At 40.7% G+C, this 139,907-nt stretch overlaps 2 protein-coding genes across 11 annotated transcripts; one reads left to right on the top strand and one right to left on the bottom strand.

Annotated features, from left to right (window-relative positions):
- The first annotated feature begins 59,756 nt into the window (after positions 1–59,756).
- Positions 59,757–107,625, top strand: LOC127419205 (ataxin-1-like). Of its 2 annotated transcripts, none has more exons than XM_051660417.1 (3): positions 59,757–60,065; positions 104,736–106,223; positions 106,822–107,625. In XM_051660417.1, the coding sequence occupies exons 2-3, from the start codon at positions 104,883–104,885 to the stop codon at positions 107,239–107,241; spliced, it is 1,761 nt and encodes a 586-aa protein (XP_051516377.1). In that variant the 5' UTR covers positions 59,757–60,065; positions 104,736–104,882; the 3' UTR covers positions 107,242–107,625. The 2 variants fall into 2 exon arrangements, with proteins under 2 accessions (XP_051516377.1, XP_051516378.1); XM_051660418.1 differs by lacking the exon at positions 59,757–60,065 and adding an exon at positions 98,811–101,090.
- irf10 (interferon regulatory factor 10) lies at positions 90,590–120,857 on the bottom strand. Of its 9 annotated transcripts, none has more exons than XM_051660431.1 (10): positions 118,466–120,857; positions 117,617–117,794; positions 116,766–116,955; positions 116,567–116,643; positions 116,219–116,249; positions 116,008–116,118; positions 113,354–113,740; positions 111,007–111,162; positions 109,591–109,709; positions 107,591–108,728 (listed from the first exon to the last, which is right to left on the bottom strand). In XM_051660431.1, exons 2-10 carry the CDS (start codon positions 117,788–117,790, stop codon positions 108,621–108,623), a joined length of 1,353 nt encoding a protein of 450 aa, XP_051516391.1. In that variant the 5' UTR covers positions 117,791–117,794; positions 118,466–120,857; the 3' UTR covers positions 107,591–108,620. The 9 variants fall into 9 exon arrangements, with proteins under 9 accessions (XP_051516394.1, XP_051516396.1, XP_051516391.1 ...); XM_051660432.1 differs by lacking the exon at positions 118,466–120,857 and adding an exon at positions 118,304–118,459; XM_051660433.1 differs by lacking the exon at positions 118,466–120,857 and adding an exon at positions 117,886–118,281.
- Between the last annotated feature and the right edge of the window lie 19,050 nt (positions 120,858–139,907).

Here is a 139,907-nt window from a genome sequence, read left to right on the forward strand (position 1 = left end):
AACCATAAACAATTAATGAACATGCACCTGTGGAACGGTCGTTAAGACACTAACAGCTTACAGATGTAGGCAATTAAGGTCACAGTTATAAAAACTTAGGACACTAAAGAGACCTTTCTACTGACTCTGAAAAACACCAAAAGAAAGATGCCCATGGTCCCTGCTAATCTGCGTGAATGTGCCTTAGACATGCTGCATGGAGGCATAAGGACTGCAGATGTGTCCAGGGCAATAAATTGCAATGTTTGTACTGTGAGACGCCTAAGACAGCACTACAGGGAGACAGGAAGGACAGCTGATCATCCTCGCAGTGGCAGACCATGTGTAACAACACAAGGACTGGCAAAAAGTGCTCTTCACTGACAAGTCACGGTTTTGTCTCACCAGGGGTGATGGTCCGATACGCGTTTATCGTTGAAGGAATGAGCGTTACACCGAGGCCTGTACTCTGGAGCGGGATCGATTTGGTGGTGGAGGGTCTGTCATGGTCTGGGGTGGTGTGTCACAGCATCATCGGACTGAGCTTGTTGTCATTGTAGGCAATCTCAATGCTGTGCGTTACAGGGAAGACATCCTCCTCCCTCATGTGGTACCCTTCCTGCAGGCTCATCCTGACATGACCCTCCAGCATGACAATTCCACCAGCCATACTGCTCATTCTGTGCGTGATTTCCTGCAAGACAGTGTTCTGCCATGGCCAGCAAAGAGCCCGGATCTCAACCCGATTGAGCACGTCTGGTACCTGTTAGATCAGACGGTGAGGGCTAGGGCCATTCCTCCCAAATGTCCGGGAAATTGCAAGTGCCTTCGTGGAAGAGTGGGGTAACACCTCACAGCAAGAACTGGCAAATCTGGTGCAGTCCATGAGGAGGAGATGCACTGCAGTACTTAATGCAGCTGGTGGTCACACCAGATACTGACTGTTACTTTTGTTTTTGACCCCCCCCCCAAGTTCAGGGACACATTATTCCATTTCTGTTAGTCACATGTCTGTGAAACTTGTTCAGTTTATGTCTTAGTTGTTGAATCTTTTTATGTTCATACAAATATTTACACGTTATGTTTGCTGAAAATAAAAGCAGTTGAAAGTGAGAGGAGTTTTCTTTTTTTGCTGAGATTATATAGTAGATATTAGGAGAGTATATATTAGGAGAAAGTCAGGGGACCTAAGACCAAGCCCTGTAGCACTCCCTACTTTAATTCTACTTGATCTGAAAACTCCTTGTTTTTCACATGCAAAGTGGTAGTGGTCAGATAAATTGGACCTAAACCATGCTAATGTCAGTCCACAAATATCAACATAATTCTCAAGCCTATCCAAGAAAATCCTAAAAGTACTAGAAGAGAGATGCAGCCCCAATCAGATTAGAAGAGCAAGGAGTTAATAATATTGAGAAAAGGTTCTGAGATTACAGGAAACACCTCTTTCAGTAGCTTAGTTAGTATAGGGTCAAGCATTCATGTTGTTGTTGTTGGTCATGTCTAGAAGGTAATCATCTCACGTTCAAATTCTCACACGTCTTAATGGATCATGGTTCACAAATGAGTTTTTTATTAAAATGTCCTGAATGTAAATGTGTGAATTGTGTTGAAGTTCACAAAGAGTATAAAGATGTACATGCAAAACAGTAGAAAAACTAGCATTTGAAGATGAAACATGAAGATTTGTCATCCTGTCATGAAGATGACACCTCCTGTCATCTTCCCATTATTTTATTTTTTGTTTGCTCCAAAACGGCATAAAATGTTTTCCTGCATAATTTTTCCATTTCCCCTGGCATTGTTTTTTCCTTCACTCATACTGTAATCACATCTAATGGGAAATACCTGATCAAATAATTTATATTTTAATATAGGCCTGTGTGTTAAAGTAATATATTTATAATAATATGTATTTATAAATATATTTTGTGGCCTGCATAACCAAAAAAAGTTACTTTGGGTCGGTGTCCATTGTACACCAAACACTCCCCCGTCCCCACACTGTTTCAAAAGTATACATCTATACTTTTTTTTAAGGAAGTCTTCACTTGTTTTGAATCTGAAATATCCCTTTAAGGTTATTTATTGTAAATAGACTGTTTTTAGTCCTTGATCTTGATTTGTTTATACAGTTTGAATCAGTATTAGTTGAAAAACTTGAAATATAATAAACTTCCTCCATGTTATGACAGGTGAACATTTGCATGTAATACAAACATTGCACCATTTCCTCTGTCATGAATGCCACACTAACACACACACACATGCAGTGAATCAAAGATGAAAGAACATGAATATTCATTCATGTAGAAGAAAAGTTTGTGGTGAGCGAGGAAATCTCTTGTGTCTGACTGAGCGGGGATTTCACAAGTGCACTAGCACAAACACACACACACGCAACAACACACCAGCAGTGGCTTCCTGTGAGCGGGGAAAAAAAGGTTTCCTCTCTTGCCTCTGAGAATTAGTTTATTTAATGAATTTTATGATAAAATGTTGGTGTTTTTAATGTGCAATTTTTGCTTCTAAACCAGTGAGCATTTGTTCTTTTTACCGCAAGATTTTCATCAGTCTGAAACGTATAGTCTTGTGTGCAATGTGTGTGGGTTAATTTGTATTTCAGTTTTGAAATGTGCAGCATGTGGGGCCGTCCCCTTGCCTTTAACATTCACTGACCTTTCATTGCTTCCATAACTGCACACATTAATGATAGGTTTGGCTTTTTGTGATTACAGCAATACTGACAACACACCACAGAGCGTTACAGACAGTGCTGAAGATGTGTCAGGCCTCACTAAAGCCCTGAGAGAAAGACAGGTGTCTCCTCACATATGGTCTTCCAAAATGGCCTGTCTGTCTCTTGGAGATTTCTGAGATCTGTTTGTGTGTTTTAAGACTGATGTGTGCAGCTGTCTGTCAGTCAGTTCTCTGGGTTCTCGGGGTCTCTCTGCTGTCTGTCTGTACAGTTGGTAGTCAACCAGAATGACCCATCTGGTTATAAAAAATCACTGCAAAGGGAGAGTGTGTACCTTTAAATCGAGGAATAGGCTTAAATAGTGACATTTTGATATGTAAATGGAGCAAAAAATCATTTAAAAGTACCATTAAAGTTACCAAATAGCATGATAACATTCTTATTTAATCTTGACAAAGACTTTATCATAGAAAGGTGTGAGACTCCAGCTTTCATATTTGAACAGTGTTTACAGTAAAAATGTTAGTGACAGTAATTTATTAAAGTGTGTCAGGAATACACATGAAACATGAAATTATCATCAAAACATGAGCTATTGACATTTAGAATGTAATAAGACACATTCCTCTGCAATCATGGAAGCTCCTGTACAAAAACATGCAAATTTAGAGATATACTGTAGATCATTGACAATTAAGGTTGTCCGTGGTGATAAAAATTTTAAAATCTTTTAAATGTTTAGGTTAAAACATGTCAAGTTCTTAAAAATGTAATCTTTCTGTCCATGTTGGCTTACATTTTTTTGAAAAAACATTTATTTCATTTTCTAAAAATAAAAATAACAATAATTAATTACTTTAACAATGCAGTGTGGTGTAACCATAAAGTACTCTAAAAGGTATTACAGTACTTTCCCTGCACTTTGAATACATGAGTGTTCATAAGCATTTGCAGATTGTCCAAAATGCGGAAGCCAGATTGTTAAGTGGAACTAAGAAAAGGGATCACATTTCTCCTGTACTTGCCTCATTACATTGGCTTCCAATTAAATTTAGAGTTAATTTCAAGATTCTGCTCTATGCATACAAGGCCTTGCACAGACTGACACCTGATTATATCTGTGATCTTCTTCAGCCCTACTCTGCCCCCAGGATGCTTAGATCAAGTAATCAACTACTTTTATCTGTCCCTCGCTCAAAATGTAAATCTAAGGGTGATCGGGCCTTTTCTGTAGCTGCCACTAAGTTCCGGAACAATCTACCTTTTCACTTCAGGGCCTCACCATTGATAGTTGTTTTTAAATCTAGCCTAAAGGCCTATTTTTATTCATTAGCATTTGATACTTTTTAAAGTTTCACAGAGTTTCAAAGTCAACTGATCATGTATTCTTTGATTGTATTAATCTATTTAATAATGTATTCTCATTATTTTGTTTTATTTTCCTTTTTTATTTCTCAAGGCTATTACTATGTTTCTTATTGTTCAGCACTTTGGTTCAACTCCAGTTGTTTTTAAATGTGCTCTATAAATAAATATTGATTTGACAACTTAATCATTGATTTATATATATATATATATATATATATATATATATATATATATATATATATATATATATATATATATATAAACAGCACTGTGGCAACAGTGGAGTCATTCAGGTTCCTGGGCACTACCATCTCACATGAGCTGAAGTGGGAGACCCACATTGACTCCATTGCGAAAAAGGCCCAGCAGAGGTTATACTTCCTTTGCCAGTTGAGGAAGTTCAACCTGCCACAGGTGCTGCTGATACAGTTCTACTCAGCAGAGTCTGTCCTCTGCACTTCTATGACTGTCTGGTTTGGTTCATCTATGAAATCGGATATCAGAAGAGTACAAAGGACAGTTTGGACTGCTGAGAGGATTTTTGGTTGCCCCCTGCCCTCCCGTCAAGAACTATACACTTCCAGAGTGAGGAAAAAGGCTGGAAATATCACTCTGGACCCCACTCACTCTGCCCACTACTTTTTTGAACTGTTGCCTTCTGGCCGACGATACAGAGCTCTGAGCACCAGAACCGTCAGGCACAGGAACAGATTTTTCCCCCAGGCTATCCATCTCATATATATATATATACACACTACCGGTCAAAAGTTTTGAAACACTTGACCGAAATGTTTCCCATGATCTTAAAAATCTTTTGATCTGAAGGCATATGCTTAAATGTTTGAAATTAGTTTTGTAGATAAAAATATATTTGTGCCACCATATTAATTTATTTCATTATAAATCTAAAATGTAATTAAAAAAAAGTTTTTGAAATTGATGACTAGGACCAACTAATAAAGAAAAGCAGCCAGTAAGTGCCCAGCATATAGATGGGAACTCCTTCAGTACTGTTTAAAATGCATCCCAGGGTGATACCTCAAGATGTTGGTTGAGAAAATGTCAAGAGTACATTTCAGAAAATTCTAGGCAAAAGGTGACTACTTTGAAGATGCTAAAATCTAACACAGCTTTGATTTATTTTGGATTTTGTTTAGACACAACATACTTCCCATAGTTCCATTTACATTATTCCATAGTTTTAATGACTTTACTATTATTCTAAAATGTGAAAATAAATTATAATAAAGAATGAGTGTTTCAAAACTTTTGACTGTTAGTATATGTATATTTATTTATTTATAAAATTGTCTCCAGACTTTTTTATGTATATGTATAATTACATATATGTGTCTCCTTTTTTGTAAATCAAATGGCATCTCATTTTCTGTTTTATGGTGGTTGGCAATTCCGCCACCTACTGGGATGGAAATCAAACTACTTAAGAGAATGAGCTTTTAAGGGCGTTTAACTACTGCCTTTTAGAATTCTTTAGTTAAAACGCCACTTAGCATTTTAGAGCTGCAAATGCATAATTGCAGCGGAAACAGTGGTGGTAAAAAGACCACTCAGGGCCTTGTTTCCCAAAAGCATCATCATTTAAGTAGTACTTAAGTGCTATGGAGTAATTGTACAGTGCTGAGAGCATCGTAAGGACATAGACTTATGCAGACACCTGGAGGACAATCGCAAAATTATACCTAATACAATCAAATACCTATAGCTATATACTGAGACTTTAATATCAGAATACATATGTTTTATTTTTATTTAAACCGACAAGGCTAATAATAATAATAATAATAATAATAATAAATGCATATAATGGATAGTCAATATTGGATGAACAGATAAATAAATAAAGTTATTTGTGTGGACGAGTTGGTAACAACAAAGTGGTGGCATGATTGTTGCAAACACTGTATAAATTAAAATGAGAGAGAGACAGAAAAAAGTCAATGACTTGCTGCTGTGCATGAAAATTATCTGAATACTGGCTCATCATCCTCATATCCTCTGCCTCTCTGACACCCAAGGGTGCTCTCGTCCGCACCACGTTATGCAGCACCACACATGTTTTGTAACATTGCCCTTACCAGAGGTGGGTAGAGTAGCCAAACACTGTACTCAAGTAAATGTACAATTACTTAAAAAAATAAAATAAAAATAAAATTACTCAAGTAGAAGTAAAAGTACTAACATAAATAATTACTTGAGTAAGAGTAAGAAAGTATCCAATTAAAAGAGTACTCAAGTAGTGAGTAACTCGTTACTTTCACAAATGACATAAAGGATGTTAACTCCCCTTTCTCTATCTGTCACTCACTCGACCTTGGTGTTGATGTAGTGACACTAGGGGTCACTCTTGCGAGCCTGAGACACCTCTGCTCTTTGATAAAAGGCCAATGAAAATTGGCGAGTGGTATTTGCATGCCACTCCCCTGGACATATGGGTATAAAAGGAGCTGGTATGCAACCACTCATTCAGATTTTCTCTTCGGAGCCGAATGGTCATGCTCATTGAGCTGAATACTACTGTTCATTCACCTCTGCTGGATCTGATGGCGCATTTCAGTGGCTTCTCCCCCCCCTGCACTGGTGCACTGCAGAGAACGCCCCTGGGCGCTTCAGCAGAAAAACTAGAGAGTATATTTTCTGAAAGAGCATTTTTCCCCTCTAAAAGAGTATATATTTCTCTAAAACAGCGCACACACGGAATGTCTTTTTAAAGACGCTTCTTTTTAAAGATGCTTTTCCGATTGTGTGTTATTCCTGGTTGCGCTCGTTATCTCTTGCCTTCTGACGGTCACGATCACTGTCTTTCGTGTCTGGGCACTGCTCATGTGGAGACAGCATTCGTGGATGGTTATGTTCTCATTGCGAGAATATGTCCATGGCAACATTGCGGTCGCGGCTCGCCTTCGTAAGAAAGTGAGCCACCCCAGAGGCTCCCGCCTCGGTCCTTTTACCCACGGGTATGAGGCCAGTGCGGCTAGCACTGGGGGCAATTTGGGGACCCCAATGGGATCGCCTCTGCCGGGTATCCCCCCGCGGACCTCCCATTCCCCAGCACGCTCGTCTGCCCCGATCGGGCTTCCGGGTGAGTCCGCCGGCTCGTCTCACGGCGAGTTCGACCTCTTATTCGGAGCCCGCGAAAGTGATGAGCTCTCGAGCGCAGCATCGGAGAGCGGGCTCGTCCAGTCGGAAGCCTCAGCTGGGCTCCTCCCTTCGGGGTCGATTGCCCAGTCACAGGCTGATGCGGAGATGACGACATGCTTTCCCGGGCAGCCGCAAGCGTCGGTTAGAGTGGATTTCACCGCTCTTCCCTGAACCCTCGCGGCTCAGTGATTGGTTCCTGGGCTCTCGGCGCCGCTCAAAGCCACGCCCCCCCCGTTCCTTTCTTCCCGGAAGTGCATGAAGAGCTGACAAGGTCGTGGGAGGCACTTTTTATTGCCCGGTCCCGATCTTTTCAGCTTCCCCGCACTCACTACCCTCAATGGTGGGGCGGCCAAGGGCTATTCAGCAATCCCCCAGTGGATAAAGGTGCTCGCGGTACACCTATGCCCGCAGAGCGCCACCACTTGGCGCGGGTGCCCAAAGCCCCCGTCCAAGGCCTGTAGGTTTACGTCGTCTCTGACGGCCAAGGTCTACAGTGCCGCTGGACAAGCCGCCTCTGCCCTGCACGCCATGGCTCTCCTGCAAATCCGCCAAGGCGCTAAAGGAACTGCACGAGGGTAGTTCCGCCCTGGGATTGATGCAGGAACTGTGCTCGGCGACCGATCTCGCTCTCCGAGCGACGGAGGTCACGGCGCGTTCTCCCGGGCAGACGATGGCCATACTAGTGGTCCAGGAGCGCCACCTTTGGCTCAACATGGTCGAGATGGGTGAGGCCGACAAGACACAATTCCTTGCTGCCCCCATTTCCCAGGCGGGCCTATTCGGCGACACCGTCGAGGACTTTGCCCAGCAGTTCTCGATGGTAGAGCAGTAGATGGATGCTAGCCGGCATATCCTGCCCCGGCGCGGCTCAAGATCCCACACCCCGTCTACTCATCGCCAAGGGCGTCCCCCTGCGGTGACTGCACCGGCTCCACAGCAGCCCGCCCCTTCGGCCCGGCCCCGGTGTGGAGCCCACCGCAGGAAGCAGACGCCACCCGTCTTCATCTTTTTGTTACCTTTTGCATTTAATTGCGCTGCATGCCCAAGTGGCTGCAGTACTCAAGAGCTCAGCAAGAGCGGTTTCCTTGTTCCCTGGGTCACGTATCCGGTGTATACGGCCGTCATCATGACCACCGTCCACCACTCCATTTGGCAGGTTGGCCCTCCAGCGGCGGTCTCCCGCCCCTGAGCGCCCAGCTGTGGCACAAATCCACCCCCGATGTGGCAGTCTCCACGGGTCACGAAGACAGGCCTCTTCCTCCCCCCCATCCCAGGCTGGTCACAAGGAGCCAGGTAAGTGCTTCGATGTCCTTAGACTCAGCACAGCCATGACGTGGTGTGGCACCTCAAGCTCCGCCCCGCCGCGAGGCACCACCTGCCGGTACATCCGATGACATTGTCCCTTTGGTCCCCCTTGCGCGGAACTTGGACGCATGGCTTGCGCTTTCCAATCCGTCACGAGGGCTGGTCCGGACCATCCGACTCGGCTGCACGATTCACTTCGCCGGGCATCCGCCCAGGTTCAGCGGTGTCCACTTCACCTTGGTGAAAGACGAAAACGCTGCTATCTTGCGTGGAGATCGCTACCCTCCTACGGATGGGCACGATAGAACCTGTCCCTCCAGCCGAGATGAACAGCCTCTACTTCATCGTACCGAAAAAAGGCGGTGGGTTGTGGCCAATCTTGGACCTGTGAGTTCTGAACTAGGCTTTACACAGACTCCCGTTCAAGATGCTGACGTGAAAACGCATTCTGGCGAGCGTCCGACATTAAGATTGGTTCGCGGCGGTAGACCAGAAGGATGCGTACTTCTACGCCTCGATCCTTCCTCAACACAGACCCTTCCTACAGTTCGCGTTCGAGGGTCAGGCGTATCAGTACAAAGTCCTGATCAGTACCATATCAGTACTTTCGGCCTGTCCCCGTCTCCTCGCGTCTTTACAAAGGTCGCCGAGGCTGCCCTTGCCCCATTAAGGAAGGTGGGCATTCGCATTCTCAACTATCTCGACGACTGGCTAATCCTAGCTCACTCTCGAGACATGTTGTGCACACACAGGGACCTGGTGCTCTCACACCTCAGCCGACTAGGGCTTCAGATCAACTGGGAAAAGAGCAAGCTCCTTCCGGTTCAGAGCATCTCTTTTCTCGGTTTGGAGTTGGACTCAGTCTCCTTGACGGCGCGCCTTACGAACGAGCGCACCCAGTCGGTTCTGGCCTGTTTGAAGGCGTTCAAACAGGGAACAGCAGTTCCACTGAAACTTCCTCAGAGGCTCCTGGGGCATATGGCATCCTCGGCGGTGGCCACCCCACTTGGGTTGATGCATATGAGGCCGCTTCAGCACTGGCTCCAGACTCGAGTCCCGAGACGGCCATGGCGCCACGGGACACACCACGTGGCCATCACGTTGGTCTGTCACCGCCTTTTCAGCCCTTGGACCGACCTCTCGTTCCTACAGGCAGGTGTTCCTCTAGAACTGGTCCCCAGGCACGTCGTGGTCACGACAGATGCCTCCAAAATGGGCTGGGGCACCGTTTGCAATGGGCATGCAGCCGCCGGCCTCTGGATGGGTCCGTGACTGCATTGGCACATCAACTGCCTCGAGTTGTTGGCAATTCTGCTCGCCCTGCGGAGGTTTCGGCCGTTGATCCAGGGCAAGCATGTGTTAGTTCAGACAGACAACATAACAACGGTAGCATATGTCAACCGCCAAGGTGGTTTGCGCTCTCGTTGTATGTCACAACTCGCCCGCCATCTCCTCCTCTGGAGTCAGCTGCACCTCAAGTCGCTGCAAGCCACTCACATCCCGGGCAACCTCAAAACTACGGCGGACGCACCATCACAACAGGTTACCCTCAGAGGAGAGTGGAGACTCCACCTTCAGGTGGTCCAGCTGATTTGGAGTCGATTCGACAGGCACAGGTGCACCTGTTCGCCTCCCAAGAATCCTCCCCACTGCCCGCTCTGGTACGCCCTGACCGAGGCCTCCCTCGGCATAGATGCGCTGGCACACAGCTGGCCCCCTGGCATTCGCAAATATGCGTTTCCCCCAGTGAGCCTGCTTTCACAGACCCTGTGCAAGGTCAGGGAGGACGAGGAACAGGTCATCCTGGTAGCACCCTACTGGCCCGCCCAGACGTGGTGCTCGGATCTCACGCTCCTCGCAACAGCTCCCCCCTGGCAAATTCCCCTGAGGAAGGACCTTCTTTCTCAGGGAAGGGGCACCATCTGGCACCCACGCCCAGATCTCTGGAATCTCCATGTCTGGCCCCTGGACGGGACGTGGTAGACCTAAGCTGTCTCCCACCTGCGATGGTAGACACGATCACTCAGGCTAGGGCTCCCTCTACGAGGCGCCTGTATGCCTTTAAGTGGCGTCTGTTCGCTAAGTGGTGTTCTTCCCTTCAGGAAGACCCCCAGAGATGCACAGTCAGATCAGTGCTTTCCTTCCTGCAAGAGAGGTTGGAAGGGAGGCTGTCCTCTTCCACCTTGAAGGTGTATGTTGCTGCCATAACAGCACACCACGACGCAGTCGACGGTAAGTCCTTAGGGAAGCACGACCTGATCATCAGGTTCCTAAGAGGCACCAGGAGGCTGAATCCCTCCAGGCTGCGCCTCGTTCCCTCATCGGACCACTGTAGTTCTTCAGGGTCTACAGAGAGCCCCCTTTGAGCCTTTGCAGTCAGCCGAGCTTAAGGCACTCTCCTTGAAGACTGCCCTCCTGACTGCATAGGGACCCCGAGTGTTGTATAGGGACCCCTAGTGTCACTACATCGACACCAACGTCGAGTGAGTGACAGATAGGGAACGTCATGGTTACTGGTGTAACCTCCGTTCCCTGATGGAGGGAACGAGACGTTGGTCCCTCCTGCCACAATGCTGAACTACCCGCTGAAATGGCCGGACCTTATATCGGCTCCTCAGCGTAAAACCTGAGTGAGTGGTTGCATACCAGCTCCTTTTATACCCATATGTTCATTGGCCTTTTATCAAAGACCAGAGGTGTCTCGGGCTCCCAAGAGTGACCCCTAGTGTCACTACATCAACACCAACGTCTCGTTCCCTCCATCAGGGAACGGAGGTTACACCAGTAACCATGACGATTTTCAATTACATAATACACATTTAACATGTATTATAGAATTATTATTATTATTATTATTATTAATGGAAATTCTGTCATCATTCACCATTATGTTGTTCCAAACCCGTATGACTTTCTTTCTTCCATGCAACACAATAAGGAGATTTTAGACAGAATGTTTTCCTGCTGGGTAAGTTACTCTAACAAAGTAATGAATTACTAGTAATTGCATTACTTATTACTAATTACTTTCTACTTATCAACCTCGACCAGAGGAAAAATACAAGGATAGATTTTGAAACTGTTCTTTTAATTCTTTCAAATAAACCATTTAAAATTGAATATATTATTCATAAACTGGCCAAAGAGTTCAAAGGGGCAGCGTTAAATTAGAAAACATATTTTAACATTAGATGCTAAATTTCGATTTTAAATTCACTATTGTTTTATGTAATTTGTTCTATAGTCTATACAGTATTTAAAGAAATTACATCAGAAGTAACTGTAATTAAATTACTGAAAAATTAAGAGTAATCCATTACTTTACATTTTCAATAAAAAAGTAATTTAGTTAAAGTAATGAATTACTTAGTAATGCATTACACCCAACACTGGTGTAATGCATTTACTTTCAGTGAATGTGTTTTTTTCCCTCCATATTTTGAAAGTGAATAGTGACTGAAAGTGTCAGTCTCTAACATTCTGTCTAACATCTTTTGGGTTCCACAGAATACAGAAGGTCACAGGGGTTTGGAACACGAGGGTAGGGAAATTATGACAGAATATTACATTATGGTTGAGTTATCACTTTAAAGGGATAATTCACCCAAAAATGAAAATTCTCTCATTATTTACTCACCCTCATACCATCGCAGATGTGTATGACTTCCTTTCTTCTGCAGAACACAAATTAGGTCAGTACAATGCAAGTGAATGGGTGCCACAATTTTATTGCTCCAGAAAGCACATAAAGGAATCATAAAAGTTATCCATAAAAGTGTAGTTAAATTCATATCTCAGAAGTGATATGATAGGTGTGGGTGAGAAACAGATCAATATTTGTCATATTTTGCTAGACATTCTTCTCCCTGCCCAGCAGGGGGCGATATGCAGAGAAGTGTGAATCACCAAAAACACAAGAAGAAGAATGTGAAAGCGATCTGTTTCTCATCCATACCTATCATATCGCTTTTGAAGATAATGATTTAACCACTGGAGTCTTATGAATTACTTTTATGCTGACTTATGTGATTTTTTTTTTTAGTTTTAAAATATTGGCACCCATTCTTTTGCATTGTATGGACCGAAAGAGCTGAGAAATTCTTCTAAAAATCTTCATTTGAGTTCATCAGATAAAAGAAAAACATACACATCTGCCATGAGGGTGAGTACATGATAAGAGAATTTAAATTTTGGGGTGAACTATCCCTTTAAGTGCTCTTGTCAGATCTGGATGAACTTGTCAGTAAGAAGAGAGGTTTGCAATCCTTTCTAGTAATTATTACGGTGAAAACGTGAACAATATCTCACAGGGACATTATACAGTATATGATGCTGAAATATAAACCAAAGCAAAATCATGCTTTATTAATGCCTACTTTCACTATTTCAAAGCTTTTAGTTCTTAGTTCAGTGTAGTTACAGTTTTCAGTGTTGAAAGAATTTAGATTTAGAATTTAGATTATCTGTACTGCTCCCTAAATGCAGAGTACGCAGCCTGCGTAGGGCCTCAACCCCGGTCGCGCAACACTCTCTTCACAATATGATCGCCTCGCGTCCGCACATCTCTCACGCACATGACTCTCTGTGCATGCGCAGAAATGCTGTCTGTTCACGCTCCAGTTGTCAGTCATGCGAACGGTAGAGCAAAAGGCATTTACACTTAACTTGGATGTTTACATGGATTTATACAGTTAATCAGCCCATAGCTGCCATAGTTTCCAGTACCCCCGTGAGGGCGCGGGTTAAATGCATAAGTACTGCTCATGACATTCGGGACGTGGGACAGATAACTTGACAGATAAGACAGTTGCTGCTCCACACTTATGGAATCAATTGCCACCTGACATTAAGTGTGCTCCTTCAATCTCTATCTTTAAATCTAGACTTAAGACACATTTTTACTCTTTGGCCTTCCCTGGCTATTAACTTATTGATTAGTAATTGTTATCTTTTATTTTATTTCATTTTATTGTATTTTATAATTGTTTTTGTACAGCACTTTGGTCAGTGTAAGCTGAATTTAAATGTGCTTTATAAATAAAATGTACTTACTTACTGATATATTGCTGCATATATTTTAAAATGTACACTTAAAAACTGATGTCACAAGAGCCCATATTTACAGAATCACCCTGAAAATGACCATCACCATGTCACAGAAAAGCTTGCGTTATCATTAGAGCCACAACTTACCTCAACATGCTACCTTAAGTTGGAGCTGCAATTTTAATCTTGAAATATCCGCTTGTCTTGGTATTAAATGAAGGTATTGCTTGATAAATCTATTCTTTTTTCACTGTGCAGAGCAAAGAAAGTGTTTCACTTAGTTAGAAGAGCATGATGCTGCAGCAGTGATGGACTCGGCTTGAGTGACAGTCTGTGACAGCGTAAGCAGCTGTGTGAACTTCTGCTGTCTTAAAAGTCCCATAAAAGGGTGCGGGGCGAGTGTGCGAGAGTTGAGAACAGTGTCAACTGCATGACTCTCATGCTCAATGCGTGAGAGTTGGCTGCCCTGGTCTGTCTGTCTGTCTGTCTGCTTCTATTCTCAGTCAGTCATACTGACTGCAGTAGACTGTCAAATTTAGTAGGTTCAGTTAACAGGTTCCAGTATCACTGGAAGTTTGGAGTATCACTGGAAGGTTAGTTTGTGTTTTTAACAGCTATGTGTTTCTAGTGACAGAGAGATGATGATTGTCTTCACACACACACACACACACACACACACACACACACACACACACTTGTTTTTATATCATTGTGGGGACTCTCCATAGACTTCCATGCATTTTATGGATTTAATACAGATCTAATGATAATTTCTATCCCCTAACCCTCACAGAAACCTTTTTGCATTTTTTACATTTTCAAAAAAACATAGTTTAGTATGTTTACTAAGCCATTTCCCTCATGGGGACTGCTGGCTGGGCCCAACAAGGTAGGTGATCTCAGGTTTTACTATCCTTGTGGAGACATTTGGTCCCCACAATGTAGTATAAACATGTACACACACACGTTAAATGTCAGATATTAGCTGTTTCTGGAAGCCACTGGGGCTGAAATATTTGCGGTGTGTGCAAGTGTGTGGGCAGTATGTCTGAGTGTGTGTGTGTGTGTGTGTGTGTGATTCAGCGAGGCTCTCACATGTGTGTGGGCAGCTTCCAGATGGCTCCTCCTGCAGTTCACAAATGTCACTCTGATAACAAGCTCAAAGAGACAGAAAAACAAGTTGTTGGATGCACACACACACAAACATACACACACGCTCGCATACATAATTTTGAACGTGAAATATTGGCACAGACAAATGTATACGTAAATGCCAGTATATGTCACCTTTAAATCATTAATACACTTAACATCTAGCACAACTGAGTGTTGAAGTTCCCAGATTGTTGTCACTATCGTGTCCTTAAGTCGCAGGATTGTGATAAGTGTACTAAACATCAATTTGGTTAAAGATCTGCAAAATAACAAATACTTACAGTCAGACACAAATGCACAAATAAACCAATTAAACATCTTAAAAATGTCTGAATGTGATTGCATTAAATAACAAATGATAAAACCAAGTGTCAACAAACTTTACATTTCTGAGCCATTTCAATGGCATAACTTTTAAAGTCGGCATGAAACGGAAGTTGCGACCGACTTTACCTCCGTATTTTGACGTGAAATGGCTTATCAAACAAGAAAAAAATTCTAGGGCAGGGACCATACCTGTCAACACTGGATTGTGCCAACATGTTGCCAACATGTTGGGGTGGTTGTGGTTAGTATGTGCGAGGAACGGCAGCCAGTGGAGTTTTTGGTGTCCCCCTAGGATAAGATGGTGTCCCATAGGTGCACTACGCAGACTGTGTAATATGCGTATAGGGAGCGGCAGTACCAGTCAGTAATACTACACTGAAGATGAATAATACTAAGAAATGTATTCAGATGGTCCCTTACCAAATCCTTCACAGTTTTAGCAATAAATGCTTTTTGAGTTATTAATAATAAAAAGTGTATATCCTACCTTATATGCTGAGAACTTTCATGACCCATGACTTTTAATTTTTTATTTCTTCGACTATTTATCGTCTTTATCTTATTTATGTATACATCTGTGTTGGTTTATATGTATTTTTAAAAATTTTTTATTTGCTTTATTTTATTTTTATTTTCCTTTACCTTCTTGTCTTTATGACTCAGTCATAGTATTCATACATTGTTGGATCTGTGTAATTTTGTACATCTTACTGAACATTTGTATTGAACCTTCTGTTTTTCAATAAAAATAAAAAAAAATCCACAATTTTCAGATGACCCCTTACCCACCAAAAATGTCCAACTTGTATCATTTTTAAATTAACGATCTGAAACGATTTCACCGTGACGCCATTTGACCAGCTTACGGGACAAATCACGTCCTGTATTGATTCAATACGGGACGCATCATTTCATATTTAAATACGGGACGATCCCGTATTTTATGGGACGGGTGGCAACCCTGTGCCTGTAGGTCTAATACATCCTCGTGAGAAAGTGTGGATGGGGAAATCGTGAGTTTATCGGGAGAAAATGTAAATCGGGAATACAGCGGGTCAGTTGTTGATTGGACTGTGAAAAGTGGGCATAGCATATCGGAGTGGAAGCAGATGTGAATGAGAGTTGCAGTAGACACAAACTCACACACCTTCCACCATGGTGTTCAAGCCAGTGCTGGTAATCGGTGAAACTGAGCAGCGATCTCAACACATTGATGATCAAACTGACAATATAAATGAAACACATCCACGATTTTCGCCGTTATTCCACCTCATTTGAAATGTAAATTGCCAGCTGGCCCGTAACCAAGGAAGTTTTGGGTAAGGAATAAAACTCCCATTCCTTACCCAAAACTTCCTTGGTTACGGGCCAGCTGGCTTGAATTTACATTTCAAATGAGGAGGAATAACGGCGAAAATCGTGGATGTGTTTGAGATATTTCATGCCTAAATTAAAACAGCCGAAAATACACCTTACATCTCAGTATTAGCTGCTTTGAGTTTGTTGATACTCTTGAAGGGGTGGAGTTAAAACTGAGTACAACCTGCATGTCAGCAGAGCAGAGTCAGTCATTTCACCAGAAGAGCAAGTCGTGATATTTTGATTAAAGATTACGAGATCAATTTTTTTAATTTTTTATAAAATAGCCAATATGCATGGATGAATTGTTCATAATAAGTCCAGTTAGTGCCCTGCACTGCCTAAAATCTAGGCCCTAGCCCAGCCCTGGCCCGAGACGCTCAGGAACTAGCCCTACCCTTGTCCGACAGCTTTTCAGAATTCTCGGCCCAAGTCCGAATGTAGCTCGTGTTTTTTTGTTGTTGTTTTTTCCCACATTACACAGCCCATACTACTGTTGCAGCCATAAAAATAGTTCAGTTTTGTTTTTAATGGCAAAGTAGTTATATATGTTTTTCGTTTCTTTATTAAGTTAATTTAGAAAAATGTTTGGAGCATTTTTTTGTTTGTTAAATTAAAGTTTTTGTTTTTTAAAGTGACGACCAAGCGGCCAGCGGCCGACAGTGAGTTGATCACGTTTGATCAATTTAGCCTCTCAAATCAACGCTTGACTTACCTACAATAAACTCCATAGATATAGAACACTTCAAGCATATCACACAATGTTAGTTTAAATGTTTATTATCACCACCACAGTAAAAAGGCATTTTTGACAAGCTAAGGCAGGCTGCTCTGCTGCTCGCAACGGCGTGCGGAAAAACGAACGAACGAACGGGCTATACAATCGAAACAAATAAAATTAAAAAAAAAAAAAAAAACATGCACGTTATCTTACCTTACCTCAAAAATCAAGGCTTCACCACAGAACATGCTTATTTCCAATAGTTTCCAACAGTTAGACTAATGAAAATAAAGTCCAATCAAACGAAAAACAAGACTAAGCCTCCTAGTTTTAACTTGGCTACAGCCAGAAGAACAATCTCTTACAGAGCATCGTGGAGAAAAAGCACAGCATCCACAGTGGAAAGTTTCAGTCCAGTCCTCCTTTCTTTTATAATTCTTCCAGCTGTGCTGAAGGCACGCTCGCTGCTGCTGCTGCTGGCGGGGACACTTAACACCGTGCTAGGTGAATCGTGAATCCGTGGGAAACCTGTGTGCGTGTGTGTGTGCGTGAGCAGACTGTGTCATGTGTGTCAGTATGATAGGTTATAAAATGTCTTTCTATGTTTGTTTTACCATCATCAACTTCTCATAGTTTCTTTTAATTAATTAATGTCTAAAATATAAAAAGGAAGAGGAGCCTAAAACAAGCCCGATGCCCGGCCCGCGTGTAAACTATGACGTGAAAATTGGCCCCAAGCCCGTAAATAAGTCGGGGCCGTCGGACTCCGGCTGAAATGCAGGGCTCTAAGTCCAGTAACATGCATTAATAAAATAAATAGGGACAATTTTGATTTCATGCCGACTTTAGTTAACTGGTGTGCTGGTAATTGTTAGTGGATGTATGCAGTCAGTTACTCTCAAGTTTACACAGGTGTCCTAGCACAGTGATTCCCAACAAGGAAAGAACTGGATTTTGCTTTGCTGAACCTATAAAACAAAATGTATGGCTTAAAATAAAAAATAATAGATAATAAAGATGGATGAAAAAAAACAAAAACTTTCTGATTAATCGCAGACTTTATCAGAATGATCCCTATATATTTTCTTAAAATTGCCACAGTGTTCTGACAATCTGTGCTACCTGCTCAGCATGTGCTACCAGCAGTAAAAACAGTGATATGTAAAGATAAAACATGGGTAGCACATGTCGGGAGGCACGGGAGAACCTGTCGGTATGTACTACAACAGCATGAAATGTGTTAAAAACCTAGGTAGCACATTTGGTAGCATAACTATCAGATAGTGTGATATGGTGTGAGGCTGTACTAAGCCCTAACTCTACCCCAAACCCTAACCACAACCCTAAAACTATGGGAATATAGTGTTGCTAGCACATCCTGATAGGTAGCATACATTTTCAGGACAACAGCACTGGTGAGTTAATTTGGTTCGTTCTGTGTTTGTGTTTTTCTCTTCCTCGTGTGTCACAGGTGCCGTGGATTGAGCGTGATTATCATTGCTATGGGAATGCCATTCATTCTTCTCATCAGCTGATCTGGTGGCCACCAGAAGTCGCTAGGTGTTTAAGAGACCTTTAGTTTGAAGCTTTGTTTCCTGTTACCCCCATGGATGTGACACTTGTTCTGTTCCTGAGTTTTAGTTTTGTTTTGTTCCTGTGTTTTCCAAGTTTTGTATCTGGACTCGTTTTCTTATTAAAGTAAAGCTGCATTTAAATCCTGCTCTCTTGAATCTTTCTGCATTCGTTACAACCACAACAAATAATAGCCTAACAATACTTAATTATAAAATAATTAATTTCTCAAGTTATTATTTAAGAGTAGTAAGCAGTTAGTAATAAAATAACAAAATAAATCAATGAATAGGAAAAACACTATAGACCAAACAAAAATAAAAATTAAGAAAACAGTGCTTTTTAACAACTTAAAAAAAAAACAGTATCAAGTATTCAATTAAACATTCAGAATGAATTTGACATAAAATACAACTGGTCTTCCCTGTATTAATAATAATTTAATACTTTTACACTACAGTTATACTAGTAAAGTTATCCAGCCAAGAGTAGTGAGTGGATTTGTTGTTTTCTTGTTATTGTTGTTTGATTAACATTAAGGATACACGAGACAGCGGCAGGTCTATTAGGTTACATTTAAACTTACAAGTCATACATTTAGATCAAAATCAGCTTTTCTCCTAATGTTTACGTTTAGACATCACTCTCTGTGTTTACATGAACACCTCACCAAGACAGGCATTTTGGCAGATTTTTTAAATGTATTTGACTGTTTAGGTGCAAGCATTCTCAGAGCACATGCGCATGTGAGGGCGTTTTCACACCTGGCTCGTTTGGAGCGTTTGTTTCGGAACTTGCCGTGATTTCTACATTGGCTCAGTTCTTTTAGCCATACATGAACATGGCAATCGCACTCGGATCCGCACCAAAACAATCGTTCCGAGGTGGTCTCGGACCGAATGCAAACGAACTCTGGAGAGGTTCGCTTGTGTTGAGAATGAAATACGACCCAACGGACCATATAATATCCCTATAAAAACCATGAGCATACTTGATGGATCTGTGGAGAAAAAATCTATAGGTCAGCACGTCGCTGTAATTTATAATCAAAACTTGGATAGAGCTTTTTGGCGACGATATATTAGACATAATTGCACATTTAAAATAGCCTCGTAGTCATTTTATAATTCCTGAGATAAATAGTAAAATCGCCTCTTTCTTTTGGATATAGCAGCAAAACAAACACAGTAGGACGGGTGTTAGTAACTTTATGACAGATGAAAAAAATATTTACTGTGCGTGGCTTCACTCTTTCTGATGTGTGTTTGTGTGTGTGCACAGGAGAGGGAGAGCTCCATGTCCATGAGAACAGGCACTTTTCTATATAGAAATAATGCAAAAGCAGCTAATGACAGATAAAAATAACCATGACGAAAATGTTACAACTAATTTCCATTCGAGTGTCGGATTTTATTTGCAGTGCAACCTCTGGCTGGAACGTGCATTCTGTACCATGTGGAAAGGTTTTTCATAACCATAATATTCTAAACAATAGTCGAAAATTTTTAACAGTTGACAAATTTATGCAGGTATATAATTTTAACCAGTATTTGGATGTAAGAGCTAAATCTCTGAACAGTGCACAAACTTTGACCAATGAAGACAGTTTGCTCACATGTGACATTTATTAACACAGTTTTGTTCCGTTTTGAAATGTTGCCTTGTGAAAGCGAACCGAACCAAGAAGAAAATGCAACATTGTAACAATTTAGCCCCTGTTTCGGAGCAATTTAAATGAGTGACAATCTGAAAATGCCCTAAAAGCATGACACACACAATCAAACAGCATGCAGCTGTTTTGCAGCTCATTTGATCTTTTAAATCCAAACCATTTCCAAATAATTGAACCATTGTTTTTCTTTTTAATAACCTTTTTACTTTCAGCAGCTTAAACTAGCCCTCTGTCTCCTTTCATGTTGCAGGAGAACTTGTGAGAACCTGTGGGGCCGGGTTTGCGCACAGCAGACAGAGAGGGAGAGTGGGGGCAGGGCTGCACAGAGAATTTGAGATTGGAGAGAAGCAAACATGGCATGGCTTTACGGAAGAAACACCAACAATCCCTGCTTGAGCTCCGGCAAGATCAAGATCGGCAGTTCTTCGAGGTCCTTCGGGCTCTAACAGAGGACCGGCATGCGATCTGGAGCCTTCTCAGCCAGGAGAGAGCCCCGGCCACGTCCCCGGACAACCACAGTCCCATGTCCCTGCCCACGCTTCTGAAGATGGGTGCGGAGGACGACCCAGAAGCCTTCCTCGACTTGTTTGAGTGGACCGCTGAGATCTGGAGCTGGCAGCATGATCAGTGGGCGGCCAGGCTCCTCCCGTTGCTGTCCGGGGAAGCCCAGCTCGCAGCACAACAACTGCCGGCGGCAAACCTCCTGGCTTATGAGGACCTGAAGAAGACCATACTGCAGCGGGTTGGCCACAATCTGGATGAAGTTGGAGACGACCGGCCACCCGTTTGCCTTCTCCCAACGGCTCCGAGACACCTGCCGGAGATGGCTGCTGGTGGGGGATTGCGACGTTGAGGGAATAATTGATCAGGTGGTACTGGAGCAGCTCATCCATTGGTTACCGCGAGGAATTGCGGAATGGGTCCAGTGCCACCGCCCGGCGTCGCTGGAGGAGGCTGTTCGATTGGCGGAGGACCATATGGCGGCATACCCGAGGGCGGAAGAGCCCTCCCACTCTCTCTCCCCTCCCCCGGTGTTTTCCCCATTCTCCTCCACCTCCCCTCTTCTCTCTCACTCTGCTCTCTCCCCAGAGCCCGTTCCTGCCCCGCGGAGGCGAGGAGTCCCGCCACCGAAGCCAGTTCCCCACGTGCGGGGTGTTGCATCGCCCACAGCAGCGACAGTGCCCCGCCGCTCTCCCCCTCAGGTGGAAGTGTCCACTGATGCAGGTGCGGGCGTGGTGCCTGGGCCGGTCTGCTGGAGTTGCGGGGATCCGGGACACTTCCGGGATTATTGGTTGTAATCAAACCACTATCCACCAATGCTTGGTTCAACATGAGGCTTTGGGCACAGCTAAAACAGTGAGGGTGAAGTGTGTGCATGGGGATATTCACAACTACCCTGTGGTGAACCTTGTGATTAAATTTCAGGGAACAAAACATTGAGTGGAGGCCGCGGTTAGTTCCCACCTCACCCATCCGCTGATTTTGAGGACTATTTGGCCTGAATTTAGAAATTTATTAAAAGGGAATATGCGCAGATGGGTCCTGCACTAAAGCGATAAGATGTGAAATGTGCGATGCTCTGGCAGGGGAGGCGGAGCCGGGGCCATCTTCGTCAGCTTCACGTCAGGATGATGCAGCCCGCCCATCCTCAGGGGATTTCCCGAAAGGGATTTCCCTTTGGAGCAGTCGCAAGACGAGACCCTCAAGCACGCCTTTGACCAAGTGAGAGTGATTGATGGTCAACAACTCCAGCTGAATGTCGCACTTTCATATCCTTATTTTGCAATTATAAACAAGCAGTTGTACAGAGTGATGCAGGATGCTGAAACAAAGGAAGATACAACCCAGCTGTTAATACCGCGGAGCCGTCGGGAAATAGTGTTCCAGGCGGTTCATTATAATCACATGGCGGGTCATCTAGGGGAAAGGAAAATACTGAACCGCCTAATAGCCCATTTTTATTGGCCGGGCATTGGCGGCAATGTCCGCAGGTGGTGTGCGGCATGCCGCAAATGTCAGCTGTTGAATCCAGGGGCCACCCCAAAAGCGCCATTGCGCCCCCTTCCCCTGATTGAGGTCCCCTTCATGAGAATTGGAATGGACCTCATCGGTTGTTGACCATTAGAGCGGTCAGCATGCGGACATCGCTTTGTATTTGTCCAAGTGGACTATGCAATGCGATATCCAGAAGCAGTGCCTCTACGCAGCATCTCAGCACATAGTTTTGCAGAGGCACTCTTCAAAATAATCTCCCAGGTGGGGATTCCATAAGAAATCCTCACCGATCAGGGCACAACCTTTATGTCACGGACACTACGTGAGCTTTACGAATTATTGGGCATTAAGTCAATCCGCACCAGAGTTTACCATCCACAAACAGATGGCCTGGTGGAACGATTTAATAAAACCCTTACAAATGTTTGTGCACGAGGATGCTAGAAACTGGGACAAATGGCTCGATCCCCTGTTATTTGCAGTACGAGAGGTCCCCTCAAGCCTCCTCTGGGTTTTCTCCATTCGAGCTGCTGTATGGGCGGTGCTCACGCGGCATGATTGATGTCATATGCGATGCTTGGGAGGAGGGACCTTCAACCAGTAACCAGTTCTTGATCTTAGAGTAAAGCTCCACACTTTGGGGCAACTAACACAGGAGAATTTGCTCCAAGCTCAAGAATGACAGAACCGACTGTATAACAGGGGAACTCGGCTGCGGGAATTTGCACAGGGAGATAAGGTACTCGTATTACTCCCCACATCGAGCTCCAAATTACTTGCCAAGTGGCAAGGACCCTTTGAGGTCACACGATGAGTGGGGGATCTCGATTATGAGGTTAAGCGAACCGATAGAGGGAGCGCACATCAAATATATAACCTCAACCTCCTGAAATTGTGGAGGGAGGCGGTCCCTGTGATGTTGGCTACAGTAGTTCCGGAGAGGGCTGAGCTCGGGCCGGAGGTAAATACAAAACACAATCGTTTCATCCCGGTCACTTGCGGAGACCACCTCTCACCGTATCAACTCGCAGAGGTTGCCAAATTGCAACAGGAGTTTGCAGACGTGTTTTCCCCTCTACCAGGTCATACGAACCTCATCCAGCACCACATCGAGACCGAGCCGGGGGTAGTGGTACGTAGCCGTCCCAACCGATTGCCTGAGCACAAAAAGAAAATTGTCCGGGAAGAATTGGATGCAATGCTCGATATGGGGGTAATAGAGGAATCCCACAGTGATTGGTCAAGCCCGGTTGTTCTAGTTCCTAAGAGCGATGGGTCTGTACGGTTCTGTGTGGATTATAGAAAAGTCAACGCATTGTCTAACACTGACGCATACCCAGTGCCTCGCGTTGATGAGTTGCTCGATCGGTTGGGCACTGCTCGATTTTATTCAACACTGGATTTCACAAAGGGTTATTGGCAGATCCCCTTGGCACCAATTTCCCATGTAAAAATGGCCTTCTCCACACCGTTTGGATTACACCAATTTGTGACGCTTCTGTTTGGTTTGTTTGGGGCTCCGCCTATGTTTCAGCATCTCATGGACCGAATCCTCAGACCACATTCGGCTTATGCCACTGCCTATTTAGATGACATCATCATTTACAGTAATGATTAGCAGCGGCACATGCAGCATCTGAGGGCGGTTCTGAGGTCGCAGCTACGGGCAGGGCTCACAGCAAACCCCAAGAAGTGTGTGGTTGGGCAGGTGGAGGTACTGTATCTGGGCTTCCACTTGGGCCATGGCCAGGTGCGTCCCCAAATTGACAAGACTGCAGCGATTGCGACCTGCCTGAGACCCAAGACCAAAAAGGGGGTGAGACAGTTCCTGGGGCTGGCTATTATAGGAGATTCGTGCCTAATTATTTGGATGTCACCAGCCCGCTAACTGATCTCACTAAAAGGGAGCTCCAGACCCGGTCCAGTGGACGGAGCAGTGTCAACAGGCATTTACACAGGTTAAAGCCACACTTTGCGGGGGGCTGCTTTTACATTCATCTGATTTCTCTCTCCCTTTTGTCATGCAGACAGACGCTTCAGACAGAGGGCTGGGGGCCGTGCTCTCGCAGGTGGTGGAGGGGGAGGAGTGCCCGGTGCTGTACATTAGCCACAAGCTCTCGCTGAGGGAGACTAAGTACACCACCGTAGAAAAGGAGTGTCTCGCCATCAAGTGGCCGGTCCTCACTCTCCGGTACTACCTGTTGGGGTGGGCGTTCACCCTCTGCTCGGATCACACTCCACTCATTGGAGTGGAGTGTGATCCGAGCAGAGCACGTGCGGATCACCTGTTGGTATCTGGCTCTTCAGCTGTTTAATTTCAAGATGGTTCACAGATCGGGAGTGCAGATGGCTGTCACCGACTTCCTTTCCAGGAATGGTAGACAGGCCGGATGTCTTCCCGGCCTGAGTCGGGCGGTGGGGATATGTGGCAGCGGGGGCATGGTCAAGCGTCCGTCCGGAGAGAGAGAAAGCGTTAAGGGTGCTTGCACCTGAGCTAGATTATGTTTAACACCTGTTTCTACTTCCAGTGAGCATGGGGAGAGCAGCATATAAGCAGCCTCGCCACCAGCAGAGGGGAGAGAGTCTGGCACAAGGAAGGCCATGGTGCTCTTGAAGCTGTTACATTTAATCTATTATGTTTGTGAAGCTGATGTGTTTAAGTGACTACGTGCCTGTGAAGCTAATGATTTTAAGTGACTACATGCCTGTGAAGCTGATGAGTTTGTGAAGTTGTAAAGCATTGAAGTGGCCGATTAAAAGTCCTACCTGAGCCTGGAAAAACCTGCTTCCCTGTGTTCTCCTTCCCTTCTGTTTGTGAAGCTGTGTTACAATATATATACCAAGAAAGTTGATAATTGTGCTTAAATGGTGCTTGATAAACAATACCAGAGTGGATTATTTTCGTGGCTGTTGTTCTAACATCTTTTATTTTTGAGTGATGGGTCAATACCCATTTCCCTGGATGAAGTATGTTTGAAATCTATTAATACTACTCGCATGCATACCTAAAGAACATACTGCTGAGAAGTGCATCCTTTATCAAATACAGTACATACTGTGACAGTGCACGGTTTCGGACGCAAGGAATGTGCAATGATTTATGTGTACAAATATTTATTGTACAAGTTCTTGAATTCAGATTTACAAACTCTCGAGTTTTGCAACACTTTTTTACCTTCCAACAGATATCCAACAGGTGCATTACACTGGTCTTTAGCCATGCTGTAAAATGGAGAATGTTGTGAAAACAATCCGTGAAAAACTTTACGCAAAATCTGAGTTGATGCCATTAAATGCAATGTAAATATAACTACTGCAATTACTGGGAAAGGGGATTGCAATGGGATGTTCAGTCTCTCCCATCCTGTTTACAGTTGTGACAGAAGTAATTAAAATGGAAGAGGAAGAATATATGATTCGAGCAGTCAGTCAGCAGCAGCAAGGGTGCTGGACAGTATGGGAAGGTGCATCTAATAGAGTTTTAGGATGGGGTGACCTGTGGAAGATACCACAGGCCAGGCTAAGTTTTCTAATAAGATCTACCTATGACACTCTTCCAAGCCTGGAAATTTGTCTCTGTGGTATGGTAAAAAGGAGAGTTGTCCCCTCTGCGAGGCCCCAAGAGCAAATCTGCAGCACATATTGGCTGGGTGCAAGACCGCCTTGACACAAGGATGGTACTGGTGGTGGCATGATCAAAACCAAAGAGAGCGCATGTTACACCACTCCTTATCTCTCTTCACTGGGTGCCGGTTGATGCACGTATCACATTCAAGGCTCTGATGCTGGCATACAGAACAGTCACTGGGTCTGCTCCAGCATACCTAAAATCATTTCTGTAGAGCTATGTTCCCACCAGAAGCCTGCGGTTGGCTACAGAACAGCGCCTTGTTGTACCAACACAAAGAGGCACCAAAACACTTTCCCAAACTTTCGGTTTCATCATACCACATTGGTGGAATGACCTTCCCAACTCCATCTGTGAAGCTGACTCACTTTCTGTCTTCAAAATATGGCTAAAAACACATCTTTTCCATGAGCACTTAACCAGTCACTAAAAAAATAAAATGAAATCTTGTTGCACTTGTTGCACTCTCGAATACTACTATTCCGATGCTAGTGAAACTTTGTAATGCAGCACTTTTCGTACCACTGTCTACTTAAGATGATTCACTTATAATGTATTCCTCTTTTGTAAGTCGCTTTGGATAAAAGTGTCTGCCAAATGAATAAATGTAAATGTAAATGATCAGGTTCTGTGTAAGCTGGCAAAGATCCTTGAGGTGCATAGAATAATGGCCAACAAAGGCCATCATGCTCCTTAGAGGAAGTATATTGTGTTTGTTAAAAAGGAAGGTGCCGCACAAGGCACAGCACGGAGGAAAGAAAGGTCAATGACACATGGAAGTGATTGGTCAGTGGTGGTCGACCTTGGTCAGCAGCTAAAATTTCCTTCTGAGATTGCCATAACCTCCTTGAGGCCAGACATAGTGTTATGGTCAGCATCAGCTAAGAAAGTCATAATAATTAAACATACTGTCCCATGGGAAGAGGGACTGGAGGCAGCCTATGAGAGGAAGAAGCTAAAATATGGTGATCTGGCCACCAAGTGCAGGGAAAATGGATGGAGGGCTGCCACTTACCATGTGGAGGTTGGGTGTCAATGGTTTATTGGAACATCAATGCAGAATCTGTTGAAAAACACTGGCATCTTTGGATCAGTGTTGAAGAAGTCTCTTCTGGCAGTGGTTAATAAGGAAGTTTGAAAAGTGGGATGTGCAGAAGTGAGAAAGTAGGAATACAGAACAATTGTGATATGTGGAGAGGTAGTATGTAGAACAGGTAAGGGGTGGGGAGGAATTATTTACACTGACCCACTCGGTCCTTATCCGGGGGTTCCTGGAGAAGGATTGAGTGGGGGAGCGAAACTAGGCCAAGCTAGGCATTGGAGGGGCGGCTAACACAGTCTCATGGCTCACCTCTCACGTCCCTCTTCTACTAAATCTGTTAGAGGATTGGTTTAAGGATAGGCACTGGACTGGTGGTAGGCAGAGATTATTAGCTTGTGTTTTTTCCAACAGAGAAGAGGCCTTGGATGTAGGTTAGGTCTGCTCATTGGTGGTGGTGGGGGGGGGTTATGAACCCTGGTTGTATGGTCTGTCTCAATGAGAAAGGAAGAATGTCTTGATGGGAAAGCAAGAAAGGCAATCGAAAAGATTCGGTGTCCAGCTGTGTGAGTGGCAAAGAGATGTCCCTGACCGCCACCCCACCACCAGGAGATGTTCCGGGATTAATGGGACGAAACATCCATGATAGGCGGCTCCTGGCTGATGACCCTGTAGCCGGACAACTGAAGGCACCGGCGGAGGTGCGGCAGGCAGTAATGCCCAGCAGGTTTAGACATCTACCTGTGCATCTGAATTACTACGGCATGTCATTGCTAAACTAAGGCAACGTTGACACCATGATCCACGACAACCCAGGACCCACTACAGCCAAATAAGGTACATTTCCTTAGAGTGCAAGAAGGATATAGCTGCAGGCCGAGATCTAAAAAGGCGTGGGAGCTCCAAACTTCCAGCAAAGATTTACAGAGCCCCAAATCTTACCCTTTCTCTAACTTTAACCATGGAAGTAGGTATACCTGCAGCCCGAGGATCTCCAAATGGGGACTGAATCTCCAAAAGAGGGCAGGGTAACTCCAGAAGGGGTTTGGGCTAGCTCCAAAAGGGATGACACTTCTACCGTGTTAGTGAGCTATACCTTTTCTCCGGGCTGCAGCTATACCTACTTATAGAGAGTGTGCTCTTGAGACACAACATGCAGTGAAAGGATCTCGGTGCTAAACTCAGTGTTGAAAACAAGTCACTGGCTAATAACAGACATTTTTTAGTTGCATAGCGCGAAATTTGGTTGTATACTGTATGTGAGTGATTTACTCGCAATGTAGAGGGCTGATCTGAATTAACTTTTTGCCACTAAGACTACATAGTTTTGTTGTTTTCTGTCATTTAATAATGCCCAGTAGTGTAGTAGTGACCGAAGAGGTGTGCATACTGTGAATTAGTCAATATGATAAATATGTGCAGTGCATTAATGTTCATGTTAACACGTTATCTTATATTACCATATACATAAGAATTAATAGTTTTATGTGCTTATATGTGTATAGTGAAGTTATTTTCCTACTAAGAAATATAAATTGAAATAATTTGATATCAAGAGAAAAAAAGCATCACCACTCTGCTAACCATAGCATAGTGACTGGCTCTTGGATGCTATGGCCTGTGGTAAAGCTGTTTCCTGTTGCTGCTAGTGCTCGTGTTTGTAGCCTGCTTAGCATTGCTTATCTTTCTATTTTCAGCGTTAAATCTTTAATCTCTCCTATTTTTTCACGAGCATTGTTTTTTCCACTTTTCCACTTTTTAATGCAATACAACTACGTGAATTTTACCATGCACACCCGCCTTTCCACTTTTATCATGATTAAACTGTGTGCTTTACCACACACATTGTTTTTACATGGGTCATTGCATCATTTGTGTGACGTCTCTGCAGCATACTCTTAGAGCAAAGCGAAACCACTCTCCCATTCCTGTTAGGATTTCCAATCGATTCTCTGTTATTGGTGACTCTATTGTAAGGAATGTGGAAATAAAGACTCCAGCCACTATTGTTAAATGCATTTCATGTGCTGGCTAATGCTACGTGTAGATTTTCTAAGATTGTTATTCATGTCCACACTAACGATGTCTGGCTTCGCCAGTCGGAGATCACTAAAGATAATGTTAAAGAGGTGTGTTAACTTGCAAAACAATGTCAGACACTGTAATATGCTCTGGCCCCCTCCCTGCTCGTCGTGGTGACAAGGTTTATAGTAAATTATTGTCACTGAATGGCTGGATGTCTGAGTGGTGTCTGGAGAATATCATAGGATTCATAGACAATTGGAAGAGTTTTTGGGGAAGACCTGACCTGCTAAAGAGAGACGAACTCCATCCCTCCAGGGAAGGTGCCACTCTCCTCTCTAGTAATATGGCTTATAGTCTTAATAGTGATAGTATTTGACTAACTGGGGCCTAGGTCAGGAAGCAGACTAACTGGCTAATCCATCTGTTAGCTGCCTTGAGACATCACACAGGTCACATAAACTACAACATATAGAGAATGAATCGCCTATATATCATATAGAGACTTTGTTCCCTGAACTGTTCCCTGTGATTTATTTAGAAATAATTTGATTGATGTCAAACTTAAAAATAACAACAACAAAAAACTGAAGATAAACATCATATAAAGGTAGGGCTACCAAACATTAGATCACTTTCATCCAAATCACTAATTGTAAATTAAATTATTACAGATCATAGTTTGGATTCACTCTGTTTGACTGAAACTTGTATTAAAACAGATGAATATATACATTTGAATGAGTCTACTCCCTCAGGATATTGTTATAAAAATTAGCCTCATCTGAAAGGTAGAGGAGGAGGTGTTGCTACAATTTACAGTGATATTTTCTGGATATCATTTTAATTATTTTGAACTGATAATGCTTAATGTGACAACGTCAGATATAAATAAAAAATCATTGTTGTCTTTTGTTCTTGCAACTGTATATAGACCTCCAGGGCCATATTCTGAATTCCTTTGAGAATTTGCTGATTTTCTGTCAGATCTAGTTGTTGCTGTGGATAGAGCTTTAATCCTCTGTGATTTCAAAATCTACATAGATAATGAAATGTATTGATATTCTCAACTCTGCTGGGGTTACACAAAATGTGACAGGTCCAACCCATCACCAAAATCATATGCTAGATCTAATTTTGTCATATGGAATTGATGTTGATAATATAGAAATTCTGCCACAGAGTGATGATATCTCAGATAATTTCCTTGTCTCTTGAATGCTGCGCTTGGCAAAGGTAACTCAGTCTATGCAACATTATCGTTGAGGCAGAACTATTCTTTCAGCTACTAAAGATAGCTTCACTAATAATCTTCCGGACTTGTCTGAAATACTCAGTACACCAAAAAGTTCAGAAGAACTTGATGTTGTCACAGAAAATATAGATACAGTCATCTCTAGCACTCTAGATAGTGTCGCCTCCCTTCGATTAAAGAAAGTTAAAGAGAAAAATTCCACACCATGGTACAATGCTCTCATGCTCTCAAGAGAGCATCTCGGAAAATGGAGCCTAAGTGGAAGAATACAAAATTAGAGGTATTTTGAAGTACATGGAAGTATAGTGTCTCTAACTACAGACAGGCTCTAAAAACTGCCAGGTCTGCATATTTGAGCAAACACATAGAAAATATCCACAACAGTCCTAGGTGTTTATTCAGTACTGTGGCTAAACTGGTTAGGAATAAAACTTCTACTGAACCTGATATTCCATTGCAGCACAGTAGTAATGACTTTATGAATTTCTTTAATGATAAAATTGAAATCATTAGAAACAAAATTGGAATTACGCATCCGTCTGCCACAGCACCCCAGAAGACTAAAATTATTCCTTACGAGCAACTTCAATCCTTTGCTGTTATAGGTCAGGAAGAGCTAACAAAAATGATCAAAATCAACAACATGTATGTTAGACCGAATATCAACTAAACTCCTAAAAGAGGTATTTCCTGTAATCTCATAACCTCTTCTTAATATTATTAACTCCTCATTATCCTTAGAATCATGTTGGCATTTGTGGACAGGCATTAGCTTGGCTTAGGTCCTATCTCTCTGACTGCTACCACTTTGTCTGTGTAAATGAGGAACTATCAGATCAAATTAAAGTTAAGTATGGAGTGCCACAGGGATCAGTTTTAGGGCCTCTGCTTTTCTCCTTATATATGATCCCCATGGGAGACATTATCAGGAACCATGGAATACATTTTCATTGTTATGCCGATGATACTTCATATTTCTTTGAAACCCGACGAAATTTCAAAATTTTCCAAATTAACAGTGTATAAATGATATCAAAGAGTGGATAGCTAGAAATGTCCTTCTACTCAATTCTGATAAAGCAAAAGTTCTAATTATTGGAACAAAAACCTAAAAAAAAGATGCTAAAATATAATCTGACTCTTGATGGATGTACTGTAATGTCAGCTTCTACAGAAAAAAGGTGTTAAATTTGATAGCAATCTAACCTTTCCAATATTTGTAGAATTGCATTCTTCCACCTCAGAAATATTACTAAGTTACGACACATGCTATCTGTTTCTGATGCTGAGATAATTCATGCATTCATGTCCTCAAAACTAGATTATTGTAATGCATTACTAGGTAGATGTCCTGCAGGTTTAATAAAAAACTTTAGTTGGTTCAAAATGCAGCTGTGAGAGTGCTAACTAGAACCAAGAAATACGATAATATTGGCCCCATTTTATTGCCGTTACATTGGCTACCTGTTAAGTTTTGTATTCATTTTAAAAATATGTTAATTACTTAAAAAGCTTTGAATGGTCTTGCTCCAAAGTGCTTAAGTGATGTTCTATCACTCTATAATCCATTGTGCTCACTACGATCGCAAAACTCTGGCCTGTTAACAATACAGAGAATATCAAAATCCACAAAAGGAGGGAGATCATTTTCATATTTGGCTCCTAAACTATGGAATAGTCTTCCTAGCAGTGTTCATAACTCAGACATACTCTCTAAGTTCAAGTCTAGACTAAAGACTAATCTATTCAGCCAGGCATACACCTAATTTATCCCTCAATTCATAGTTATGCTGCTTTAGTTAGGTCTGCCGGAACCAAAAACAATTCTCTTATTCTAGCACAGATGCAGTGACTCTCAGTATTTTCAATAGTTTAATAGCTTAAGTTGTATTTAAATGCATAAATACTGTTTTTTCACCTTAAAAATCAATTTACATTGAAAATTATGGTGACTCCAGCACTGCTGGCACATCTGCGTTTCATTGTAGAAGCTAGAAATGTCCCACCTCTTACTGAAATGGAAAATATGATTGGTTTGCAAATATCCAATCACTGATTGGTCGCTCTGCTGAGTCAGACTGTCTAATTTGACCCTGTCTTCAGTCAAAGTCCCTTTCATTGCAAGACAGTCCACTCAGCGGTCATCTTTGGAATGCTCCCGGGCAGCTATTTTCTATAGATACCAGCGGCATAAAAGTACAGCTCCTATCAGGGCTGTTTCTGAGCATATGGGGGCCCTAAGCGAAATCCTGATTTGAGGCCCACCACTGTCACTCTTTCCTTGCAGTTACATTCACCCTTCCCTCTTGGGCCACAAGGGGGACCTCTATAGCTGTCTAATTGAGCCATAACAGCTACTTACTCACAGCTTTTAATATATTTGGGGAAAAGGAAGAAAAATAATTTTTTTTAAAAAATTACAAAACGGCCTTGCTGGTAGCTGGGGGTCCCTAAGTTATAGCTAGAAATGGCCATGGCTTCTATCTATTTGAATAGGGATAGATGAAAATCTAAAAAATGGTTGGTCAAGGTTATGATCAAATAACATATTTTAAATCAGCAGTTAAATCTGCTTCACTGCACTTCGCCACTGACTCACATCTCAGCGAGTGGATTATTTTCTGCTTCCTGTGTGTCAGCAGATGGATAAATCTTTGCTTTGACATTGATATTGCACTCCACCAGCGAGAGGATTATTTTCTGCTTATTGTTGTACTTCATTGGAAGTGTATCCTTTGAAATTGAAAGAGATCATAACGCTGCCATTTCAAACATTTTCGTCCATGGAGTATGCCCGTGATGACCTGTGCCCCAATATCGACGCACATGGTGTGATCACGTTCGGCGGTTCCAACGAAGACTGGTACACTATGTCTTTCACAGGTTAGGCCTAACTAACTATTATTTTGATAATTGATTAATCTTCTATTATTTAATCGATTTATTGGATAAAAACAGCAATTTTATTTCCTATATTTTATTGAAAATGTGATTACATTTTTTTTTTTTTATGATAAAGGGCATAAGGATTCGGTTCGACTCATGGTACTAAATTCACAAATCAATACTCTCACAAAACTTTAAACAAAGCCTGAATCATGAAACGTTAAGTTTGAATAATTGTATTTTTATTATTACATTTAAGACATATGCAAAACAGTTCCTTTTAAAACTTAACAAAATGTACTGTTCATTAAAGTGCAAAACTATCTATCAGGGATCAGAGTTGAGTCTTGATCTTGTGGTCTTGGTCTCAATATAAACGTGGTCTTGGTCTGGATCTGGGTCTCGTTACTCAGTGTCTTGGTCTGGATCTGGGTCTTGGCTTATGGTCTTAGTCAAGACCGCAGTGTATTATCATTGCGCTAAATGCAATAATTATTTCAAATACTGGTTGGCGTGGCACCTTCACCATTTCTGTGAATTTGCACTTCTGTACTTCTGCCTCTTGTGTCATCATGCATGCTTTGACAAGCACTATCTCGCTCATCACATGAATGTAAGTGCAAGAAATAAGGTCTAACAACACAAAGCAATCATTAGTGATTTAGGATTATACCTGCCATTTAGAGGCTATGACTTTATTTGTGGTAACCACGGGACCCAATTGTTACGTTGTGGGAGTTGTAGGTGGGAGTGGGGCTGCACTATTATGACTAAAATCATAACTGAAGATTATTTCCCTTGATATTGTAATTGCTATTAATAATATTGATTAATATAAATGCATTGCATGCCATATTATTTATCTAGCTACACATCCCAAACAAGCTGAGAACTGTGTTCCTGAATGTAACACAGGATACAAAAATATTTGGGGGGGGGGCTTATCTGATAGCTGTACCTGAAGAAAAAAACAGTGGTCAATGGGGCTGTATTATATATATATATATATATATATATATATATATATATATAAAGAATGACAAAACATGAAATACAAAAATGAAATACAACAAATGAAATATGTGTGACCAGATTCCTGCTTGTGGAAAACGGGATAGCCCCCTCCCAGCAAAAATTAAATTGACGTATCCTTACCTAGGCTGTCACGTTTAAATGTGTTTTTGTTCATGTTTTGTTTTCATGCCTTTTACTTCCTGTCCCTGTTTCTGGTCATGTGTTCTTGTCATGTGATTTCCAGTTTCCCTCATTTGTTCCTGTCATGTGAGTATCTGGTTTCATGTGTCTTGTTATCTTATTATCAGTTCTGTTTTATTATTGGTTCCTGTTTATTAGTCTTGTTATCATGTTCATTAGTTTAGTCTCATATTGGTTGTTTATGTCATGTGGTTACTCATGACCATGTATTTAAGCCCTCGTGTTTTCCATTGTCTTTTGTCAAGTTTTGTGTTGGTGTATCATCGTGTCATTCTTCAGGCTATTAGTCAAGTCTAGTCAAGATAAGTCAAGTCACTGTTTATAGTCAAGTTTATTCAGGTCAAGTTTAGTTCATGTTTATATGTCGCTTTGTTTTGATACTTTCATGTTGGGATTTCACGTTTGGATTTCACTTTGAAAATAAAACTGTACTTGGGTTCTCACATCATCATCGTCCTCATCCATTCCTGTGTTCAGCCTGTCCTGCCTGTCTCTACGTTACATAGAAGTAGAGGGTGCGTACGCATCTGTAACTGTTGTCACCTTGTACTTTTCGCTGGCAGCAATTTTAATCAGTGTGTGCTTGTCTTTCAAGAGTTTATCGTAAAATGCAGAGCAGTCCAGTCCAAAATTAAGACACGAAAATAACTGCCTTCATGACTGTTACACTGAGTCGAGATTTATCCAGTGTCCATGCTGCGTTCATTAACGAGAACACACGCTCCACAGATGCCCCAGGCAGGCATAAAACAAACTCCACAACCTTGGCTAAGACTCTGAAGTTGATGGTCTTGCCTCCAGCTCACGAAAAACATCTGTCCATCTCACAGACAAGGCCGTCTTGTTCATGTTCTGCTCGGTGATGTTACGAGTGACAATGTTTTCACGCAAGCCCACTAATCAAAGAGCGAAGTTTCGTCAATCAAACTGAGAGCGGGGATTCTGGAGTAGAAGTGTTCGAGACTGCTCTAATGTATTTCCACTCTGGGATGTGTCTCAGTAGGGCCCACTCAAGTTTTTCTGTGTTCTCCAATGAGCGGCTTCAATTTTGGAGGTAATCCACTGATGCTGAATAGAAGTTTCTCACTGCACAAAAGAAATCATTGCATGTCACCAGCTTCAACCAGGGCATCCAACTGCTTTTTAATGACAGAGGGTATGAATAATTCCTCCAGCCTGGCCTGCAAGACATTTCTCAGGTCATGAATGTGCAAAGCCACTTCTGTGGCTGATATGTGGTCTTGCTCTACTATCTCTAGTGCACGGTGAAAAGTGGCTGTTTGCTTGAGTGCGAAGCCAAGTTTAGTGCAAGGATCGCTGAAAATATCTCTAGAAACTTTGGACATTTTTCTTGAGAAAAACAGTATGCACGTAGACCATTGAAAATGTGTAGTCTACTTTCAAGTGCTGGACCAAGAGAGAGGAAATGTGTGTTGCCATGCTGCAGTAATTTCTGACAGTCCAGCTGCACAAAAGTGAGTATGTTGCATATGACCGCTTCAGATTTGGTGCGGACAGAAGAAAATTTTGGAACATACAATTTCTTTATCAATTTCGCAGTGCTGTCAGCTGACTGAAAACTATGGCCATGCACAACAGGATGATAAGCAAAAAAGTTAGAAATTCTTTTTTAGAAATTTAAACTCTTTTTGAAGATCCTCATTAAATGTACATGCATGCTTCCTTGACATTTTTCCAGCTGCAATTTAATCTGTGTGCTCTTCCAAACTGACTCTTCAATCCGTTCACTAACTGGATGTCTACTGATAGGGGATTGTGATTGGATAGTTTAATCCAATCATGTACTTTAAATAACACAGTGTGATTTTATTGGTTTTACAAGTCGTATCCTTGGCTACCTTTGATAAGAATACTCACGTGACCAAGAAAGCCGCATAGGCAATAAAGAAATTTTAGGAGAGAGGAAATACAGGACAAAACACTTTTTTTTTGTTGTTTTTATTTATTTATTTATTTATTTTTTCAGAATAAGTCGGGACACTAGGAAAAAGTGCTTAAATACGGGACTGTCCAAGGGAAAACGGGAGATCTGGCCACCCTATGCTTAAATCACTCAAAGCATTTTATGCATTTAACACATGCTGAAATCATTATTCGTTATTTCATTCATTTTTAACCAGGATGTGACACTGCCACATTAGGGTAATAAACTTACATACAGACACATTAGTATGGGGGGTGGTAATTGCTTTTGATAATTAATGTATGTGAGATGAAAGTTATTATGTCCTAATTTGTGTTCACTGGAAAATGTTTTACTGGTTACAAAAAAATTTAGTTGGAATTCATTTAATTTCATGAGTTAATTTGTTGGACTTTTATAAGAAAACTTAGCTTCCTGCTGAAGTTAATAGGGACTCTTATTTTGACACACAGACACATGGCATAAAAAATAGACAGTGGGGCAGCCATTTTTAGAAAAAATTCAGACTGGAGGATTACCTGTGTTTGTGGGGGCCTGCTGCCAGTCAAACAAGCCTCTCTTTCTTGGATTTACTTTTGGATTCACTTTGTGTATTACCTAACAAAGGACTATTTCCAAGAGAAGATGTATTGTTTCAACTGTTTACAAACAAGACTTTGTGAGGACCATGTGAGCATTCTGATTTATTGTTTTTCTTGGGGAAACTTGTTGATGAAGGACTGAGAGGTTTTGTGTTATTATTTAGCAAAGAACAAACTCATTAACTGAGTGGGCACACTTTTTTTTTTTTTTTTTGTGGTTTGAATATATTTGTGTAACAATATACCTGATTCTTTAATCTTACTGCTGCCTCTTTTGTTGAATTTGAGTTTAAATATCAAACCGTTGAACTGATTGCACTATTAGTTACCTGATCCTTACAGTAACAGTTGTGTTTATCAGTAAGCATAAGCCAATTTGTTTCAAGGCTTTAATGGCATGCATTGCAATTTAAAACAATAGAATTCTCATTACACGTGTTCACTTAATTGGAAAAAAACTCTGGGCTATAAATTAAATAAGATATAATTAATACTAAATTTACATACCCAGTTCTCACTCGCTTCTCATGAACTACGATTAACAACGCGTTAACTTTGTCAGCACTACTTGATACATATTTTTCACTGCTTCAGCTTCTCTAAAGAACACACTACCGAGGCTTGTTAACACCTAAGAGAAGAATTCAGGACTGAGTGAAACAGCATTGCATGCTGATTTTGGCTCATTAAATGGGTTTGAGTGTATGCCAGCATTGGCTCTTTTAGTTCTTCTTGGTGCTGGTACAGGCTTTTTCATCTCTGGTTCAGACTTTCTAGGAGCCGTGCCAGTGTCAGGCTCAACCCTCTCTGGACCAGACACTCTAGGAGTGTCATTGCTAGGCTCAACTCTCTCTGTTACCGAACCTCGTTGTTCAACATTCCCTGAAGTGGCTGACTTGGGGTTTTCAAGGTTCACATTCTCTGTCTCTTGCAGACCAAGATATGTGACCTCTTCAAACACAACAAAATCAATATCAGAATGCACAACCTCAACCTGTTCAAAAACAGATTCTCTCCTTGATTGTGGTGTTGTGAGAGAACGGGTTTCAGTCACCTCTGGCTCAGGTACCGAGTTAACACTAGGGCACAAGTCAACTCTACTCACCCTCAAAAGGCACGATTAGTATGTGTTGTACCTGCACTTCTATGACCTTGTATACAGTAGGACCCCATGAATCCTGTATTTTGTTCCTACCCAAAGGTCTGTAACAAGTATACCTGCTGAACCACATCAATCACAGGGCAATAGACCTTGTCATTAACAGTCAAGTCTCTCTGCAGCCTTTGCTATGTTCCCTGGCTTTTTCATGAGCTTCTTTTAATCTGTCATGGTGAGTCACTAACCAATCATGTTTTCTATCCATAGGTTGCTCTTGACCTAGCAGTGCATCTACTAAAAGATGTGGGTTGACTCCAAACAGCAAGTAATGTGGTATCCAGTGGATGCATGTGATGTGTCATTATACGCATAAACCAACTCCAGAAGGTGTTTTGGCAAATGCTATTTTTTTTTCCAGGGGTAAGTGTATGTAATGGTTCATGGAGCGTTCTTTTAAAGTGCTTACACTGAGCCTTACCTTAAGGCTGTTAGGGTGTGGTGCGGGTTTTCATTACACCATACATTTTACACAGCTCTGCAATCACATCGCTTTCGAAATTTCTGCCCTGATCAGAATACAAATGTTCAGGCACATCATATTTCATGAACCACTCTTTCAGAATGATCTTCGTAGTGGTATCAGCCCTCTGATCCTCAGTTGGAAATGCCTGTGTGAACTTTGTGAAAACATCAGTCACAATTAACACATTCTCACAGCCATCAGAGGCAGGTTCAAGCACAGTAAAATCTACTACCTCTACTTCAAAGGGCCTTGAAGCCAGAAATGGCTTCTTAGGAGGATGTATCCTTGGCTGTGGCAACTTGGTTAAGATGCACCTTTGATACTTTTTGATCCACCACTCCACATCATTATTCATGCCAACCCAGAAGTGTCGTTGTCTCAACAGGTTTAGGGTGCGCTCAATGCCCTGATGTCCCATACTGTCATGAATACTTTCAAAGGCCTGATCTTTTAGACATGAGAGTAAGAGCAGCTGTTGACATGCACCACGATGTTGATCATTCACAATGTGATAAAGCAAGCCATCCAGCTCTCCAACACACTTCCACTGCTTTATCAGTGACGGCACAGACTTTGGTAGACCAGATCTATCACGAATGGTGGGCTTTTCTTGTTCCCAAAAGGTTCTGAAAGAACTGAGAGTGGGATCTTTCATTTGAATCCTTCAGTTCAGCTGTTATGTAACCCAGCAGAGTAGGCGTACTTCCGTGACAGTTACTGCCTTCCTCTACTCCACACTCTAAAGCATGAATCTGTCTAACCCTACAGCACTTTTCACCAGCCATCACTAAGTCAGTTTCTAAGGCTGTTCCTTTAAGATATTGCAGATGGCAGTCTCCCTGCATTATGCCGTCCCGTGCGGTATTTCGCCTCAAAATCAAAGACGGCTAATTGAGTGATCCATCTTTGCTCAATTGCACTGAGCTTGGCTGTTTTTAGATGGCACAGAGGGTTATCTGTTATAACCACCCTTGGAACCCAGCCGATGACCACAGAATTTTTCAGAGATAGCCCACTTGAGGGCCAGTAGCTCAAGCTACATGCTACTGTAATTTCTGTCATTCCTTTCTGCTTTATGAAGTCTCCTACTGGCATAAGCTATGACTCTCCTACACTCACCCTGCTGCTGGTATAAGACCGCACCCAGGCCTTCACTGCTCACATCAGTCTCCAATGTGAAAGGGTATGCAGATTTCAATTTTCTAACACTGGAGCAGAAGTCAGCTTCTCCTTGAGCAGCATAAATGCTGATTGGCACTCCAGTGACCACAAAGAACTAAATTCTGCACTGGTTCACTAAGTCATTGAGTCAATGGCAATTCTAGAAAAACCCTCAATTAACTTTCTGTAGTAACCACATAATCCTAAAAATGAGCATAATTCCTTAAATTTGGAACAATTATTCTCATGGATCCTGTCTCAATATCTTCGCCGTCCAACCACCGATTTTTATTTCTGAAAAAAATAAATACTCATGACAATATAAGCTGAAAGCACATATGATTGGTTAAGGGGTTCCTGGGCGTGAATAATGTATCGTCATCATCAGCGCCTGGGTGGAGCCAGAGAGGATATCCCGGGAGATTACCTCCAGTGTTGGATTTACTGCTTCAAATTGAAAACTGAGGTGATCTTTCGAGGTAAGACAAGTTATTTAATGTGTTGTCAATATTGTTTATTGAACATCAAATCATTTAGTTACGAAGCATTTATTTGTAGGAGTAACGCTAGTTATTTCTGGAAAAAATGACATGACCATCAGCGTTCATCGGACAGGCAGCTAGCCTTTATTTTTAAGCAAATTTCTGTGAAACTTGCTAAAGAAACATTAGCTAGCAATACTATGTTTATTTTTAGCTAAATATCAATAACTTTTTTTTTGGCCAATTTTGTTGCTTGTGGAAGATAGTCAAACCTTTTTAGTTATGAAGCATTTATTTGCGCTAGCTAGTTTTTTTTTTTTCTGGAAAAAACGTGACCGTCGTCGGCGAGCCTCTATTTGTATAAACGTTTTTTTGGCAGTTTTGTCGCTTATGAAAAATTTGCCTGAAGTAATGTGAGGCAGAGAGCAGATGCTGTTCAGACCTTTTTTTTTTTTTTTTTAATTGTTTTTTTTTTTTTATGCTGTTCAGACCTGCCTGGAAACTGGCCTGCTAGTTAGATAAGTTATCTAGCTTGTTGATTTTCCCATGTAATAAAAAAAAAGGTAGATATCTTTCTATAATTTAGCAGATAGCATTACCCATCCATCATACAGACATGATTTTAGATTGTGTGTAGTGTCCTGTTCACAAGGAAAATGTGAGGGGTCTGTCTGCATTTGGACATTCTGGTTAGTCTGCAAGCCTTTGGTGACAATTCAGTGTATGGATTTGTGAAGACCACACTGCTGGCTACCAATTGTGTACTTTTTTTTCTGTTGTGGAGATGGAAAGACTATGGCTCCCTGCTTTTGAGGGCATGAGCACACAGGAGGAAGATCTGCAGGACCAGGAACTACTGCAGGAAGATCCGGACCACGAGGAGATGATGAGATGGAACCTGATCCCCAGCCAAGACCATCAACTGGGTATGTATGAATGTGTATGTATTGTTTGTTTCCATTTCTCATATGACTGATACTCAGATACTCAAGACTTTGCTTGGTTTGCGATAAGAACTGTTTTCAGTCTGGGGGCCTGGGTAGCTCAGTGGTAAAATATGCTGGCTACCACCCCTGGAGTTCGCTAGTTCGAATCCCAGGGCGTGCTGAGTGACTCCAGCCAGGTCTCCTAAGCAACCAAATTGGCCCGGTTGCTAGGGAGGATAGAGTCACATGGGGTAACCTCCTCGTGGTCGCTATAATGTGGTTTGTTCTCGGTGGGGCGCATGGTGAATTGAGCGTGGTTGCCGCGGTGGATGGCGTGAAGCCTCCACATGCGCTATGTCTCCGTGGCAACGCGCTCAACAAGCCACGTGATGAGATGCGCGGGTTGACTGTCTCAGACGCAGAGGCAACCGGGATTCATCCTCCGCTACCCGGACCATGAGGACTTAGAGCGCATTGGGAATTGGCCATTCCCAATTGGGAGAAAAAAAAATGAACCGTTTTCAGTCTTGGCACTTAGCTGAGTGTGACCAGTTTTGCGAAGAGGCTGTTTACTGGTGTTGTCCTCCCCCTCCCCTCTTTTCTCCCTCTCTTCTCTCCATGGGTATTGCAGTTGTTGAGTATTTATGAATTTATTTATATTCTATTCCTGCACTCTTTATTAAATTTATTTACTGTAGATAGTTCGAAAGTTTGATTTTGTATATTTTGCTGTGTAATTACAGTGTAATTCTAATGTTCAAATTAAATAAAGTATGTGTTTTATTGAGCACATAAAATGTATATTTCAGTGTTTGTGTCCTTCAATTTCAGATGCAATCTCAATGTATTATTATAGGTGCTAAAAAGGAGTATTTGAGGAGTGGTCATGTGAAATGTATCTTAACATTCTAAATGTTTGTTTTATTCTGTTTTCCCACTAATCACTAGAATGGCCATAACTTTTAAATCATAGATTATGTTTCTAATCTGTCTGCTATTCTACATTGCCCACAAAATTATGTATATTTCATACACTCTAAGTTTCCCTCTAGCTTGTAATTAAAATGGTTGAAAATGCAGTTGTCTGAAGTATGGTGGCTGGAGAAGATTTTTGTAAAAATTGCTGTGTGAAAAGGATGATTAGATAAAGGATGATTAGCCTTAAATAATCATACATATATTTATATCATTGGAAATCCCTAGTTCTTCTCTTCAATACGGTATATACAGTTCAGGTGTGTGATGTTATATGAATGTAATATGAAAATGGATATGAATATCATATTCTGGCACAGAATGGAATTTTCGGAATTTTGGGCTCAGACTTTAAAGGGTTAACTGAACTGGGAATTTTCCAATGCATGACCGCTTCAACCTTACCTGGATCAATACCAATACCTTGAGCTGAGATCTGATGACCCAAGAAAGTTACTTCTTGCTGCAAGAAATGATACTTTAGGTTTAACTTTGAGACCTGTTTCTTTTAGTCTGTTTAAAAACTACTTCCAGTCTCTGCAAGTGCTCATTGAAAGTGGGTGAGTACACTAGTATGTCATCAAGGATCACTAGCATGATCTGAAGAATTAGATCACCCATGGAAGCCTGCATAAGATGTTGAAACATTGAAGGTCCATTGCATACCCCAAAGGGCATCCGAGAATACTCCAATATCCCAAATGGAGTCGTAAATGCAGTCTTATGCCCATCTTGTTCGTGGACAACAATCTGATGATATCCACTAGCTAAATCAATGGAAGAAGAGAACTTTGCTCCTTATTGTGCATCAAAGCTTTCATCTATCCTAGGCAGAGGAAACCTGTCTCGCTTGGTCTTTGTGTTCAGCTGCCTGTATTCGACACAATACAAGAGACTGCCATCAGTTTTCCTAACTAGCATGATAGGTGAAGCATAAGCACTAGTGCTTTCTTGGATCACTCCTTTCTTAAGGAGCTTGGTGATATGTTCTCTGAATTCCCTATACTGAATGGGTGGAATACGCCTATAAGGCTGGGCCACTGGTACATCATCCACCACGTGAATCTCATGTTGCACTTTGTCGGTAAAACGGAGGTCTTCATCCTCGAGAGCGAAAACATCAGAGTACTTCATCCACAAATCACTCAGCTCTGCCTACTGTTCAGGAGTACCACCAATGTGTAGCTTGAGAAACTCCTTGGAGCTGTCCTCCAATCACTGACTGTATTTAGTGTTTACACTGATCTCTTCAATATCTGCAGAAGTTCTCTGAAATCTCACCTCACACGTCTCACTGCACTTCACATTCTTGACACGAGACGGAGTACCTAGTCTTGTTCTGGCCTGTAACCAGATATCTTCTGGGGAAAGGTTCACAACCTGTACAGGAAACAACAGTTTCTCTGAAGATACAAGAGAGGGAACAACAATCAGACCCCAGGTAAGGGTGTGTTTGCTGGTTCTAACAGGACGTCCCGTGCTCCATTATGTAACATTCTTTGCTCCCTTGACCATTACTTTTGTAACTGATGAAGCAGGTAAATGTATGATGTCTTTTCCAGCTACTCGGACTACGCTTCGCTTCTCTAGACTGCTGGCACTCTGCTGAAATGCCTCCCTCCAATCAGACTGCAAATCTCTACCAAGGGTAGTATAAAACTCCGAATGAACCAGCTGCCTACATCTGCTAATGATGTTCATGCCAAAGAGGGCTGGTACAATAGAAGAGATTTGTGAGTCTCTGACTACTAGAAAACCACACTCTGAGAATACCCATGGTTTCAACCTCCAACTCTAGATAACCTAGGTAAGGTATGTCTAAACCGTTGGCAGCTGTAATCTTCAGCCAACCTGCTATGGACAGCATATCTTCATCCTCCCCAGACTGGTGATCTCTGAGAACTCTCAGAAATAGGACTGCCTTGATTTCCTATATCAAGTAAACAAGAGGACATTACTCCACTAATCTTTAGATTAGCGACATGACATTTTTCCAGAGCATGCTTGAGTAGTTTGTCACAACAAGTATCGATATTGGCTGAACCTATGGACTGCCCTCGCACTGCCTGGCTCACAGCAAGCGAGGGTGAAAGTTTCCCTGCTGCACTGATGATTTAGCATTCTCTGTGACAGTCTGTTTGTTTTTCTTCACACACCTCTGGCTATGTGTTCTACACCATTACAGCAGAAACATATTGGCTAACCATCACCTGTAAACCTTTGCTGCATCTTGGGTTTACAATGATCCACAGGTTCTGACCTAGTGCAATGCAAAGTGAGTTTTTGAAAGCTTGTGTTAGATCTCCTATAGCCCTTCCTTGTTCTGCTACAATTTTTTAAACTTCAAGTGTTGCAGGGTTTTTCTCAGGTATACTAACAGCAGCGCACTGAGCTTCTGGTGTCTCAGACACAAAACTTCTGTTGCTGATTTATTTTGAGACACGAGATTTAGGATCTTCTAGAGACCAAATAAGGGCTTCATATCGCACTTCAATTAGTGTTGACTGTGGCTTGTCTCTCACAAGTTTACGAAGCTCCTTTCAAAGGCCCTCTAATCCCCTCATTGTATTGATCTCGAATTGCCAAATTCACATTTGATATTGCATTTGATGACTGCTTCAGGATAGAACTCAGAATTTGTGACAAAGCATGAGAGTGTAGGGGGCCACCCACTGGCCCAAGGATGGTATCCAATGGTGTGACTGAAGGTCTCCTGCGCATTCTGTCTTATCGTGCACATTCAGTTTAAGTTATTTTGTTCCAATTAAATAGCTATATATTATTCATTTTATGATCCCTGTTTATTTTTTCTGACTCCAATTATAAAAGTTCCCAAGGATATATTAATGTTCCAATCTTTATTATTATTATATTTGGTTTAACATTTGATCATCGTATTGTACGCGGATCTCACAGTCACAAATACGCCAGAATTGGTCATTAAAACAGTAATTGACTAAATACTAATTAGATGGCTGCTCACACTTGCCCTTTTATCTAAAAGTATTTTGTTTAGTCCCCTTAGATTATAAACACTTAGAGTATCATTATCTCTACCCAGAGGTCATGACCACTAAATTTACAAAGGTAGACCAACAATATCCAAGTTAAAATAGCTATATATGATCATGCCATGGTTTCCTATGTACACTTAGCCAGAAAATATTACAATAACCAGAGGTTTAGACTTCTCCCTATTTTGGCTTGGCCGATAGCTTCATGTTGTTCTAAACTGAAATTCCATAATGAGCCTGTAAACTCTAAGTACACTAGAAGTAATGCCAATTTTTTAGTCTGAGCTCTAAAGTCTCAGTTGGTGTGCCCCATGCTCCACTCAGAACTGAGCTTTAGTCCACTACTAACCTGGTCGTAGATTTCCAGAAACATGGACTTAACGTAATCTACTAAAGACCATAGTTTCAGAGTAAATCAGAATAAACTCAAATGTAACAATTTATTTACCAGGTAAAATAATACATTCATCAATTCCAATTAGACAATAAGTCAAATTTAGACATTTTATCAAAACATAAGAAATAAGATTTGCATACCTGGTAGAGAAACTATACAAAATGTTTTCTGTGTGGGTCTTCTGGCTACAGCGACCCTGATTTCTTTGTCATCTCTCCTTAAATACCAAACAATTCTATTGTTATTTCAGATGTGTGTGTATTTGATGTTATTCAGGATTTGTTTACAATTAGGGGTTTGAAGGTAGACCTTTGAAACTTGTGATCAAGTATGTTGTTTGATGTTTACAAAGAATGCACCTAATCTGCATACAGCATCTGATCCCTGTGAAGAGACCTGGGATGGGCTTATCCTGGATAGAATACAGTATTTTACTAAGTTCTTAAATCTTACTTGTGATTTGACTTTGCTGAAAGGGAATGAGACTGTTTTACCAGTTGCACTGAGACCTCTTGAATGATACCAAACATGTATGATCAGAAAACCTTTTACATTATAGAACAGGAAAAGTCATAACTTAGTTTTTGGTGACTCTAAAATGACCTGAGGTGAGGTATGTAAGAGAAGGGGGCAGATGTGAGTGAGATTTGCATTTTATGGTCCTTAATATGTAGGATGTGTTGCCTCAGGTGGAGATGCTCTCCTGTGTGAGTTTTATGACGTTGGTTCTCACAGAGTTCTTTGACTTTTACCGGAAATAGCGCCTTTTGGGCGTAGACATTACAAGAGTAAGTATGAATATCCTCATCTTCCATTTGTTTTCGGCTATAGAATGTTTGCAATAAATGTGACACACTGTGCTTTTCTTGAAAAGCTTCTCTCAGGTACACAAAGAGGTCACATGGTTGCTTTGGTTCATTCCCCATCCTTAATCTGACATCTTATAAGGATGCACCCTTTAAGAGGGAGAGTATGAGGCCTAAGTTGTCCTCGGTGGTCTGATTCTAGCATGTAGAACCTCTCTACTTCATCAATGAACTCATCAACATGTCTCCCATCTTTGCTGAAATCGCCACTGAATGGTTGGATGTGTGACGCTCTCTTGGCACATAAACAAGACCTGGTTGGCTCTCTGATCTAATTGGCGATAGCTGCCATGGTCTCCTCATGCTTTCTGTTAAGTTCTTCTGTCCCTGAACATTGTTCATCATCAGTGTTTTGTAATACTGGACTATCATCATCAGATTGTGGCAATTTGAAAAATTCAAATTATCTCAGTTCAACTCTATAAAAACCAGTAAAAGTTAACTGGTGGGCAAAACGTCTCTTAATCAGTCTGTAATGTTGAAACCAAAGGATATGTTGCAGAATGTCTGTATAATATTCTTCTTTTCTTGCTTGTAGAAAGTCAATGGATAGGTGTCTCATCAAACAGTACCCCCCTAGAATCAGCAGAACTCCAATGCTCTCTCTCTCTCATCCATCAATCTCGTCACCTTGCCATGTCACCTCTGGCTGACGCCTGTTCATTGGACCACTGCACCACTGAAGACATCCATGAACATGCAAAAAAAAAAAAAAAAAAAAAACCTGACCTATAGGCTCCCAACTGTCAGATACCCCACTCCTAGTACCAAAAATGTAGCTGGTGGGTTGTAAATATACTGTGTAAATAACACAGGATACAAAAAGATTTATTATTTTTTTGGGGGGGTATCTGTTGGCTGTTCAACAAAAAAAGAAGGAAAAAAAAAACAGTCGATGTATTGTTAAAAAAATAAAATACAGAGTATTGTATTTTATTTTTTTAAATGCAAAAACGAGATACAAAAATTAAATGCGGAAATTTAATACAACAAATGAAATATGGTTCAATGAAATGCAAAAAAAAAAATTAAAAAAAAATAAATATGGTAGGGGTAATGTTAAAAGAAAATACAAACAGGGCATAAGCCTACCCATATGCTTCAGCACACATCACCTTATATCATTCACAGCATTTTATGCATTTAACACATACTTAAATCACTCACTGTATTTTAAAATTTTTTAACCAAGCTTGAAGGACATGTATTGCAGTTTAAAACATTATAATTATCATTACACATGTTCACTTAATTGGAAAACATATAAATCAATAAATAAGATATGATTAATAAAACATTTACACACCCTGTTCTCACATGTGTGCAGAACGTGGTCAAACTCCACACATGCAATCCATATGCATCCTTCAGAAATAACCCATAATGAACTTTCGGTTTTAACATACAACTCTTCTGAACACATATTTAATGCAATCTGAGCATTTTGTGTAAAATGTTATATTTATCCAAAGAATTATCAACCGATGAACAAAACCGGGATCTCCCTTGCACAGCGTATGTTTTCACATCTCTGACAAGAGAATGCCGGAAAGTAGGTGTCACAAAATTCTGGTGTCCTAAAACGCCGGCCTAATGTGGAAGAAATATATCCAGTTCGGGAGCAGGAGTTTCCATTTCGTCTGTGTGTTTTATAATATATGACAATTCAGCACTGGAGTTTGTTACAATGCGTACTAGTTGCAGCTGTTATCAGTGACGTTGATTGACAGTTGCCGGTGTTCTCCTGCACCAGTCTGCACGCTCAAATACCCGCTCCGCTGTAGGGCAGTTTGCGCTCCTTTCCAGTAAAATTGCCAAGCAAAATACAAACAGAAGTGTCCCCACCAAGGGCAGAGCGCATGTGTATGCCTCCCCTGAGCACGGGCATAGGGCTACTAGGATCACCGTGATAACCGCCTAAAAGCGGTGGTGGAGTGCCACCGACGGTGAAGTGCGCGTGAACGTAACACCTTATTAAACCTAGGAAAACCTGAAATAAATTGGTGAAATAATAGCATACAATCAGTACAGTGAAGTATTAGATCCTTTGAGACTGTTTTGTCATTCTTTATGCTATAGAGATGTTGATTATTTCCCTTTTTAAAGACTTTTCATATGATACCAGCCTATTCACAAGGTTTTACGCACATTGTTCAAGTTCAGCTGTGCAGATATAAGTGGCAATATTATATTTATGTTGTTAAAATAGCTTATTAATGTAATTTATATAGGATGCTTTGAAAAGGGGTGATTAACCCACCAAGCACTTCAGTTTTTCATGTTCAGCTCTTTATTTCTTTATTTCTGACTGGATCATTTGACAAGGTTTTATTTATCAAGGCTTTTCTGCTTCTAAAACATTGTCAGTGCATTATCGTGCAGTTATGTTTTTAAGTAGAAATGTATTATGCTCATGATGCGCATATTTCATTGTTGTTGTAAACGTAATAATAATAATAATAATAATAATAATAATAATAAAACACCTCATACATGTTTGTCAGTAACGAAACTGACAGAACTTGTCAGTGTGGCTGTAAAAATCGTAACCCCAGACAGACAATGATTAAAAACACCTGACAATTATAAAGCTTTCAGCCAAGGTTGGGCTGAACCATTTAATTATTGTCGAGCTGTTTACTGATATTTAGTCGTTTTTAATATTTGAATAGCTATATTAAAATACTTTAGTTCAATAAAAACCAATACAAACTATTTTAAAAGTTTTTATTATTATTATTATTATTATTATTGGTGTTTTATATTATATGATATTTTACAAAGGGTTTAATTTTTATTCTGTGTTAAATTACGCACTTTTTAAATGACTGAAGACAATCAACATGTAATTTGTGCACTTCAATCTTACACATTTTTACTCTGCATCATGCATGTATGTGCATGGAGAATGTCTTCATTTCTGAAATAATCTTACACTTTTTTTGGTGAAAATAAGTTAAGGCATATTCTTTGAAAAAGTGAAGAAGACTCTGGGCTCTGTTTTTGGGACTGCGCGAAGGGCAGCTCAATGCACAACAAATTACTTTTGAAAATACAGTGGAAAATTATGTCCCGGCCTGACAGTCTCTTTTGGAGACAATTTATGAAACAAAAATTTATGAGATTTGTGTTCAACTTTATATAGGCCATGGTTTATTTTTCAGTTATAATTATGGTTATATTTACAATTGCTGGTGAAAAAAGTTGAAGAGTTTAAAATGTTTGGATTTGGGTAGTTAAAAATATTGGATTTAAAAAATAAATAAATAAATAAAAATGTGATTATATTTTCGTTTTATTTGAAGTGTTATTATAATTTAAAAATATTTTTGATTTTAATTTTTTCTTGTTTCAATTAATGAATTTTATTATTAAAGCAAAATTGACTAGTAGAGGTGAATTTGCGTGCAAGCAAACAACTGACGAGGGTTGGATTTCCCAAAAACGTTGCAACTTAAGTTTTTATGGTCATCTTAACTAACGTCGGCTGGGTTTCCTGAAGCTCCAAATTGAAGGTTAGTAGCACTTAAGTAGTACTTAATCTCTTAGTTGCGTTTCCCAGAAGCATCGTTATCTAAGTAGTTCGTAAATTAACGAGAGCTTTGAACCTATCCTAAGTTCATTAAGTGCAACTTAAACACCTTTATGGCATCTTTCACAGTTAATATAAGACATTGGGAAATTAATATATATATGTGTGTGTGTGTGTGTGTGTGTGTGTGTGTGTGTGTGTGTGTGTGTGTGTGTGTGTTTTAATATATTTTGATCATTGGAAAGCAATTGTAAACTAGTTCAGAGGATAAAAAAAGTGTTGAAAAAATCGCTATGAAATCAATAGGCAGTCTCCGCAGTCTGCGCATGAAAAAAAAAAAATATATATATATATATATATATATATTTAAGAAGACAAATGTGAGTAATTATGTGACCAAGCAGTTTAAAATTTAAATAAATATACCTGAATACATAATTAAAATATGGTTAAAAAAGGAGATTAGAGTGAGTGTGCAATAAGAGATCCCCTCTTTCTCTTCCTCCTCTTCCTCCAATGGCTGGTTCAAATCGGCTTGTCAAGGCAGTAACAAATTGCATGCTGCATAATGGCAGTAAGGCAACAAGTAGGCTACACAGTACCTTGAACTCTGACCCGATGATTTATTAATATTTAGACAGGTCTATGAGTAGTTCAATACTGATGTCCGTCATTTTAATCCTGTTCTGTGTGCATTTGTTCAGTTTCCAGCCAAAAACCCTTTAGGCAATGTGAGAGCCCCTTATGATTCACATTTCGTACATTCACGTTACATGCATTTATTGCATCACTTTCATTAATCTCTGTGATCGAGCATCAATACATCTGAAACTCCGTCTTACTAAAGCCATCATTATTTATTTTAGTACATTCTGTAATAGTTAATACATTTCGGCGCCTCGACAAGGTTACAAACGAACTTCCATGAGTGTTAGTATTTCCACATTTTCATGCAGAGAAGACAATAGCCTGGACATTCTGTATACTGGCCAAAGTAACCAGCATCCTTGGAACGGGACAGCTCCCATAACAACTAACTTAAGTTCAACTTTATAACGAGCGATCTACCTGCTGGTTTGGGAAACAGGCGTAACTCCAACGTAAAATAATGAGCAATGTTAGTTAAGATGATCTTATAAGCTTAAGTTGCAACGTTATCGGGAAACACAGCCGTCGCTCATTATTTTACGATGGAGAAACGCCTAATACTGTATTTTTTGCTGGACCACTTGTATGAAGGTGCATGTGGTTCTGTTTCAATCTAATTTTGTGGTGGAAAGAAAGACAGCGCGTATAACTTATATTTCAAGTTTGCAGTTATGCTGATTTAACAGGACACATCAGGAATACACTTGCTCTAGCCTTTGTTAAAATAGTGATCAATACGAGTACTACTGGCGTTTGTTTGTTTAAATAACAAAATGGGTTAATGTATTTATTCACTGACCGACAAAATCTACTGACAGTGTTAAATGTACCATTCAAGTTATCCAATACATTTTTTTTATTAAAATGCTTGAATTGTTCATCAAGTATGACTATTTATTAAAACAGTAAAAGATTATTTGACATTATCTGCACATAACCTAATTAATATTCATGAGCCCCCCCCACACACACCCCAACCCACATTTTAAAACAAAATGACGCCGTGTTTGTGTGTGTGTGTGTGTGTGTGTGTGGTCAGCTAATGTCACAGTATGACAGAAGTGAGAGTGTCTGAGACAGAGGAAATGAGAGTAAGACCTCTGTCTTCTGTTGTTCACTGTAGCACTCATGAAAGCACACACACATATATATACACGCATGCAGCATGTGACTAAATGAACATTTTCTAGTGGCAATGTGTGTATTTTCTCTCTGCAGTGATAGTGCATGAATCATTGAAAACAAGAAAGATCAGTAAACTTATGAAGTAATATTCAGAGTCTTAGGACACTATAATCTTAAAACCTAGAAAGTCATTTTCTGGATTTGATGAAGAACATAAAAATATCTAAGGGTTTAATGTGAATATTGCTCTATGTCTCTGTGCTGATAACTCGTCACATTGTACACTCTGATGTATGTAGTTTACTCTAATTTATTTTATATTCTTGTTTTTATAACTTTTTTTCTGATTTATGCATGTAATTTATTTACTTTTGTTTTCTAGCATGTGTGCTGGGGTGACATGGGATCAACAATTTTATTGTAAACATTAAGACATTAAAAAAAAAATAGAAAGAAAATGCATATGATTTTATTGTTTAATAAAAGTCATTATGAACTCATAACTGTGTCCCACTTTATTTTATGTGTCTAACTTTTATGTACTTTGTATCAAATGGCTACTTTTTTTATGATGAAAGTACATAGCAGTTAAAGACACTTAATGTCAATTGGGACCCATTTCTGAATATCGTTTGTCAGAGTTCTGTTAAATATATGGCTATGGCCTATTGGAGAGAAAAAAAAAACAAACACTTTGCTTAACCCTTCTTTCCAAAAAATTATTCAGAGTGTGTGTTTCAACAGATTTTACTCTCCCAGAATGTCCTCTGTAGCGTTGGGGAGTATAATGTAATTAACTGATTTGTTCTGATGTTTTGTTGAAACAACAAAAAATATTCATGGGCTTCCCAGCTTCTTCTGAGTGATGGCATACTCTAGAAGCTGAGAGTGCTTAATACACTTGTGCATCTGTGCTTAGCTCAGCTCAGCTTGCACATGCGTGTATACTAAATAAATTGAAGCACAATCATTTTTATGAAATTAAAATCATATGTGTAATGCAAGTAACAACAGAACTGAAACTATAATTGAATAGTTTTGAGTAATTCCTTGCATCATTTCATATCAGGAAAATGTAATCTGACTCAGAGTTTTGTGAGTAGCAGCTCTATGTGTGTTTTGTAGTGACACATTAACACACATATAAGACACATCACTGTTCCATTACAAGTGTTCTTGGTGAGAGAAATAGCCTATACTTTATTAACATATAGGGCATACACAAGCAAACTATGGGGCACAAATTATGATTAAAACTTTCATAATATTAAAGGGTTAGCAGGGTTGGGGAGTAACGGAATACATGTAATGAGATTACGTATTTAAAATACAAAATATAAGTAACTGTATTCCACTACAGTTACAATTTAAATAATTGGTAATTAGAATGCAGTTAAATTCAAAAAGTATTTTGATTACTGAAAAAATTACTGCATTTTATTGTCATTTGTTTCATTTACTATTTAGTCCTTTCAGATGGAAAACATTTATACTTATAAATGATGCGATCCAAAGTGCATTTGAACAGTGGTGAAACACTTTCTTATGATGTGTTACATTCATACGAGCAGACAGAGAAGTAAGTTTGAAGTAAGTCTGGAGCAGAAGTAATTGAAATAAACCTTGTGTAAATTGTCAGCTTTACGCTAAGCTAAAATCATATTTCTAGCCATTTTACATGCACGTTACCAGGCACGATCATATTTTTTTATCAAAAAAATTCACGTTGGATCATAATTTCTTTTTTCTAGTATGACCTTTGATATTAGGGCAAAAATCGTATTCTTGATAATAACTTTTGTATTGTTTTCCTGTAAAAAATATCTAAAAATCTTTAAAACAGGGGCCTGGGTAGCTCAGTGATTAAAAACGATGACTACCACCCTTGGAGTCACGAGTTCGAATCCAAGGCATGCTGAGTGACTCCAGCCAGGTCTTCTAAGCAACCAAATTGGCCCGGTTTCTAGGGAGGGTAGAGTCACATGGGGTAACCTCCTCATGGTCGCTATAATGTGGTTCTCACTCTCGGTGGGGCATGTGGTGAGTTGCGCGTGGATGCCACGGAGAATAGCTTGAAGCCTCCACATGCACTATGTCTCTGTGTAATGCGCTCAACAAGCCACGTGATAAGATGCATGGATTGACAGTCTCAGATGCGGAGGCAACAGAGATTCATCCTCCGGCATCCGGATTGAGGCAAGTCACTACACCACCATGAGGACTTATAGCGCATTGGGAATTGGGCATTCCAAATTGTGGAGAAAAAAAAAAATCCTTAAAACAAGATACATTTGATTTATCTTGTTTTAGAAACAACACTGCATAAGATATTTAGGTTTTTCAGAGAATGTATTTTTAACATGTGTATTTCGTCTTACTGTACTGGCAGAGTTTTTATAGTCAAAATCTACCAGTGCTGAAGAAGTAATCCAAAGTATTTAGAATATGTTACTGACCTTGAGTAATCTAACGGAATATGTTACAAATTACATTTCACAGCATGTATTCTGTAATCTGTAGTGGAATATATTTCAAATAACATTTTCCTAGAAAACTCTCACAGCACGCTGCAGTGAAACCAGCTTACTTGCAATCTGAGCAAATTTCTATGTTAAAACAAAGAGAGAGTAAACAAGTTAATTTTCTACCCAGTTACACGTCAAAGTGCCTATCAGCTTACACCATGTGAGCCGATTGGCTTGACATATCACATATGAGCAAGATGATTGGCTAACAGGTAACAAGTTCAAAGAACCTTTCAGTTTGTGCCATGCAGAAGGTGTGTTCAACTTTATGTAGCGCTGAGCAGACCAATTAGCGCCGAACTTGAAGCAGTGCATGTCGGTTAGAAATTTTGTCCGACTTGAGACGGTGCCACTGGCGCGTTACCATGACATATGCCATCAAAGTACCACGAGAGCTCCAGAACAGCTGCACAAGCTCTGATGACAAAACAGTTTATTCACGATTGGCCAAATTAATAACGGGACAACAGTGATGTGTGTTTCATGGGCTGTGTTCACAGTTGTATACTTCACATACTATTCTTATTACTTCTGATATGTCAGTCTATGGCAGAAATAAGAGTAGTATAGTATGCCACAAAGGTGTTTATTCTGACATCTTCAGTTTGGCGAAAACTCTCACAGTTCCGTGTTTTTATAACAGTACATCATGTTTATATCATTTTATATTAGATTTTTCATAGTAAAATCATGTTTATTGATAAAAACATTCACAGTTATTACAACCCATTTATTGATATTAAGATAATAAAGGCTTTTAAGGGACTTTTTTTCTTGTGCACCAGCAGGCACTGTATGAAGCAACACATAACCCTTTCAAAGGAATAATGTTTCTGGTTATTATATGTAAAATTCAAGTATCTGTCTGTCTGAATTCCATGATTGTCTGCAATAACGAACAGAAACATCATGCGATCTGCTGTGACTGTTGTAGGTTCTGCATGCCATGGGAAGCACAAAAGTGTCTGGTTTAACGGCTCTCTTTTCAACTCCTTCCCCAACTGCAACCGTCAAATCTCGCCGATTGGTAAATCGAGATGCAGTTCAATTCGAACACACCTAGAGTTTCATGACTGAACTTAGTAGTTTGGCTCAGCTGAGCCCATAGCCAGCATCATTGGTGAGAATTCAGCAGTAAATCATCACGGTAACAGTGATATTCTTCCCTTAACTGGAAGAATCTTCAGAGAAATTAATAGGCTTTTTCAATTTTTTTCCGTTGTATTGTGTACACACCTGCCCACGACATGTGTTTATTTATAGGTTTAACAGCATTTACATAGACCATGCATTATCAACTGAACACAGTGTAGCAATGCCTATACTGAATTGGTGAAACCTAAATGACAGAACTTACTGTATATCAAATGAATAAATTGTCAAACCAATAATGTTAGAGGGTATTCTTTTTTCTTTTCTTTTCTTTTTTTTTTTTTTGAGAGAGAGAGAGAGAGAGAGAAATCAAACACAAACTTGTCTTCCAATGACATTTTCACCCCATGCCAAGCACTTCTGCTGGAAAAAGGATATTACATTTATAAAGCAGAGTTGGGAATAAACTATACTTTAAAAAAAATACATGCAAACATGAAAGAAATATTTTCAATTAAGTATACAGTGTTTAAAAAAAAAAAAGAAAACAAACCGCATTCATTTTATTATTATTATTGATTTATTTTACAAATTTCTGTTATTTATTAAGGTTAAATTCACTCGTTCTATTACTAGTTAATTTTTCATTACTTATTTCATTTCACTTCTATCAAAATGCATTAATAACAGTTTGCCTGAAAAATGCACAAAACTTTCGGATGACTTGCATACGATTTACATGTGGTCAGGAGCAGGTGAAAATTTTGCTTTTACAAACAAACATTTTGAAAATATGAAAAATTTCATGAACACTAAAATTTAAGTCAGAATGGCTTTACAAACCATTTACATTAAAACTCGTTCTGCTCGTGTATCTTGAAAGAGGCCCAGTGTCTATATCTCCTCTTTGTTAATTGTTGCATGCCAGTCACTCACTCAGCACTACACATTTTCCCCTTAAAATCAGGGTTGGAAATTAACTTTTTGGCTCACCAGCCACTGTGGCTACTAGTTTCCTAGGTCACTAGACACTCAAAATTTTCACTAGCTAAAATCTCCTGCCTCACAAAAAGTGACAAACGTAACTGGAGACTGTTTGGACATCTGAACGAGAATGATATTAGTTTAGCAGGACACAGGCCTAATGATTTAAATCACCTTTAGAATATCTATGTCATGGGCAGTTAGAACAAGGTGGAACATCTGTCAATAATTTGTTCATAATTCATGGAGTTTTAATCCCTTCATTCTAAATTGTACTTCCCTATATGAATGTTTACCATTGTTCTACCATTATTTAATAGTGACATTTGTAATGATAAGGCCATTACCACAGGTAAGACCATGGATGACTCATTACTATGGTTATGGTAATGTAGATAGTCATTTCTAAATAATTATAGTATTTGTTAAAAAAAAAAACACTAATAGCCTAAACATATTTTAAAAACCTTTAACTACAACTTTTACAGTTGTAAAAATAATGTCTAATAGATTCACTCTAATTGATTAAATATGAGTTACCATTTACTGCTAAAAAAAAAAAAAAAAAAAAACATCATTACATTATTATTAAAACATTACCAAATACCAAAATATTTTTTAAGGATGATGATGTGTATTTTAAAAACTAATCATGTGTATTATTTGTTTCCTTTTTACCTCATCAGTGCTGTTTATAATGAAGGGGATGTCAAGCAGTTTGAGGGCTTTGATTTTCTCCATATAGAGCTTTATACTAGAATGTTCTCTTTAGAATTCAAATTCTACATTTTATGGTCTCCGCCTGTAGCCCTGATATTGAGTAAAGCCCGACTACTGTACGTTTCCACTGGCGCATTGTGAGTGAAGGTGAGAGAGCGTTTTCAATTCCTATGGAAGTCAAGCGCCACGCTCTCGAAGTTGATTGTGGGATTGACAAAGTTGCGGCGCAAGCGAGGGGACTCAGGAGCGGCCGATAGCATCAAAAAAGCAAATGAGAAGCAGAAAACACTAAGCGCGTGCCAATCACTGTGAGCAGAAGGCAGTGATGTCTGTCAGAAGCACTTCAAAATCTACGAAAATGCTGTAACTTGAAAAAAAAAAATGCTGTATTCATTGTTTAAATCACATCTTTATATTTAATTCCAACTTCAAACAGACTACAAATGATGATTGCATACATTTGTTGTAGCAACACTGAGGCTGCAAGTAAACTTGCAATAAATCAACACTTTTGCGGCGAGCGGGGCAGGGCCGAGCAACAATGGTGCAGAGCGAGGCCGGGATGGACACCTGGGGTGAATTATCTCGCCCAGCTGTTGGTGACTGAGGTGTTGGCGGGTGAGGGATAAAGCCACAACCAGAGCCGCAGTCAGAAGAGACACAAAGAGAGAGAGACGCAACAAAGCTGTGTGTGTGTGTGGTTGAAAGCTGCTGCTGAAAAGCAGAGCGACTGCGTGGTCAGTGAGCTGAAAAGCCACTAGAGTGTGTGATGCTGAAAAGTATGAAAATAAATGTTGTGCGTTTGGATGTGCACCCTGCTCCTGCTTCCTTCTTCCCAAACTAGCAGTGGTCTTTCACAGTGGTGTCTTTCTCTCTCTGTGACTCTCCCGACTGCAGCTCTGGTTGAGGCTTTATCCCTCACCCGCCAACACCGCAATAACCAACAGCTGGGCGAGATAATTCGCCCCAGGTGTCCATTCCAGCCTCACTCCGCACCATCGTCGCTCAGCCCCGCCCCGCTCACCACAACTGTTTATAAATTGTGGGCATTCAGAAATGAAGCTAGCACCTTTCAAACTATAATCATGTATATATTTATATATTGCTCATGTACTGAAAACAATGATGGACAAAACACACTGGCTTTGCATATTACAAACATGCCCCAAAGCGGCAGCTCTCTGCCGTGGTGAGCTGCGTTGAGCAGATTTTTTCTGCACCAGAGGAAACAGTGAATCATGCAAGTTTCACTCTGGAGCATGCTGACCGTATGTCGTGTGTTTCCACTGTTTTCAACTAATTCCGATAAGAATCCACTTCGCAAGCGTGGCGCTTGGCTCGCATTGGAATGAATTAAAAATGCTTGCTTCACTTCGCTCACCACATGCCAGTGGACACCCAGCATGATGTGCGTACGGCGGTTTGAGCAAAAGCATGCTTCAATTGCACCGTAAAGATGCTTGTGTAAGTTTTGAGAGGCATGAGTACCATTAAATTTGTTTCACCAGTAGTACCGAGTCGCCTGACATTGATAGAATTTTCAATGCAGGACCCTGCTGATAAGAGTGACAGTTCACATTTTTTGATTAAAAGTATCTGTAATCTGTTTACAAGAATTTAAAATTGTATGTGTTAGACTAAGTTATGACCAATAAATAATTAAAGTACAGTTATTAATAGTAATTATCTAGTAATCAGATTGCACTGATGATGACACATGCTGACGGGAAACAAATACATGGTTTGGGGGGGGGGGGGGGCAACAGTTTCTTTAGGAATCGTCATTAAGAGATTAGCCTTGCGATTTTCATTTGACGGATGATAAAAAAAAACAAATAAATAAAATTAAAAAAACATAGACGTACATTGAAGGAGAAACCCGAGCTGTATAGGGACAAAAATATCATAGAGACTCTGGGTGGGCTCTTTTGACCCACCTAGCAACCACCCAGGACACCCCAAGATGACTCCACACACCACGGCCCCCGCCCCCAAAACCACAACATTCAGACAATAGAGTTTTGCATGGGCTAACTTCACTTAATTTTAATCTATATTTAATTGAGATAAATATTATAATATGATTAGAGTTGCATAGCAAAAACTGTATTTGGCACAACAAAAAAATCAGACAATAAACTCTCTACAATATCAAGGCAAACATTAAAACAGCATTATTCATACTAAGACAGAGAAGTAAAATGTCTCAAATGAGCTGATTGATCCTTACATAATAGTGTGTAATAGCCTACTATTCACAGGACTAAACTACAAACTCTTACTGCTTGACAACACTTCACCATGTGACCATACTGAGCATTGCTTGAGGTGGACCACAAAAAACCTACAATACTATTTTGTGAGATTGTGTTTAAATTGTACACAGTCAGACAAATATTTTAAAAGTTTGTTGTATTTGGTGTATAAATGTGCTCAAGCTACAGTCTTGCTCATGTGGACCTGCAGCCAATGGCGTCAGCTGCTGCCTGGCAGCATGTGCTGCAGCAGCCAGTCAGTGCAGTCTGTGGCTGGGATGAGAGAAGGAAGTGACCAATGGGGTGCAGGCAGTGCCGGTACATTCCCCAGCTCCTAAGAGGTTAATGAGCAAAGCTGCTCGGCTTCCTGCCAGCTCAGAGACGCTCCCACAATGAGCAAGAGCTGTATTTGACAGGAGTGAGTCTAATTATACACCCACAGAGAGAGAGAGAGAGAGAGAGAGAGAGTAGATAGATAGATAGATAGATAGAGAGAGAGAGGGGGGGGGGATAGGAGGGGGTCACAAAGGGCGAGTGAGCTGAAGTATGAGAAGGCAAGTGTGTGCGAAGCCAAAGAGAGCAGAGTGAGCTTTAGACCTACAGAGAGAGAAAGAGAGAGAGCTCACAGTGGGTGAGACAGGGAAAATACAGAATATAGAGCAAAAGACAGAGAAGGTAAGACAAGATAAGAGAGAGAGAGAGAGAGAGAGCGACTCTACAGCATCACACTTGATGTTCCCGTCTGCTGCGAGACTGCTGCTTACCCATGATCACTCACTGCTGTGTGTGTCACCATAAAAAGACAGCCAGAGAGGTAGGACACTTCTGAGTGTGTGTGTCTGTACGGGTTTGGGTGGTTTACAAGGAAATTGTTTTAGGTTACAAACTGGTAATTACAATGGTATTTTGCTATAAATGTGGTTTATGAGGACATTTGTAGTGTCCCCATAATTTAAATTAAAAAAAAAAATTTAAATGTAAAAATGCAGAAAGTTTTTGTGAGGGTTAGGTTTAGGGTTAGGGGATAGAATCAGTAGTTCATACAGTATAAAAATCATTATGTCTATGGAGAGTCCTCATAAGGATAGCCGCACCAACGTGTGTGTGTGTGTGTGTGTGTGTGTGTGTGTTTACATGTAAAGCAAAGACGTGCTTTTAGTGTACTAGAATTAGAGGGTACAGCTGAAACTAAATACAGAAATGAGAACATAAAGCAATGGTGGGAACAAGTTACAATAAGGTTGTATATGATAGAGTTAACATGAACTAACAATGAACAATACTTTTACAGCATTTATTAATCTTCATTTTTTGTTCATTTCTATACTAGTAGTTTTTTAACCTTAAACTTTGTTTATGTTAGGTAATACATAATGAATTAACAATGAACAATAGCATATTTATAAATTAATTAAATTAATATAAAATGTGAACACTTTTCAATAAGGTTGTATTTGTTAACCTAAGTTTACTTTATTAGTAAACATGAACTAACAAAAAACAATACTTGTACAGCACTTATTGTATTAATCTTAGTTAATATAAATTTTAACATGTACTACATTTTTAAAATTAAAAGTTGCATACGTAAATGTGTTAATGCAATTGTGAAATGTTGTGAAATAACATAAATAATCAAAGACCAATTGTATTTTTAATTAATTAACATTAGACAATATAAATAAATGCTGGAGATAATTATTGTTCATTGTAAGCATATGATATTTAATGCTTTAATTAATGTTAACTAAAATAGAACTTTAATGTAAAGGGTTACCATTAAGATGAACTAGGATTAATAAATGCTGTAAAAAAGTTTTAGTAGTTACCATTAATTTTTAATGGTAATGCTTTAATTAATGTTACCGTATAGAACCTTATTGTAAAGCGTTACCAACATGGTGCATTACACACACAATAAGGCTTCGACTACTTTCAAATGTGTCATGAATGGTAATTGTGTTTGTCACCTACAGGTAATATACTGTAAAAAGTGAAACTTTGCAGTTGTTTTTACCTGATTCAACCCTTAAAAGTAATTTTATCAGTGTAGTTTAATGTATTCTCGTTGATTATTTTTTATATAAATAAAACCAGTTAATGTAGATGTTACAATAGGAAGGAAATTTTTAGTTTCCTGACAAACTTTGTTTTACAGCATACATTTGCACTATCAGTGGACTGGATACATGCCATTTTTACACTTGTCAAAACACATGGCATTCTTGGAACAAGCTGCTTTTTGTAATATATATACAGCACTTACATTTCAGTGTGAATATTGTTTTGACCTCTGCACTGATGGCCGATTGTAGGTTATGTGTGTAATGTTTTAAAGCTAGTCACGCCACTCTTGGCCAGCCATTCAAAAGTTAAGGACTTGATCTGACTTGGTTTTGTTTTCAGTTCCTTTGTTGAAAGTAAAGTGTTTACTAAAGTTTAATTCTGAATGAAACTAAACTGACTACGTGAATAACTTTAAGAGATAAACATAAATAGTTCAATAAAAATTGTGCATTGAATAATATGCAGTACGTTGAATCAGCAGTAATGTTTGATATAAAACAGTTTCTTCATTTTACAGTTTCCTGAAGACACTGGCATTGGAAGCATATAGTGCCATTTTTAGCTCTTTTACTCAAAGTTTCAATCTGTTTAATCATGATGTCAGGAGTGGTGGCTCTCACTTCTCTGTGTGAGAGTGAAACACACACACATTCACACACTGAAGGTTATGAAAGGGCATACACTTGCCTTGGAATCATATTTGTTCAGACATATTTTTTTATTATTATTAAAACTGTATGATTTAGCTCAATCTGCATACTGAGACTTTATTTCTCTGTACAAATTAGAATTTAAATTGTATGTTATCCATATTATTAATAACTGTTGTTTATGTTCTTACATCAGTGCCCTTAGAAAAAATCAAAACTAGCCGCAAACTTGCCGCTCATTATTTTCAAATGAGCATTGACATTCTGGAAATGTTTGCCAGAAGTTTGCAGCTCTTCACCGTTAGCGGTGAACCTCCGGCAAACCTTTGGCAACAATGGACAGTTTGCTGCAAGTTTGCCACAAAGCTCATTTGCATGTGAAAATTATCTGTGGCGAATTTGTGGCAAATTTGCAATGAACTCTCAATTTTTGAAACGGTGTTTCTAAATGTTTTTTTTTTTTTTTTTTTTTTTGCTCACCCAGCCACAGTATTATCACAATGTGTGCAAGCAATCATCATTTGAAGTCCATTGGTGATTAAAGCACTGAATCCAGCAGAAACTTAAGCATTGTCTTCATATGTTGAAGCGTTTCTGACAGACGTAACTGCTTTCAGCTCACAGTGATTGGCTGCCGCCCGTCATTTCCCACTTCTCATTTGCATAAAGCTGAGAAATTCTATATTTTGGACGCTCTCGACCACCCTTAACGCTTTCTCTGCACCGCTGTCAATCCCACAATCCACAATGTTTTAAGGAGAAAAAGACGGAGGAAAGGAAATTTTGCACATTGGTTCTTACAGTTATTTTCAAAAAAATTTGAATGTCTGAAAGTGAAAGAGATTTGAGAACAGGGGTCTTCTGCGCCCCCCTTACAATACGGGCACGCCCCACACTTTGAGAACCACTGTCTTACATTATTGTGTATGCAATGCAGTACTGTCAAGCCTGTACTTTGAGATCCTATGTTTCAACTCACCAGTGTTTTTCATATGTCAGACTGAGGGTTTGAAATTAACACCCGCCAACCTGACAAATGCAGGTATTTTATGCACAGAGGTGGGTAATTTATCCGCCACTGTGGCGGTCGACAGTTTCAAAGTGGCATATGACAAGAAATGCCATTAGACACATATACGCAGGTTTAAAAAACACACTAGATTATATTTTGAAGAACACATGAAAGAAAAGCCATTGATATCTGATCCGCTGTGTGTTCAGAGGTTCAGTGGCCATCTGCTCCAGACGAGTGCAGCAAAAACACTTCTCATACGCATTTCGGTCTTCTGAAAACAGTTTGCAAGAATAGTGTTGTCTATAAAAATGCTGTAAATGATCTTAGACCATCTGAGTGTAACGATGTTGGCAACAAGCAGATGAAGAGACGATGGTGAAGTGATGAACCCAAGTGCAGTTTTATTTACAGACGTGGAATCCCAAAACCCTGACTACAAACGTGAACTAAATGTAAACATGAACTTGACTTGGCTAGGACAAAACAACAAAGTTACATTCACAATACCTGACAAGAGACAATGGCAAACATGAGGGCTTAAATACACAGACATGGGTAACAAGACAACCAATGAACAGACAGAACTATAAACAATACAGCAAGACTAATAAACTTAAACCAATGACAAGCTAGAACTGATAACAAAGTAATCAAACAATGAACCAATGAAAACAAGACACATGAACAGGGGAAACACATGACAAGATCACATGAGGGAACAGGAAATCACATGACAGGAACAGGAACTAAACTTGAAAATAAAAGACATGAACAAACATGAACAAAACACATCTAGACGTGACACTGAGGATGTGCTCTGAGTTTAATTTGCTTTATTTCCATGGAGAAAATCGTTTTACAAGCATTGTGAACACAAATCTGCAGGTTCACTTTATTTGGACTTGAAATATTTGTGGCTGTATGTGTTTCCATACACTCAGCATTGGGTGAATTGTTGTCATGTGTTTCATCATAATTCATGTGTGAACAAGAAGTTTCTCTTCTGTGCTTGTATACTCTTTAGCCTCCATTTTTATTTTGCAAAATTTTTATTAGTATGATATTGTATATTATAAATAATATTATATTAAAATTGTATATTTGAAAAATCAAAGTGGCTTGTAAAAAATCAAAGTGGCTGGTAAATTTGGGATTCACCAGTGGGCAAAAAAAGTTAATTTTATACCCTGTTCACACGTGAATGAGACTAAAACATCCGATCTGATTTTTTTATATAGTCTGTAAGAGTGAACTTTGTAATATAGGCCTAATGTTTATATTGAGGGTGTATTTCTAATCGGAATACATTATATTTTTGGTAAAGTGAAAAAGCTGAAATGATGAAATATACTGTATGTATGAAATGTATACATACAGTATATGAAAATAGTATATGGTCGTGGATATTGGCTTTCCTCCATTAAACTGGAAAGTTCCATTGCTGGGCAAAGATTTTCTCTGTTAGTTTTGCTGTTTGTGATTCTCGGGTGGCTGCTGTCGCTTTAAGATGTCTATTTTTACAGGAGCATTCACTCAAACACACACACACGCATGAGGAAGAGGAAGCAGAAAGCAGGAGCGAGTCAGTGGGCGTGTGATTGGATTCATTCTGCTAGTTTGTGCTGGTTTATGACAGATGAAGCTGTGAAGTGACTTTAGGTTAGTTAAGAGTTCAGTCTGGGTTTGTTAAGAACTCAGTCTATGGGTTAAAGGAATAGTTTGCCCCAAAACAATAATTATCTTGTCATTTACTCACCCTGATGTTGTTCTTAACTTGTAGGCCTATGACTTTCTTTCATCTTTTTTTCATTTTGTTGTCAATTTTAAAGAATGTTTGAGCTGCTTTGTTTTTTTTTGTGTGTGTTTTTTTACAATACTATGCATGTCAAAGGGGATCATAACTCAAATTTTCAAGCTCAAATGGACATACAGTAAATTTAGCATGTTCATATTAGCATGGATATGACATATTAATCTTATTTTAGTTAGGGCTGAACGATTTGGACAAAAAAATCTAATTGCAATTACAGTATTTTTGATTATTAATCTCTACTTTGACCAGCCCCAACCAGTTGATGGCTGAATGTGAAAGTCACTTCCACACCAGAATGTGTAAGTGAAAGTGTAGATTATCAGTAAAAAAAGGATATAAATATTGATCTGTTTCTCACCCACACCTATCATATAGCTTCTGAAGATATAGATTTAACCACTGGAGTTGGATTACTTTTATGCTGCCTTTATGTCCCTTTTGGACCTTCAAAGTGCTGATAACCATTCACTTGCATTATATGGACCTACATAGCTGAAATATTCTTTTAAAAACTTTTGTTTGTGTTCAGGAGAAGAAAGAAAGTCATACATATCTTTGATGGCATGAGGGTGACTAAATGATGAGAGAATTGTCATTGGGTGAACTATCCCTTTAAATGTTAAAATATTTCTTTCTATATGTCTTTCTTTTTGGACAGCTTTACATTTACACTCTTTTTAATATAACCCAGACAACCCTATTCTATTCTAATCTATTTTAGTATTTTATGCAATAGTAATATATTTCTGTTCTAAATTCTTCACTTTCACACGTTATGTTAAGGCATACCTGCCAACACTCCCAATTTTACTGGGTTTCTCCCGTTTTTCTACCCCTCCTCCCGCTGTACTCCCGATTTACAATTTCTCCAAATAAACTCAGGATTTTCCGCATCCACACTTTTCTCATAAGGATGTATTAGACCTCCAGGTAGGGTTGCCATCCGTCCTGTAAAATACAGGATTGTGCCGTATTTAAATATGAAATTTCGTCTCCCGTATCAATACGGGATGTGATTTGTCCCATAAGCTGGTCAGATGGCGGCACGGCGATATCTTTAATTTCACATTGATATAAGTTGGAAATTTTTCATAGGGTGGGTAAGGGACCGTCTGAAAAGTCCTCACTTTGTGCTAAAACTGGATTTTTTTTATTGAAAATAAAGTCATAAAGATGAGAAGGTGAAGAAGACAAGACGCTGAAGGAAAACAATTAAGTAAATAAAAGAAAACTTTACCCCGTAAAAATACATATAAACCAACACAGATGTATACATAAGAAGATAAATATTCCAAAAAATAATTATATTTTTTATGAGTCATGGGTCATGAAAGTTTTTAGCATATAAAAAAGGATATACACTTTTTATTATTAATAAGTCAAAAAGCTCAAAATGTATTGCTAAAACTGTGATGTATGTGGTAAGGGACCATCTGAAAACATTTCTTGGTATTATTCATCTTCAGGGTAGTATTACTGACCGCAGCTCCCTATACGCATATTATGCAGTCTGCGTAGTGCACCTACTCCCTATGGGGCACCATCTTACCCTACTGGGGCACCAGAAACTCCACCGGCTGCCATTCCTCGCATATACAAACCACGTCCCCACCAAAAAAACAAATCTCCCTATTTTTTACAATCCGATGTTGACAGGTATGTGTTAAGGGGCTCAGATTAAACCCACAAACCTTTATTTCGCATCAAGTAAAACATTTGAGATTCTATGTGTATTTGAAAATATGTTTTTTCGTTTTATGATCTCCACAGGAATAAAGTCATTAACACTGTGTGTATGAATGAATCCAAAACATTTGCAATTTTGCATATGTTAAAGTGAAACAGATCACTTTGCGTTCAATATCAAAATCCCCACTTCACAGTGTTTAAAAGTGGTTAATCTTCATGCACTCTTCAGAAGCTGCAGTCCGCTGTTCATTTGGAGTGCTCAGATAATACGACAAGACTGGAAAATGGCACAATGCGGTCTTGATAATTATGGTATTTCTATATTAATTTAAAATTCCATTATTTGGACAGTAAAATGCAACTGGAATTTAAAGTTCACAATAATCGTGGATAGATCTCAGCCTGTTGGTTAGTGAGGCTGTGGGTAAGTTACTTACTATAAACCAGTGTTCAAATGGATGCAATGTCTCTGTTGACTGAATACATAAACAGACTGATAAATTCAACATGAAGGATGAAATATATGAGTATCTTATGCAATATCCCATATTGCATAATGTACACAGACTGTAATTACTGTGGCAGCACCACGCTTCCATCTCTCTCTCTCTGTCCATCACCCTATCACTCTTTCATTGTGTCCTCATCAAACATCACTCATGTGTCTTTACTGTCACTAGAGTTCATCCACTCAGACTGTAGTAATATACTGTATGAAAAGAGAATGTCACTGTACTGTACTGTTGAGGCATCACCAGGAGGATGGCAGATATGTGTGTTTGCACCCCACTGAAGTTACAAGTGCACTCAGTAATGTTTTGTTTATGTTGTCCTGGTCAATATGGCAGTTGTCTTGGACTTACACTGACACCTAAGGGCCTGGATGCAGCATCATTCAAACACAACAGTTTTCAGTTACCGATGCCATTCACTATTCACAGTCAGCAATGATTAATTTAAAGGTGCACTTGCTTTTCCTCATTAAAAAAGTTTTACTCCTAAAGAAATACACTGCGTGCCCAATTATTAGGCAAATTGTATTCCTCAGGATTCATTTTATTGTTGAACAAACACAATGCTCTCAGTCAATCTAAAATGTTTTGAATGTTTAACAAAGAAGTTTTGTCTTTCTCAGGGGAATATATAAGTGTGCACAGTTATTAGGCAACTAAATTACAAAAATAATTTCTCCCAACTCAATTGTTTATTCTCAGTTTTTAGAGTAGGTGCAACAAATAAGTAACACAAAATGACAATTAAATAACATTTTTGGCCTTTCAAAAATATTCAGTGACCAATATAGCCAACCTTATTTTCAATAACTGACATGAGCCTTCCATCAATGGAATCTGTCAGTTTCTTGATCTGTTCACGATCAACTTTCGCTTAAGCAGCAACCACAGCCTCCCAAATGTTGTTCAAATATGTGTATTGTCTTCCCTCACTGTAAATCTCATGTTTGAGAAGGGCCCACAAGTTCTCAGTAGGATTTGAGGAAGGGGGCCAAGTCATTATTTGGGCATCTTTGAGGCCCTTGCTGGCTAGCCAAGCAGTGGAGTACTTGGATGCATGTGATGGAGCATTGTCCTGCATAAAGATCATGGGCTTCTTGAATGCTGAGGACTTCTTCCTGTACCACTGCTTGAAGAAAGTACTTTCCAGAAACTGGCAGTAGGTTTGAGAGTTGAGTTTCAATCCATCTTCAACTCGTAAAGGTCCAACTACCTCATCCTTAATGACAGCAGCCCATACCAGCACCCCTCCTCCACCTTGCTGGCACCTGTCACGAAGTGGTGCCCTGTGTCCATTAGTGATCCAGCCACGGGCCCATCTGGTCCATCAAGAGTCACTCTCATTTCATCTGTCCATAAAACCTTTGAAAAACTGTCTTCATGTATTTCTTTGCCCAATCTTGATGCTTCAGCTTGTGAATATATTCAGTGGTGGTCGTGTTTCCTTGACCTTGGCCATGTCAATGAGCACTTGACACCTTGCACTTCTGGACACTCCAGGTAGGTTGCAGTTCTGGAATATGGTAGTATTGGAGGATAATGGGTTCCTGGTAGCTTCACGTTTAATTCTTCTCAAGTCTTTTGCAGTTAATTTGTGCCTTTTCTTCTCCATATGTTTTTTGTGCCCCATTTGACTATTCGCAACAAAACGTTTGATTGTCTGGTAGTCTCGCCTCAATAGTTTAGCTATTTCAAGAGTGTTGCATCCGTCTGAAAGGTATTTTACAATATTTGACTTTTCAGAGTCAGTTAAATCTCTTTTTTGGCCCATTTTACATAAGGTAATTAAGCTGCCTAATAATTATGCACACCTTGATATAAGGTGTTAGTTATTTTCGCCACATTACACAAATACATACCACCAGAAAATGATTGAATCCAATAAGCATTCAAGTTTATATGGTTTGGAGTTGGAAAATGTGCATGGAAATAATGATAATAATATTAATGCCTAATAATTGGGCACACAGTGTAAATAGTACATTTGAAACATATGTATAAAATCATGAGCATTCACATAAGATGAAGACTCATGTACATGACCACATGTGTACTTTGATAAGTAGTGATTGTCTGTAGAGCACTGAAAGTTTGTATTTTTAGAGATTTTAAAACTTTTTTTTTTTACTCTTTAATTAAAATGAATTCACAATTTAATTACATTTTAATTCAATTAACACAATTTTACTTTATACTTTATTGTAGGAGACCAACACAATACAGGGGTGGGAATCACAATGTAACTGGTGATACGATATTATATTGATATCTAGGTCATGATACGACAGAGTTGTGATTTTTTTATTTTTGGTGTATTGTGATTCAATACTGCAATATATTGCGATATTTATCATACTTTACTCACTGTTTTTCATTCTTATTCATAGGACTTCAGAAAACTGTTGCCAAATCACCAAATGCATTATTAAATAAATATAAAAGTGACTCCATAAAAACGTAAACCATTTATTTGTGAAAATAAACAATACTGACCCTTAAATACCTAAGTCTTTGGCTCCTTTAGTGGGTCTCTTTGTGTTCACTTTATTTGTGAAAGGATGTAACATTACTTAGTCAATTTAAATATTATTCTAATTTGTAATATATTATTGTAACAAACTTCACAGCAGAAGGGAAGGAGAACACAGGGAAGCGGGCCGGCCCATCTCTCAGTCTGTGGACCACCTTGAATTTAAAGGGCTGGAGAGCCAGATACCACTGGGTGATCCGCGCATTGGTATCCTTCATGCGGTGGAGCCATTAGAGTGGGGTGTGATCCGAGCAGAGGGTGAAGGCCCACCCCAACAGGGAGTACCGGAGAATGAGGACCACCCACTTGATGGTGAGACACTCCTTTTCAATGGTGCTGTAGTTAGTCTCCCTCAGCGAGAGTTTACGGCTAATGTACAGTACCAGGCGCTCCTCCCCCTCCACCACCTGCGAGAGCACGGCCCCCGGCCCTCTGTCTGAAGCATCCGTCTGCAAGACAAAAGGGAGAGAGAAATCAGGTGAATGTAAAACATTCTGTAAAACAGCCTGTGTCATGCTGACGGGATGTCAGTGCTCGGATTCAAGCCTTCATTCATTGTTTTTTTCCCGAAAATCGATATTATTCGGATGTCGATTTTCCTAAGAAAACAATCTAATATTGAGACTGTTATACTATCTGGTTATTAGTCCCTGATCCCAGGGTGGTTCCCCGTCAATGTTAATCCTTATTAATATTCTGTTGATTTTTTGATAATTGATCATTATCTTTGATGATTGTTGAATCTGAATGATCAATAAGCTAGTGTTAATTTTAATTAATGTTTCATCGATGTTAACCATTAAGGATTATCTTTGATAATTGTTGATTTAAAGGATTAAAAAAGCTAACATTGATTCTCATCAATGTTCTATTGATTTTAATAATTGATAATTATCTTTGATAATTATTAATTATTGCTAATAACCAAACCCGCTCCTAAACATGGCGCACTACATTTACTGGAGCCCCATATGAGGTTTTAATGAGTTAGATTCAATTAATTAATTTAAATATTAATTAATAACTAAAGAATTATTGAATAAAGAATAATTATTAATTATTTCTGATAGTAACACTGATCTAAACAACAAGTAAAGCCCTACACCACCAATGCTTGGTGAGTACCCCCCTTGACTCTTACCGGTATCTGGTATGCTCCGGCCCGATCAGGGGCAGCCTGCGGAGTGTCGGGGATCCAGACCACTGTCCCCAGCTCCATCACAGGGCATTGATCCCGGAAGTGTCCCGGATCCCCACAACTCCAGCAGACTGGCCCAGACACTTCCACCTGAGGGGGAGAGCGGCGGGAAACCCTGTGCACAGGGAACTGGCTACGGTGGCGGGACTCCTCGCATCCGCGGGGCAGGAACGGGCTCTGGGGAGAGAGCAGAGTGAGAGAGAAGAGGGGAGGGGGAAGAGATCGGGGAAAACATAGGGAAGGGGGAGAGAGAGTGGGAGGGCTCTTCCACCCTCTGGAATGCTGCCAAATGGTCCTCCGCCAGTCGGACAGCTTCCTCCAGCGACGCCGGGCAGTGGCACTGGACCCACTCTGCCTATCCTCTTGGCAGTCAATGGATTAGCTACTCCAGCACCACCTGGTCGACAACTCCCGCGACGTCACGATCCCCCACCAGCAGCCATTTCCAGCAGGCGTCTCGGAGCCGTTGGGTGAAAGCAAACGGGCGGTCGGTCTTCTCCAGCTTCATGGACCGGAAGAGCTGCCGGTACTGCTCTGGACTACAGCCAACCCGCTGCAGGATGGACTTCCTCAGGTCTTCATAGGCCAGGAGGTTAGCCACCGGCAGTTGTTGTGCAGCACACTGGGCTTCCCCGGACAGCAAAGGGAGGAGCCGGGCCACCCACTGATCTTGCGGCCAGCTCCAGATCTCGGCGGTTCTATCAAACAAGTCGAGGAAGGCTTCTGGATCGTCTTCCACCCCCATCTTCAGAAGTGTGGGTGGGGGCAGGGGGCTGTGGTTGTCTGGGGTCTTGGCCAGGGTTCTCTCCTGGTTGAGGAGGCTCCTAATCGCATGCCTGTCCTTTGCTTGAGCTCGTAGAATCTCAAAGAACCGGCGGTCTTGGTCTTAACGAAGCTCAAGCAGGGATTGTTGGTGCGTCTTGTGTAGGGCGGCGAGGGACTTGAGGATCTCGTCCAACTGCGAGGACTCCATGGGGCGTACTTCAGGATCCCGGGTTTCGGCACCAGTGTAACAAACATCACAGCAGAAGGGAAGGTGAACACAGGGAAGCGGGTTTTTCCAGGCTCAGGTAAGACTTTTAATCAGCCACTTCAGTGCTTTTCAACTTCACAACTCATCAGCTTCACAGGCACATAGTCACTTAAATACATTAACTTTTACAGGCACATAGTTACTTAAACACATAAGCTTAACAAATACAACAGAATTAATGCAACAGCTTCAGGAGCACCATGGCCTTCCTTGTGCCAGACTCTCTCTCTCTTTCTCTGCTGGTGGCGTGGCTGCTTATATGCCGCTCTCCCCATGCTCACTGGAATTAGAAACAGGTGTTAAACATAATCTAGCTCAGGTGCAAGCGCACTTACCGCTTTCTCTCTCTCCGGACGGACGCTTGACCACGCCCCTGCTGCCACAATTATTGTTGTTATTATTGTTAATAATAATATAGTTATATTACACTCTAAAACTCTCTGGCTTTTATTTTTGTAAAAGAAGAACTTGGATTTTCGGTCTGTAGGCTAGTTCACAGTAGTTTTTATATGCTTCTCAATAGCATTTTTTTTAGGTTACAAACTGGTAATTACAAGGGTATTATGTTATAAGTTTGGTTTATGAGGACATTTCTAGTGTCCCCATAGTTCAAATCGCTTACAAAACATACTAAACAATGTTTTTTGAAAACATAAAAAAGTTTTTTGTGAGGGTTAGGTTTAGGGGTAGGTTTAGGGGATAGAATTTATAGTTCGTACAGTATAAAAATCATTATGTCTATGGAGAGTCATCATAAGGATAGCCACACCAACGTGTGTGTGTGACACACAATAACACACTATACCGGAGCACTGGAAAAATGCGCTAATACACTAAAGACCAAAAGAGCGATCACTTCACTTCTGGTAATGTAGACTAATGTGCAAAATAAACAAAGTTCTTTGACAAACCAAAATGTTGCCAAACCCTGGATTTGAAAGAGGAAGGTGGACATTGAATAGTCTCCTATGCGTTCATGCTGTCAACAGCTTTTCTGTTGTGGGTGACGTCAAAGGAGTTCTGTTCTGTCTCAGCGGTAAAACATAATAACTGCTCCATCTAACGGACTGTTGTAGAAGTTGAAAATGTAAACAATATTGATTTTTGGCACATGAATATTGATACAATATTGTGAATTTTTTATATTTTTAAATCTATGTATAACATCATGAGCACTCACATGAGATGAAGACTTATCAGCAACCTTATAAAAGCTGTTTTATTCCACATGGAGAGGGTCCCTCATTGGGGCTGCCATGTTAGGATCACATGACCAGCCAAATACTTGTTTAACCCTTACCAGCTGGAGTGTTCAAATTTGGGAACAATTATTCCCATGGTTCCTGTCTCAGTATCTTCGCCGTCCAATCACCAAATTTATTTCTGAAAACTGCCAGATACTCATGACAATATAACCTAAAAGCACATATGATTGGTTAATAGGTTACTGGGCGTGAATAATAAATGTATCGTCATCAGCGCCGTCCTCCATTTGCCTGAGCGGAGCCAGAGAGGATACCCCGGGAAATTACCTTCAGTGTTGGATTTACTGCTTCAAATTGAAAACTGCTAGTAAATTGAGTCGATCTTTCAAGGTAAGACAAGTTATTTAATATGTGTTGTCACTATTGAAAGTCAAAACGTTTTAGTTACGAAGCATTTATTTGTAAGAGTAACGCTAGTTATTTCTGGAAAAAATGACATGACCGTTCATTGGACAGGCAACTAGCCTCTATTTTTAAGCATAAATAAACATTAGCTAGCAATACTATGTACATTTTTAGCTAAATATCAATAACTTTTTTGGTTAATTTTGTCACTTGTGGAAGATAGTCAAACCTTTTAGTTACGAAGCCTTTATTTGTAGGAGTAGTGCTAGCTAGTTTTTTTCTGGAAAAATTTACGTGACCGTCATTGGCGAGCCTCTTTTTATATCAACCTGTTTTTGGCAGTTTCTGTGAAATTTGCTAAATAAACATTAGCTAGCAATACTATGTACATTTTTAACTAAATATCAATAACGTTTTTTGCCAATTTTGTTGCTTGTGAAAAGTCCACTTGAAGTAATGTGAGGCAGAAAGCAGATGCTGTTCAGACCTGCCTGGAAACTGGCCTGCTAGTTAGATGTTATCTAATTTGTTGATTTTCCCCCGTAATAAAAAAAATGGTAGATATCTTTCTATAATTTAGCAGATAGCCTTACCCATCCATCTCAGGCTGTAGTTGCTGAGATATGCAGCTTTACAAACCGTCAGGAGTGGGAGCTCGTCCTAAACTGTCTGTCATATTCCAGCTACCAAGGAGCTTGGATGGAGGTGACCCCTGATTAATTTTACAAATTTCTTGGGTTGCTCATTTATTTGGGGTTTTCAATTCTCCCTGATTCCCATCGTCATTGGGGAACCAAGTCACTTCAGGGCTCGTGGGCGAGGGGATTTATGTCTACAAGGCTCTATTAGCAGCTCTACATGTTGAAGACCCTATCACAGAAGATAATCAGGATCACCTTAGCAAGTTGCGTTATCTTATGGACCACCTCAAACAAAAATGCCAGCAGCTCTTTCAGCCTGACCAAAATCTCACAATAGATGAACATATGGTCAAGCTCAGTCAGGATTTAAACAATACATGAAGGGCAAGCCTACTCATGGGGTTTTAATTTATGGGTAATTGCAACATCAGACTTGGGGTATACTCTCAACTTTAATGTTTACACAGGTAGTCTTGATGGGCATGTCACTGACTTGGCCACCAAAGTAGTTGAATCGTTACTGCAGCCATTCAAAGACCAGGGCCACAATGTTTGGTTTGACAACTTTTACACGTCCCCATCTCTTATGGTTAAGTTGTTAGAAATGGGAACTAATGCCTGTGGGACATGCAGGGTGAATCGTAAACTGTTTCCTGCAGAATTTAAAGACATCAAAAGATGGGAATGCAAGACAGCTCGTGGGGATATGAGGTGGTGTAGGATTGAGGGGAATATACTTGTAATTTAGTGGAAGGACACACGTGCAGTTACATGCCTAACCAATTTCCACAATGTGAATGGCTCAACCGAAATTACTAGGTTTGTAAAAAATGATGGCGACTGGACAAAAGAAGTAGCCCTCCAGCCCACTGTCATCAGCGATTATAACAAAAACACGGGCGGTGTTGATAGGTCAGACCAAATTATAAAATGTTACGACGTCCTACAAAAAACTCTGAAATGGTGGAAGACTTTTTTTCCACTTCATAGACATTGCCGTCGTCAATAGTTTCATATTGTTTTAGGAATGGCAACACATTCATGCAGCACCGGGGGATGAGTGTAGACCGGTGAACTTGACCCAGATAGATTTCAGAGAAAACCTGGCTCGTCAGCTGGGAGGTATCGATATTCACGCAAGTTTGCCTTTGCATATACTAAAGCCTGTAGTCCCTCCTTCGTCATCACTCCACAAAGCCCATGTCCCTAAATTTGAAGAGTCCTCTAAGAGATGTTGGCTATGCTATCAGAAAAGTAGGACAGAAAATAAAACTAAAGTAGCTTGTTGCTTGCCGAAATATAATGGGAAAAGACTTTGCTTGGTTCGCGATAGGAACTGTTTTCAGTCTTGGCACTCAGCTGAGTGTGACCAGTTTTGCGAAGAGGCCTAGGTTGGGCTGTGTTTACTGGTGTTGTTGTCCTCCCCCTCCCTTCTTTTCTCCCTCTGGTCTCTCCACAGGTATTGCAGTTGTTGAGTATTTATGAATTTATATATATTCTGTTCCTGCACTCTTTATTAAAAATGTATTTACTGTAGATAGTTCGAAAGTTTGATTTTGTATGTTTTGCTGTGTAATTCGTTTGTAATTCTACTGTTCAAATTAAATAAAGTGTGTGTTTTATTGAACACATAAAATGTATATTTCAGTGTTTGTATCCTTCAATTTCAGTTGCAATCTCAATTTATTATTACAGGTGCTTAAAAGGAGTATTTGAGGAGTGGTCATGTGAAATGTATCTTAACCTTCTAAATGTTTATTTTATTCCGTTTTCCCACTAATCACTAGAGTGGTCATAACTTTTAAACAATAGATTATATTTCTAATCTGTCTGCTATTCTACATTGCCCACAAAATTATGTTTATTTCATACACACTAAGTTTCCCCCTAGCTTGTAAATAAAATGGTTGAAAATGCAGTTGTCTGATGAAGTATGGTGGCCGGAGAAGATTTTTGTATTGCTGTGTGAAATCTTATTGATAAAGGATGATTAGCCTTAAATAATCATACATATATTTATATAATTTGAAAGCCCTAGTTCTTCTCTTCAATATGATATATACAGTTCAGGTGTGTGATGTTATATGAATATGAATATGGATATGAATATCATATTCTGGCACAGAATGGAATTTTCGGAATTTTGGGCTCAGGCTTTAACGGGTTGATCTCAGTAACTGCCCTGTTTTTGAGACTCTCACTCATTGATTAAAGGTGGACTGCGAATAGTGAATGTCTAAAATGGCATCGATAACTGAAAACTATTGTGTTTGAACAATGCTCCATCCCCTCCCCTTGGTGACAGTGTAAATCAAGAGTTGTCAGATTAGTTTGATGATTTCCAGCTCAATGATTGTTCAAAACCTGCCTGAATGTATTCACTTTATTTTGCAATGCGGAAGTAAGCAAGTGGCTGCATTTCCAGCAAGTGTGACAGAGTTACGCTGTCATTGACTGCAATGTAAATAAATAGAAGGATAATAAGACCAGAATTTTGTGATATGGGCTTATAAACTATTACACAACCACAGGATGTACAGCAGAATAATATCCTAATGTTTTTTTTCTAATGTCAGCATTTATAATAAAAAAGTGCTTGTAAGTATTCACTTGTTGATGTGTGTTGTTATTGAAGAGACGATAATAAATCTGCTTCTTACTTTACTGAAAGTGTGACAATACATTTTTTTAATGTCTCCATAAGACATTACCTTACCATTCATATATAACATATAAATCTCCATTCATATTTATCTGCAAAACCTCTGATGTTGCCTTTATTTGTTCATTTCAAAAGGCGATCAGTGCCTGATCTCTCATTCATTCTGCCTGTGCAACAGAGTGTGATAAAACGATGGCAAAATGCAATAAACAGTAAAACTATTTGCGCTACAAAACAATGTGTTTATGAAAATAATGATTAATGATAATAATATGATGACATACAGTACTGTGCAAAAGTCTTGTTTCACAAAAAGATTTGTCTTAAGATGGTTAAGTAATATCTTCAGCTTTAGTGTGTCAATAGGAAATATAAAAGTTAGACTCCCAAACATTTCTTATGTAAATATAATAGAATAGAAGAACAGGGAGCCCTGCAACAGGTGTCATGGCCCCCACAGAACCCCCCACTGAACATAGAGTCAGTCTGGGATTACATGAAGAGACAGAAGCAGTTGAGACAGCCTAAATAGACAGAAGAACTGTGGCGAATTCTCCACGAAGCTTGGAACATCTATCAGCCAACAACCAAGAAAAACTGTGTCCAGGTGTACCTAGGAGAATTGGTGCTGTTTTAAAGGCAAAGATGGTCACACCGAATATTGATTTAACTTTAATTTATGTTTACTGGACTTTGTATGACATTAATTGTTCAATGAAAACTATTTATGGCATTATTTTTGAAGATACCATCACTATGCAAAATTTTTCACAAGTGCATAAAACTTTCGCACAGTACTGTATATTGCCAGCCTGCAATATAAAGCAGCATAATGTAGTATTTTTGTGTCACTAAAATAGCTGGAGGTGGCTTATACCGGAAGAGGTCCACATTTAAGGAGGATAATGTTGCTAGTTACGCTGAAAAATAAGGTGAATAAAAAAAACTGTGCAAATAGTGTATATGAAAATCAAGTACATTTAACCATAATAATGAATCATAACCTTTACATCCTCAAGGACACAAGTAAGCAACGAAAAGATAAAAAAAAGGAACAAAGATAATGCCCTGAGATATCAAGAACCCAAATAATATATGTTGTTGTGCTATGATTGAATTTATGTTAAAGATCAACATTTAAGCACTTTTTTTTTCTCCCCTTTTTCTCCCCAATTTGGAATGTCCAATTCCCAATGCACTCGAAGTCCTCGTGGTGGCGTAGTGACTCAATCCATGTCGCGGAGGACGAATTTCAGTCGCCTCCGCATCTGAGACCGTCAGTCTGCGCATCTTATCACGTGGCTTGTTGTGCGCGTTACCACATCTATGCACAACTCGCCACACGCCCCACTGAGAGAGAGAACCACATTATAGTGACCACGAGGAGGTTACCCCGTGTGACTCTACCCTCCCTAGCAACCGGGCCAATTTGGTTGCTTAGGAGACCTGGCTGGAGTCACTCAGCATGCCCTGGATTTGAACTCGCAACTCCAGGGGTGGTAGTCAGCATCAATACTCGCTGAGCTACCCAGGCCCCCATTTAAGTACTTTTTAACTAAAAACCATCGCTTCCAGTCAGCAGGAGTATACGCATTCATGCGAGCGCTGAGTTCATGTGGTCTCTCATGTGACGTATTCGTGTTGGCATGTTACGGATGTAATCTCACGTTTTTCTCTCGGTTGAGACATTTAGGATAAGCACACAAACGCACCATTGTGAGTAAACAAACAGATAAATACAGGTCTAAACAAAAACCAACTAAGCTTTTGTACAGCATTCCTACTACTCACTTTTAAACAGCGCTGCTCTTCCGGCTGTGTCACACGTGCGTCAGTTCTCGTGTGTCTCACATGCCAACGCGATTACGTCGCGCATACTGCTGTTGACTGGAAGGAATGTTATTGTTAAAAAGTACTTATTTATATTTTCGCACCAAAAGTGATCGTGTCACTTTAGAAGATATGAATTTAACCGCTGGAGTTGTATGGATGACATTTATGCTGACTGTCTGTAAAGCTTCAAAGGTCTGATCACTATCCACTTGAATTTTAAGGACCTACTGAGCTGAGATATTTTTCTTCAAATGTGTTCTGCTGAAGAAAGAAAGTCATATACATCTGGGATGGCATAAGCCTGAGTAAATGATGATATAATTTTCATCATGAACTAACCCTTTAAGTGAGTAGTATACCAATTGGATTGTGATCCTAACATTGCAGCCCCCATGAGGAAACCCTTCCAAGAATAAAAAAGTTTTTCTAAGGTTATTGATATGACTAGAGAGCACATTTAATGTCATTTCCTGATGCTTACTTTAATCCAATCACAACACAACAAACCAAACACACAAAACATGTTTTGGGTCTGTCTGCACTTTTTTTTAAATAATTGTTTGTCTATGTAAAAATGTGCGTGACAGATGTCTTCTTTGACACTTGCATTTTGTTAAATTCTGTAGTGCTCTGTCTGGCTTTTTTTAAACACAAAACATCAAATATGTACAAAACGGAGCATCAAAATCTTTTTCCGGAGAGTCTATTTTCACCCCAGTGTAAATAGCATCTTCCACATAGAGCAGCTATTTGCACCCCAAAAGTCTGGTTGAACCACAGAAATATACGACAAACTAAACAATATGTGTCGATGCAGTGGCATGGGGTGTAAAGATGGTGTGAATGTGTACTGTTGTCCTGGCGACCGCAGTTCGAATCTGTGTTTTGTCCTACTCTTTTTCCCATCTGATTTTCTGTTTCCACTCTTAGTATTTCCTTTAATACCACGGTCATGGCTCCGGTGAGTTTGTTGGTTTCAAAATGTTTGCTGTTTATTTTGTAATGTTTTCGAAATTAAACAATTTAAAAATATATAATTCAAATAAATAAATACATTATCAAAGTTCACTGTCTGTCACTCACTCGACGTTGTGTCGATGTAGTGACACTAGGGGTTTGATCTTGAGAGCCCCAATCACCTTTGCTTAAAATAGAAAAGGCCAATGAAAATTGGCGAGTAGAATTTGCATGCCACTCTCTGCCCCGGACATACAGGTATAAAAGGAGATGGCGTGCATCACTCATTCAGATTTTTTATTCGGAGCCGAATGCTTGTGTGTTCGTCCTCTCACCTCTTGCTACGCTGCTGGATTTTTTACGGCGCATATCAGCGGTCACCCTCTCACAGTTGAGTGTGGTGCTTCCCCTGGGCGCTTCAGCAGCCTGAGACTGCGGGTGCTAAAAGAGTATATTCAAAAATGTATATTTTCTCTAAAAGAGCTCGCGCAAATGCTTGGCATCTTTTTAAAGATGTCCTTCTGTGTTTGTGCTACTGGATGTGGCCGTTATCTCTCCCCTCCGGATACCCATGAAATCTGCCTCGAGTGTCAAGTGTATTTCGTGGAAGGGTTGTGTTCTCATTGCGAGAACATGCCCATGAGAACGTTGCGGTCGCAGCTCACTTCCTTCTTCATGAAGCAAGGAGCCACCGCGGCTGCTTCCCAACCGGTCCGTCCTGGGCTGACGCTCAGCCAGCCAGGCCGGGCAAACACCGCGGGCGATCTGGATGTGGACATGGGACCATTTCCACCGGCTCAGCCCCCGCGGACCTCCCATCCCCCAGCACGCTCGTTCTGTCTGGACGAGCTGTCGAGCGATGCAGGCGGTCTGCCTCAGTGCGGGTTGAATGTGTCGTTTGTGGCTCGCAACGAGGATGAGCTTTTGGTCATGGCATCGGAGGGTGGGCTTCTGCTATCAGAAGGGGATGAATCTTCTGAGCTCCCACCCACGGGTGGTAGAGCACAGTATGAGGCAGACACTGAGATGGCAGCCGTGCTTGCCCGGGCAGCTGCGAACATCAGGCTGAAGTGGAACCCTCCACCCTGCCCTGAGCGTTGGCGGATGGATAATTGGTTTCTGGGCTCGGAGAGCAACTCACAGCCGCGCCCCACCCCGGTGCCTATCTTCCCGGATGTGCACGAGGAGCTAACGAAGTTGTGGAAGGCACCTTTTACTGCCCATACACACTTCGCGGGCTCATCCACTCTGACTACCCTTGACAGCGGAGTGGCTAAGGGATATGTTGGGCTTCCCCAGTAGAGCACGCTGTAGCGGTGCATTTATGCCCGCAGGGCGCAGCCACCTGGCGTGACCAACCAAGGCTCCCTTCCAAGGCCTGTAAGTTTACAAGGCTGCGGCACAGGCCGCTTCCGCCCTGCACGCCATGCCCATCCTGCAGGTCCACCAGGCCAAGGCGCTGAAAGATCTGCACGAGGGTAGGACCGATCCAGGGCTGATGCAGGAACTGCGCACTGCAACCGACTCTCGCCTTACATGCGACGAAGGTCAAGGCGCACGCCCTGGGCTGGACGATGTCCACTCTTGTAGTCCAAGAGCGGCACCTGTGGCTCAACCTTGCGGAGATGCGTGACGCAGTGAAAGTCCGCTTTCTTGATGCGCCCATTCCTCGACACAGACCCTTTCTTCGGTTTGCCTTTGAGGGACAAGCATACCAGTACAAGGTCCACCCCTTTGGTCTGTCATTGTCTCCTCACTTCTTTACCAAGGTCGCAGAGGCTGCCCTGGCCCCGCTGAGGGAGAAGGGCATACGCATTCTCAATTATCTCAATGACTGGCTAACCCTAGCTCACTCGCGAGATCTATTGTGTGTGCACAGGGACCTTGTGCTTCAGCACCTCGACCAACTTGGGCTTCAGGTCAGCTAGGAGAAGAGCAAGCTCTCCCCTGTGTGGAGCATCTCTTTTCTCGGTATGGAGTTGGAATTGGTCACTCTCAGGGCACATCTTACGACCGAATGTGCTCAGTCAGTGCTGACCTGAAGACCTTCAGGCAGAAGGTAGCAGCACCAGCGAAACAATTTCAGAGGCTCCTGGGGCATATGGCATCCTCGGCGGCGGTTCTCCCCCTCGGGTTGATGCATATGAGACCGCTTCAGCACTGGCTACAGACTCGAGTCCCGAGGTTGGCATGGCACCACGGCACTTGGCGTGTGACCATCACGCATCGCATGTCGCAACTCGCCCACCGCCTCCTCCTTTGGAGTCAGCAGACCTTGAAGTCTCTGCAAGCCACTCACCTTCAGGGCGTCCTCAACCGTGCAGTGGATGCGCTCTTACGGCAGGTAATGCTCCGCGGGGAGTGGAGATTCCATCCCCACGTAGTCCAGCTGATTTGGGAAAGATTCAGGGAGGCACAGGTAGACCTGTTCACCTCCCAAGACTCCTCTCACTGCCCCCTGTGGTACTCCCTGTCCGAGGCCCCCCTCGGCACAGATGCCTTGGCGCACAGCTGGCCTCGGGTGCTACACAAGTATGCATTTCCTCCTGTGAGCCTCATTGCACAGACTCTGTGCAAAGGTCAGGGAGGACAAGAAGCAAGTCCTGTTCATTTCACCATACTGGCTCAACCGGACATGGTTCTCAGATCTGATGCTCCTGACAGTAGCACCTCACTGGCACATTCCCCTGAGGCAGGTCCTTCTCACTCAGGGGCAAGGCATGCTCCAGCACCCACGGCCGGACCTCTGGAAACTCCACGTCTGGCTCCTGGAACAGAAGGTAGACCGGGCGGCCGGTTGGGTGTACCGCTTGCATTACGACTTTCCGCTTTCTTCAAAGGTGATAATGTGCACTTTTTTGTCCACAACAGTTCCCCGTACCAGTGAACTCCAGATGCCTCTTTACTTCTTTAGCACTGTTCAGAGACAAACTCAGCAGAGGAGTAAAGCCACCAGGCCCAGTACTTGTGGTATCCCCTTTTCAGGTGAGCCCATGTGCTCGGGCTCAGTGCTCCATGCATGGTGATTCCCCCTTGGTAATCCCGTATGTTGAGTTTCCACTGTTCGGTTTCCCCCTTAGGTGAAACCTGTGTTTCCCCTCATCAGAGCTTTCTCTGTCTCGGCCACTGTGCTGCGTACCCTCTCTGTAGATAGGGTCCTCCTGTGGTATTATTCCATATGTGTACTTCCCTGTTGGTAAGTCCATGTGAGGTATGCTCCACATGTTAACCTCCCTTCGGCAGGATGTGGTCTCTGTAGTGTTCTCCTTCCTGGAGAGGGAAGAGCACTTCCCAGCGCTATTCTAGAAAGTGCTCGGCGGGAGATTGCTTAACAGCAAATTAAGAAAGGCACAGCCGGTAGCCTACTTGTGTAAGTCCCCCTTAACGGGACCAGGTAGATGCCTTACCTAACTCACTGGAAGGTCACGACGTGATTGAGTGCTCGCTGCAAGGCACGCAGCAGCTTGCCTGTGTCCACTCTTTCGTGCCTCGTGACATGGTTCAGCACCTGCGACATTTCCTATAGGAACCCCTAGTATCACTACATCGACACAATGTCGAGTGAGTGACAGACAGGGAATGTCTTGGTTACTGATGTAACCTCTGTTCCCTGATGGAGGGAAAGAGACGTTGTGTAACTCCTGCCATGGTGCTGAATCGGCTGCTGACATGGCGGGACTCTCTATCGGCTCCTCAGCATAAATCTGAATGAGTGATGCACGCCATCTCCTTTTATACCCGTATGTCCGGGGCGGAGAGTGGCATGCAAATTCCACTTGCCAATTTTTATTGGCCTTTTCTATTTTAATCAAAGGTGATTGGGGTTCTCAAGATCAAACCACTAGTGTCACTACATCGACACAACGTCTTGTTCCCTCCATCAGGGAACAGAGGTTACATCAGTAACCAAGATGTTTCTTATACTAGATATGCTGAGGCTGTTTTGATGAGATCTCTATGTTGTAAAATTGGTGTGTTTGTGTGTTTGACTCATACATAGACAAGTGACTGTCATCTTGCACAAAACTCCAAATTAGTCTTTCTGTTCTTAGCCCACTTCTCCTCCAGCGCCTTTGTCTGCTCCTCCTCCTGAGTCTTCCATGGCTCCACCCTCGGAGTCTTCCATGGCACCACCCTCCGAGTCTTCCACAGCTCTGCCCTCCGAGCTCTCCGTGGCTTCACCCACTCTGCCTCCTGAGATTCCTGCAGCTCCGCCGCTCATCCTCCTGAGATTCCTGCAGCTCCATCTCCTGAGAGTCCTGCGGCTCCACCCGCTCTGCCTCTTGTGGCTCCGCTCGCTTAACTTCTTGTGGCTCTGCCCGCTCAACTTCCTGTGGCAACGCCCGCTTCGTCTCCTGCGATTCCATCCTCTCCATCCCCTGCGGCTCCACCTGCTCAACCTCCTGTGGCTCTGCCTCCTGTGGTTCCGCCCTCTCCAACCCCTGAGCCTCCCGTGGCTTCGTCTCCTGAGCCGCATACTGCTCCGCCCCCTGCGGCTCCACCACCTGAGACTCAATTCCCTGAGCCTATTGTGGATCCACCTGCTTCTCCAGCGGTTCCACCTGCTCCTCCTCCTGAGCCTCATGGCTCTGCCTCCTCCGGCTCTGCCCACTGCCACCCCATTCACTGAGACTCCTGTGGCTCCATCTCCTGAGCCACCTCTGGCTCCGCCTCCTGTGGCTCTGCCCTCTGAACCCTTGACACCATGGCCTCCAGACCCTCTGCCATGGTTCATGGCCACGCAGGCTGTTCCTTAGTCTCTGCCAATGCTCATAGCCACGGAGGCTGTTACCCAGTCCTTACATCATGTGAAAATCCCAGGATATCAGCGGTTACAGAAATACTTAAACCAGCCCATCTGGCACCGACAATCATGCCACGGTATAAATCACATTTTTTTCCTTCAATTTCCTCATTGAAGATGAGGAAAAAATCTGCATATTGCATGATTTTATGCACTGCACTGCTGCCACACGATTGGCTGATTAGATAATCGTATGGATGATTGTTGGTGCCAGATGGGCTGGTTTGAGTATTTCTGTAATTGCTGATCTCCTGGGATTTTCACACACAACAGTCTCTAGTATTTACTCCAAATGGTGCCAAAAACAAAAAACATCCAGTGAGCAGCAGTTCTGTGGATGGAAATGCCTTGTTGATGAGAGAGGTCAACAAATGGCCAGACTGGTTCGAACTGACAAAGTCTACGGTAACTCAGATAACCGCTCTGTACAACTGTGGTGAGAAGAATAGAATCTCAGGATGCTATTCTGAGATGTGGGTAGGCGTTGGGGACCTACACAATATTAGGCAGGTGGTTTTAATGTTGTAGCTGATCGGTGTATATTCAAAATGTTAAAACATACCATCTACTCACTGTAATGCATCAATATAAACATGAAACTTTGAAATATGTATTCTGTATATTGAGCAAAGAGGTCAGTGTGTGACGTTTGATCTTCTATTGGTCACACATCATCTCGTCATATGAATTTGAAGATTAGAGTTCACCAAACATGAAATTTTGTGTACAACGGAATGCAACATTTCTTTGCATGAGCTTGTGTTTCCGGTGTCCTGCATTTGGATGCATTTTAATGGGAGTGAATGGAGTACAAAGTGGAGCGTGGTGGCACCTTAAAGCTTGGTTTTGAATGAGCAATGCGACACAAAGTGTCAAAAATAGATGTTCCCTTTTTAATCAAAGAAGCAGCCTACAGGGGGCCTGGGTAGCTCAGTGGTAAAAGACACTGGCTACCACCCCTGGAGTTCGCGAGTTCGAATCCCAGGGTGTGCTGAGTGACTCTAGCCAGGTCTCCTAAGCAACCAAATTGGCCCGGTTGCTAGGGAGGGTAGAGTCACATGGGGTAACCTCCTCGTGGTCGCTATAATGTGGTTCGTTGTCGGTGAGGCGCGTGGTGAGTCGAGTGCGGATGCCGCGGTGGGTGGCGTGAAGCCTCCACACGCACCATGTCTCCGTGGAAACGCACTCAACAAGCCACGTGATAAGATGCGTGGGTTGATGGTCTCAGACGCAGTGGCAACTGGGATTCATCCTCTGCCACCCGGATTGAGGTGAATCACTACACGACCATGAGTACTTAAAAGCACACTGGGAACTGGGCATTCCAAATTGGGTGAAAAAGGGAAAAAAAAAAAAAAAAAAAAAAGAAGCATCCTACAAGTTAAATCATGCCACACTGCATTGTTTGCATGCAGTGCATATTAGAAGGTTTGTATTTAAATGACATCTACTTTGTCCAGTAATCAGATGAATTCACAAGATGATCCCCGATTTATGAAGTCATATTTAATTTTTAACAATCATGAGGCAAAGTAACATGATATGATACCATTAGTGATTGGTGCACAGTGACACTTCAAACTGCGTGCGTTTTACCACAACAGAAAGGGAACAGTAAAACAACCGCAGGCCTGACAGCAAGAATGAGTGCTGCCCAGACAGTGAAAATGCACACCCCCAAGATAGGTCTTAGATAGGACAAAAGTCAGATCTAAATGGAGGAATATGCCATCTTGGAGTTACACTGACACCTAGTGGCGTGGATGCAGCATCATTGAAATGCAACAGTTTTCAGTTAAAGACGTCATTGTAGAAATTCATTATTCACAGTTGGCCATGATTAATTTAATCCATGAGTGAAAATTTCCAGTGACAGGGTAGTTACTGAGATTAAGTGAATAGAATTCGGTTGGCCATGTGATTCTAACCCCAAAAGGGGACTTGCTCCATGTGAAATAAAACAGCTTTTAAAAGGTTACTGATATGACTCCATCTTCATCTCATGTGAGTGCTTATGATGTTATATATGTTTCAAAATTACAATTCTTTATTTAATACATTTTAACTAAAGGGTTAAACTCATTGTCTTTATGGGAAAAAAAGGATTTTCTTGGAAACATATACACTAGTTTTAAAATCTCTGAAAAGCAGTGATTGCCTGTAGAGCACTGAAAGTGTCTATTAAAAGTGCACATGACCACTCGTGTGACTTCACTCGTGTGTGTAGCTCACATGCTTCTTTCTCAGCACATGTCTATCACATTCTTCTTTTAAAAGCAACAGGGATGATGTTTGCATAACTACACACAAAACTCACCGCATGAACCATTACCAATGCTCCACTTTCACTGAACTGATTCAAAATCAATGACCCCATTTACATCTGGTATTAAGGTAATCTGATCACATGTTTTCAGGCGAGACACATTGCTGGCAGACACACCTGGTCACTTAAATGCATCTACTGTGACCACTTGTGATCGGATTTGGAGGGGAGGGACTCTGTTTCATGACAACATACATCAATCACTCACTCTGTCTTTGTGTTACTGCATGACATTAAAGCGCAACAAATCAGAAAAGACAAAGAAACCCCCAACCCCCAAAAAACTGTGTGCTATTTCTCTCCCAAGCAGCTGAAATTTAATCTAAGCACAAATGTAATATTTTGAGCAGAATTGTCCATTATTTTAGTGGATTATCACTATTAAAGGGATAGTTCACCCAAAAATGAAAATTCTCTCATAATTTCTCACCCTCATGCCTTCCCAAAGTTAAAGTTATAGTGGAGATTTAGAGTAAAAAAAGACTTTAATATTGTTCTGTTTCTCACACTGACCACATGTGATCGGATCACCAAAAACGCATCTTAATACCAGGTGTAAATGGGGTCAATAAGAGCTTGAGTCCTAAAGTTTTCACCAAACATCAAACAGCAGCCTTCTATCTGATTCCCAGGAAGTGTTTGCAGTCCGGGATGAATTTAGACAAGACATATTTTTAACTTATACTGTGTGAAAGCTGGCTTAGATGCTGCAGTCCTATTTATACTGGTGGGGCTAACCAGCATTCACACAGGGCTTTTCATCCACAACTCAACTAATCCTGCTTTAGACCATCAGAGGATTAGCAATGCAATACCTTTCCCTCTCTCTCTCTACCTCTCTCTCTCTCTCTCTCTCTCTTGCTCTCTCTCTCTCTCTCTCTCTCTCACACACACACACACACTAAATCTATTTTTCTCAATTTGTATAAGTCCCTGTTTAAACACCCTAGCAATACAACAAGGCAATACTCTTACTTTCAAATATGTTTTTAATAATTGCTGAATGTTTTTTTAGAGGTTTTTAATATGAGATTCATAAAGGAACATGTACAGTCTTTACTACAAAATAAACCCCAACAGGGCGCTCAGGACCCCAACACAAAGTGGAGGACTCTTTTATCATCCTGAAGGGGTTTATTTTGAGAGTTACTGTATTTTAGTGGAGTACCTGTATTAATTGAGGTGCAGATGTGCATGCTGCTCATCTGTCTTATTGCATGTTGATATCAGGCACACTAAAGCAGAAGTCTTGTGCATGTAACAGGAAACGCTTTTTCAAATGTTCTGATCAAACAGTATATTCTTTTAAAGACACAAATAACTAGTGAACCATTAAAACTCTTGTTTTATTGCAGCGGTTGACAGGTGAGTGGGCAATCCTTTACTGTTGTTATAGTATACTATAAGCACAATGTCGATAAAGTGTTTTCGACTTTCTCGAAATGTGGTTAAAGTCAGCCTTCATCTCCTTTGTTCTCTCCCCTCCACACCTTCACCTTCTCTTTGCTGTTTCTCTGTTAACTAATAAAGACCTTATTTCTAGTTAAACAAATAGCTTAAAGATTATTTGCTAAACATTGGATGAACAGGTTATGCAATCTAAACAACATTTGGATTGCCATAAATGTGTCAAATATACTAATCCCAAGGTCTATGCAAAGAAGTTTGGATAATGATATTTATGTTTCGCTTGATCGAGTGATAAGTGGTGACAACATCTTCCACTGGTTGTGCTGGGCCACGTTGCAGTGGGAAAAGAGCAGGATTCTGTTTCAAACAGCCTTGAACATGAAGCACTGAGGAATGCTGATCTCCTGGAGTACTGAGAGGGTCCTTGCATAGATAAAGCCCTGATGTCTGTGCAGAAGTTCCTAAATCTGGAACATGCAGAAGCAGAAAACTTAAAGAGAAGGTTTGCTTGTGAGAGCTTAACTTTTTTGCTGGTTGGGTCTGGAACGGGGACTAAGAACTTGGCATTACTGTTGACCCTTATAGTGAGAATCAGAACTTGGTTGATTAGTTAATGTCTCTCCTGGAGTGAGAATGAGAACTTTGGACTGTCAATGTTATTGTCTCCTAATGGAGTTAATTAACAGAGGTTCAGGAGGAGCATGTTCATTTTAATCTGACAAATCACAGCCAATGAGCAGGAGTATATAAGTCGCTGCTTACCTGCTTCCTGTGACAACTCTTCTGACAAGTCCCACCCTCAAGCCAGAAAGTTGTCTGAACTGGATCTCTTTCCCTCTGACAAGGAACTCTTCAACTCTCCCATCATTGCTTCATCACAGCCATCCGATTCCGGCAAAGATTCTTCTCTGTCCAATGCCTTAATTGATCCAGCTACTCCAAGCCAAGGATGCAGAACTTCTCGCTCAGCAACCCGCACTCCAAGACTTCGGAATCAGCCCTCTCCTCCGCCATCCAGATCACTCAGACCTTCAACCTCTGCCGACCACCCAACTATACCTGTCATTTCAAAATGGACAGTTAATAAACTTCGACAAGCTCTAGCTACTTCTAACACCCACTTTTCTTGCAGGCTAAGCAAAATCCAATTATATGATCTATATGTCTCTTCCCAACTTGACATTCCTTCTACCTCTAAAACCCATGAAAACGTGATAGTCGAATCCTTACCTTCTGCCAGTTCCTCCAGACGCAACGCTCCAGCTCACAAACACCCCGACCACTCACAACCCTCCGGGGTTTCAGGTGCAGGCCATTTCTTCCTCACCAAACTTCCATCCCGTAAAATGTCTTCAGCCAGCGCGATGTCGGCGTCAGGCCAAGCGCCTAGCAAGCCACCACCTCTCCTTTCTCTCCCATTCCAGCCTCCGATCACTTCACTCCCAACCACCGGGCACCAGCGCGAGCCAACTCTCCTTCTCATTTTTCCTGTTCGACTGCTTGCTGGGCTTACCCGTTCAAATGCCGTGAGCACTCTCTCTCTATAGAGCAGTCTCCCGTTCGAATCGCAGTGTGAGCCCTCCCTTTCGAATGCAGTACGAGCCAACTCTAGCTCTTATTTTCCCAGTTCGATTGCTTGCTGGGCTTACCCGTTCGAATGCTGTGAGCTCTCTCTCCACAGAGCAGTATCCCATTCAAATCGCAGTGTGAGCCCTCCCTTTCGAACGCAGCGTGAGCCAACTCTCATTCTCACTTTCCCCATTAGAATGCATGCTGGGCTTACCCGTTCAAACGCTGTGAGCTAAACCCCTCTTTCTTAGAATAGTCTCCCGTTTGAATCGCAGTGTGAGCCCTCCCTTTCGAATGCAGCACGAGCCAACTCTCATCTTCACCTTCCCTTTTCTCATATCGTAAGCCCATCCACTTCTACGAGGAGTGGTGGTCTCTTGTTCAAATCGCAGCATAGCCCTCTCGACCAGACACTGTTCAAGAACGCACTTCCAAATAAATGTGTAAAATAATCCCTCTATACATTTTTTGGGGGAAGAACAATTCATAAGCATCCGCCAAATCAGGACTCGAGACAGCAAGCCAAATACGTTTACTGCTTTAACACAAGATTACATTAACATATGAACTACTGAACTTCTTCTAGGCTGGAGGATCAGAATGTGGAGTGTCTGTTGGAAGGGTACTTTTATCCCTTACACATGAGGAAGAGATTGCAATTTAGTGCCCTTCTTTTCTAGTGTTCTGATTGGCTGTTGACATCAAAGATTGCACACACTATGTGGACCACCTTTCCTTCTCTGTGTGGAACTCATTTGCCTAGTATACATTTCACAGAAAGGATAGTGGGCATCAATCACTAGAATAAAGTGGATTTTGCGTACTTATACACACAGGAGAAGTTTTCATGAAAAATGTCCACCTGATTCACAAATCCGTATGCACATGAATTTGTTCTTGTTATAATGTTAATGAATCCGGATTATTCTAAGTCAAATCAAGTCATTTTTATTTGTATATCGCTTTTTACAACACACATCATTTCAAAGCAGCTTTACAGAAAATCATGCATGAAACAGAAAATGAAGCTGTAATATCTATAAAGTCTTAGTCATCACTGTGCAGTTTGATAAAAATATGATTGTAAATTGTGTCTAAAAATAAATAATTAATTAAATAATTAAATAATATTTGTAATTAGAACCCCAGTGGGCAAGCGGAAGGCGACTGTAGCAAGGAACACAACACTCCATAAGATGTTGGTTAATGGAGAAAAATAACCTTGGGAGAAACCAGGCTCTCTGTTGGAGCCAGTTCCCCTCTGGATAAACAGCATGAATATAATAGCAATAGTAGTTCTTTGTGTGCAGTGCAAGCCATGGTTTAAAACTAGTAAACTAAGTAAATGTTAAGGGCCAGTGTTTAAACAACAAGTTTTTGTAAAACTGTAAGATTAATGTCTGATGTCTTTCAAGTCCATCCTGGATTAACTGCAGGAGTTCACGTAGATGCATTGTCCGTTGTTAGTTGGCTGATGAAGGCTTTTGTTGCCAATTAATTGATAGTCTATGTATTACATTTTAAGAGTGCAGTCCGTCATTAGACAAAGGTGGTGCAGGCAGAGATCTGTGAGGTGTATCGCAGTTCAACTGGCAGGTCATTTCGGTGAGGTCCATCCTAAGTCCAAGGTTCAGGCAGTGGTACATGCAGTATCCCATGTCTTATGGTCGGAGTTGGCACCAGTTCATCCTCTGTAAAGTCCATCGTAGTAGACTGAAGTGATGTCTGGCTGGCACAGGCTGCAGTTAATCATCATCACTCAGTGACATGTAGCAGTTGAGTCAGATATCAAGCAGGAATGGAACTGGATCTAGCAGGCTCTGTCAACCTTGGGATATGTATTGAGACAGGGAAACAAATAGAATAATAATAGCATAGATGCCATTCGCTTTAAAACAGAGTTATATAATATGAGAAGTGTTTCTGATTCAGGCACACCTAACTAAAGCAGCTTAACTATGAGTTGAGTGATAAATTAGGTGAATGCCTGGCTGAATAGATGAGTCTTTAGTCTAGACTTAAACTGAGAGAGTGTGTCTGAGTCCCTAACAGTGTTAGGGAGACTATTCCATAGTTAAGGAACCAAATAGGAAAAGGATCTACCTCCTTTTGTGGATTTTGATATTCTAGGTACTGAAAAACTCTTCTAAAAATCTTTGTTTGTGTTCTGCAGAAGAAAGTCATATACATCTGGGTGGCATGAGAGTGAGTAAATAACTGTAGAATTTAAATTTTTGGGTGAACTATTCCTTTAACAGCTCAGTTTGTTTGAATGGTTGTCTCATTTAGCTGTTATTAGGCATATCCCATTCTCCAGATGGATATGGAGTTGATGTGATTTTTCATGTGATTTTTGTGGCCATTTGAGGAGTAAAAGTATGTTGGGGCCAACTGCTTTGTGGGACCCTTTGGTCTAGCCCCTTGTATTCATACTGTGAGTTTAAATCCGATTTTTCTGATCTTCATCAGCATCAGAATCAGATCAGAATCAGAATGAGCTTTATTACCAAGTATGCTTACACATACAGGGAATTTGTCTTGGTGACAGGAGCTTCCAGTGTACAACAATACAAAAACAACACAAAAACAGCAGCAAGACATAGATAATAATAAAAAATAAAAAATAAAAACAAATTATACACATACGTACAGACACACACATACATACATACACACATACACATGGGTAGTGCAAATCTAATACAATCTCTTATGTACAGTGTAAATACAAATCTGTTATGTACAGTGCAAATTTTTTTTTTTTTTTTTTCAGAGGAATGAAATGGCAGAAGAGGTTGGATGTGTTGGATAAATATAAGAAAGACTAAATGGTGTATTGCACATAGTTATTGCTCAATGGGGCAATTTAATTGTTCATGAGATGGATAGCCTGAGGGAAAAAACTGTTCCTGTGCCTGATGGCTCTGGTGCTCAGAGCTCTGAAGCGTCGGCCAGAAAGCAACAGTTCAAAAAGGTAGTGGGCAGGGTGAGTGGGGTCCAGAGTGATTTTTCCAGCCTTTTTCCTCACTCTGGAAGTGTATAGTTCTTGAAGGGGGGGGGGGCAACCAATAATCCTCTCAGCAGTCCGAACTGTCCTTTGTAGTCTTCTGATGTCTGATTTCGTAGCTGAACCAAACCAGACAGTTATGGAAGTGCAGAGGACAGACTCAATGACTGCTGAGTAGAACTGTATCAGCAGCGCCTGTGGTAGGTTGAATTTCCTCAGCTGGCGAAGGAAGTATAACCTCTGCTGGGCCTTTTTCACAACTGAGTCAATGTGGGTCTCCCACTTCAGGTCCTGTGAGATGGTAGTGCCCAGGAAGCTGAATGACTCCACTGCTGCCACAGTGCTGTTTAGAATGGTGAGGGCGGTCAGTGTTGGGGTGTTCCTCCTAAAGTCCACAATCATCTCCTCCGTTTTGAGCGTGTTCAGCTCAAGGTTGTTTTGACTGCATCAGACAGCCAGCTGTTTAACCTCGATTCTGTATGCAGACACATTGTCATCTTGGATGAGGCCGATGACAGTGGTGTCATCTGCAAACTTCAGGAGCTTGACTGAGGGGGTCCTTGGCAATGCAGTCATTGGTGTAGAGGGAGAAGAGTAGTGGGGAGAGCACACATCCCTGGGGGGCACCAGTGCTGATTGTACAGGTGCTGGAAGTGAGTTTCCCCTGTCTCACAAGCTGCTGCCTGTCCATCAGAAAGCTGGTAATCAGCGTCAGTGGACAGATAGACATGGGAAAAGAGATTTGGTGTAATTTATTCTGGAGTATAGCTGGGATGATGGTGTTGAAAGCCGAACTGAAGTCCACAAAAAGGATCCTTGCATATGTCCCTGTCTGTCCAGATGTTGCAGGATATGATGCAATCCCATGTTGACCTGTTTGCTCGATAAGCAAATTTAAGGGGATCTAGAAAGGGTCCAGTGATGTTCTTCAGGTGGGCCAACACCAGTCTTTCAAATTATTTCATGACCACAGACGTCAGGGCGACAGGTCTGTAGTCATTAGGCTGTAGGCATGTGATGTGCTGTTTGTATTTGGGCAGTTCACGTGTGAGGTTTGCTTTGTTAAAATCCCCAAGAATAATAATAACTGAGGTATTGTTGTTCTGTGTCTGTGATTTGATCAGCCAGCTGTTGCAGCGCTGTGTTCAAACACACGTTTGGCGCGATATACACACTCACCAGAATAAACGAGGAAAACTCCTGCGGCCAGTAGAAAGGCTTACAGTTAACAAAGAGCGCTTCCAAATTAGGACAGCACATCTTCTTTAACGTTGTTACATCTGTACACCAACTTTCACTGATGTAAAATCATGTTCCACCGCCTCTCGTTTTCCCCGTTAACTCCGTGATGCGATCCGCTCTGAACAGCTGAAAGCCTGGCAGATGTAACGCGCTGTCCGGAATGGCTTCACTCAGCCAGGTCTCTGTGAAGCACAAGTGAGCAGAGTTTGAAAAGTCCTTGTTTGTGCGGGTGAGGAGATGTAGTTTGTCCGTTTTGTTAGGAAGAGAGCGGAGATTCGCTAGATGAATGCTCGGCAGCATTGCTCGAAAGCCCCGCCGACGGAGTTTGACCAACGCGCCTGCTCGTCTCCCTCGCCTGTGTCTCATAGCGCGTTTAAACAACACAGCCGCGCCTCCGAATAAAATGTCAAACAAAACGTCCGAATATTCAAAATCTGGGAAAAGATTGACTGGTGTATGCTGTCGAATGTTTAGCAGTTCGTCTCTGGTAAAACTGACTGGAAAAAGATTATTAAACACAGGACAAACAAACAAAAACAACAAAACAATAGAAGAGCTCCACACTGAAGCAGCCATCCGCGGCACCATCATGATGTATATCATGTTCATGATTGACTGTCCGCACTGTATATCGCAACATCAGATCCGATTTTTGTGTCCTGTGGCTATCTTCATTTTCAGGCATATCTGCATTGGTATGTATAGCAATGATGCTGATCGTTTGTGGTCCAGACAGACTAGTAGTGACTGTGCACTGTGTGGTAGCCAACCTTTGATGAAACGATGTGACTGTCGAACTTCAGAATGTGTGTGAGAAGATATCATTAATAATATTCTCAGCTAGACCTACACTCCACCGCCACACATATTATTTCTGCCACCACTGCTTGCATGTTTCCTGCAACAATGTGTGACATATACAGAAATATGTCTTTGCGTTGTGTGAAAAAGTGAAATACGGCAAAAAGCTACTTGGGATCTGATCAGAGCAGTCAGACTGAAACAGATTTCCTGAAATGTGATTTGAATAGGATTTCAAACCTCATTTGAATGTAACTTGAAACGGATTTGGAAAATTTTTTATTTCATGCAATTTTTTATCACAGTTCAGACTTGCTAAATATGATCGGATTCCAATCGGATATGCATAAAAATCAGATTTGGACAGACAGTATAAACATAGCCTTTGTCTCCCAAAAAGTGCATGGAAATTGTCTTTTTAGTCTTATCTAATGGCAAAAGGCATTTGTTAATTTAACCCTTGTGCGTCAATAAAAAAAGTTACTCAGAGGTCCTTAGAGGACAAAAATGTCAGCGTCACAAAACTGCCATAATAATATTATATATTAATATTATTTTCCACTTTCAATTAGTTAATTTTTTTAACCAACATCAGTCCTCATCATAACTACCAAATATTCATTCATTTTCAAGATTTTAACCCTTTAAATGCCAGTTTGTTTTTATAATGTCACTGTTGTTTTTTACACACACACACACACACACACACACACACACACACACACACACACACACACACATTTCTCAATACACACATAAAAACACACTCTGACATTCATACCAACACACCCACACAATTTTAGCTGCATAATTTATTCAAATGGCCTGCAGTGCTCTATAATACAGCAAACAAAAAATAGGGGGAAAAAAGCATGTATATGCTCCATAGGCTAAACATGAGAAAAATGGCGCCATCTGGAGGAAAATATAAAAAAATGTATATTTTTTGAGCCAGGGCTCTGGAATTAAAGCATACTATCATAGAATTCATGATTTTATGCTTTAATGGCACTGGGATCAAATATTGCAGTTTTAACGGGTTTCAGTGGGGACATTTTTGTCCTTAAGGTCCTGAGTGTAACTATTTTGTGTACACAGTGAAATATCAAAATTCCCCCAAAAATACACACCTATTGCAAAATGTATGCTGTTGGCATTAACACGATTGTTATAAAACATGAAAAAGACAAAAATGTCCCTAAGGTCACACAAGGGTTAAGGGTACAGAAACCTGATCATATCAACGCAAAGTTCCTCTGTAGTGGATGAAAAAGCTTTGAAATGCCTTTGCCTTCTTGCTGTCTGCTACTTCTCCTTCACCGTCCTTCTCCCATTCACCACCTCTTTCACTCTTTCCTGCTCACCTCAACCTCTTCTCTGACTCACTCCTCCTCACCTTTACCTCCTTTATCATTCACCTCCTCTATCATTTTCACCTTCACATCAATCTCTCTCTCCTCCTCACCTTCGCCTCCTCTATCACTCTCTTCTCCTGCCATTCACCTTCTCTATTACTCTTTCCCCCTAACCTTCATCTCCTCTATCACTTTCTCCTCCTCCCATTCACCTCCTCTGTCACTTTCTTTTCCTCACCTTCACCTCATTTTACCTCCTCTATCACTAGCCTATAACCTTCTCACCTTCACCTCCTCTATCACTTTCTCCTTCTCACATTCACCCCTTTTATCAGTCTCTCCTCCTCAGGTTCACCTCCTCTATCATTCTCACCATAACACCTATCACTCACTCTTTCTCTTATTTACCTCATCTATACCTATCTCCTCATCACCTTCTCCTATTTCACTCTCTCCTCCTCCCATTTACCTTCTCTTCTTTTCACTTCCTCTATCATTCTCACCATCACATCTATAACTTGCTCCTCCACACCTTTACCTTCTCTATCCCCCTCTCTTCCTCACCTTCACCTCCTCTATCACTATCTCCCCCTCACATTCACCTCCTCTACCACTCTCTCCTCCTAACCTACACCTCCTCTATTACACTCTCCTCACATTCACCTCCTTTATCACTTTCTACCTTCACCATTTCCATCACTCTCTTTTCCTAACTCTCCACCTTCGCTTCATTTCACCTCCTCTACCACTCTCTCCTCCTTACCTTCACCTCCTCTATCACTCTCTTTGCTTCACCTTCACCTCATTTCACCTCTATCTTTCCCTCCTAATCACTTTTGCCTGCTCTTTCATGTTCAACTTCATATCTATTTCTCTCTCCTCTCACCTTCACCTCCTCTATAACTCTCTCCCCCTCCCATTTACCTCCTCTATCACTCTCTTTTCCTAACTCTCCACCTTCGCCTCATTTCACCACTATCATTCTTTCCTAATTACTTTCGCCTGCTCTTTCATTTTCATCTCCTCTATCAATAACTCCTCACATTCACCTCTGCTATTACTCTCTCCTTCTCCCATTCACCTCCTCTATCCCTCTCCGCTCCGCTCCTCACCTTCACCTCCTCTATCATTTTCTTATCCTCACATTCACCTCCTCTATCACTCTTTCCTCCTTACCTTCACCTTTATCACTATCTCCCCCTCACCTTCACCTCCTCTATCAATATCTCCTCAGATTCACCTCTTCTACCATTCTCACCATCACATTTTTCACTCGCTCCTTGCTACATCACTCTCTTTTTCTCACCTTTACCTCCTTTCACCTCCTCTGTCAATAACTCCCCCCACCTTCATCTATCCTATCACTCTCTCCTCCTTACCTTCACCTCCTCCATCACTCTCTCACCTCACCTTCACCTCCTCTATCACTTTCTCCTTCTCACATTCACCTCTTTTATCACTATCTCCTCCTCCAGTTCACCTCCTCTATCACACTCCTCAGATTCACCTCCTCTATCATTCTCACTGTCATATATATCACTCGCTCCTCCTCATCTTTACCTCCTCTATCCCTTACTCCTCATCCCATTTACCTCCTCTATCACTCTGTTTTCCTCACCTTCACCTCCTCTGTCACTCTCTTCTCCCATTCATCTCCTCTATCACTTTCTACCTTCATCTCTATCACTCCTCCTTATGTTCACCTCCTCTATTACTCTCTCCTCCCATTCACCTCCTTTATCACTTTTTACCTTCACCATTTCTATCACTCCTCCTTACCTTCACCTCTTTTATAACCCCCTCACCTTCACCTCCTCTATCACTATCTTCTCCTCTATTACTCTCACCTTCACCTACTCTATTACTCTCTTCTCCTCACTCTCTATCATTCCCTCCTCCTCAGCTTCACCTCTTTTATTATTCTGCCCTCCTCATCTTCACCTTTATTTACATACTCAATCATTCTCACCTCTCTCCTCCTCAATGACTCTCTCTTCCTCACCTTTACCTCCTCTATCATTCTCACCTTCTCATCTTCACCTGCTGTGGTCTCCTGCAGTATTCTGCTGCATCATAAGTATTTCAGGGCACAGAAATATGATCAGTCCAGAGAAGTGCTGCACACAGGAAAACTGACTCATGCACAGCACCCTTGCAGCTGTACTGCTCAACATCTCCATTTATCAAACACTTCTTTAGTTATTCATGTTGCATTTGTTAATAATGCTGTTTGTTAGATTGTATTTCTTGGTATTTTATAACTGTTTGTGTGCATTTGCAATGCAGAATAATTCTGGGTACATATATGTGTATGCAAGAATTATTTATAAAAAATATATGATTTGTGTGTCAGTAGATGAATAGGACTAATAATAACAATAATAATAATAACTATAACAATAATAGCAATGATAATAATAATGGGCTGTCTTCATTTATGTCGACGTTGCTTGACAGGTAATTTAATATATAATATGATGTAAACAGTGAAATAACCAGAGAAGAACCTCAGAATTAAATTGCACTTGACCCAGCCCATTAGCGCTTTGTGCCATAGTTTCACCCAACCACCTGGACACACTTGCACAAAAATATCAAAACTTCATGGCCATATCCACTGAATTTGCATTTATGACATATCATGTAGCTCTGAGCTTAAAGCATAGCACTCTTAAAATATGTTTTGATAACACAATCATTGTTACTTGCTTTGATTATGCTTATTAAAATAAAATAATATAAAAAGATATTAATAACAATAATTGATTAATTAATCGTTTATTAGGTGTAAAGTAATACATTAGTAATTCATAACTTCTTTTTCATCTTCTTATTAGTAGTAGTATTTTATTGTTGATGCTCTTCTTGTTTACAGAATTTTCAATGACATTTTTGCTCCTGGACTTAATTTAAATTTTGTCATATTTAATATAATGCTCTGAACATAACAAAACACTAAAATGAAAAAGTGTACATGTTCATCTGTCTGTCTGTTCGTGGTCTGTCGCCACACTCGCAAACTTTCCCACTAAAAGTGGACATGTGTGTATATTTGTTTATGTTTGTGTTTGTGTGTGTGTGTGTGTGTGTGTGTGTGACCTCTCCAACTAATATCTCATCTTATTTTCAATCTGATAACGAATCTATATTTTTTTCTTCTGCCTCTTAAACCTCGTAGTTTCTCTTTGAGTCTTTTTGAAGGAAAGTCCCATTACACATATTATTAATTGGCAAACATACACACATGCCTAAAGTGCTGGATATATTATATCTCACGTCCACATTGTGTAAAGAAACGTGTTCAGTCTCGGTCAGCGCATCCGCATGTGTGCTTAAATGACTCAGTCCTGAAAATACAGACTGAATGCAAATTCTCCTCAATTGTACGGACCACCAGGGCTAGTTTTCACATAGGGAAGTTGTATAATGTCTCAGTGACTACGTTTTTTAACATAATAAAACCACACTGGCATACATAGTAGCAAGAGTAAACGGTATAGTATAATGAAGGTAGATTCTAACTGGAAGGTTTAACTGGTTAAAGGGTATTTTTTAATAACTAGCAGGGCAAAATGTTTTAAATTAATTAGATTTTCTTTCCATGGTAATAAAGGTGGAAATATTGCTTAAATCTTTAATCAAGACTTTAATATATCTGTACAGAAACATACAAAAATGCTTATATAAAGGAGTGATTTTAGCAACTTTATTACACAGCCCATTTGTAAATATCATAAAGTGTTACAATACTTTTTGTCTTCATTTTCAACACTGTATGTATTATTTTGTTATTTAAAACCTAACAAACCTATTGTTGTGTAATGTTTTGCTTGACAAGTGTGCTTGTCTCATCGTTCTTAAAATAAATGACACTTCGTTTGATATTTTGTTACATGATGCAAATAAATTCATACATTTAATGAGTGACTTAAGTGTCCAAATAGTTTTTGGGGGCAGTATATATATATATATATATATTAAGGGTTTTAATCTATAGGACAGTGGAGACAGACCAGGAAGTTAAACCATGGGCCAACAGCTCTTTTAAATGAACACTCTGACAAAGAAGTTTATTTTTAAAACTTAATATGATGCTTAATAGTCAGAAACAATAATAATAGATTACATCTTAACTAATCTGTCTAAATTTTAACAAATTAAAAATGTCTAACTGTAACTGTCATAAATGTAATCAAAAGCTCCATAACACAGCAGTTCTCTTTCAATGATTTGCAATTCAATCTGGTCTCATCTAAACAAGAGTCTATTTAAAGAGCATGCCGGTATTCTCCTACAGATACAAGCCTTCAAAAAGAACGCTGACACTGCATCCACTGGACTTGAGCTGCTTGTGTGTGTGTATGTGTGTATGTGTGTTTGTGGTTTTGGTTTGACTCAGTGGTTTCAATGACACTATGGACTCTAGAGAAGGGTTTGTGTAGGTTGTCTTCTTAACTAGTTTCTCTCCTACTCAAGTAAACTCTGCCCTCTAACCTTTCAACATGACTTTATTTTTTCTCTCTTTTTTTCTACTATACCACTCTTTCCCTTTTCAATAGTTTCATTTCTCGGTTTCTCCTACTCACATACTAATGATGTGTTTGAAAGCTTGTGTGATCTGGGCATATATCATTATCTCTCTACATGTTTATCACGTATGTAAATGCATATGTTCAGAGCGGAGGGTGTGTGTATGTGTGTGTGTGAGAGAGAGAGAGAGAGAGAGAGAGAGAGAGAGGGCGAGTGGGAGTGTGTGTGATTACCCGTCTGTTATTGCGTGCATGTGTGTGTGTGTGATTATCCCTTTCGCAGTGAGTAAGGCGAGTGGGCGAAAGCAGCAACTGGTCTGCCTGTGTGTTGTTGCATAGCAGACACTGCACGATATTACTCATTTCCTTAGCCTTGTGTACACACACACACACACACACACACACACAAACTCAAACACTTTTTCACAGTCAGCCTCAAAGCCTTTCGACGTGTTGTGACTCCACAGTTTGACTGTAGATTTGAGCACACCATTGCCTTAGTGGTACGTCTGTGTGTGCGTGTGTGTGTGTATACTGCAGAAATGAGTGCCGTCACACGGATATCTGCTCATCACACCCTGTCAAGGTCAGTACCGTCAGGTCAGCACCACTTTTCCTGGTCTGATGCATTAAAACTGCGCGTGCATGCTTGAGACATGCTTTAAGGTTAGGTAAATGTCGTATTTTACAATCAGTATTTGTGATTTATGCTGCTTGAAAGTGTGATATCATTTGTATTAAGTTGGTTTTGGTAAGAGTCATTCCAGTGACCTGTAGTTAAGATGACAGTAAGGGTCTGCACAACTTTTCATGTGGATCATGATCTGACACATTAAAACTGTGCATGCATGCTTAGAGGTTAGAAAACAAGTTCTTATTTTTGAAAAATTGGTGCATGTGCTCTTTGCTGCACCAATGTCAGAAAGTGTGGTTTACTCTGTTTAAAGCATTCTTAAGTTTTGGTGAGAGTTATTCCAGTGGTTTTGCAATACTGTAGTTCAGATCATAGCTACAGTCTGTTATGTTTTGTTAGCTGTCAAAACTCCTTTATGAGGTGTTAAATCTCACTATGATTCAGTTTGAATGAAAGTGTCTCCATTAGATGAAGCTCTCAGTGGGGTGGGCTATTTTCCACCGTGTAAAATCTGTAGGCGGGAAAATCTGTAGCTCCGCTTCCCAAGATTTGCAGAGATCTTGATCACCATCAAATACAGCCTCATCAATAAGAAAATCAGCTTTAGAGCAGCTTTGGCTACAACTACCTAGTAGATATTGATTTGCTGTGCTGTCTGTTAGGATAGTTTAGAACAGTGCCAGTGTTTTCTCCACATTAATAAGTAATTAAATGCACCTGAAATGCTCTTCTTAAAGAGTTTCTAATATCTACAGAGTTCGAGTGTAATTATGTTTGACTGCCAGTGCTTCATAAATGAGCCTGAAAAAAAATTGATTTATCTTTTCTGTTTGTGTCTGTCAGTTTGGTGCTGTCCCATTAATCAGTGTTTTTCCAGTTTCTATTTTCTTTCTTTTTTTCTTTCTTTTTTTTGTTTGTTTTTAACTCTTAGTTACAAGCTTTGTTTTTTTTAAAGATGCTTATAAGTTTGCTTGCACATGATCTAAAAATATCATATAGAGATAAAATCCATCACAACCAGCAGTTCTTTTAAATTACTTTACAGTGAACACAGTGGTTGATAAAAGCTTGCACAGGAATGTGTTGTGTGAAGTGTATTTGTACTAGTCCTTCAAACGCAGAAGGGATTGTAATCACTGCAAGTTTCAGATAGCTGCTAAGAGTGCTGTAATATTTCTTATTTTAGTTTTGAAATCCTCATACAGAGACAATATCCACACAAGAAGCACAATATCAATTCACTGAAATTACTCAGCTTCCTGTCCAAACAAATCATTGCACAAAGTGAGCAAAGGCTAGTTCTTCTATTTTGTAATCTCTTGATTTCTGTTTAATGTTAAAATAATTAAAAACACTATGAAAAAACATCATTGGCAGGCAGACAGATCAGGAAGTGAGAAAAATAAAATTTATGTGTATTTAAATGTATGCTGGACTACCATTTTTATGTTTAACTGCATGAATTCTTGCAACAAAAAATAAATCTTCCAGATTAAATTATGAAAAATTTTTCATATATGCAGAATACTTATAAAGAAGCATTTTTACTTTAAAAAATAAACAAATAATAAAAAAAAAAATAATAATTTATGTGTTCACGTGGCAACTTCACATTCTTATCTTTATAAAAATGATGCTTGTCTTACAAACCTTGATAATGGTCGCCATTTATTGCTCATGTAAAATCACAGTACAAGAATTTGCCCTAGAACTTCAGTTCACATAGAGAGAAGAAACTTAGAGAATGGTCTCCATCCAATGTTTTAAAAATTATTTTAATCTATCTTCATTTAATACTCCATCTACTTGTGAGCTCAAGAGTGATCTAAAACTGACAGTTATTTTATTAACTTTTGTTTGTTTTAGCAGCTTGTCTTATTTTGGGGTGTATTGAAGTGTTTATCTGCATATATTTCTTGAGAGAATCACGATATAACCCTCTAAATCTTCTTTGGTCACTGTAAATATATGGACTCAGTTTCCATGGAGACAGCAACAGGGTATCGGGTTCAGTCCATGCATACAGTGTAGCAGACAGAGGCGTTAAGAAATAGACCAGATGTTCTGGCAGCTCACCGCAGTCAAGTATAAATGTCTAATTTAGAGTGATCAGAGTGACATTAGACAAACTCCCCCACATGATGCTGTGAATGAAACAAGTGTGCTTAACTGCTTTAAGGGCCTTTTCTTAATCTTTTTATTTTATTTTATTATTTTATACATTTATCTACACAGCACATAGTGAACCTATGGGCGATCTGTAGATCAACTGATAGAGCACGATGTTAGCGGCACCAAGGCCTTGCGCTTGACTCACAGAGAACAAAAATACTTATTGCTAAAATAGTCTGCAAAATAAAAATGTGAATGCCATGAGGAGACTTTTCCTATTGCTACAGTAACAGTAAATGAGAGGTTCTGGAATAGGTGTGGAGATTCCCTTTACACCTTAATGAACAGTGGCAACATGTCTTCTTAGAACTGGCATATACAGTATATGCATTACAGTATATGTATATATATATATATATATATATATATATATATATATATATATATATATATACAGTATTTTGTCATATTTATTTGTGTGGGAGATAGAATCTGTATGTTTTTGTGTGTTTGCCGGTAGCACATCAGCAGTATGGTGATAATCATATGGAAGTTATATTTAGATCAGTTCAGTCTCAGTTGGCCAATTTATGCTTCCTGCTGAAAGCTGTTGGATTGTGTAAATCTACAGATTCAAATCCATATAACAGTAGTTCTTAAACACCATCTTCTTGTAATCATTATTGTATTGCTAATACAGTGGCCCATTAAAATATTACTGTAAATGAAAAGGGTTCCCTTATAGGGGCAGCCATGTTAGGATCATATGAACAGCCAAATCCTACTCGCTTAGTCTCAGTAACTGCCCTGTTACTGGACACTTTCACCATGAATTAAGTTAATCATGGCTAACTGCATGGCATCGGTAACTGAAAATTTTTGTGTTTGAATGATGCTGCATCCATGCCCCTAGGTGTCAGTGCAAGTCATAGACAACATATTAAAAAAATTACAAAGTGCATCTTTAAGCCCTTAAGAATTATTGAATGTTGTTGCATTATATAACAAAATATCAATACAAGTGGCATTTAATTTTAAGAAAGACAACATAAACATGCTTTCCAACATTTCACAAATAAAGGTTGTTTGGTTTTAAAGATACAACAATTACATATATATATTGTTCTAAATGAGGACAAACAATATTTGGATACTTCAACTAACTTGTGAAATGTTAGTTGGATATAATTAGTGCGTTTACTCTGCTGGTAAACCTGCGTAAACTTGAGTGGAACTGACTTCAAGACATCCACAAAAATGACCTAAATGACCTTGGGATCAGCTGTTAAAGTTTTTGCAAAAATGGTTCTGAAAGTTAGTTTTTAGAAAATGTATAGCAGATGTCACATATTTGTTTCATCTATGCAACAAAATTCTTCGAAGAGTTACTTAAGTACGGAAATATTTTTTTGGACCACTGTATATTTCCAGTAAGTGGTCAAACAGTAATATTTTGCTTTTGCCCTCTCTCGTTGTCTCTCTCAGGTGAGTAGGAGTTCTGAGTGCGGCCATCTGTGACACGTGGTGTGCGTGATGCTGATCAGCAGTAGAAAGTGTCTCTCTCCTGGCCCCTCATTCTCCCCAGCTGCCCATGTAACCTAGTGTGGCCCGGCAGTCCCGGGGGATTGCCCCATGAATCCAAGCCCAGACCGCAGCAAAGAGTGTCTCCCCCCCAAGAAACGGGAGTCCCGACAGGGCTCTTCGGAACAGCAGGCCCTAGATGATGACTTCAAATCCCCTGCCCCTCTCCGAAGCCGAAGGCACAACGAATTCACAGAGGGTCACAGAGAGAGTGGTGATCTACTCCCACCCCTTCCGTCCATGCTGCCACCCCTTTCTCTGTCACTGCCTTGGCAGGCATCCTACACCCCTTCAATGCATCACTCGTACCTGCCGGCTCAGGTGGGTGAGAGGCAAGGATCGGCCCCTGCGCCCTGGAGAGAGACAGTATGTGGACGGGGTATGGACAGGGGACTGGAGCACCCGATTGCCCACCACTCTCGATGGCTGCATGGTGACATCCCCCCCATGAGTCTGCAGCCACTGATATCCATGCCCACGTTCAAGAGTGTCTATATGGGCGAGTCCAGAGAAATGTGGCCTTATGGCCCCAGTCGACGAGATTGCAGATCGACTATCTTCTCTTCCCATCTCTTTCCACAGCCTACGGTCTATCCTCATGAAACCATCCCTGACAGCCGCCTAAGCTACCAAGGCAGACGGCCTAATGGTGTTGATGGCCTAGACAGCAGGTCTGGCTTTAGCAGAAGAGTGCCCATGTGCAATGACTATAGGAACGACAGCATGACCAGGTTGGATGGTTCTCATGCCAATGGCAGGAGGAGACAGGACGATACAGTCAGACAGAACACTGGGAGGAGCCTTCTGCCACGAGAAAGCACAAGTGCACATTCCTCACCACGGGACAGGGACACACCGGGAACTCCCAAAGCTCCAATTCCCCCCTCATCAGACACAAAGACTGGAAAGGCTTCTCAGGAACATTTCGGTGGAAGTGCCTCCCAGGCTGAAGCTCAGATCTACTATGCCTTAGGGTCCCTCTGCCCTACTGCTTACCAGAACCCTCAGGCTTACCCAAAACTTCATCATTCAGACCCTCCTTCTTGCCCCTTGAGGAACTTTCAGCACTCCCCCCACAGCCACCTCAACAGCCATGGAGTTGAGATAGAATGGGATCCCTCTCCAGGGTCCTACCGCCCTACAGTCGCTGTGCTCACTGGCCCTGACCAGCCCCCTTCTGCAGTCCTACCTCATTTTGCCAAAGGTTCCCTGATCGAGCTGGCTGGTGGCCGTCTGAAAAGGGTGGAGGAGCTGAAGACGGAGGATTTCTTGCACAGTGCTGACACTTTGCCTGAGTTTCATCTGAGCACCTGCACTATTCTGGTAATTTCACCTGGACCCACCCACGGCTTCAACCATCTGCAGGTCCTGCTCACAGACCGCAACACTCAGGTGAGTATAACAGAACAAACATGCAATGATATGTGTTTTTTTCTCAGTTTTGACTTTAGTTTGACTCCATATTTGCTTTGTCAAAGCTTTACTTTATTGAGAATATAATTTTACAGTTTGCAAATTATCAACAATATAATCTCCAATATACCTACTTTAATTACTTGGTTAAAAATCTTGTAATCTAAAAGTTCATAAACTTTCACCATTTTCTCTTTGAGCAAGACACTTTTGGTGGGGACCTGAGTGTAAGGGTTTTTATTCGTTTGGTTGGTATGAAATCTTTTTTCCAAACAAAGAAATACTAAGGAACCACATCCGAGCTCCTGAAAACAGGTGGCAGTACACTATTTTAAACAGTCTTAATGTCAGTTTGCTATAGGGATCTCTGTAATAAGACACTCAACCATGTCAAACAGATTTTGCATGAAATTGTTCATAAAAATGATTAAAAAGTACCATCAATTCATGATTTCTATTTAAAAGCTATTAAGTCATTTCTATTTTCATTTTCTTGGCAAGGGTTTTGTTTTGACAGTGATGTGTTGCCTTAGGTGGTATTACAATCATGCTAAGATGTAAATTTTTGTGCTGGCAGGAGCAACTCACAGTCTTAGCAGAATTTCCATTTTTCGTACGGGACCGCGGCTGGTCTTCGTGCAGTCCTCAGCGGAGCGCCCAGATGTATGGCCTGCAGTGCCGACAGCTCAGCACAGGTGACGTGTGTCTGGCACTGACTCCCACACCGACTTTAATCCACTCAACAGCAACCTTTGCACACTCTAGCAAACAGTTGCGGCGCTCACTCGCCCACTCAGGAGCAGGGATGGAGTCTTGCACAGACACAGCAGAGAGGATGCCCCCTCCCCCTGCTCCTCCTCCTCTCCCTGCAGCCCAGCCAACAACTCCTGAGTGCCCCCGCAAACGCAAGAGACACTGGTCTGCCCCTGAGCTCCAGTTGGGAAATGAGACTAGCTCCAGTTTACCTCAAGGTTCTAAGCACGAGAGATGGCAGTAACATTCTTACTTACCTTCAATCGTCAAGAAAAGACCAGGATTGGGGAAGTCACCTAGGAAGGTTTAGTAATTGATTACTCCTCATGGAATAGCCAGTCAATTGTTTCCCTTCTGTGCTCTACTGTTCAGATCAGATGGGAAAGTGACACATGCTAGGAAAGCCCAAAATGCACAGTGAGACAATCAAAAATTACGTATCTGTAATGCCATGCACCTTTAGTTATGCTAATCTCAAGCCTTTTTCTGCAGGGTATGTCTTTTCAATCAGTATTATAACAACCAAATAATACTGGATGAAAAAGAAGACAAAATACACAATTAAATAAATATATATTACAAGTGTTCTGTGAATATGATAAAAAAAAAAAAAAAAAAAAAAATAGAAGTCTATTGTAATTTTCGTAAAGCAGTCTTGTTTATGCTTATGAACTGCGTTCGTACCTTCAGTCTAGCAGGCAAGCTGAATGTATTAGCAGCCTTCAGCCAAGCTTTCAGTGTGGGGTCAATATGCTAGTTCACTTTAGCATTACACTCCAGTCTGTTCTTACCAAGGGAAAACACACTAATGATGAAATTAACCGCCCTGGCTGGAGATTGATTCCCGCGCACACACCGCCCCGGGACTGGTGTTTTTTAAAGAGCGACGGTGCTAATGACACATCAGAAAGGTCCTCTGGTGATTGGTGGTTTTCCCTTTAATGTTTCTGTGTGATTGAGAGCAGGGAAAAACTATGGAAATCTAGTGTTTTGAACTCAGATACGGGTATATCTACTCTTGATCAAGCACACTCTATCACTTTATTTTTGTTGTTGTGGTTTTTCAGATAACATTTGCTGTTATTTTTAAATGTTATAGCTCTAAAATTGTATATTTTTAAAGTTGTGAGACTGTAACACAATGTTCGCTAGAAATAAAAGGAAAGCTTTCTAGATCTATATGGAAAGAATCTAATTCCATTTTTAGTATCTTAATGAAACTACAAAAGAAAAGAAAAAGTGATTAAATATTCTGATTTATGGCTCCATCAGGTCAAAAATTAAAAAATGTTCAGGAGTTCAAGAAAAACAGAAGCAATTTTGCAATATGTCATAACATGCCAAGCTGTTTTCTCACATTAGTCATATTTCCCTTCTGAAATAACTTAACCAAGTGATACAGAGGACTAACCAAACTCTCTATTTGAGTTTTGAAAACATACAAAAATATTGAGAATTTACAATTGAATTCTGTCAGTACCATCATTATTAATAAGACCATTATGGTTAGAATAAACTATTTTTTCTTTCTTTCTTTTTAGATCTTTTCCATTCTAGTTAAGTTAGATGCAGATATTTCATTTTTTATTTGGTGAATCTACACACAAGGATGTTAATCGCTGTTTATGCATCATTTTGGACACTGCTCCTGTGTGGGGGTGAATGCTTCATCTCCATATTATCAGATAGATTAGGCCTGCGGAGACACTCTACAGCAAACAGAGGAATCACCTACACACAGAGACATAAATATATTATGCCATAATGCCCTCTACTGGTAAGTCAAAGATCTATTGTTAAAAAAAACTTGCATAAGAAGGACCAACAGCTTTTGCTGGTCCTGGAACAACCTTTCTATCAATCAACCAATTATTGCCCTCAGATGTTTCATGTCATTCAATTCATCCATTAGAACTTTCAATTCATCATTAGAATTGGCCCTGGCTCTGAGGGTCTAGGAACCACAGGTATCTGTCAATTTGGGGGTTCAGACTGGCATTAGGGTCCGTGGTGTTGGTTAAACAGATGGTAGAGTTATGGTAGAGTTCTGCTCGGAGATCCATCAATTCTGGGGTTAGGGCCTGAAATAATTCCTATCAAACAATCATTTCACTCAGATTTTAAAGGTAGGGTTAGGGTAAGGCATAGGGCTATGAATTGTTCATAGGAAAGTTGTGCCAGGAACAACAAAGTATTTTGATCAAGGAATATTCTGGGCCACGTTTACACCTGGAATTAATATATGTTCTGGGTGTTGAAGTCTTTTGGGCTTCAACAACATTCTTATTAAGCAATCATTTGTCTCTGATTTTAGATACAGTTAATAGTTAGCATTAGGGATAAGATTAGGGCTATGTTTTTTGACAATAATGCTGTATATAGTAGTGCTTAAGGACCAACAATAAGTCAAGGAACATGTCCTACTAGGCAGAATTATGGTCACTCTAGATTTTTGATTTTACAATGCCAACAGTAAAAATGTTTGCAAGGTGAGCACAGGCTGTTTTACTGTTTAAACAGTTAATTAATCCAGAATTGTTCAGGTAAAACTGCTTAGTATGGTACCTACACTTAGAGCCACTTGAATACTCACTTGTGCTGTTATGAGTTTCTTGGTCTTTGGTTGGCTGGGGTCAGGGAACTCTTCTCCAAAGCACAGATCCACTATGTATTGCGGCTCTGGCCCTGTGCCCTGCTGATGCTTTTGCAAATCTGCAAGTAAGGCAGAAAACAGTGAGAGTTACTGTTCCCCATTATCAGGGGAAATGATTTGTAATAAAACTTGTACAAATGGTTGGTTTTCCAGGCTCAGCCCTCCCTCTCCAGCAAAGCTGGTCATAAGCATATGTTGTGTTTTGGATGCTGGTAAGTTGGTGTGCCTTAACCAGCAAGTCTCCCTTCATGACCAGCATCAAGAAGACCAATATGTTTTGCTGAATAGGGGGGCCATAGTGAGAGTTTTTGACAGTTACCGTAGATTACCATCTGAAAAAATAATTGTAGTTCCTTTTTTTTTGTGCAAAATTTCTTATTATGCAACAGCACTGAGGCAAAAAAGTCATATCACAACTGAATGTGTCAGTGGACACATTTCTTAAGGATATATGGACGCTAAATGCAGCATGCATCCCTACAATAGGAAAACTAATAAATACACAATAAGTGCGTCCCAAACCACACACTTCTACACTATTCTACGCCATTTTGTAGTGCAAGAAGTAGGGGTGTGCAGCACAGCCATTATCTGCATTTGTATCTATATCTGTTACTATCGCAAAATTATCTGTATCTGTCTCTGTATTTGGATAGAATGGAATGTAGGTGGGGCTTAAACTAAATGAAACACCCATTTTTTACATGTAACTCTATTACATGTATAGTTTTTATAAGTAAAATATACCTTGTATATACCTATTCATAATAATAGCCTAATAAAAATAATACTAATTATTATTACTCTGAGTACTATTATTATTATTGTGCTATTATTATTTCATTATATTATTATCTTATATTATTTATTATATTATTATTTTTTTCTTACCAGATGAAGCTGAACATGTAGGCTCATGAACTGTAGAATATGTTGTTAACTGAGGCACGAGGTGTCAAGCAATTGTGAAATGTCAAGCACATATTTTGCAGTAAACATTAAATACAAACATTAAAAGAAATTAGAATAAATCAATATTTCATACAAATAGGTGAAAGTCCCATAAATATATCAGGAATTTTACACTCGAGGCTGATTTGTGCTCACATATTTTAACATAATGTGGAGGACATAATTACTTTGTTGAATTACATGTACAGAATTAGTGAAATAGAGGAAAAGAATAATAATAGTCTAATAATAATAATAATAATAATTTTACGTTAATATTTTCAAATTTAGTACAATTTAAAGGGAGGAGAAAAACGATCACGCATGTTTCAGTTTTTTTGTATCACATGAATATGGAATACAGGAATATTCTGAATAGATCTACATTTTATGGCGCATTTAAACCTTTATGGATCTGTAACACGGAGGCGGGGCTCCCCGGCGTGAGGCAATGCAGGGAGGAGTGTAGCACGAAGGGCCGGGCTGGGCTGTAATGATGCACGCCTGGACCCCAGTCAGCTTGATGAGCGAGCAAGGGATAAAAGCGACCGGAGACGACAGCTGGGGAGAGAGAGAGAATTACAGGCAGCTGCCCTATACGTGTTTATATTTGTGTGTTTTTGTTTAAGTTTATTATTAAACTATTATTTATATTGTCAAGCCAGTTCTCGCCTCCTCCTTTCCCTCTAACCCCTTTACAGGAGCATTTTTTTGGATAAAGTCTTAACCAGATCCTTACCCTACAAATCGCTGATGTGAAAATAAATGTGGTCAACTTTTAGAGGTGAATAGACGCTGTGAAATCATCACTGTTTTAACATTGCGCTCAGGTTGGTTAATAAATGAATACATGGAAATCATTACATGTGAATTGTGTGATACATTAATATAGACATTTTAAGGCGTGGAGAATGTAGCCTATATGATGCAGTGTCTTAGTTAATGTTACACTTGACAAGCTCCAGACGTGCACAATTAATGGAGACCGCAAACTGAGTCAAGACAGCACCCATCCGATCTGAAATCACACCATGCGCATTTTCATTCCTAAGTTTTACACTTTAGTAGGCTACTAATATTGACTTCACAGACTCACCGTCATTTCTTTTATTTAAGATGTTGCTTTATCCATGTGCTTCTTGGATTATCAGTCAAACGAATATTGTTTCTATTATTTGGATGAATCCGTTATTATATGTGCCTTTCCGAATAAGGTTTTCGGCTTTGGGCACATCCCTAGTAAGAAGTGCGAGTAGTACGTTTACACTGAAAATGTAGCAAAAAGAAGTGTACTTTAATGACTCGGATGATGCACTTTTTAAAACCGTCATAACGGAGTGTGGAATGTTGGACACTTCATGCACTCAGTGCTCGCAACTTGTCGTACATAGCAGAAGGGGTGGAGTTACCTGGCAGCACTGCTGGTCTGAAAAATCAGCTATAAATAATTGAGAATGTAGCAGCTAACAAAACTTCAGTAGATACAGCACCTTTCAAATGTGAGTTGAATGCTTTACCATCACCCCAAGCTGTATGAATATGTACGTTGTTTAAGATACAAGTTTTGAACTGAGGTTGGCTAATGTGCTAAAGCTAGCAGCAACACATCACGTGCGCTTGAAACGTCACTCCCGTCAGCTGTTAAATGGGAACTCTTCCATGTAATAACAAACCGTTAAGTGTTCCATTTGGGATGATACTACACTTTGAAAATTCATACACTACATGGCTGAGTGCATAGTATATTTTTTAAGTGTATAGTGTATCGTTTGGGACACAGCTATTAAATAATTAGTAGGTATAAGACAGGGGTGTAACGATCCATCGATACAATGTCATACATTTTAATGAGTAAATATTGATGTATTTTTTTAAGATACACCTTTATTTTGAAATTCTCATATCAGCCACGTTCGTATGCATTTCCTTCAAGTGATGCAACAACCTTATGATATTCATCTAATTTTTAAAAGCATTAAATATGCACCTCATGTGGGACACGAATTGTAAATTTTCTATTTTAAAGCGCTATGGAGCAATTCAACCATGTCAAACGCTATACAGCTGCGATATTCTGAACAGCTAACGAGGGAAAGAGAAAACACCTGCACTGCACCAGTATCAATTACAAGACATCCTGGGCACAAAATAATGTGCTTCAATGTAACCAGAATGCTTGGAATCACTTCAAAAGTGCATAACTGTAAGATCATTGTGTGTGCACAACATGTAGTTCACGGCATCCAACTGTTTTTTTCTTCTGTAACAGTTTATTAAAGCAATCCGTTGTGTACCCCACCATAAAGAAACGGCAACAAACTCCATAAAAAATACTCTCCACAACACCTCACACACCTGAGGACAATGCATAATAACGGGAACATTGCTTACAGCAGGCGATTTAAAAGTCCGAAATGACTAAAACTGAAATGTAGCGTTGAATGCTGTGAATCTGTATGTATGTATATATATATATATATATATATATATATATATATATATATATATATATATATATATATAAACTATTTTATATTATAATGAATATTTTTGCCACGTGTAAATAAAACATTTCAGTTTTTAACCGTAGATTCTTTCAGTTTAATTAACGGTGACATTTTTTAATTGCAGTTCATTCTGAAACCATATTAAACCTGACATCCGTACTGGTGAACAAAATGTCTATGCTACTCCACTAGCTATACCAGCATGCCAGCTTATGCTGGTCTTTTCAGCAGGGTTTCTTCTTCACCTTCTAAGAAAATCGTCATATCCAGGAGTTTGCAGGTCCTCTCTCGCTCCAGTTTATTGGGTTTCTCTCTGTGCTCGGCCAACGGACCGTCCCAATACACACGGCCCTGGCAGAAGCGTTTGATGAAGATGCCATCTGGAGCGACCCACACCAGCACACCCTTCTCCAGGTGGGGAAGCAGGCGGCTCATGGCATCACTGATGCCCGGGGGCAATGGTACAATGTCTGGACGAGGGAAGAAGACCTTCCTAGCTTCACAAGGCCCATAAATGCGCTCATTTCCTACTGGAGAACAGCCCTGCAGGATGAAGCATCCGTCTTGAGATGCAGTTACCACACTCTGCACCAAGTTACCATGATAGAACAAGCACACCTCCAGACGGCAGTCTACAAACAAGGAAAAAGAGTTTCAGACTACAGTGTCCCCAAGAAGTATTTGGCCACACTTACAAATGTATGAGTGTCATTGATAAAATTTCAAACCAAGTTGAATTTATTTGAAAGAAAGGTAGCACAAGCAAATTTTCAAGCAAAATAAGACATTTACACCGATCAGCCACAACATTAAAGCCACCAGCCTAATATTGTGTAGGTCCACTCGTGCCGCCAAAACAGCACCAACCCGCATCTCAGAATAGCATTCTGAGATTATATTCTTCTCACGGTAACACTTTATAATAATGGTCCATCATTAAGTAATTATGTCGGAATTAATGCAGGACAAATTAGTAGTACATTAACACTTTAGTTACTACTATTAACTAATATGTAAGACAATGTGTTTAGTTAAGTATGCAAATATGTTCAATTAATTCAATGATTCATAATTTAATGACTTTTTTTTATGTCTGTGAATGTTTGTTAACTATCTGTTTGATTAAATAGAAAAAATGTCAGTTACTATTAATAGTTTATAATGTGTTTTAACTTTATAATAATGGTCCAGATAACCTTTAACTCCCAAGGAAGGAAACAGTAAGATCTCATTAATTAATAATGCGTTACCATGACCCTCACTTTAAAATAATGGTCCAGATCATTAGTAATTCCTTCATATTTATGTGGTAACACTTGATTACTTATGGGTTACCAAAATTATTGAAAAAGACCTCCAGTATTTAATAATTTGTTATGAACAGAAGAGATATCCCAAGGAATACACAGGTTGGGCACAAACATCCCTATATGTCTGTAAGGTAAGCTGACTATGATACTCTACCAGACACTGTAGCCTTGATTTAGAGAGCTGTTACGTTCATAAATTAATTTCCACAAAGAACACCCATGAGGTGCTTGTTTCTCTGAATGCGCATTTCATGATCTTGTTCACAATAAAAACATAATCAATCGCATTTTAGATGCATGTTAATGTTTTGATTAGTAATTAATTAGTAGTTATTTTAAATTAGCCATTGTTAGTTAATAGTTCTCAATGAGACAAATCAAATTCAGTAATTACTGATTACCTAACAGTGAACTACCTCAGTCATCAGTTCACTATTACTTACTGATTAATTAATCGTGTTTCCATATTAGTTAATAGTAGAAACTAAAGTGTTAATGTAGTACTACTCATTTGTCCTGCATTAATTCCTGCGTAATTACCTATTAATGATGCACCATTATTATAAAGTGTTACCCTTTTCACCACAATTGTACAGAGTGGTTATCTGAGTTACTGTTATATGGGTAAGAAGCTTCAGTTAATATTCACATCAACCATCAGAATGGGGAAAAATGTGATCTCATTGATTTGGACCGTGGCATGATTGTTGGTGCCAGATGGGCTGGTTTAAGTATTCCTGTAACTGCTGATCTCCTGGGATTTTCACACACAACAGTCTCTAGAATTTACTCAGAATGTTGCCAAAAACAAAAAATATCCAGTGAGGGGCATTTCTGCAAATGGAAACACCTTGTTGATGAGATAGGTCAACAGAGAATTGGTTCGAACTGACAAAGTCTACAATAACTCAAATAACCACTCTGTACAATTGTGGTGAGAAGAATAGCATCTGAGAATACTATTCTGAGATGCGGGTTGGCGCTGTTTGGCGGCATGAGGGGAACCTACACAATAGTGGGCAGATGGTTTTAATGTTGTGACTGATTGGTGTATAATGTTTTATATGCTAAAATAATAGATACACAGATCAAAAACAAACAATATTGTGACACTTTGTGTTTGTCATCCGTATTATTCTGTATTACTTTCTTTTTTATGCAGAACACAAAAGGGTAGAAAAAGCAAAGAATATTCAGTTCTGTCTTCTAAATACAATGGCAGTTGATAAGGACTTGCTCTAAAACTCACAAGACCACCCAGAAGTATCATTAAAAGTATGCGGTTCAAGCGTACTTACCCATACGTCATATTTTTTTTTCCCTTCAGTGAGATTCAGCATAAGAAAGAAAATAATACAGTTTTGTAATGATATGAGGATAAGAAAATTATAACAGAATTTACATTTTTGGTTGAACTATTCCTTGAAGTGTCCACATAATATGAAACGTAAAATATGCTACATCGAGTTTATTCATCTTACTGTCTTTCATCGAGTAATTAAATTTGACATAATATCTTTTAAAAACATTATGAGATCTAGTTCAAGTTGTACTCTATGAACTAAACAGATATTAATAAATTCTCTCACCAGTTAAGGGGCCCCGAGAGGAATACAGAGGAACAGATTGAGGAATGGCGCTACCACAGACTTCAGCGCCTGTACTGGGATACACATACGACCTGCCATTTAGAGCTATCTCTGCACACACAAACACACACACACAATGTAACTGAAACATTTACCATGCTCAGTTACATGTTATCTTTTTGTTTATTGTTTTGTGAAACTAAAAGACTACCTCTGTTTGAGTCACCAAGTGGGTTGACCTGCTGGAGGTGAAGAATAAATTATTATTTACACAGGACAAAAAACTCACTAGTTCACACTGCCCCCAACAAAAAAAACCCTTCAATGGTTTGAAAACACCCTGCTAGTGTTCCGTGGTGCAGTGTGACACAACAGTTTCAAAACCGACAGCCAACTTTGCCATGTTTGAAATGTTGTTATTTATTGGGGCAGTGTGAACAGCCTTTAAATATATGTACAATAGGTGGCAGCAAAAACAACTTTTTCAGTCAGCAGGCATGTTTAAATAGCATCTGTAGAGAGTGTGGGGATTTCCAGTATAGTTTTCCTAGAGCAGTACCTGAATAGGCATATGCGTTCCTCTCAACGCTCGGCTGCTGTCATTGTCCTGCAATATCAATGGGTTTCCAGCAGTTTCTTCAGGAGAGAAGAAGGATTTTAAGGTATAATTTTGGTTGAATTTGGTATAAATGAGGAAGTGAGATTTGGCTGGTGGGTGGCTGAGGACGAGGAACAGAAGTGGAGATTTTTCATAATACCTATGACTCGTCCATTGTCTTCGAGGATACGGTAGACCTTATACGGCTCTGAGATATCCAGTTGACTACGCTCCGGAACCTCCTGGAAGTCTGTGCTCTTGTTGAGGGCACAGCGCAAACGAGTTTTCCACGTGGAGGGGTCTGCTTTGTCCCTGCCCTCCTGAAATTTACCCTTGTACATGGCCCATGCCTTAGACAAACATAGACAGTTACACCCTGTACTGTATACTGTTAAAATGTTTATATCAAGGCTGTATTTTATTACATATCAGGGGGGCTAAATGTAATATTTTAGGAACTGGCCATTTAAAAAAAAAAAAAATTCTGCTTAATCACTAACCAAATACTCAGATTCTTATCTACGGTGGTACATCACTGTACTGATCTGAGAAACAGATCAATATTTAAGACCTTATATATATATATATATATATATATATATATATATATATATATATATATATATATAATATTTGTTTGTATTCAGCAAAATAATGAAAGTCATACACATCTGGGATGGCATGAGGGTGAAAAAATTTCATTTTGGTGAACAATCCCTCCACCTTGACCAGATAAATTATATATATATATGTATATAAAAAATATTTGGACGTCATCAAGTCTTATCAATCATCAATCAATTAACAGCATTATTACTTTGCTCTGTTAAGGCATTATATTGATTAAAAGTCATTAATAGGGGGCTTGTTTATTATTATTATTATTATTATTATTATTATTATTATTATTATTATTGCTTTGAAAGTATGTTTCACATTCAAATCCCTGCTGGGAAAAATAAAAAATAATGAAACTGAAACCAGCCTAATACTATAGTATAACCCTTTCACCTTAAAGAGCGCTGCGTCCTGGTTCTGTCTGTAGTCCTGTTTAGCGGCATGTTTCCAGGGAATTCTAAACATGGTTTTCTCCTGGTTTTCCCAGCTCAGTCCAGCGTATTTGCCGCTGTCTATCTGCGCTATGAGCCATTCTCTCAGGCGCATGTGTCTCGACCTGTCCTCCATCAGTCTACAACACAACACCATCAAATTATGTGTACAGCTGCAGTCGGATTTCCATACAGACCTGATCCAATAAACACTCAAAAAGTTCTGCTTACTCGGATGAAGAAATAAATAAATAAAATGTTCGATGAACTTACAGTGGAATAATGTCGTGTACTCACTCAGACATGTGAGAGAGACACACGGAGCTTTAAAAGCGAAAGTAAAAGTATGAAGTGAAACACTTTCGGTTTCCTGTTTAATGCTCGTATATGTTAACTAGCCTATTCATGAGACGTTCACTTCAGAGGATCATAACGTAGACAAATGTCAAGCAACTATCATGCCTAAATATGCAATTCCCAGAAAATAATCACAATTATGGCCAAATGCAACTTGCACACGAACAGTTTCACTTTACGTGTCAGAATACTTAGATATGTCGATCATAAATAAGAGTGATAATTTTAATGAGATAGTTGGACTGAATGCTTGCATAAAGTTAATAAAATGGGAAGGATCTGAGAGTTTTACCTGTAGTTACATCGTCATTTTGTTCGAGTGTCTCAGTATGTAGCCTATATATCCTAACTATGAACTGTCAGCTTGTCGATTATTAAAATAGACGCAACGGTTTAACGAAAGAAGTGTTTGTCATCACGAGATGACCCGCCTTATGAACGAATGGCAAATTACCTCAGTAGTGCGTGTAATGTGAATTTTTTTTATCGTCAAGCATTGAAATGTACATTTGCTAGGGAATAATTTCGGTCTTTAATTTCCTTCTCGCCTCCAGTCAGAAGTCACTCTGCGCATGCCCAGTTTGAGTACATCAGCCTAGAAATCGTGAGATGTAAAGCCGGATTGGAACCTCATATCGACAAACCTGCGCAAATGTACAGTATATGTGTTTTTTTTAGGCCTATTATTGAATGAACGTAAATGTACAGAACATGTATGAAACTGCTCTCTGGATAAAGAGTATAAGTGAAACATTGACGTGTGTGATGTAAAGTAGGCTGGCTACGTTGACTTTTGCACAGTTTCTATTCTCAGATCATTTTCCATTTCTGTTCATCAGAGTCATTCAGGCACATCTGACCACCTGACATCCCCACAGTCTTCAAATCTTCAGTGCCTTTACTCGGGTTGATTCTGTGTTAAAATAATAATAATGATAATAATAATAATAATAATAATTAAATTAAATAAAAATATATATTATTAGATCTATTGTTTAAATTGTGAAGCTTTTAATCAATCTTGTTCTTTTACTCTTGATAATGTCGCTCCGCTTAAGCCAAGGAGAGTTAAGGGTGTTTCACAGCCTTGGCTAAATGACGTCACTCGCGCCCTCAGACAAGAGTGCAGAAAAGCTGAACGCAAGTGGAAACGAGACAAGCTTCAGGTCTCTTATGATATTTTAAATGAGTGTTTAACTAACTATCAGAGAGCTGTAAAGGAAGCAAAACTACGTTTTTCTCTACATTAATCTCTGATAATACAAATCGACCCAAACTATTGTTCAAAACTATTGATTCTGTTTTCAACCCAACTAGAAATGCTTTTCTGGACGCCACTCAAGAGAACTGTGAAACATTTTTAAACTTCTTTACTCACTAAATTGAGCAGATTAAAGGTGCGATTGTACCTTCACAATTTGATCGACCACTAATTCCTTCAAAGTCCAGCTCCCTGACTCACTTTCAACCAGTTACGTCAGCACAGTTAGCAGATGTTGTCTCCAAGATGAAGTGTTCCAGCACAGCGCTGAATCTGCATTGTTGAAAGTCACTAATGATATTTTTCTCTCCATGGATTCAGGTTCACAAGTCGTCTTAGTTTTATTAGATCTCAGTGTCGCGTTCGACACTGTCGACCATAATATTCTTCTCAATCGTCTAGAATGTATGGTTGGCATCCAGGGTACGACCCTCCGGTGGTTTTCCTCCTATCTAAAAGAAAGGACGTTTTCTGTTAATTTAGGTAATTTTTCTTCTATGTAGGCTCAGTTACAGTGTGGTGTCCCTCAAGGGTCAATTTTAGAACCCTTGTTATTTTCCCTGTCAAGCATATGCTTTCTATGAGCTCTATTTTTCTAAAGCACAGCATATCGTATCACTGTTATGCTGATGATTCCCAATTTTATTTCCCAGTGAGTGTAGACAAGAATTGTTCTCCTGAGAATGCTCTAAATTGCTTCAAAGATATTAAACATTGGCTGGCAAACATTTTCTTACAATTAAATGAAAGCAAAACTGAAGTTCTGATTTTAGGTTCCTCCATGTCCTCCTTACCTGGCCTGGTTGCCCAGTTAGGTCCTCTGTTGTAGAATGTACAAGATCATGTGAGGAGTCTTGGAGTGATTTTAGACTCATTACTTTTCAATAAGCAGATCAGTGCTGTTGTCAAGGGTAGCTTTTTCCACCTGAGATCTATTGCTAAAATAAAAAAAAATTATTTCCCTTACAGACTTGGAAACTGTGATCCACTCACTTATTACATCAAGGTAAGACTGTTGCAACTCATTGTACATTGGTCTGCCCCAAATTGCGTTATCCCACCTACAGCTAGTTAAAAACATGCCAGCTAGGTTTTTAACAGGGTCAAGAAAGAGGGATCACATTTCCCTGGTTTTAGCACCTCTACACTGGCTTCCTGTGAAATTCAGGGTCGATTTTAAAATTCTGATTTTTGTCTACAAGGCACTATCAGGACTTGTGCCCCAATATATCAGTGACCTTCTACACACTTACTCCCCCACCAGAGCACTCAGGTCTTCTGATCAACTTCTATTGAGGGTTCTTCATTGCCGGTATAGATGTAAGGGTGACTGGGCCTTTTCTGTGATAGGTCCTAATCTATGGATAAGTCTCCCTTTCAATGTGAGATCAGCTTCATCGTTAGCCATTTTTAAATCTTCTTTAAAAACATTTTTATTCTGTAGCATTTGAATAGATCATTGAATAGTTTGAAATGGATAAATACATGATGTTGTATTTCAATGTTTTTATTATTTTATTATGTTTTATGTTTATTATGTTTAACTTTTATATCACTCTGTCATTTTGTTAGTTTGATTTGTAAAGCACTTTGGGTCAACTTCTGTTGTTTTTAAATGTGCTCTATAAATAAAGGTTGACTTGACTTGATGTACTGTATTTTCAGAAGTGATGTAAATACTAAACACTTAAAGAAGGCCATCTTTGATTTGCTTTTACCTTACATTATCTTCCATTGAGATATTTTTACAATAAGATTTTACACTGTGCCATAGTTACCATGAAAACTATTTCCATGAATAATTACTTTTTCCCCCCTATTGATTTTTTGGTGAAACGTGACCTGAACATGATTTTGTGAGATGTGCATGTTTTGTGCGGGCTTAATGTCAAATGATCTACAACAGTTATTTTGTCCATAAAAAATAAATTAATTAAAGCTTAAGAAACTAAAACTCCACCTCAGATGACAGAATATCCTTCATCACTCATAATAGGTTTTTGCATCCCTCAATCTCAAACATCTGTGCAGTTGCTTTTTTTACTTGACCAATTTCTGTTGACTACTAAAAGTAAATACATTAATAAATTAATATGTAATGAGTGTCTTTTTCATTCCAACATTCAAGGGACAGACAGAAATCATTGTTCTATATGAACCAGCAGATGGAACCTTTAGACTGGATTCACATGGTCAACATGCCAGCAAACCACAACGGTCATTCTCAGCAAAACATAGTCTAAGTTTCCTTTTTTTTAAATTTATTTATTTATTTATTTTAATTTTTTAATTTTTTTTGCTTCTTGTTATTTTATTTTTAAACAACTGTGACAATCACTGTATTTACAGAACTTTGGACTGTGAAATCAGAATCAGAGTCAGAATGAGCTTTATTGCCAAGTATGCTTACACATACAAGGAATTTGTCTTGGTGACAGAAGCTTCCATTGCACAAACAATACAACAACAAGACAGAGATAATACAAATAGAATACAAATAAAAAGAAGCAAATATAAAATATAAAGTATAAACAAAAATACACAATAAGACAAAAAAATTTATGTATGTACAAATACAAATCTGTTATATACAGATAGTGCAAGGGAATATAATGTGCAGAAGAGGTAGGATATGTTTTATATATATATATATATATATATATATATATATATATATATATATATATATATATATATATATATATATATATATATATACTAAGCTGGATATTGCACATAAGTATTACTCAATGGGGCAGTTTTAACTGTTCACGAGATGGATAGCCTGAGGCGAATAAACTTGTTCTGGTGCCTGGCTGTTCTGGTGCTCAGAGTTTTGTAGTGCCGGCCAGAGGGCAACAGTTCAAAGAGGTAGTGGGCTGGGTGAGTGGGGTCCAAAGTGATTTATCCAGCCCTTTTCCTCATTCTGGATGTGTACATTGTCAAGAATAGCAGAGGCAGGACCCAAACGCAGAGTGAAAAAAAAAAGCTTTATTAATACAAAACAATAAACAAGAATCAAAACATAAACTGCCCCGACGGGGAAAAAACACAGTTCAGTGCAGGCTTTGCGGGACTGGGGCAAACGAAAAGGGACCAGGACCGACCGGAACCGTCAGAAACAGGGATAAGACTCAACACAGACATGGACATGAAACAAGCACAAACGAACTGGCACTGGACAGCACACAGGAGGAGACTAAAATAGGGAAGGAAATCGAACAGGTTAATGGGCAGGGCAGGTGTAACATATCAACTAATAATGGGCAAACAAGGAGGCAGGGTCTGACGCAAGACTGAGAGACACGTGGCAACACAGAAACAAAACAAAGCCACGTGCTCTCAAAAGACACAAACACCCAAATTACATGAGTGCACATCGCCAAAACAATAAGGCAATATACACTCATGCCAACCCAGACAACACAAGAGAATGTGTAGCAATGCCAAACAAAGCAATGCCATGCATTCCTACACTAGATTACACAAACCCGACACCTCAGACCAAAGTGACCGAACCTCAATACAACGTGAAGACAGCTCGCAACCCAGGCACGCAGCTCAACGTGAGTGCAATGCGAAGTGCGCCCTTGGTCACGAGAGACAGACATAAACGATTGACGTGAGTGCATGCCGCCAAGATGACATAAGCACAATGCACTCATGCCAGTAACAGACAGAACATGGAGCATGTGTTTCCGGATCCCGTCACCAACCGAAACCGAACCAGACAGGGAAGTCAGGATCCAGACACCATGCTCAAAGGGATGCATTTTGGCATCCCAAAAAGGGGAACATCAAACAATAGACAAGACAAACAGAACAGGAACTAACACAGAACAGAAAACACAACAGAAAAGGAGAAAAGGGAGGAAAACCAGGGAGGGGGTTTAAGGAAAGGGGTGGGGCCTGAGGCCTGGGAGAAGGCCTCAGGACAGAGGCAGGGTCCAGTGGCCTAGGAGGAGGTTTTAGGCAGGGAACAAGGGAGGAGAGGAGGGTAGCTAGGGCAGGAAGGCCAACAGACTGGGTGGCGGATGCTGGAAAGGGGTCAAGGGAATGGACTGTGGCTGCTAGAGCTGGACAGGATCTGATTGGTCACTGGCAACCACTGGTGGTGACTGGGGAATGGCCTCTGTGGCTGTGGATGCTGGCAGCAGCAGGGGAATGGCCTCCATAGCCATGGATGCTGGCAGCAGCAGGGGAACGGCCTTCGTGGCAAGAAAAACAGAACAGGAACTAACACAGAACATAAAACACAACAGAAATGGAGGGAAGGTAAGGAAACCAGGGAGGGGGTTTAAGGAAAGGGGCAGTGTAGGTGTTTCATGGACATTCCTTAGAAAGCTCAAAATGACTCAAATTTGAAATCTACATATTCTCAGTATTTTTTTAAATGATTAAAAAAATACTTTATGCATCCTAGGCCTTGTCCCTGTTAGTATGTCTTCAAGGGCCATCTGACATGTCAGCATGTGAAATTTGGGGTCACAAGGTCCTCTGGTTGCGATGCCAGGACGTATCCCAAGAGCAATTTATTCTATTTGTTTCAATGGGTGTTTTCATGGACACCTCTCAGAAAGGTCCAGATGATTCCAATTTAAAATCTATAGCTTCTCAGGAGCCCCAAAGACAGTGTGCAAAGTGTAAAGCCTGTGCGACCTTGTTATATACTTAATTGGCTGACTTATGAATGTAAAGTGACCCCTCTGGAATTGCATTAGTTTAATGGGTGAGTGGGACGTCTGGAAAAGAGGGGTCAAAAGGTCGCAGGATCTTGAAACTCCAGATCCTAGAGCCTCAGGGGCCCCAAAATCTGGGGTCTCTAGAACCTTCCTGACTGTAGATCCCAACTCTAACCGTAGTTGTCTCTAATCTTTCAAAAGGCTCTGTCAAGCTGTGAGTGCAAGAGGCCTATGTGAGAGATTCTTGCAAAGACTTTTCATTTTTTCTAGAGCCTCATGCTCTCGATTTGTCTTTCGAGGGACATCAGGCTACCACCGTGTGAAATGTGGGAGCCGCGGGACCTTTCTAGAGAAGTCCCACCTGCAATTTATTTCATTCATTTTTGGTAAGTGGTTGGTGGACAGTGCTCTGAAAGGTCCAAACAGACACCGTCCAGAGTTCTGCAACATTTCAATCTTTTTTACACATATTTGGCCCATTTAGGGAACGTGTGTCCATAAATCCGTAATGAAAAGCACATTGGTTTAATGGTCAAGTGGGACTGTAATGAGGAGGAGGGCGTGGCTGGGCCGAGATGGTGCACTGCCGGAGCTGAATCAGATGATCAGCGGGAGAGCGAGATAAAGGGGGACCAGAGAGAGAGAGAGAGACACACTCTCACTTTGAGAGAGAGCGAGAGACACACATTGCTCTCGCTCTCTCTCAAACTGGCGTCTCTGGCCCCCCTTTATCTTATAAGCTCTTATGAAAAATCTGCTGCTCACGGGCTTTGCAGGCAGATTGTTTCTTAGACTCCTCTCTCAGACAGAGAGGTCTATTGAAAGCAATGCAAAATATTTTTTCGAGTCCTAGGCCTTAGTTCTTTTAGTATGTCGTCAAGGGGCACTCCGTGTGTCACCGTGTGAAATTTGGGGTCTCTCTGACCCTGTGTGATGCCAGGGCAACCCCACGTACAATTTTTATCATTAGTTTTCTGTAGCGGCTTGGTGGACACCACTCAGAAAGGTCCAGATGACTCCAATTTGAGATCTATAGCTTCTCAGTTGCCCCTTAGACAGTGTGCAAAGTCTAAATGAGTTTTGTTAAGTGCTTAATTGGCTGACTTGTGAATGAAAATGGACCGTTATTTTTCTAGAATATTTTACTTGATTTTTTTTAAGGTACTTCCCAATGCCTGAGGGACTCAGATTTTTGATATGTCATTTGTGAGGCCCCAACGATGAAGCATTCGAAGCCCCAAGGTCTGAGCACCGAGTTTGAGGCTTTCAATGAAACCACTATGGAATTGCATTGGTTTCATGGGCAAGTTGGGTGTCTAGAAAGAGGGGTCAAAAGGTCACAGGATCTTGAAATTCAAGATCCTCGACTGTCAGGGTCCCCCAAATCAGGTTCTAGAATTTGGAGGTCATAAGTGCTTGCTAAGTATTAAAGTCTCTGTTGAATGTACTACTGCACATGGGCCTACAGGGCAGGCTATCTCCTATGACACACAGGGAGAACCATTGAAAATAATGAAAAATAAATGTCTGTGTTCTAGGCCTTAGTCCTCTTAACATGTCACAGTGTGAAATTTGGGGTCTGTCGGACCTCCGGGCACGATGCCAGGCCTTAGCCCACTTAGAATTTAAACCATTTGTTTTTGTAATCTGTTTATGGACACCAATCAGAAAGCTCCAAATGACTCCCATTTGAAATCTATAGCTTCTCAGGAGGCCCTTAGACAGTGTGCAAAGTTTAAAGTCTTAATTAATTTGATAAGTGTTGAATTAGCTGACTTGTGCACATAAAATTTTATTTTTCCAGAATATTTTTCTTGATTTTCTTTTAAGTGTTTCCTAATCAGTGAGAGACACAGCATTTTAATACGTGTTTTATGAGGGCCCAATGATGAAGCATTCAAAGCCACCAGGTCTTAGCACCAAATGTAAGGGTATTTTCACAGGGTCATACAGGAAAGTCACATCTGAATTTTTTTTCTACAGCTGCCAAATACATGGTCCGTAGATTGTAATTTTTTTTTTTTTTTTTTTGCTAATTATACGTTTTTAAAAGTTGTAAGTTACATAAATGTATTTATAAGAGTGTCCTGAGTGCTATAGAAGTGGTTTTATTATATTATAAAATAATATAAATAAAAAGTATGGCAATCTTTCCTCAAAAAACTCCAAGTTCAAAAGGAAGCTTATTTAATGGCTGCCAAATACATAGTTCATGGACAATCATTTTAATGCAAATTATATATTATTATGAGTTGTAAGTTGCGTAAGTTGGTTCCATTGATTATGTTGAGTGCTATACATGATGTTTTATTGATAATATTACATGTAAATAGCAAGAAGAGCCATAAACATGTTTGTCCACAGACCACCTATTTGCTGCACTTCAAATAAATTGCACTTGGGCATGAAGTGCCCATGTACAATTTATTTTAAAGGACGCAAATACATGGTTGTGTCATTTTTTAAGCTAATTATACATTTTAAAGAGTTGTAAGTTACATTCATGCATTTATAGGAGTGTCCTGAGTGCTATACATGATGTTTTATTGATAATATTACATGTAAATAGCAAGAAAAGCCATAAACATGATTGTCCACTGTCACATTTAAATCTGTTTTTGTTTCATGTTTAATTCTAAGTTCATGAATTCATGTCTTTTATTTTGAAAGTTTAGTTCCTGTTCCTGGTTCATGTCATGTGATTTCCTGTTCCCTCATGTTTTCTTGTCATGTGATCCTGTCATGTGTTTCCCCTGTTCATGTGTCTTGTTTTCATTGGTTCATTGTTTGAGTATCTTGTTAGCAGTCTTGTCTTTTCATTGGTTAAAGTTTATTAGTCTTGTTATCTTGTTTACAGTTCTGTCTGTTGATTGGTTGTCATTGTCATGCATGTTCATGTATTTAAGCCCTCATGTTTGCCCTTGTCGAATGTCAGGTATTGTTTTGGTGTAACGTAGTCTAGTCAAGTCAAGTCAAGTCAAGTTGTTTATGTTTGTTCATTTTGGATTCATCTTACTGTAGGGCTTTACTGGTTGTTTAGATCAGTGTTACTATCAGAAATAATTAATAATTATTTCTATAGTTATTAATTAATATTTAAATTAATTAATTGAATCTAACCAATTAAAACCTCATATGGGGCTCCAGTAAATGTAGTGTGCTACTTTAGGAGCAAGTTTGGTTATTAGCAATAATTAATAATTATCAAAGATAATTATTAATTATTAAAATCAATAGAACATTGATGAGAATCAATGTTAGCTTTTTTAATCCTTTAAATCAACAATTATCAAAGATAATCGTTAATTGTTAACATCGATGAAACATTAATTAAAATTAACACTGGCTTATTGATCATTCAAATTCAACAATCATCAAAGATAATTATCAATTATCAAACATCAATAGAATATTAATAAGGATTAACATTGACGGGGCACCACCCTGGAATCAGGGACTAATAACCAGATAGTAAAACAGTCTCAATATTAGACTGTTTTCTTAGGAAAATCGACATCTGAAGAATATCGATTTTCGGGGAAAAAAAACAATGAATGAAGGCTTGAATCCGAGCACTGACATCCCGTCAGCATGACACAGGCATATGCAAAACAAACCAAAACACTTCTCTCTGTAATATAAACAAATTTATTTATGCAGTAATATCAATTAATAATTAATACAGTGCAGTCAATAAAAATCCGACTTACAACTACAAACTAAACAGTGATATGATTAGATATGGAAATAAAAATAATTCTATAACACATAAGGTGTGTGTGTGTGTGTGTGTGTGTGTGTGTGTGGTTAGTACGAGAGAGAGAGAGAGAATAAAGTGACGGCCCTAAAGCCGATTTCGCGATCGTGGGAGAGTTTATCACTCAGAGACGTGGTGGACGGCTCGTAAAAGTCCCGTGTAAACTATACAAGCAAAAAAAACCTTGAAACATAAGAATAACACACTATAATATTCTATCTCTGCCCAGACGTAAACCTCTTGAATCGCATGAGGACACAGGTAGAATGTTTGTCCCTCCGTCCTTTAACTCCGACCTGGTTCCTTGAGGCTCATGTTATAACGGGAGGCCGTTTCCTCGCTCTGTTGGCGGGCACGGCTGTTGATTCTCGGCGGGCTGGCGGAGAACTTCAGAAATGTCGACTTGATTGAAGATGGAAGAGAAATCTTTAATCTCTTCACTTCTGCAGGCAAACGGATGAAGATGCAGATTGCTCGGCAGTCTCCTTCGGATCCGTTAGAGTGTTCGGTTGAACATAGAGTAATCTCAACTCGTCCAGCGAGATGGAGATCGTATGGCCACAGTTTCAAGTCGGACGTTACTTCCTTGTGCCATGAGGTTGCACCTGAGAGCAGCGATGAGCTGCATCTACACACTGCAAACAAAGTTGCTGGAAGCAAATCCTGGAAGCATTTCAGAGGTATTTCAACTCCTGATGATGTCATGGTTTGAGTTGCATTCTGTTGTGTGCCTCATCCAATAGGAGTTGAGAGTTCGATCCTTTAGTGAGCAAGGCTTCATGGGATTTGTAGTCTGTTTTGGACTCCCCTTGTTTGATTTTGGCGCAATTTTTATCAGTATAATTTACGACTTGGAATGTGGGGGCTTGAGTTAGGTTTTTACACCTGTGTTAGGCCTGCCTTTGTCTTCTATCTGAATACATTAGGCCCAACATTATATATAAGCTGCACTTGGGTTCTTCACACTTCATTGTCTTCGTCTGCCTGTTACTGCTAGCAATGTTACAGGATACCTGACCTTCAAAATGAACCCAGCAGTTCAGCTACTACATCTGCACCAAGGAAGCCTTTCCATTGAAGGATATGTGGAGGACTTTTACGCTCTGGCCTGCAAGGTTGGTTTTAATGAGATTGCCCTCAAAGACATTTTCTGTGCAGGCTTGAATGAGCTGGTCTCCTCCATGATGCCTGGTGGCCCTGCAGCTGAGTGGTTCATCTTTCACTGTAGGAGAGGCTGATGAGGAACTATGCACTCCTACAGCCGCCAAGCCAGAGTCCCCCGTTATGGCCACCATGCCAGAGTCCCCTGTCCTGGCCACCATGCCAGAGTCCCCCGTCATGGCCACCATTCCAGAGTCCCCCGTCATGGCCACCACACCAGAGTCCCCCGTCCTGGCCACCGAGCCAGGGTCCCACATCACGGTCGCCGAGCCAGGTTCCCACGTCACGGTCACTGAGCCAGGGTCCCCCATCACGGTCGCCGAGCCAGGGTCCCACGTCACGGTCGCCGAGCCAGGGTCCCACGTTATGGTTGCCGAGCCAGGGTCCCACGTCATGGTCACCGAGCCAGGGTCCCACGTCATGGTCGCCGAGCCAGAGTGCCACGTCATGGTCGCAGAGCTTGCACCACCTTCTGCCCCAGATCTTGAGTCTGCTCCATGCCATGTCACAGCCACACCTCAGTCAGGTCCATGCCAAGTCACAGCCACGCCTGAGTCTGCTCCATGCCATGTCACAGCTAAGCCTCAGTCTGCTCCATGCCATGTAACAGCCACGCCTGAATCTGCTCCATGCTATGTCACAGCCACGCCTGAGTCTGCTCCATGCCTTGTCACAGCCAAGCTTCAGTCTGCTCCATGCCATCTTTTCATTGGTTAAAGTTTATTAGTCTTGTTATCTTGTTTACAGTTCTGTCTGTTGATTGGTTGTCATTGTCATGCATGTTCATGTATTTAAGCCCTCATTTTGCCGTTGTCGGATGTCGGGTATTGTTTTGGTGTAACATAGTCTAGTCAAGTCAAGTCGAGTTGTTTATGTTTGTTCGTTTTGGATTAATCTTGTAAATAAGCTGCACTTGGGTTCTTCACACTTCATCGTCTTCATCTGCCTGTTATTGCTAGCAATGTTACATCCACAGACCCCCTATTTGCTGCACTTCAAATAAGTTGCATGTGGGCACTTCCTGTCTTTTTGCTTAGTCATGCAGTACAGCTTATTTCAAAGGCTGCAAATACATGGTTCGTGGACAGTCAGTTTTTAAGCATATTATATATAGATATGTTACATTTAGTATGTTGAGTCCTGAGCAGATGGTTTCATGAATATTATCACATATAAATAAGAATAAATGTCCTAAAACATGATTGTCCATAGACCACTGTAACACAACTTCACAGAAGAAGGGAAGGAGAATACAGGGAAGCGGGTTTTCCAGGCTCAGGTAAGACTTTTAATTGGCCACTTCAATGCTTCACAACTTTACAAACTCATCAGCTTCACAGGCATGTAGACTTTTAAACACTTTAGCTTCACAGGCACGTAGATACTTAAACACATCAGCTTCACAAACAGATCAAACGCAACAGCTTCAGGAGCACCGTGGCATTCCTTGTGCCAGACTCTTTCTCTCTCTCTGCTGGTGGCGTGGCTGCTTATATGCCGCTCTCCCCATGCTCACTGGAATTAGAGACAGGTGTTAAACATAATCTAGCTCAGGTGCAAGTGCCCTTACCGCTTTCTCTCTCTCTGGATGGACGCTTGACCACACCCCCACTGCCACAACCACCTATTTATCACCCATAAAATAGATTGTATCTGGGATGATCCCATGTGCAATATGTGACAAGGTCCGTGATCAATTTATGAAGTAAAAATTATATTAAGGTGACTATATGACTTCCCCTGGGCAGAAAACACCCTTTAAAACCTCAGAAATAGACCATCCACGAACAGGCTATTTTTATGAATGTATAGATTGTACGTGGGATCTCCATTACTCCAGACTGGGACAACTTAGACACTTCACCTGTACTCCTGTGCTCATTTCAGCCTCCTCTCTCTATGTTGTGAATCTCAAGCGGATCAGAGAAAGTCAAAAATTTCATATGAAAAAACAAAACAAGTTTTTTGCCTTAAATTTTCGACTTTCTCCGATCCTCTTGAAATTCACACCATAGATAGAGGAGGTTGAGATGAGCACAGAAGTATCAGTTTCAATTTCCTGGCTAAATCCAGAGCTGAGATATGGCGATCCCATGTACAATTTATCCCGTTCAGAATTTTAGGTGGTTTGTGGACAGTTGAATTTTGGGGTATGTTGTTCAGTGGGCATCGTACAGTCACCTAAATATGATATTTAGTGAATTCCTGTATCCCACACAAAAAATAGATGTCCACCAAGTGACTATTTCAGGCAATGAAAATAAATTGGCCGTGGACTGTCCCAGTTACAATCTATCTAAAGGGCTAAAATAGGTGTTTGGTGGACATAATTTTATAAGCTCCAGGATCAAATTTATGACTCAAAAATCACATTTAGGTGACTCTATGACTCCTTCTGAACAACATACAACCTCTGAAACCTCAAAATTCGACTGTCCATGAACCACCTAAAATTTGGAATGGGATAAATTGTACGTGCGATCTGCATATCTCAGCTCTGGTCAGATTTACAAAGCTGAAACCTATACTCCTGTGCTCATATCAGCCTCCTCTAAGGTGTGAATTTTGAGAGGATCAGAGAAAGTTGAAAATTTAATCTGAGGAAACCCAGCTATTGTTTGAGTTATTCTATTCCTCAAAAGTGTATCAGTCTAACCAATCTCATGTTAAACCTGCCATACTATATTAATTAATGTAATTAATTTAACCTTCGTTCTTATTTTCATACAAGCTAACCAAAATTATTAAGGATTTAAAAATAAATTTAATTTACAAAGACTGACATGCTTTTCCCTTCCAAAAAGTTACTATGTAAACACTATAGTTTCTGCTAAAATATCATAGTCACTGCAGTGGGGTATTTTTTAGTCACTACAGTCACAAAAAACGTGTGTGTATGTGTGTGTTGGTTTTTGTGGTTTAAAAGGGCAACTTTTTAGGTTATACACTAGTAATTAAGAGGGTATTATGGTTATTATATGCACCCCTAGTTTCCCTGTAATTCAAATGTCTTTAAAAACATATTAAACAATGTTTTTTTTTTTATGTAAAAATACCAAAAGGTTTCTGTGAGGGTTAGATTTAGGGGTAGGGGTAGTGTTGGGGGATAGAATATTTACAATACTGTGCAAAAGTCTTAGGCACATAAGATGTTTCACAAAAGCGTTTGTCTTAAGATGGTTATTTATATCTTCAACTTTAGTGTGTCAATAAGAAATATAAATGTTAGACTCCCAAACATTACTTTTGCAAATAGAAAATATTAGAATAGAAGAACAGGGAATTCTGCAACAGATGTCATGGCCCCCACAAAGCCCCCCACTGAACATTGTGTCAGTTTGAGATTACATAAAGAGACAGAAGCAATTGAGATAACCTAAATAGCTAGAAGAACTGTGGCGAATTCTCCAAGAAGCTCGATACATCCTATCTGCTAACAACCAAGAAAAACTGTGTCCAGGTGTACCTAGGAGAATTGTTGCTGTTTTAAAGGCAAAGGTGGTCACACCAAATATTGATTTAGCTTTTTTTATGTTTACTGGACTTTGTATGACATTAAGTGATAAATTAAAACTATTTATGTCATTATTTTTGAAGAATCCTCACTATGAAACATTAATCACAAGAGCCTAAAACTTTGCACTGTACTGTAGATTGTACAGTATAAAAATCATTATGTCTATGGAGAGTCCTCGTAATGATAGGAGTACCAACGTGTGTGTGTGTGTGTGTGTGTGTGTGTGATCGATCTAATGTTTCCTGTCAGGAAGGATGAGACAAAAGATCCAAGTGCGGAGAACAATGATCAGTTTATTAATATAAAAACAGCAAGGCTGGTAAAGTTTTGAGAGAGGAATCCGGCACCGACTGCAGCGTGGAGAAGGATGGTGTGTTCGTAGGCTTGTGTGCATAGTGGTCATGTAGAGTAGATCCTCGAGGATTCCAGAGAGAATAGTATGTTAGTAGGCTTGTGTGTGTAGTGGTTGTGTGCAGAGCAGTCCCGGTACAGAGAAGTATCTGTGGCAGCCGGGCTATGGTCGAGCGTCCTTCCGGAGAGAGGGAAAGCGGTAAGGGCACTTGCACCTGAGCTAGATTATGTCTAACACCTGTCTCTAATTCCAGTGAGCATGGTGAGAGTGGCATATACAGTGGCATACAAAAGTTTGGGCACCCCTGGCCAAAATGTCTGTTGCTGTGAATAGTTAAGATGAATTGATCTCCAAAAGGCATAAAGTTAAAGATGAAACATTCTTTTCAACATTTTAAGCAAGATTAGTGTATTATTTTTGTTTTGCACAATTTTAGAGTGAAAAAAAGGAAAGGAGCACCATGCAAAAGTTTGGGCACCCCAAGAGATTTTAGCTCTCAGATAACTTTTACCAAGGTCTCAGACCTTAATTAGCTTGTTAGGGCTATGGCTTGTTCACAGTCATCGTTTGGAAAGGCCAGGTGATGCAAATGTCAAAGCTTTACAAATACTCTGACTCCTCAAAACTTGTCCCAAAAATCAGCAGCCATGGGCTCCTCTAAGCAGCTGCCTAGCACTCTGAAAATTAAAATAATTGATGCCCACAAAGCAGGAGAAGGCTATAAGAAGATAGCAAAGCATTTTCAGGTAGCCGTTTCCTCAGTTCGTAATGTAATTAAGAAATGGTAGTTAACAGGAATGATGGAGGTCAAGTTGAGGTCTGGAAGACCAAGAAAACTTTCAGAGAGAACTACTCATTGGATTGCTAGAAAGGCAAATCAAAACCAGTTTGACTCCAATAGACCTTAAGGAAGATTTAGCAGACTCAGTGCAGTGGTTCACTGTTCTATTGTGCAGCGACACCTGCACAAATATGACCTTCATGGAAGAGTCATAAGAAGGAAACCTTTCCTGCGTCCTCACCACAAAATGCGGCGTCAGAAGTTTGCAAATGAACATCTAAACAAGCCAGATGCATTTTGGAAAGAAGTCCTGTGGACTGATGAAGTTCAAATCTAACTTTTGGCCGCAGTGAGCAAAGGTATGCTTGGAGAAAAAAGGGTGCAGAATTTCATGAAAAGAACACCTCTCCAACTGTTAAGTACAGGGGTGGATCGATCATGCTTTAGGCTTGTGTTGTAGCTAGTGGCATGGGGAACATTTCACCGGTAGAAGGAAGAATGGATTTAATTAAATACCAGCAAATTCTGGAAGCAAACATCACACCATCTATAAAAAATCTGAAGATGAAAACAGGGTGCTTCTACTACAGTATAACGATCTTAAACACACCTCAAAATCCACAATGGATGACCTCAAGAGGCACAAGCTGAAGGCTTTGCCATGGCCCTCACAGTCCCCCGACCTAAACATCAAAAATCTGTGGATAGACCTCAAAAGAGCAGTGCATGCAAGACGGCCCAAGAATCACAGAACTAGAAGCCTTTTGCCTCTTCCCTCTCACTCTGCTCTCTCTCCAGAGCCTGTTCCTGCCCCGCGGATGCGAGGAGCCCCGCCACCGAGGCCAGTTCCCCATGCGTGGGGGTTTGCACCGCCCCCAGCATCTACAGTGCCCTGCCGCTCTTCCCCTCGGGTGGAAGTGTCCACCGACGCAGGTGCGGGCGTGGCGCCTGGGACAGCCCGCTGGAGTTGCGGGGATGGTGGTCCGGGTCCCCGACACTCCGCAGGCTGCTCCTGACCAGGCCAGAGCATACCGGATACCAGTAAGTGTCAAAGGGGGTACTCACCTAGCATTGGTGGACACAGGTTGTAATCAAACCACTATCCACCAACATTTGATTCAGCAAGAGGCTTTAGGCACAGCTAAAATGGTGAGGGTGAAGTGTGTGCATGGGGATATTCATAACTACCCTGTGGTGACCCTTGTGATTAAATTCCAGGGAACAAAACATAGAGTGGAGGCCGTGGTTAGTTCCCGCCTCACCCATCCACTGATTTTGGGGACTAATTGGCCTGAATTTAGAAATGTATTAAAGAGCATATGCACGGATGGTTCCTGTACAAGAGCAACGAGATGTGAAGTGTGCGATACTCTGGCAGGGGAGGCGGAGGGCCTTCTTCGTCAGCTCCACGTCAGGAGGCTGTGGCCCCTCCCATCCTCAGGGGATTTCCCGAAGGGGATTTCCCTTTGGAGCAGTCGCGAGACGAAACCCTCAAGCACGCCTTCGACCAAGTGAGAGTGATCAATGGTCAACAGCTCCGGCCAGGTGTCGCACTTTCATATCCTTATTTCGCATTTATAAACGAGCGGTTGTATAGAGTGATGCAGGATGCTCAAAGGAAGATACAACCCAGCTCTTAATACCGCGGAGCCGGTGGAAATGGTGTTCCAGGCGGCTCATTATAATCCGATGGCAGGTCACTTAGGGGAAAGAAAAACACTGAACCGACTAATAGCCCGTTTTTATTGGCGGCGATGTTCACAGGTGGTGTGCGGCATGCCGTGAATGTCAGCTGGTGTATCCAGGGGCCACCCCAAAAGCGCCATTGTGCCCCTTTCCACTGATCGAGGTCCCCTTCAAGAGAATTGGCATGGACCTTGTTGGGCCATTAGAGTGGTCAGCACGCGGACATCGCTTTGTGTTAGTCCTAGTGGAATATGCAACGCGATATCCGGAAGCAGTGCCTCTATGCAGCATCTCGGCATGTAGTGTTGCGGAGGCACTCTTCAAAATAATCTCCCGGGTGGGGATTCCGTAAGAGATCCTCACCGATCAGGGCACAACCTTTATGTCACAGACACTACGCGAGCGTTACAAATTATTGGGCATTAAGTCAATTCGCAACAGCGTTTACCATCCACAAACAGATGGCCTGGTGGAGCGATTTAATAAAATCCTTAAGAACATGATTCGTAAGTTCCTGCACGAGAATGCTAGAAATTGGGACAAATGGCTCAATCCCCTGTTATTCACAGTATGAGAGGTCCCGCAAGCCTCCACTGGGTTTTCCCCATTCAAACTGCTGTATGGGCGGTGCCCCCGCGGCGTGCTTGATGTCATATGCGAAGCTTGGGAGGAGGGACCTTCAGCCGGTAAGAATGAAATTCAATACGTTCTTGATCTTAGAGCAAAACTCCACACCTTGTGGCAACTAACACAGGAGGATTTGCTCCAAGCTCAAGAACGACAGAGCCGACTGTATAACAGGGGAACTCGCCGAGTGGCAAGTACCCTTTGAGGTCACACGATGAGTGAGGGATCTCGATTATGAGGTAAAGCGAACCGATAGAGGGGGTGCACGTCAAATATATCACCTCAACCTCCTGAAATTGTGGAGGGAGGCGGTCCCTGTGACATTGGCTATGGTAGTTCCGGAGAGGGCAGAGCTCAGGCCGGAGGTGATTACAAAACCTAATCATATCACCCCGGTCACTTGCAGAGACCACCTCTCACTGTATCAGGTCGCAGAGGATGCCAAGTTGCAACAGGACTTTGCAGACGTGTTTTCCCTTCTTACGAACCTCATCCAGCACCACATCAAGACCAAGCCAGGGGTGGTGGTATGTAGCCATCCCTACCGTTTGCCCGAGCACAAAAAGAAAATTGTTCGGGAAGAATTGGATGCAATGCTCGATATGGGGGTAATAGAGGAATCCCACAGCGATTGGTCCAGCCCGGTTGTTCTAGTTCCTAAGAGCGACAGGTCTGTACGGTTCTGTGTGGATTATAGAAAAGTCAACGCAGTGTCTAAATTTGATGCATACCCAATGCCTCGCGTTGATGAGTTGCTCGATCGGTTGGGCACTGCTCGATTTTATTCGACATTGGATTTTACAAAAGGTTATTGGCAGATCCCCTTGACACTAATTTCCCATGAAAAAACAGCCTTCTCCACACCGTTTGGATTACACCAATTTGTGACGCTTCCGTTTGGTTTGTTTGGGGCTCCAGACACTTTTCAGCGCCTCATGGACCGAATCCTCAGACCGCATTCGGCTTACGCCGCTGCCTATTTAGATGATATCATTATTTATAGTAATGATTGGCAGCAGCATATGCAGCATCTGAGGGCGGTTCTGAGGTCGCAGCTATGGGCAGGGCTCACAGCAAACCCCAAGAAGTGTGTGGTTGGGCAGGTGGAGGTACTGTATCTGGGCTTCCACTTGGGCCATGGCCAGGTGCGTCCCCAAATTGACAAGACTGCAGCGATTGCGACCTGCCCGAGACCCAAGACCAAAAAGGGGGTGAGACAGTTCCTGGGGCTGGCTATTATAGGAGGTTTGTGCCTAATTATTCAGACATCACCAGCCCGTTGACTGATCTCACTTAAAAGGGAGCTCCAGACCCGGACCAGTGGACGGAGCAGTGCCAACAGACATTTACACAGGTTAAAGCCGCACTTTGCGGGGGGGCCGCTTTTACATGCACCTAATTTCTCTTTCCCTTTCGTATTGCAGACGGACGCTTCAGACAGAGGGCTGGGGCTTTCCAGAAATGGGGGGGGGGGGGGGGGTAGAAAGGCCGGTTGGCTCCCCAGCCTGAGTCGGGCGGTGGGGATATGTGGCAGTGGGGGCATGGTCGAACGTCCGTCCGGAGAGAGGGAAAGTGGTAAGGGCGCTTGCACCTGAGCTAGATTATGTCTAACACCTGTCTCTAATTCCAGTGATCATGGGGAGAACGGCAGAGAGAGTCTGGCACGAGGGAGCCTACAGTGCTCATGGAAGCTGATGTGTTTATGTTCTTGAAGCTAATGTGTTTATTTTTGGGAGCTAATGAGTTTGAGTGCCTACGTGCCTCTGAAACTGTTGAGTTTGTGAAGCTGTAAAGCATTGAAGTGGCCGATTAAAAGCCTTACCTGAGTCTGGAAAAACCCGCTTCCCTGTGTCCTCCTTCCCTTCGGTTTGTGGAGTCTTTCACAGTATCACTTAGGAGAAACTCAGAAGAAGCTTCAAGGAGGTGAGGCAAACAGGCAGGATGGTAACCACAATCCTGGCGCACACAGCGCAGACTGGTAACCAATATACAGACACGATACAGGATATACTAGGGCAGAGGGAGAGAGTGGTAAGAAACAGGACTCAAACAAACAATCGAGCAACGAACACAAAACAGAGGGAGGTAGATATAGCCCAGAAACTAATGGCAATCAGGTGCCGCTCGTTTGCTGCAAGCTGGCATGATCAGCGTTACCATGGAAACAATCAAGGCTTCCATGGCAATGTTGATCACGTGAGTCAGCGACACCTGAACCCAACAGAGAGAACGTAATGACAAAAGAAAACAAACCCAACGTACTCACCGAGACTGTGACAGTTTCCAATCACATTTCAAATAATTACAGTCTACAGGATAAACAAAAGAGATTTGGGGAAGCATCTGCTGTCTCTGTATGCTGATGAGTATCACTTTTCTTTCCAAAGACAAATGTACAAATATCAATTATGCAGATGTTCTGGAACTCAGTAAACAGGACAATTCACCATATGACTTGTAATGAGAACATTTGGTTAAATCACTGAAACACAATGGTCTACATTTCATTTAATTTCAGTCATTTTTACTACCAGTGAGCTGCAAACAGTACAACATAAATTTTTCAAATTGGCATTAGAAGTGATGAATGAAAATATGGCACTACTGTGAAGTAACAGTACAGTTATCACATTAGACAAAGGAGTGACATAAGCCAACCAAATCAACATAAAATCCGTATCACCTGTAATATACAGTATGTAATGTGTAATATGCGATTTTAATTTCTTTTGATCCATCCAACACCATCCCCCCCCACCATAAGACAGAAGTCATATAAATTATTCTTGTGTGCCTGTGCTGAGTCACACTTACTGTAAACTGATGGACAACAGAAAAGGGAGGAGCTAGGAACAGAGGAGAATGTGAGCAGACAATCACAAAATGCAGGACAAGGATGTGAGGAGGCCTTCATATGTAAAACAGAGTATATGATATGTTGTTAAAGGAATAAATAAAGAAAAGAATATGGAAACTAACACTGCAAAAATAATTTTCCTTAAATACAAGTCTTTCCTTATAAAGTCTGAATCGGGCTAATCAGCCGGGGGGGGGGATAAAGACAAGCCGGAGGCGCCAGTTCGAGAGAGAGAGCCACATGTGGCCGCTGTGTGTGTGTGTGTGTGTGTGTGTGTGTGTGTGTGTGTGTGTGTGATTAAAACTTATGTTGAGTATACTCCTTGCCTATCCCTTACTCGTTACAGTCTTGTTTTCCAGTAAAAACATGTAAACATCTTTAGAAAAGACAGATTTACATTGACAGATAGATCAGTTATTGATTGCTTTATCCTTCTCATGTTGTTGTCGTAGGTGAATTGTGCTGGTAAATTTGGGGGGAGGTTCAGGGAGATGAGAGAGAGAGACAGATAGTGTCATGTCTGTCTAGCTCAGACTGTGCACATGCAGATTCAATTCTAAAGTTCAATGACATACAATGAAAGAGATGGGAGAATAAAACGAGTGGGCAGGACCCTTAGAAGAGACTCAAATCAGATTATCTGATCCCAAAATGATACTGTGAATCAATACAAACCTGCTAGAAACAAATGTGAGCATCAATAGTTCATGTGAGACATATAGTTCATGCACCACAGCTCACAGACAGACCTTTGGATAATTGATGCATAACGTCCATGCACTTTTGCAAAACATCAAGATTTTAGGTTTAAATCTAAATTGTATGAATTTACTGCATATGAATGGGGTCCAAACACAAAAGGAGATGTTGAGCAGAGTGACAGTCTCAGTTAATTTTTCCATTACCTGTAATTTTATGGAAAAAAAAACATACAAGTGAATGGTGACTGAGCAGGACAGTCTCAGGACAAAGATGTACAACAACTTTTTCTGATTTATTGTGTGTTTAACCACAATATGTTTTATTATACTTATAAATATATTGTTTATTTACATTAATACTATCATTGCGATATTTTAAATCTCCTACCCCAACCCCATCCCTAAAACATGAAAACATAAAACATGAAAACAATCAGGTTAATTTAGTCACAATAATTTTCTTTACATTACACTATAATATAGATATTTTTGAGCACCTAACCCACCCCTATGC

The sequence above is a fragment of the Myxocyprinus asiaticus genome, chromosome 28 (assembly GCF_019703515.2).
Source record: "Myxocyprinus asiaticus isolate MX2 ecotype Aquarium Trade chromosome 28, UBuf_Myxa_2, whole genome shotgun sequence".
NCBI classification, from domain to species: Eukaryota; Metazoa; Chordata; class Actinopteri; order Cypriniformes; family Catostomidae; genus Myxocyprinus; species Myxocyprinus asiaticus.

Bases quoted from the DNA above. Each gene is read 5' to 3' on its own strand.
- irf10 (XM_051660427.1), bottom strand. From the start codon at position 117,811: ATGGTGTTGTGTTGTAGACTGATGGAGGACAGGTCGAGACACATGCGC. The intron at 116,644-116,765 runs GTATTATGAAAA...TCTCTCCTGAAG, and splicing joins AGACAATGGACGAGTCATAG to AAACTGCTGGAAACCCATTG. The intron at 108,729-109,590 runs GTGAGTATTCAA...CTCTGTGTGTAG, and splicing joins AGAAACTCATAACAGCACAA to GTGATTCCTCTGTTTGCTGT.
- LOC127419205 (XM_051660417.1), top strand. From the start codon at position 104,883: ATGAATCCAAGCCCAGACCGCAGCAAAGAGTGTCTCCCCCCCAAGAAA. The intron at 106,224-106,821 runs GTGAGTATAACA...TTGTGCTGGCAG, and splicing joins TCACAGACCGCAACACTCAG to GAGCAACTCACAGTCTTAGC.